The following is a 113,868-nucleotide window of genomic DNA, read 5'->3' as shown; positions in this document are numbered from 1 at the left end:
GAAATGGTTGGGAGTAACGCCATGTTGGATTTCCCAGTAGCAGATTGGAATCGGTGCGTTTACGCGATTGTGTTGCCTGCGTATGGACAATTCTCACTTCTACAGGTATGTATGCTTCCTGCAGATTAAGGTTAGCATGCATGATTCGAATCTGACACTGCAAAATCCAACTTGGTTACTCTCATCTTGAGACGAGACACTATAAATAATTATACTAACAGACTAGCTGATATTCCAAACTTCAGTCTTGTTTCCAACACATGTTATGACAATAACTTGACCAATCATAAAAGTACTTAAATATATGAAAAGCTTATTTCCAAACCGTATTAAGTCCACAACCCCATGTGTCTCATTTACTTGTGAGATACAATAATAATTACTTTGACAAGTTTGACATTAGCAACAATGAGTAATCAGTTGTACCATCAACAAGCTATTATTTACCATAACAATGCTGCATAACAATATGCAGACTATTGTTCTCATTTGGGAGACAAAAGCTTCACAAAGTATTGTTACTGTGCATCCATTCACTGTTTGCTAAATTATAATACCTAGCATTACAACACATTACAATATCGCACAGGGAAATCAGAAACATGGGATAGTGGACTTAACACGGTTTGGAATAAGCTCTTCATATGTTGGTTTTTGTTGTTGTTTTATATAATTTGATTCCATACTTAAGCATACAGAGTATCAGAACATAATCATAACACAGCTGCTAACCTTAAAACCAGTATTTTCCATACAAAATCAATATCGTCACAGTTTCCTGTATCCATACACTATTCTGTAGAATTTTTTTTTAAATCAGTACAAAATTCTGGATCTCAGTACAATTATCCATTCAATGAACTTGGACACAAGGTTTTAATTGTTTTAAAATTAAAGAAGGGTGTTTTTACGTCCTAAAACATTACATGTCTTCACAATTTCTTCAATAACAAATTCTGTAATGTCATTTCTCTTCAATATCACCCCTATTTTAGCTTGAAAATAAAGTCTGCACAAAAAGTAATGCTGCTGTTATAAATACGCCTATAGCTTCAGAACTAATAATTGTTTCCACAATATTTCTACATAGAAAGAGGGATGATTTCATTTATTCCCGCGTATTTTGATACCCCATTTGTCAAATGTCGTTCAATATTAACAACACAGTAGTGCTTTTTAAGAAAAATACACAAATTTAAAAGTTGCAGTTTACAGCGATCAATGGTTATTACGCAAACATTGTAGCATGTAAAACCCTCCATTATCTTCGCGCTGACTTTAAATCAATACAAATAGCTGCAACTTTTAAATTCTGGTATTTTTCTTTAAAAACACTGCTGTATTGTTAATATTGAACGAAATTGGACAAATGGGGTATCAAAATAAATCATCCTTCTTTCTATGTTGAAATATTGTGAACACAAGTATTAGTTCTGATGCTATAGGCGTATTTATAACAGCTGTGTTACTTTTTGTGCAGTCTTTAGTTGAAAACCACATGATGTCTGAAACTGGGTCTTATTTTGAAAATGTTGGTCAAAACTGAACAGGTTTCAAATGTATGTACTGCAAAATTAGAATTCTTCTGCTAGAAATCCTGTTCAGTCATGTGATATGAAGACTTTCCTTTCATATCTTACAAACATAATAAGGTTTTGAAATGAAACAATTAAAACCTTGAATCAAAATAGTTTAAAAATAATTTTCAAGCACCACTAATGACAAGATGCTACATGCAAGGGTGTCAATCCCAAGTTGAACGTGGGGGGGCATAAGTTAATATAATAATGTCAAGTAATAAATACTCATGTCTTTTTCCAAATATATGAATCAAAAATCTACGGGGGGACTGCATTTAATGATACTAAATACATACATAGCAATATTTTGAATGCAATTTGGGGGGGGGGGGAATATTACAACATATAATTAATTGTGCATTAATTATCATAATGAATTACATTTGACAACAATGATTTATATACAAAACAATGATTTTTGTGGAAATGTTTGAAATCTATTGTACAGCTATTGTAATGTGGAAAACAAAATGACAATAAATATTAATACAATGTACATATATAAAATGACTAATTACAGTGAAATAAGAAAAACACAGTTATGCAACATGTACAAGTTCACAGTTTTCTATGTCTCCAAATTCTTCACTACCTTGTTAGTATACTGCATCAAACTTTCTGTGCTAGCTATAAGAAAAACATTAATTTCTCGATCTTGAAAGCGCAATTGGCATGCAATAATAGTGTCGAGCGTACAACACTTACCACACACGCTTACGGTAGGGTCACACCTTCCTATGTCCTTTTACTGAACTAACCAATTACGACCTTCAATTAAAGACCCATTCAGTAATTCCAGGGAAAGAGTTAAAAAAAATCAAAATTGTTTATAAATTGCTTAAAAGTGAAGGATAAGTCATTCAAATGTCATTTGGTATTTTTGAAATGCAAAATTTGGCAAAAAACAAAGAAAACAGCAGTATTGACGAAGTTGAAGCCCCATTCAAATACATATAGCTAATTTATATACTGTTAGTATATAAATTACAGATTCATGTAAAATGCCTTATTTTGTCTTAAATACACGGTTTTTGGTTGAACCACTAGCAGGTTATGTGCACATCTATGACAATGACAAAGGTACCAAAATCTGAATTTTGATGATTTTTACGATCATCCGGATGAGCAAATCACTGAATGGGCTTTTAATGTTGTCGCTAGGCAGTTGGCTAATATATGAAAGGTAGATCTTGCTATCGTGTCATTCCACAAAAAAATGTAACATACACAGTGCACACAGTAAGTACGTGTTCTCAGGATCAAGAAATTAATATTTTCCCTAAAGTGGCTTTAAGTATGCAGTACCTTGCATTGTCCGGCATATAAGATTATTCCGTACAAACTGCATGGACAAAAAAAATGAAAGATCAATTGAATACATTTAAAACCTTCAGGATGTACCACACAATGAAGTTCACTTTCCTTATTATCAATATTTCCTTGGAAGTAATCCTTTGTTTTCACACATTAAAAGCTAAAAGTATCAGTGGTTCATCTCAATGATGACCAAGCAAGATTAAAATTCCCATGAGTCCATCCATTTGAGTCCTGACATAACACTGGTTGAGTTGTTGGCATTTGGTCCAGTCATACCGTAGGAAAGGGGGCTGTATCTGTAGAAACTAAACAAAATCAATGACATATGATTGGTTTCATGTACTGCTAAACATCCACTTTACATACATACATACTTAAAACTTTTTGCAGTTCAAAGTGCTTCACAGTACAAAGAAAAATAAATTAAATTACAATAATTTAAAAGGTGGGTTTTAAGATCTGCAGTGATGGGGCCTCTCTGATGGAAGTGGGTAGTGAATTCCAGTGGCGTGGACCGTACACTGAGAACCCACTGTCAGCTGCAGATCTTTTGGTCTTGGGAATAGTGAGTCTGGTAACGTCCTTGGAGGAGCGAAGATTACGTTTGCTGGAATGTGTGTACATAGAAATTAGCTCAGACAAGTAGGTGGGGTGGGGGCACTGTTATTTATACACTGATATATGAGAACAAGGATTTTGAAGTTATCTCGCTGCTTGACTGGGAGCCAGTGAAGATGGATGAGATAAGGTGATATATGATCGCGTCTATGGATACCGAAAATCAAGCGAGCAGCTTTGTTTTGAATTTTATGTTCCATTGTTTTGTCTTTTTGATTTGACTTGACATAATAACTAACAAATTTATCTCATTGTGGAACTTGTTTGTTTAATTGTAATGTGGTAATAGGTACACTAAATACAGACAAAATGCATAATTTAGTGATCAGATTTTGCATAGCGAAAGTGCTATGCAAAATTCTAATTGTATAGCAGTTTCTCAAGTTTGAGTAGCAGATTTTATTCCCTCCTGATTTCTTAGTCTTAGTGAATTCTTATGTGTAATTTATTGGGTTTTTTTAGGTCTGGACTTTATTGACATTCAATTGCCAATTATGTCTAGGCTTTACTCTATCTGTGGTCAAACGTGCATTTGCAGATGATCTTATTAATACCCTCCTTGATTAGTTCCAAATTGGACACATTATTCATTTTGGCCAATCGGCAGGTAGTTTTCATGGGGTTAAGCATCTGCTTTTAGAAATGACATCAAAGAAACTGCACTGTTGTGTATTCACTTTTTCTACATGACTTCTACAGAAGAGCCCCTCTGGAATGAAGCTCATAATTTGAAGAAAGGTACCTAACTGAGTGTTATTTTTGCAGTCTTATCTGCTAGGCTCATACGAGGGGGTATCAAAAAGATTTTTAAATCACCCAGAAGTGAAGGAGCTATATCAATGAAATTGTGTCCGTGCAATCCAGGGACGGATTTAAGCAGTGGCCCGGGGCCAGTTGATTTTGCCTCGGGCCAGTAAACTTCCAACAATGCTGGCCCAGCGGGCCACTAGATTTTTGATCCTGATATAACTCATATGACTGAGGCAAGATATAATCAGTGATGGACACAATAATTGGACACAGTTTCTGCTCCACTTGTCACCTGTACCTGTGTGTAATTTATATTTTTATTGAATGATTTTTTTTGCAAACAAGTTGGAAATATACGGCTGCTTTTACGGCGATGTAGGCCTACGTACTATTTCCAAGCTCTTTCATGCTCTATCTGATGATGATAGCGATATCGCAAACACCGCATACTTGAACCTTTTCTTTTCTGAACTTTTGGAACTATAGATTAAGGAAGGACTACTGACTGAACTTGTGTTAGTGACTAGTCTCTCTCTATATTGAGTATGCTCAGTACAAAACAATTTAAAATGTTCAGGTTTGCTTGAATTAAAGTGGCACCATAGATCCTGGAAAAAGATTTTAAGGGTCCATGGTGGCACAGAATAAAATAATGTTAACACACAAGTAACATGTGTCAAGTTTGGTAGGCCTAATTGGTAGTCTCTACCTTTAAAAGTCTCATTGGAACGTGCAGGCCCATAACCAGGATTTTTAAAAAGTGGACTTTTGTTTAAAATTTGGACCTTTTTGACTGAAAACCTCTATTTTTTCAGCCCTTCGCTCGTGAATGTGTCATTTGGCGGGGGGTGTTCACCACCTGCCCCTGGTTACGGGCATGGGAACATGCTTCTTTATTTGCACTTTTTGCAGTAGAACATATTGAAAAAGTTGGGCCAGTAAATTTATTGCAGGGCCAGTAGATTTGCTGTTTCACTGGCCCGGAGGGCTAGTAGAAAACTGAAACCCAAGTCTGTCCCTGGTGCAATCACTGGTCCTTATGTACACTATGGTGCAAAAATGGTCTCATAAGTATGTTTACCTTCTTTACAGTGGTGCTAGATGTCAGTAACTGCTTATGTAACCGCATAACCAGCAAGATGGAGAAAATTGAGGCATGCAGCATGATTAAGTTCCATTTTAAGGGTTACATTGCCCAGAAAATCTATGATGAAATAAAAATTCCTTTTCCAAAAAGCAACAGTGCCATATGACAATCACCACCATAGACAGCTTTCATTTCATAATAGATTTTCTGGGCACTGTAACGCTTCAAAAGTAGGATCTTAATCACGCTACTTGCCTCAAATTTCTCCATCTTGCAGGTTATGCGTGATAACTAGGTTACTGGCATCTAGCACCACCTGTAAAGAATGTAAACATACTTATGAGACCATTTTTGCACCATAGTGTACATAAGGACCAGTGATTGCACTGACAAAATTTCCTTGATATAGGTCTTTCATTTCTGGGTGATTAAAAAAACTTTTTGATACCCCCTTGTACATACCTATGTATTTAATAAAACTGAACTTGAACTTGTACATACCTATATGAAATGATCCCCATGATGAATACAAAACCACCATGGTGACACAGCTGAATCATTCTATGTGATATAAATATATTAGCACTCTGTAATAGGAAGTCCAATACAATACCTGCAAAGAAATTTGAAAATACGGACAGCATCAATATTGTGTTTAATTGGAGACAAGCATCTCACTAGTAAGTTAAGGGGGTACTACACCCCTGACCATTTTTTGCCTATTTTTGCATTTTTCTCAAAAATTGTAGCGCATTAGTGACAAGTAAGATATGTATATTATAGGGGCAAGGACTACAACTACTGCACTGAAAGTTCAGCAACTCACGGCAAGTAGTTGATTTATTGTTAAATACTGCACTGAAAATTTTATTTCAACACAGACAACAGTTGTGGAGTTACAGTCAAAAATGAGGGAAAACCAATATTTGATCAATAAATCAACTACTTGCCGTGAGTTGCTGAACTTTCAGTGCAGTAGTTGTAGTCCTTGCCCCTATAATATACATATTTTACTTGTCACCAATGCACTATAATTTTTGAGAAAAATGCACAAATAGGCATAAAATTGGCCAGGGGTGTAGTACCCCCTTAAGGTTCAATATTTGGTAGTGATGTAATGATAAAATATTGAACGTATAACCATAGAAAACCACATTTTATTGCAATTCAGATATTTAAGTATAAATTTGATTTATGGATGCCAACGATGGACTCATCATTGTGGTGAGCCATCATTGATGCCAGGCAGCACAGAGTGTCATCGTCCTGATATCTTCATGGCAGAAATCGCCATGGTAGGTTGAATCCACAGTCACACATGGCCATTTTGTTCCGACCTTTGAGACGAATAATGAGCCGAGGGACATCTGACTAAAGCTACTGACAATAGCCTGGTAATTGACCTCTCTCTGTGTGAGTGAGCATGTATACGCCATTATTTTCAATTTATCATTCGTCAGAACAACATCAATGAACAAAGTCCGAACATACACCAACTAAGGTGATGACAACCACATCATCAACCTTCACCGTCTCGGAAAATAAGATTGAAGCCATCTTAACACCTCAAGTGATGTCGATAGCGGAAGCACAGGAAAACCGGAAACATTCACGCCGTATAAAAATGTCAATACAAGGAAAAGTAGAGCAGATTCAAGAGATCAAAAAAGGAACTGGGTGGACATTCCGGATCATCAAAATCCGCGATGGAAGTACGCAAACACCAATGCAAATTAAACTTTGGGGATGCTGAAGACATTACTCAAATCGACGAGGGAGACGAATGTACTATTTACAATTTAGAAATTGATACAAGGAGTTTAAATTCCTTACAAACTACAATATTGACATCAGTCAAACAAAATGATGAAGAGGTAACCATAAAAAGTGGAGAAGTGGAAATTATTGCTGCAGAAGATAATGACACTGTACTGGAATTTTCTACAAGCTGACAACGTCCAACGTGCTATCTACTACCTCCATCGTCCTGTGAGTGATAAAAAACAGCTGAATATAAACTATGAACATTGTCTTTGAAACTGTACATGAAATTCATTGCACTGTCATAGGTGTCGAATTCTGCATCTTCACGAAATAGCAGCAGTATTATACTTAGGGTTGACATTGTAATCTGGCATCGGAACTCTAACCTGCATCGATCGTCGGTTGAAAAAAATGTCAGCCTTGTGTAAAACGAAATTAATTTTGTTTTGCTGGCCTATGTGACAGTTTACCCTCTGAATAAAACTTTGACAGCTTTGTTTTTGCAACATGAAGTCTCAACAACTCTTCTTGATGGCAATAACTTTGTGCAATTAACTTTGCTACAGTACTTTGTGTCATTAAGCTTAAGCTTAACTGTAGTGCCCCCCATTATTAATCACCTCCGTATCCAGGATGATGTTGCTACCCAACAACAACAAGACTTGGACTACCCTGCATTTGTTACTGTAACAAGGTACAACAACAGTGCCTCAGCTGCCAGAAAGCAAAAATGTATTTCTATGCAAACTCATCATCCATGTTCCAATTCAGCCTGTTCGAACATAATGACATTGAGTGGAACCCAGGACCTCCACAAAACTCAAATTCTCCCCAAAATGTAGACCTTCCAGATTACGCATCCCTTAGCACAAAAATGGGACTGACTTTTTTAAACCTTAACGTCAGATCCTTGCTACCAAAAATGGATGACATTCGTCAAATAGTTCATGAAACAGATGCTGAAGTTATTGGTATTACTGAGACCTGGCTCCATGACGATATTCAGACCAGCGAAATCTGCATCCCGAACTACAACATCTTTCGTTCAGACCGTGCTGCCAACAACCATGCTCATGGAGCCACACGTCACGGGGGAGTTGTACTTTTCATTAAATCAAGCCTTAATGCCAGTGTAACTAACATTATCAGTAACAGCCCCTATCTCGAAACATTATCGGTTAAAATATCACTTCCCCATACTAGGCCCATCTATACTTGTATTATATATGCTCCTGAAGTCCGACTAGAGTTTTTTGAAAACCTAAACATCTTACTTGAAGACCTTCAGGAACTCAACTCAGGTAACAGAACCCCAGGTGACATTGTTTGCCTGGGGGATTTCAATTGTGATGCTCTTAAAAAGAATTCATGGGAATGGCGTAAGTTAAATGATACCATGTCAAACTTTAACTTGAAACAAATTATAAACAAACCAACTCGTATTACTCAGAACTCAATATCTTTAATCAACCATATATGGACTGACAAAATTGATATGTTTACCGAACATGGAGTTTTACCGTATGCACTTAGTGACCACTCGCTAGCGTATGCTACCCGAAAAGGGCATAAGAAACAGAAGGGCGGCTATAAATACATCAAGGCCCGCTCATACAAAAGATTTAATGAGGTTTCTTTCCTTCATGATCTCAATCAAGTCCATTGGGGTAAGATTGATTCAGCTGAAGATCCAAATGATGCTTGGGATATTTTTACCGGGTTATTCAATCCAATCTGCGATAATCATGCTCCTTTCAAAAATAGAAAAATTCCTAATAATCCACGACCGTGGATTAACAGGGACTATATTGATCTCAGATCTAAGGTCACCAAAGCTAAAGAAAAAGCTGACAAATCCAGGTGTCAAATTGATTGGGACAATTTCAGAACGGCAAGAAACTCCCTTAACATCTTGGGTACTAAACTCAAAAAAGATCATTTTAATGATAAACTAGAAGAAGCAGGTAACGACTCTCGTAAGTTCTGGAACACTCTAAAAAAGGTTATTCCTAATAAGTCTCAACAAGATTGTTTTACTGGGATTAATCAAAATGGTGATGTTTTAACAAACAACAAAGATATTGCTAATTGTTTCAACCGTTATTTTTCTACAGTGGGTCAAAAACTTGCTGAAGCTTTTGATGATACACATGATAACTTTGCCGACCCCGTGGATGGTGTAGCACCACCCCAATTCAAGTTCATTAATGTAATGGCAGATGAGGTTTACAAACAACTTGCCAAGATGCCCACTGGCAAAGCCACAGGCCTTGATGATAAAGTCCTAGGCTGTTGAAAGCAGGCGCTTGTGTCATAGCTGGGCCATTAGCATACATTATGAACATGAGTATTGGGAGTGGAGTTGTTCCAGCCAAGTGGAAGCAAAGCAGAGTAACACCCATTTTTAAAGAAGGGGACAGATTTGAAACAAGTAATTATCACCCCATCTCTGTAATACCAGCTATAATGAAAGTGTATGAGTGTTTGATTCATGATCAATTATATAGTTATCTTCAAAGTAATGATATCATGCCACCTGATCAGTCAGGCTTCAGACTACCTCCTACGAAACTTGGACGAAGGCATGTTTACTGGCGCAATCTTTTTAGACCCTCGCAAAGCGTTTGATACAGTCCATCACAAAATGCTTATCAACAAGCTGAGTAAGAGTGGAATCAACGGTCTGGAGCGTGACTGGTTCAAATCCTACCTGAGTGATCGTTTTCAAATTTGTAAAATCAATGACGAGCAATCTGATATGCTTCCTGTTCTCTTTGGTGTGCCTCAGGGATCTATCCTAGGACCCCTGTTGTTTAGCCTTTATGTTAATGATCTTCCATCCCATATAAATAGGGACCAGGCTAAGGTGTGTCTCTATGCTGATGACACAGCAATTTTTATCAAAAATCAAAGTGTATCTCAGGTTGCTACAACATTAACTCAGGAAATGTACAAGGTGACCAAATGGTTACATAAGAACAAACTCACCCTTAATGTCAAAAAAACAAAAGCCATGCTTTTTGGAAGTAACATCAAACGTGCAAAGAACCCTGACAAATTTGAAGTTAAAATCCAAGATTATGCCCTTGAAGAGGTCAAACTCTTCAAGTACCTTGGTGTTTATCTGGATCCCACTCTATCTTGGGAAGGTCACCTTAATCATGTCAGAAACTCAGTGAATAGAAAAATAGGGGTTTTATACAGAACCAGGTCTTTCTTGAAAGAGGACACCCTGAACATGTACCAATCATTAATTCTTCCATCCCTGGACTACTGCGATGTGGTGTGGGGTAATGCCGCTAAACATCTCAACAAGCTGACAAAGCTCCAAAACAGCTGGTAAAACCATATTAAAAGTCAACAGGCGTTTCCCCACCAAAGATATGTTAGGATGTCTAGGGTGGACTGACCTAGATACAAGACGGGCTAGACATCTCAATGTCATGGTGTACAAATGTATTGCTAAAAAAGCCCCCGTGTACCTGTGCAATATATTTCACAAAATCAATGCCTACTCCACCTATCAAACAAGGGGAAGCAAGCAGGGTAATAAAACCTAGGGCTGAGTCAGGAAAAAGAACTTTCAGATACAGAGGATCAGTGTCCTGGAACAAACTCAACATCACTTGTAAATCCCCGGTTCCTCTCACTACAAAACTGTTTAAAGGTGCAATGAAAAATTTGATTTAATTAATTATGTGATTATGCACTATATGCAACTGTTTTTCAACATGCTTCCCTCTTATGTGGCCTTACCATGGGTGTGCCCATTTGTGTTGATTTAAGGCCCTAGCTACAGTCTGCTGGGGTGTCGGTGTTGTTGCGGGGGTTTGCGGTTCTTGCCCGGGTGGCTGATGTCTTGGCGTTGTCGCTTTTCGCCCTGGAGGCCTAGTTTACCAATATGGCTTACCTGGGGCGATGGTTACTGGGCCATAGGCGTTTGCCCGACCGGGCGGGGACCGGGGACCCCCGACTCGACATCGGCATTCCCGTTGGGTGGAAGTATGGACCTTCTGCTAACACGAATGGACTTGCCCATGGTTCGGCACTAGTGCAATATTGTCTTATATAGCAATGTATTTTAATGTGTTTTTATAGTGTCTTTCTCAGGGCAATACATGGGTGTTCAGGTATGGACGGGCAGCCAGGTGGTGTACTGGGCGCGTGTGGATCGCTGGACCTTTCTCCTTGGATGGGGTGCTGTTGGGGACTGTGACTGGTTAGGGGCTTGGAGAGGATCAATTACTGTTGCTGTTTCCCTGCTCCCTGACCAGCCTGGGTGCCCTACCAGTGCCTTGGTCAGGGTTGGGGTTCTGCGGCCTGCATGTGGCTGGTGGTCTACTCCGGCTGTCCCGCCTGACCCTGATCTACTCTTTTTGCCGATTACCTTTTTTAAATCTTGTGCTAGTTTTTTACTATGTATATTATTGTTCCTTCTGTATTTTTATATGTTGTATCTTGTGTATTTTAATGTTGGCCTTGTGCCACCTGGGCACCTTGGGAGAACAATGCCAGTGCATTGAAAGGTTAACCCAGGTTAAATAAGAATGAAATAAATAAATAAATTATGAGGTCAATGGTCATATGCTTTTAGACTGCTTGCATGAGTGAGTGCAGCTAGCCTACGCTGCACTATAGTTCGGCACATATAAAATCAGAATATTTTTGTCAGTTTTTGAGTTCAAGATGCACGCTTCTTTCTCAAGACGCTAGCTAACGACTATCATATCCATTGAACACGTATATTCAAGTGCAAGGAACCAAATCTGGCTTATTTAGACTTAATCAATTACGCCATACGGGAGATATTCATCATTTTCTACCCCGGTATCCAAAGATTTATCATCTAATGTCAAATTGTGCATAGCACATTCACATGTATCAATCCCGGGTATTCATTTCAGTGTCTCTGCTGTATAATGTAATTATTAACCGGGTGATGTCGGTGTGCAGCAGGTGTTGGATAATGGACACTACAGAATATATGTTATAGGATTCATCACAGGTTTGGGATAACATGATATTTCACTCAGTCCAACAAGCTCATGGCCTGTGATCTCACAAACTATAATTGTATCCTTGCAACAATCACCTGCATCGATTCAAACCTACGGCATTTCCTTCACTGTGTGCAGGGCTGTAGCATGGGAGACAGTTGGGGCGAGTAAGGCCATCTTACTAAAATTCATTGTAACATCAATTTTGACTGAAAACCACAATTTGTCCCATTTCTTGATGGTCACCCCAATATTTTAGATCTTACTATACTATTTTGCAAAGACCTTTCACACTAGCCGACTGATCGTGGGAAAAACAAACAGGTCAAGCCTGCATCACACAATACTACACTGCGCCAAAAAAGTATCCTTACACTTGGAAACAAAGTCCTAATTTTAAAACTAAACCATATTTGTGTACATTTATTTGTTTAATTGATGCACTATCTGATCTGGTACATTATGACATCCCATTGAATCCAATGTGACCTCAAGAAGTAAAGTTACAAGCATTTGATTAGTCGAATGTCCAGTTTTAAAAGTGAAAAACTGGTCTATTCAAAAATCCACAGACTAGACATCTGGTTTGAGAGTGGTGAATGGCTAATTTATGCGTGTCTTTAATTTAAAACAAACGGAACAAAAGAAAACTGAAATAAAAGAACTGACAAATAAAATTAAAGTTATGAAAAGTACAAAGAAGTAAAAACTGAAATAAAAACTGCTTGAAATAAAGCTTCATTGAAAAAACTGTGTTGTCTCTTTGTTGCGCTTGTTGGAATCTTTTTGCACCTTGCATAGGCCAGTTTGTCACTTTGAAAATTGGACTTTCATCTATTCAATTGTTTGTTACTCTACTTCTTCAGGTCACATTGGATTCAATGTGGTGTTATGATGTGCAGGATTAGATAGTGCGTCTATTGAAAAAAAATTACCCAAATATGTTTCTGTTTTGAAATTGGGATTTTTGTCTTGGGTACTTTTTTGGCACAGTATACCCAGTTTGATCGGTGAATGAGGTGCTGATGTGATGATGACGTGATTCAATTAGCCAATCAGAGCCTAACTTTATGTTTATGCCATAAAATGCACCAAATTGGGCAGTGTAAAAGGTTCCAGGTGAGCGAAAAATAGTGTAGTGTTGAAGTTTTAACTTTCAGTGCAAAACGTGTTTGCAAATAGGTGTAACATCCTGAATGTGTACTCGAGTGTTGTGATGTGGTTATACAATGTAGGTGTTCCAATATTTATGTGAAGAAGACTGTCCTGATTCAGTTATTTTAGTGTTCATTTACCAATATCTCACCTTTATGCTGGTTTCATACTTTCTTGCCGCTTTCCGCTTTGAAGATGATTTTGCTTCACTGCGCAGTCGCACCAGAAACGCTACCGGTGACCAGCGGCAAGCTGATATATCAATCACTCCACCGCTCTGACGTATGAGAACAAAATACGATTTTGGAGCGGTGCTGAGCGGCAAGAGTGGCTTTCCGAGTCATGCCACTGCCGCTCAACAGTGTGCCGCTCCGCTTGCAGACAAGTGCCAGCAGCATGATGAAGTGTCACGCCGCTCAGCGGCAAGCGGCAGAAAGTATGAAACCAGCATTTGACCCTACTAGACTTACCTGAAAGCATACTGTTAAATAACATGGCAGGAAAATAATGATGGAAATATAAAACCCTACCCATCAAATAGAAGGGTAGGTAATGCAAAGCCCAGCCTAGTACAAGTATGGCGCCAGCTCCAAACATCCGCTGGTTTCTTTCTGTTTGAAGATAAAACACACATAACAATAAAATAATACATTCTGCTTTCATCAATGCCAGGAAACTGATAAAGATGTTTTTTTCTACAGTCAAACCATACCAAAACCAATTATAAAAACACAACAACTACATCGTAACTAGGCCTACTTCTAACTGCTGATCACATCAATTTAAAGCCTTAAGGGTATACGAGGTATTGTTGGTCGAAGCAGCCAAAAATTCCATTTTCATTATCTGAATCAATATATTATTGAAAAATAACACAGCAAAAGTTCATTCTACAAATCATATACTTTGAAAACTTGCTGAATTTATTGTTGTTAATGAGTTATGTATGTTTTACAAAAGTGTTGTTGTTTCAGCCCTCTTTACAACATAACTCAGAACCACAGGACCTACAAAACTATATCTGTGATATTAAAATTCTTCTACATACTCGCTATGAATTGAGCAATGCAATTTTTGCTAAAGCTCACTCACTACCATTTGCAAGATGCTGTGAACTATACATCGTATACCCTTAATGTACGATCTTTTTTCAGAATATACCTTTATTTTTTTTCAAAACCAGATTTTGTTTTGGTATATTTGTAATACTTACATATGTTCCAACTTACATCTATGAGCAAACTGTCGAATTTGCCCTATTTGTAGTAAAACAGGATGATTTTCTGTTGGTCCGACATATTGTCACAAAGCCCTCATGGAACCCCCCACACATGTAGAGGGAGCACCTCCACACATGTGGAGGGAGCGTAACCAAACTGGCTGCGTAGGAGACGAACTCTGAGGCCGCACTAGGTGTTCTAATCCAAAAAGTGTGAGATATTTCGAGTGATAGAGGTGAAGTTTATGATGTTGTTTCTTTGCAAATTACCAATGTTTTTCACATCCAAATGTATTGGGAACTTTCATAATGATTGCATATTAACTATTTTATCATTTTGAAAGAAAAAAGAAAAATCTAAAAATTTAAAAAGATCGTACATTAAGGCTTTAAAGCTCAATATTTTTTGTAGTTCAATAATTCTTTGACTGCAAATAAAACAAGTTCAGGGCAAAAAGACAAAACTATTTGGTAATTGACAGACATACCTTTATTGTGTGGCTGGGTGACACACCCTCTCTGCTCCCATAAAGCCCATAAACATAACAGCACACAAAATAGAGCCAATACAGTCAGATTACCCCACCATATTACAGGGTTACCAAGCAGATACACCCTGAAATCAGACTCGTTCACTCCAGAAAAACGCTGGCCCTGCAAATCAAACACCAACAGTACGTAGATATGACTTTTGGTTCATAGTAAGGCCAAAAAAAAATTGTTTGCTTGTCCACCACCGACCAACCCTAATCTGGAAAATCTGGAAAAAAGGTTTTTGTTGTTTTATTGTACAAATGAATACCGACCCTAATTTTAGAAATTCCAGAAAAAGGTTTTTTTTTTTCCTTTCAACATTTTTGACATCCTGAAAAGTTTTTTTACAGTTTCTACACACTTCTAAACTGTTTTAAAAACATGAATGAAGTGGTATACAGTAGAGAAATATCCCAATTAACAACTGTTTGGGCTATTCATTAAGCTAATTAAAGGCATACAGTCATGTTTTGGCAATGACCTTTAAAAGGAAAAAAAAAAATCCAATTGACCGACCCAATTCTGAAAAAGTTGTGGAGGACAAGCAAACTATCTTTTATTTTTGGCCTAATGGTCAACAGATACACTGATTATGGGTGGCTGCAACAGGTGTGTGTCGGGGTGTAGGTGTTCTTCCTATATTCTGGGGTGGGCCAGGAGTTACCTGGTGTCATCACAGGACATTAACCTTTACTTCACTTCCTCGAACATACTCTATATTTGGTAAATTAATCTATATTTCACAAGAAATTAAAAAATACTGTATGTGAATATGCTTTTGGTAGTTTGAACATTTAAATCCATCGCTATAGAGCAAAAAACAAATGACTAGCTACTTAATACATGCAATAAGGGAACAAACCAAAACTTTGATGATGTCCTATTTAAACAAAAGCCCTTTAATGGGGAAGGAACAAAAAGTTTAATTACATTGGATTTGACTTGATGACACTAGAGTCATAGAACATATTCATAGTATATACACCACAAGATCATGTGCAGAATGATTAACTCTTAATACAATGAATTAAACAGCCATTGGGCTATTCCATTTGAAGTCCCATTACCCCTGTGGAAGATTTAACTAAAGGCTTCCACAGAGGGAATATGAGTTTTGAATAGAATAGACAGTTGGGTAAGTTCTATTTGAAATACTCACTCCTGTTGTGGAAGATATAGGTGAAGCCATAATAACGAGGGAGTATGGGTTTCAAAATGATTAACCATGACCAATTACATTTGAAAAACATAGTCCCCCTGTGGAAGATATTTCCAAAATCTTCCACAGGGGTAGTGTGAAGTTTAAATGGAATAGCCCATTGTGGATGGTATGAATACTTACCCTGTAGTTGATGGGCCACTGCCATGGTCTAGAAGTCACTTCACCCTCTTTGGGTTTCAAACCACTGTTGCCCTATAAAATGTTATGTGATGCAATGTTACTATTAATGATCTACATACTGGCCATAGGCTTCAACATAAAAAGTCCCAAGTTTTGATATTATTTTCTCAAAATATCAAGAGCTTTCTCAAGAACCATTGAACCAATACTAGGTTTATTTGTACTCATTTTAATGCATTTTTCATGCTAATTCCAAATATGGTCATGAAAATGTACAATTCTGAAATTTTTGAATATATGAATCTTGTCGTCTGCAGTTGAAGGTTAAGGAGCATTTGAGTCATAATTAAGCGACAACCTGTAAAGTGTGCTGAGGCTTGTGGATCAACGTCTAGGCATTGTGCATGTGCGTAGCGCACTATAAATCACTGCACTTTTTAAAAATTTATTTAGTTATTAGGATTATGCTTCATTATATTTAGAATGTTGCAGTTCTCAAAGTTAAACTGTTATTAATCAGGGTCAATCATATCATTATTTCAAGCCAATGCTTACAAGTGCTTTCACAAAAAGGTTTGATCCCACTGGGCTGTTTCTCTGCAAAGGCATTAACCCCCTGAGCACTACCTGCCAATCTAACATTGCCGCTGATTGGTCAATTACATGATATTTTCACTTTAATCACCAATCAGAATGGAGCTTTGCAAATAATTCACCCCAATTTTATTTTGTGGTGAAATTATTCTAACAATGTTGCTCCTGATTGGGCCAATTGATAATGAAACTTCTTTATGACCAATCGGCAGGTAGTTCTCATGGGGTTAAAGAAACAACAAGTGAGAGAATATAGAGTGTGTGACTCACCTGTAACATGACTGCATGAGATTCCAGGAGTGTTTCAACAAACGATGGTTTGAACAGCTCAAAACTACTGTTTGGTACTATAGAATAGTTAAGATGAAAAGATGCGATAGCAATTAAGTCATCCGTTTAATGTGAATTAAAGCCATATTGTAAGCCATTTGTAAAGCCATATTCGATCAAATAGATTTGTATTTCTTTTCTAAAAATTTAAATAATGAAGAAGGAGGCGGCCTATATGCTTCACCCTAGCAGGGCGTAAGACAATGCGAAACACAAATATATATACGTGAGGATCGGAAATAAACGATGCATCTACAATATATTAGTCAGAACTATTACTGTCAGATATGTCACACGATCTGGTCCATGGATGCCAAAGGCGGTAAATTTGAAATTGAGATAAAGGCAAAAAAATAGAATAAAAAAACCAATAGAATACATAAGAAAATAAACATCACAGATCTTTAGAACCAAGTATGCTAGACCTTTGGTGTTTTCAGTATATGACAGCCTAATGTTTGTATAAGGTAATAATTATATTAACTCAATTTTCAAAAATGCCTCCTTTGGCCTCCATGGAACAGATCTTATCACATATATTAAATTATGTCCCCTTTTAAAAGTAAATTTTGCTTTACTGACGCAAGCAAAGAAAATCACAATTTAATTCCAGCATCGATGTTGCCAATGCATGTCACTCTGTTGATCGTGACTGAGGTAGATCCTATTGATGTGTTATGACCATCCCGTATGTATAGTGTTATCAACATCATGTACCCGTTTGACTAATGAATTAAATTGTTTTATTAAAAATCTCAGATTTTGTCCCAAATACTGCTTTAAGGCATGGTTTTTGCAGGGTATGTTAGGACAATAATGTACATTACAATCATGTAAAAATCAGAATTTTGACAAAAGTTGAGGACGTCTTCCTCAGCAATTACAATATGGCTTTAACTGTTAAATTTAAAGTTATTATGAATGATAAAAAAGAATTTACTTGACATTTGCATGACAGATAATCAGAATTATTGCTAGTCTGAGTATAGACATTTTACACTTCTGAACTTAAAATTCACACTGACAATATGTTCACAAAATCATGTTTAATGACACCCTTGAATGGACACACAATGCCACACCCCAGCTACATGCACACCCCACCCCTGAACACACACAATCCCACACCCCTTCATGCACACCCCACCCCGGAACACACACAACCTCACACTTACACCCCACAATAATAACACTTACATCTTGTGTTGATGTGATCTTCTACATTCCATAATGTATTTTTGTCTCTTTTGTATGGATTACATGTGACTTCCAGCTGCTCCCAGCCCCTGAAAAATCCAATTAACACTATGTTAACAAGTTTCTTTTATTTTAATCATATAAAGAGGCAGAATTTCACAGGTGGAGTATCCATTCCCACCATTGACACCCCAAATAAAGCCAAACTGGGTTAAAAAATGATGTGAAAAGAAGCCCCCACTAGTAATACACAAGTAGCCACAACCAGTACAAGAAACACTGTGTAAAAAGTAAACAATTTCATAAACATAATGTCTCAAAGCATTTCCATTAATAACATTTAAACAATAAATAAAGTGTTCTTGTATTCAATAATAAACTAATCTAATGTCACATGTTCTTGAGTTGCATTCTATCAAAAACACACACTGACATTTGTTAATTACTTTGTGCATTGCAGCTTCCTAAAATAAATGATCTCAACTACAAATGACCCGACCAAAGTGATATACATGTTCCTGTACAGCCGTCATCATTCTAGTCCAAGTTGTTGCTTGGATAAAATGAGCAGGTATTAAGGTGGTACTACACCCCCTGATAAATTTTGTGACTAATTTTGCATTTTTCTCAAAAAATAACTACACACTGGTAACAAAAGTTATGTATATTAATATAGGGGCAAGGAATCAAATTACTTCACTGATTGAAGTGATTCAAGACAAGTGGTTCTTTATACATGTATAATTTGTATGTAAAAGAAATGAGGTACATTCTAGCGGTATCTCTTTTCTTATCATAAAATAACTTACCGCATGTCTTGAGTCACTGAAATTCCAGTGTAGTAACTGGATTCCTTGACCCTATAATATACATAACTTTTGTTACCAGTGTGTTATTATTTTTTGGGGAAAATGCAAAAATAGTCACACATTTATCAAGGGGTGTAGTGCCACCTTAAAGCAGGTTGTCATCAATAAAGAGATGCATATAACATAGCTATATTATAGTTACGATGATGATAACGACAATGACAAAAACAACATCAAAAATAACAACAGCAACAAAAACATCAACAACATGATTTTACAATATTTCAACTCACCATTTAGGAAGAGTTTTTGAGTGTGAGTGTAATGCACAACCAGTCAAATAATGGATCAGTTTCAGTTTTGTCTTCACAGTTTTTACCACACTTCCTGTCTTTCCTCCAATAATTTCTACCTGCCATATATCATTCACATCACCTGTACCATTCTGGTGTGTATTACAAAAAGATCTGTTCGTTACTTCACTTTGTTTGTAAGGGGCTGTCATTTTCTTTAGAAGAGGGGCAGGTCATGAAAATACTGGGAGGGTCATAAAAATTTTATATCAAATATGATAACATACACCCCACATATGTGTAGGGGGCCAACAACCATTTGGATAATAAAATACGCCCCACATATGTGTGGGGGCCCAAGAACCATTTGGATGATAACATATGCCCCACATATGTGCGAGCGCCAAAAAGTGGAATCAATGTGAAAGGTTTTGGATTTCCAAACAAAATTGTCAAATTTTAGACCAAATTATGCAAAATTCAACTGGATTTGATATATTCCAACAATTTTCAGTTGGAATTCCGCATAATGCAGCAAATATTTCCAACTGGATTGACATTAGGTACAACTGGATTTTAAGAGGGCACTGAAATCTTTCACCCCGTCTTTCACTGGGGATGTGTGGATTTAGAATGGAATAGCCCAATATTAACATATTCTATGCCTGGTCCAAAAACAAATCTTGTATTTGGATGAATCTAAGGGTGTTCTGGATCAGCAAATAACCTATTGTCCCTTTAAGGGTTCATACCACAAAATCCACCAGTGAAGCTGCTGTTTCCGGGAAAAGTTTATCACGCCTATTAATAGTGCCAATTAACTTTGCATAAAAATTGCACAAAATAGGTACAATATTAGCAATTTTGGTGTTGAAAATCAAGTTTTACTAGAAGCTGTGAATGTGATCTCTACAATTTTGGAAAGAAAACGCAAAAATTTGAGTGATGTTTACGGTTATGAGCGCATGAACACACAAGCTCGAAACACAGTTAGAAGTCAGATGTAAACACTGGAAAATCTGACCTTTTTATATAGTGCTAATTTTCTCAAAAAGTAGATGGAAAATGTAGAGTCATTTTCAGATATGTTATGCAGAATTCTGTTCTGATTAAGATGATATCAAATATATATTTCAAAGTTCAAGGTAACTCGACTTATGGCCTAAAATGCAACCCCTATTTTGCATGCAAAGTCTATGGAAAGCAATTTTGTGGTCTGTACCCTTAAATCATCCTACTTCCATTACAAGTAGAATACAATATAATACATTACCTCTCCATAGCAAGTGACCTGCTGATGGCGGATACTCATAGGAGCTGGCTCCATATGGCTGTGAAGATTTCTCTGGGTCCTAAATTCAAAGTGATTAAATTGCATTGGTGAAAGTAATTTCTTACTGCTTAACACATATTTTACAAGCCAATATTTGCTGGCTTGGCAACATGCCTAGTATCACACAAAATTGAGGATTTATCAACACATAGTACTCCTGGAACACTAGTTTAAGGGTTAGTGTTCCAGGATTTAGGGTTAGGCCTTGTGCTCCAGGACCGATTTGTGCTGATGATTTCTCACAGTATCAGGTTGCAAGTTCTGATACATAACCACCACATAATGCAAATACAATGACACTACTCTGGTCCCTGAACATCATTGTTGATATCAAGTACATTTGGTTGTCCTTGTATATACTCATACAAATAAAATTGCGGAATTAAAATGCTGCACAAAATTTCAATATTGCAGTTGATATTGTCCAGATTTTTATTTTGGCCTTACCCTAAACAGCCTTGTTTAATAATAAGTAAAATATGTATGGATCAGCAACTTTGTTGACTTCCAGCACTGCCAGGAATGGAACTCCAGATACAGTGGTGAGAGGCGAGTCTATCAATGACAATACCAACCCTGGAATCAATCTTGGAAATTGCTCAATTCACATTTCTTGGTTTTTTTTAATAATTTATTTTTATGATTTATAAAAGACATTATACATGTAGATGCTAGTCAACAAATAAAACCATTTTATCCTTCCAAACACAAACAAAACTGTTCTTGTTTAGCATAGAAAACACATTTAAATATGCATTACTTACGCTACATGTTCCAGACGTATAAGATCACCATGGTGCACAAATTGAACAGGGTGCTTAAAATCTTCATCATCTGGATTATGATCGAATCGTTTCACCAGCCATTTGTTGTTATCATCCTTATGCGTGTATGCTGTGATCTATAAAGAATGAAATAATGATTCTGTGAAACTATAACATTATTAAGCATCACCCTAACAAACCCACACAACCTCCCTTGTGGAGTCAGGCAACACATAGGCCACCCCAGACCACACATAAAGTATTAATGTTAGAGAGAGATATAGGGCCAATTTGTTTTTTTAAATCAACACCATACATGTAGAAGGGAGCACCAGTGTGGGGTCACTGGTCATGGGACTGGTCCCAGCATATGTTTGCCTGTGACTATATCTCTAAATGCCTGTAATAAGGGATGTGCATTTGATGTTTTTGAAAAAGAGAAATGATCAAATATAGCACTGTATTCCACATAATTACCTCCTCTGCCATAACACCACCACTTATGGAATTTTCAAAGTGAAAACTGTTAAAGCACTCCCTATTCAATGTACCCGTACAACTACATTTCATCAAACTAAATAAAATAACCATTAAGCTCAGGATTATCATGATTTTGACTTCAAATACACTGAATTTTGAATGTTTATGTGTGTAAATTCCTAATTTTACATTAATTTAATAAACCCCTTCTGCCCACCCACCCCCAGTTAAAGACTTAAGTGCCTGGGTTGAATATGGTATTACTTCAAAGCACTGTTACTCTTAGACGTCCTACATGTACCACTCCTTCACAGCACCTCCGTCAGGCTTTGCGATCACACTCCTCCACACTCCTTAAATGATCACAAGGAGTGCGATTTATCACACTCCTTAATCTTTAAGCTTACACTCACACTTATATGACAATCACACTCCTCAATTTTTTAACATTCAAAGCCTGCTCCATTATTATGGGTCTGAAATATATCATACAAATTAATCTTGCTATTCAGCAGCATTTTGGTGTCAGTGTATATTTGTGTTTCTGGAACCATTGGTGCTTGGAAATAAGTGCTGCTCAAGCTAGAAATAAGTGGAAATAATTTATATGCTGTCAAAGAGCTCAAATCTCCCCTTCATACATACTGCTTTATTCTTTTCTTTTTAAAGAATTTGCTGAGTTTTCATTACATTACCTGTTGTTGTTGTGCCCCAAGACCTTCTGGATAGAGATGCCAATGAGAATGTAGTAAGCCTCCCCCAGCTCTTGTGTTCTTCAGGGTTATTACTGATCCATAGGCAACATCTGAAATCAACCACATGTGACATGATCAAGGGGAATGAGTCACATGTCAGCAATTTTCAATTAGAAGTTTTTTACATCATTTTCTGGCAGTTTATGAATGCTACATTTTGATGCAAACCCATCTAAATCGGACATCTGGTTACCGAGTTATGAGCAATTTATCAATGACTGAAAACAATATAAAGCAAAAGAATTTGAACACTGTTTTTGCCAATATCTCAAAAACAATATTAGCGACATCCGACTCATTCCTCTTGATCATGTCACAAATGTGTTCACACATTCATCACACATCTAATGTCATTTGGCTTCCTTCAGAGAGTGGCATCAGTGTGTGCTCAAAAGCGCCTACATGCACATTGACTCATAGAACTGGGATGGCATGTTTACACATACAATCAAATGTGGTACATCTGATCATCATCAACATCTGATCAAGTGAACTCCAACAGAGTACTGATGTTACTCTCTAAAATAAGCCTAATGGACTATACAACGGGCGTAATATAGCATGTTTGGATGCTTTTAAATTTAAAAACACACCTCTTTCGACAGCCATGGTTTTACTGTCTATGATTTATTAAACATTTTTACACAAAAGAAAGATGGCCGATTTTATGATTTTTTTTAAATCCAAAAGGACAAAACAAAACAAACAACAACAACACAAAACAACAAAAACAACGACAAGTTTCCCATGTTATTTCATCAGCTGCAGAGTGAGGAAAAAATATTTTAAAATAACTAAAGAAGAGAGGAGGTGCAAATTAAAAACAGGTTGGCAGGCAAAGTGACCTCAATCCTCTTTAAGGTCCAATGTAAATTTCTTAAAATATTTGCCCAATGTCATGTGACAATATATTTTACCTTCAGGCATAGATGCTTTATAAAGACTATTCCCAATGAGTTGTGATTGAAAAGAAGAGCTATAGAAACCATCTCCAGATCCACTGAAATAAAATAAATATTTACCATTTTATCAACAAAATTGTACTACAATTATTCTCATTTATGGGACATGGACATTAAGGGGTCATATTGAAATACCCTACCACGTTTTCACACAGAAAGAAGGCAGGATTCCCCTCGCTAAGCGCGCGCCTCAGGAAAGCTCGGTCATAAACGGATGGATTATATGCATCAGTGATACACCCTGCCCAGGATTTTAACAAAAGAAGGCTAGCACAGGAAAGCTGCAGGATGGCGCACACCTTCCTGTGTAAGGGAATTTCAATATGAGCCTTAAGAAAATCTATAGCTGTCCATCAGGTTATCAGCTAAGTGTAGGTCTGTTGCTGCCATAAGAAGTTCCAGTATTAAATAAAATAATAAAATAATACTAACAATTATTATCATATAAAGTCAAAAAGAACACTAGCCACATGCATATTTCTGTGTTTGATCAAAATGTCCTTTTTAATTTCCTGCAAACTTTTCCTAGTATGCATTAAATTAAATATCAAATTTGAATATTTTTGCAATTTGAGGGAAAATGGGCCAAAAACATGCAATTTTTCATGTTTTCTTACAATTGTAGTCACAAAATGCTAAGGCATGGCAGAGGTCTAAGCATTTAAAATCTTGAGTATAGGCTAAGAGTTAGCTCCAAATTTTAATATTTTGTGTTATTTTGATAATTGGTTATGAAAAAGATTAGGAAACTTGTTTTCCAAAAATTAGAATGCATAACTTGAAATTAGTCTCTGTTCAATTTTCGGTTCAATTGTCACAGCATACGAAAAACGTCCTAAAAATGCTTGTTTTTGGACCTAAGTTATATCCGAAATTCAAAACTGACCAGAAATTAAAATTTCACTTTCGTTGCCAGTTAGAACTAAATAAAAGATTAGGATTTAGCTATGTTTTATTTGGCACAACAGGATGATATTCTTTTAATCCAAAAAATTATAGTGCTGTATTTTACTCCCGGGAAGCAAGCTAAATTTCCCACAATTTATAGCATGTTTTTATATACTCTTGTCTTTGATAGGCTTACCTATGGTTCAGTACTTTGAAGTGAATAGCAAAGAATCCTATATAGACCACAGCTGGTAGTAATATAAGACATGTAACACGGGCCATAAGATGCTTGGCTAGAATAATCTGTAAGAACACGGTATATGACATACACAAACTCAAAAATTGTTCAAGGGTGACAGAAACATTATTATTTATAATAATTTTCATTTTGTTCATTGTTGTGTACAGCAGGCAGCAGTTAAACCACAGATAGAGAATTTCTGGATACACAGGTCGGGTGTACAGTAATGATGTAACTTACACTTTGCGTGACTGAGCATAGCGCTTAAATAATCTTGCAGAGATCTCCATGTTTTTAAAAACACCAGTTGACCTTTCACCATGTCATGATAGTCAAACATGATTGGCTAAAACGACATCGGGTCACATACCAACCAGTTTATAAAAAGAAAGCCAAGATGGACACTTAGAGAGCATTGTACATGTGTGTATTGTTGCGGAATAACAAGCGTAGGTGAATAATCTTGGTTGAACACAAATTAAATCATTTTCCTATAGTAGCAGAAATTTCATATTTCTAGTCCAATAAAGTAGTACAAACTGTGGATGTTTCAGTCTTCTTTTTCAAGACTTCTTTTTCAAGACTTCTTTTTCAAGACTTCTTTTTCAATTTTTCAAGACTTCTTTTTCAATGCTATTGTTGTTGTGACAATCTTTTGTTTACCACAGATGATGCTGGTTGCTCAAAAATGCTGTTGCCAGTTTGTTTTCCAAAAGATCATCAAACAAATGACTACATGTAAGATAGTATTGCCCCTTGTTCATGATGTTGTCTTGCTTCCTGATCGGTATGGAAAATGAACTGGCAACAGCATAATTGCTGAGCAACCAGCATCATCTGCGGTAAACAGAAGATAGTCACAACATAGTGTTGAAAAAGAAGTCTGGAAACGTCCACAGTGAGTACTACTTCATTGGAATAGAAATATGAAATTTCTGCTATATGACATAAGTCTGAATGAAAATGTTCAGTAATTTGAATTCTTGAAAGATAAATTAGAAATTGCCAACTTGTTATGAATAAAGATAAGCATATTCTTTCTAAAGGTTCCTAAGTACAATACTGAAAGTCCACTCACAACATCACATTGTGCAACTCTGAAATATGTATTATGCAATAAAATTAACTTATTACAAAATAAAGAATTTAACGAACATTTAGAGAACTTGTTAATGAGTACTTGCATTAAAATAAACACTTTGATAACAAATAATTTGGCTAAATTTATTGAAAGATATTATTTGAATTGGTAAAGGTGTGTAAATCATAAAAATAACTGAAAACATTTTGTCTACAGATTCTGCATCAGTTACCTTACTAAGAGTTAAGTCACCAAGTAGTCTCCACAAATCCCAGGCTGTCAACAAACCCACTAGTAAAATAATGAATAGCCCCACAAATTTTACACTGAAATGAAATAGAAAATAAGTAACTTTGTTAGTGTAATATTAACATGCACATATTATAGAAAATCTGGCAAAGGATTCAAATCAGGGATGTACAATGTACAGTGGGCGGTAGTGGGCGGCATTTTGGAGCCCACCACTCAACTGCAATATGTAGCACTGGAGCCCACCACTCAAAGGCCAAAATTGCACAGTTTTATTGAATTAGTCAAGAATTTGATCTATTCAAAAAAATAGAGCCAAATATGGAAGATTTTCATCAAATGCCACCCAGTCAGCACTAAACATATCCTAGCTACAACCCTGATTCAAATAAGTGTAAGTCTTGCTTCCCCTGTGAAGCCTCCAAACTATGGTGAAATGAGTTCTTCCTTCCGTACGGTATATCATTTTGACACACATTGTTTCCTAAATAGGATTAGTATATAGTTCCAATAATATTTCACTGACTAAGAATGACTAACTGACAAATACACAATAGAAATATTTGTTTTTACTATCCAATATTATGACATGATAGTAAAAACCACAATTCCTTTTGTTTATTCTCTAAATACAAAACCTAACCAATTGATATAGAATTGATATAGATCTCATACCTGTGTATGCAAGAAATATGTCAGTAGCTATCAGCCATAATTACTAGGACTACTAAAATAAGTAGCCTGACAGACTACAACTAAAATATCATGACAAAACCTCAGGGTTGCAAATCGTGATTTCTTTCTCAGGAGCAAGGTTTTTAGGCTCAAGATTTCCTCAATCATACCAGACATAAAATAGGTTTGTTCTGCACTTAAAAAGACTATACATGTAAAGTCTTTGAGGTTTAAAAAAAATTTGGTATGTTATACTAATATGGCCCATGATTGGTGTGAATTTTGCTCTTTCAGTTTTTGTCAGAGGGAGCACTTTTCTCTCTCATATTTTGTCAATCTGCCCCTCCCCCCTTCTGATAACCTTCCTTATCAAGAAATTCCCTCTAATTTTGTGTTTGGTCTTTCTTCTTCTGAGTGTTCTTTATCATTTGAAATATCATTTGAAAGGTACAAAGATTGAAATATTTGCTTAGCTACTACTTGCAGCATGCCCTTCGTTTTAACTTCCTCAATCTCTATTTGTTTCCCTTTTATTTCCTCAAATCGTGCTGGTCAGTTAGGAGCCACTTGTTGACCCTTGTATCTCCATTTTTGTTACTATGGTTGGTTACTGCCTTTTTTATATTTATCTCTTAATGTTGATGGGTCCATTTTCACTATCCTTTTACAACTTGTTCAGTGCTTTATGTTCTCTTTTTAAATTCCCTCCCAATTTTCCAGGTTGTCATCTCCTCACTGGCACTTCTGATTTTTTAGTATTGATATGTTTGATAATGATTGACAAGTATGTGTCTTTCTCTCTTCCATTCAGTAGCTTCACTGCTTCACCTATTAACTTACTATCTTTTGCTGAGACCTGTTTCCCACTTCTACCTCCTCTTCTTCTTTTCTCTTTTCCTCTTTCTCTTTCTTCTCCCTTCCTCTTTTCCTCACTTTCTTTTTTTTTTCTCAAGGCATTTCCTCAATTTTGACTGTCATTTAGGAGCTCCCACACAATTTGCATCCCACCTAACTATAATTTGGTTCACCTCAAGTTTGGTAGTGACGTCAATGCTTTTTCGCGGTTGCGCCGCCAGCGTGCCGACAAACCGCCCTGTACGCGTGCATGGATACTAAGCGCGTTTAACTTTACGCGAGCGATTCGATACGCAAAAAGACGCACCTACGTCACTACCGAACTTGAGGTGAACCAAATTATAATAGATCTCCTGAAACACTAAACAAGCTGAAATGGACAGTCTGACAAAAACAAATATAATTCCAAACAAGATAATACACAGCCAGAGAGCAAACACTGACCTGATGGCACATGCTAGGGGGATACCATTTATAGCTGTCATCCAGACCTAACATGTCAGTCAAAATGAATAGTCTGACAAAGACTGAAACTTGACAAGTCACATGCTTGGATACCAGTTACTTTAGTTGTCATTCAAAACCACCATGGTAAATGAAATGGTTGGTCTGACAAAGACTGAAACTTAACAAGGTAACACCAAGCCCCCCCCACTTTGGAGGTGACACATATGTAGGGCTGTTAAGACCCCCTATTTCAGCGTTGCTGTCACCCAAAGACCCCATATTTTTTATGAACACATGTTCTGTCACCCTAAGACCCCCTATTTTTCCACTTGATCTGTCACCCAAAGACCCTTATTTTTCAATTTGAACAGCAACTTTCATTTATCACTGATTTTGTTACTTATTTTGAAAACAAATTTGAAGCCATTTAGAACTAGAAATTTGATGTTCGAGGTTTCTGTGGCGCTGTTTCGGCTCTCACCCAAAGGTTCCATTTAAAATAAAAGTCATGTTCTCACCCAATGACCTCATATTTTTTACATTTTGCTCTCACCGAATGCCAAAAATCATGCTATCACCCAATGACACCATATTTTTTACATTTTGCTCTCACCGAATGCCCCTTACTGTGAAAGTGCCAGCCCTACACCTATTATCCATTTCATATGGGGCCCCCCCCCCCCCGTGGGCCCGCGGGTAACACCAAGCCTGCTGGCATGGGACTCACCTGAAGGCACATGCTAGAAAGATACCAGTAGCTGTCATCCAGAACCACCATGCTTGCTGAAATGGTTGGTCTGACAAAGACTGAAACTTAATCTGGCAGTAAAATGCTCCGATGATAAAGCACAGAAGTATTGGGTCAAGTAGAATATACTGGGATAAGGTTAGACAACCTGTATCTGTGAAATAAAAAAAACACATACATGTGTAAGAACACGTTTACGTTTGCGTCAATACTAAGGATCCTTTCTGGACATCATGCCAAGGGTGCAGAAATGTTGATCATGTGCAGATTAGACATACAGGTGCAGCAGACAAAAATTGAAGAACTGAGGGTGCTGGAGACAAAGACAACATCTGGAGAACTCAAATGGTGCGATGAACTGGGTGAAGTGCGAGTATAAAACCAAGCAGCTGATTACAGGCTGGATGAAACTTCTCCCCTGAAGACTTCCAGGGTTGGTGCAGTTAATAACACAACTGGGAGGGAGTTCCATAGGTAGACTGTCCTTGGGAAAATGAGTTCCCATAGAGCTGAGTGCGGCTGGTGATTGTCTTTAGTTTGCTTGGATGATAGTTCCTGGTGTTGCTGGTGATCATTGGTGCAAGGTAGTCAGATGCATTGATGGCAACCATGTTGTGTTGTCCAGCATATTAATTTTTCTTTGAGGTAGATCAAATGGAAACACTGAAATGGTGAAAGTTTCTATTGAATCACTTCACCCTATGAGAACTACCTGCCTATTGGTCAAAAAGGAGTTTTCATTATCAATTGGACCAATTAGCAGCATTGTTAGAATAATTTCACCACACAAAAAAATTGGGGTGAATTATTTGCAAAACTCCATTCTGATTGGTGATTAAAGTGAAGATATCATGTAAGTGACCAATCAGAGGCAATGTTAGATCGGCAGGTAGTGCTCAGGGGGATAACAAGATAGAGGTTGGTTCACAGATACCAGGTCAGAGGCAACTTGTTTTTCAATCAAGTGGCATTTTCTTGACATCTGCTGCTCAACTTCAATCATACTGGTTAATATACATGTACATTGTAGTTGCCTAAATTTCATGTAATGGCAATTTGTGGTGCTTAATTTACATGTGAAAGCAGGTTTTAAGTAATAAATTCTGTTTAAAAACTTGTATTTTTGGTCAATTAGAATTCAAAAATATATACTGAGAAAAAAGTGGATTTTTAGAAATTAGGGTTGGTATTCTTTTGTACAGTAAAAACTTTTTTCCAATTTGTCAAAATTAGGGTTTGTTGATTGAGGCCACACATACACCTTTTTGGCCTAACAAATATGCATATTAGACCCCGAGCTAAAGCAATCTGGACGGACATAGTGGTGGAGGGATAAAGTAAATAATTACGGTTTTCTGTCTCTGATAACCACTTACCAAATACAATTAGCATTGCAGCTAAAAAAGCAGCTGGTACTGAATGTACCAATTCCATGACTGACAGGTATGCAAAAGGCACAATGGAAGAACCAACCAGGCAGCAAAACTGAAAGGAAACACAAGATAAAGAGGAATTTAACTAACAATAATCAATAACATGTGCATTAACAAGTGTAATGGTTGAAATGAAATCAAGAGATGGAAGATGGATTTTAACCCCCTGAGCACTACCTGCCGATCTAACATTGCCTCTGATTGGTCAATTGCATGATATCTTTACTTTATTCACCAATCAGAATGGAGCTTTGCAAATAATTCACCCCAATTGTTTAGTGTGGTGAAATTATTCTTACAATGTTGCTGATTGGTTCAATTGATAATAAAATCTTCTTTTCTTACCACTCTCATGCCCATATACTGTGTGTCACCATATTTGTCACCAGGTTTATCAAATGCAAATGAACCATCATAGCCACTCAGTTTACCAGACAAACCTATCAACATCTAGAGAGGAAGCAGAGAAAATAACACAATTAACTATAATAGAATGAAAATCATTTTACATTGATACAGCAGAACAGTATTCAAAATGAGGTAATAACACAGAAAGATGGTATTTAAGTCCTTTATGTCACATAGTTAAGGCTCTCTTAATGCTTCAGTTCATGAAATCAAGCTCTCAAACCATTAAAATATGTCCGTATAAAAGAGGTCCAGATAATCAAGGTTGGACTGTAGTATATTTATTTCAAATTCATATAGTCAAGTGGCTGAATTACATTATTTGTACACATAGGTTTAAATATTATAAACAAATCAAGAAACATATAGATAATTGCACTTTAAAAATGTTTTAATCACAGAGAAATTATTCTGAACAAACAGCTGCTATAGTTTGAAAAATTATAAATTTTGAAATTACAGAATAGCAAATGCAAAGATGGAGAGGGGGATAGTAAGAATCTGAACAGACCAGCTCCTACATGTAAAGGTCACTGTCCTTAGAGAGGCCTGCTAACGGTCATTGTGCTTAAGTCAGCTGCTAAAGGTCATCATTAGAGAGAGGACCATGCCAAAAGAGAATTTAACAATTAATTTCTCAGGATTTCACCATCAATAGTTTGACTCATACTTTACCTTTCCAAGTGGTGGATGAACATCAAAAAAAAATGTCCTGTTGATATAGTAACTTCCCATTTTACCAAAATGAGTTTCATCCCAGCTGCAATGTAAATAAATAAAAGCACATTAATTAAGATATTGATTGAAGTTTGGTGTTAGAAATTGTTCAAATTACCTTAACCTTTGAGGGAAGGGGAATGTATGAAATTTTGCCCCATTGCCAAATTTTAGACACATTTTAAGGTTCTTCTCCCCCATTGCCAATTTTTAGACACATTTTAAGCAAGCCTTGAAATAAGCATGCACTCTAGGAGCAATTGGCACTTTCGTAAAGCCACCAATTGCTCCTGGCCTTCAGAAATTCACATGAACCAGGAGCAATTTTCTAAAACAAATTTCTCTTGGCTCCAGTTTTGTGCTGGTATGCTGTATTGTATGCAGAAAAGGATACTCTTTGAAAACTGCTTCTGTTTCTTCAGAAATTGCTCCTGGTTCTTGTAAGGCCCTTCGCACTTGATTATTAGTTTCCTATTTAATTATTAATTATCTTTTATTTTTTAAATTTAGTTTGAACTATTACAAGCAACTATTGACTCGTCTTGACTAGAGCAGACATTTAATTATTTCACAACAATATTTGATTTTATAAATAAGTGAAGGTGGAGTTGTACTCTTTGTTCAATTCATCATTATTGTTGATATTATTATTAAAAGTCAGAATGGCAAGTAGAAGTAGTTGTAAGTTATTTTAAAGGAGAAAATTAGAAATAAAATAAAATAATTAATTATTTTGAGATTTTCAATTTTGGACGCGGACGGTAAACAGGAAACTAATAATCAAGTGAGCAGGGCCTAAAATCCCAGTGAACCAGGAGCAATGTTCAAAAACAAAAATTGCTCCTGGTTAAAGTTCACTTATACATGTATTTCAACTTCAAGGCTTGATTTTAAGGTTCCTCTCCCCCCATACCCATACATTGTACACTCCCCCTTCTTCTTCTTCCTTTGAAGTGCAAACATTGCATGTGCGACGATAGACGCACTGCGTTTGTGCGCATGTGTCGGCTCATAGACGACAGGAACTGAAGACTGGTGCAAAAAATATACAAGTGCAAGTAAAAACCAGATGAGAGGAAGAGCTACTTCTGTGGACGATCCCTCACCGCTGACTTGAAGGCGTCAAGTGAAGGATAACCAGCTGGATCTTCTGGAAGGTTGTTCCAGTCCCGGATGGTTCGTGGGAAGAAAGAGTTGGTGTACACAGTAGAGCTGGTTTGAGGAACGAAGAAGCGGGAGCTGTGTCCTCTGGTGGATGATGATAGATGAGTCAGATAATGATCCCATGAGATGTCAACTAAGTTGTAGCGAATCTTGTACATCATTATCAGGCGCTATTCATACTGACGGTTCTGAAGAGATGACCAGTTGAGTTTCTGCAACATGGCGGAGACACTGCTTGTCCTGTTGTAATCACCAATGACAAAGCGGGCTGAACTACGTTGGACCTGTTCAACTTTCTTTGTGTTCCGCTGGGTGTGAGTGTCCCATACTGAAGAAGCATACTCAACTGTTGGTCGTATGAACGTAGTGTACATGTAGGTTGCTTCCTTTACCTTTTGCCTGCACTAATTGAGATTACGTGCGAGGAAGGCCCTGGTGGATGTGGCTTTTCTGGTGATGGCGTCGACGTGAGAGTTGAAGTTAAGTCGAGAATCCAGATGAACCCCTAGGTATTTGGCAGAGTTAACAGCCTCCAAGACATGACCATGGATGTTATATGAAGCAATGATGGGTTGGCGCTTGTTGGTGACTCGAAGGACCTGGCACTTTGCCGCTTTAAATCTCATCAGCCACTTGGATTCCCAGGCTTGTAGGGCATCAAGATCTTTCTGGAGGCTGGCCGAGTCATCAGGCGTAGAGATGCGCTTATAAACAATGCTATCATCTGCAAACAATCTGGTGGTCGATGAACGGACGCAGTCCGGTAGATTGTTGATATAGATCAAGAAAAGTAACGGTCCTAAGACACTCCCCTGTGGAACCCCTGATGATACTGGGGATTCAGAACTCTTCTGGCCATCAACGAGGACAACTTGAGATCTGTCATGAAGAAAGTCGGCAATCCAGTTCAAGATGTTGCCACTTACTCCGTAGTGCTCAGCTTTCATTCATTAGCAGATGGCGATGCGAGACCTTGTCGAAAGCTTTCTCGTAATCGAGTAGGATGACATCAATCTGTGACTTTAGCTAAGTCTTCTACAGTCAGGATCAATTGAGTGTCGCAGGACCTGTGCTTCCGGAACCCGTGCTGTGCGTCTAACAAGATGTTGGAGTCAGTAAGGTGACGAATAATAGCACAGTGTATAATGTGTTCACACAGCTTGCAGAGAACAGAGGTAAGCGAAATTGGTCTGTAATTGACAGCTTCGGAGCGGCTTCCCTTCTTGAACAACAGGAAAATCTGCGCTTTCTTCCACTGAGTAGGAACTCTGCCTTGGTTAATGGAGGCCTGGAAGAGGAGAGTTATGGCTGGCGAGATTTCCTCTGCAGTTTCCTTCAGGAGTTTAGTAGGTATTCCGTCTGGACCAGAAGCAGTGAAGGGCTTGAGATTGCGGAGGAGTTTGATGACTCCATTCTGGCAAACAAAGATACTGTCCATAGAAGGAAATTGGCTATCACCCATGTCCGGTAGAGGAGAACCATCGTCTTCTGAAAAGACGGAAGTGAACTGTTTGTTCAGTATGTTGGCTTTGGATCTAGGATCGGAGTGCAAGAAGCCACCGTCTTTCAAAGGTGATACACCCACATTGTCAAATCTCTTCGATTTTATAAGAGACCCAAGTCTTTTATTTCTTCCGCTACCAGGCTCTGTGTGGATGATGTCATAGATGTACTTATTGTAAGAGTTGCGGCAAACCTTCTGAGTTTCCTTTCTAAGACGCTTGAAGCGAGCCCAGTCTCTCGTCTTGTTGGTGCGACGGGCTTTCTTAAAGGAACGAGCTTTACGCCTCACAGCTTGCTTGGTAGATGAATTAAACCAAGGTTGGTTGTGTCTGACAGAGCTTAATTTAGATGGAATGCACTCTTCAATAATGCTCTCTAATTCCTTCTGCAGCGCTTCAGCAATTAAGAACCTCCACTGGTGTTGACGAGGAATGGTCAGAAGTGAATTTATTGGACCAAATGTTTCTTCATTCTGTCACGAATGGCGTCCATGTCAGTGCGTTTCCATAACAGGATTTTGCGCTTCACAGGCTTTTTCCTACAGGCACGAACATTAATGTCCATAAATACCACACCCTGGAAAATAATGTCACTATTTTCTGAATATCAAGGGTAACCTCAATTTATTTCAACATGCATGCATTTCTTTGTCCACAAGGAACTGAAAAGAACAAGTTTTGTTTTGGAAATATGCTATACATGTATAAGTATAATTAAATTATTATAATTTATTACGGTACTTCTTTAATTTAAATGTTTACTGTTGCAGTAACTACTCTAAAATGTAGATCATCTCGGGGGCTGTTATTGGTGTACATGTCACATTTTGAACAGTGTGTGAATTCGCGCACACCACAACATGTATTGGGCCTTATCCAGACTGGCGCGGCTCAATCGCAAATATATGTACAATTTACAGTTTTAGGAATGGCGGGAAAGATCAAACTATTTACAGTAGAGTGTTGTTCATTGCCTTCTTTTGTGTGAGGATAGGAAAGACTGTCTAAAGCCGGCTACATCGGTATAAAACCCTGTATGCTTGCTTCATCGTTCCTTAATGCAGCCCACCCCCAGGCTGGCCATGATGTTCAACTTTCGGGAAGTTTTGGGCTAGCACTGTGTGCAATAAAAACGAACACTTGAATGAAATGTTTCAAAACATTCTCATCGTTATCTTACCATATATGATCTGGTTCATCCAATTTGTGAAAACGTGTAACAAATGTTAATAAACAAACCATTGCAAAAGCAAATGTATTTGTCATGTTTGATTGCACATGTATCCTTTCCCTTTCCATAACCATGCTTTCCGATTGATTCACATGTGTATCACAGTCATCATTAATAGCTGAATCATGTGACAATGCACGTTTATCAAGTCCTGTTCTATTTTTTGATGGTGCTATGCTTTCTTTTCCACCATTCGTTGTTAATAATTCTTTGGCTGGTGATTTTTTTGTCTTCGGTTTCACTTTTGTCCAGTTTGTAAATTTACTTTTAGTGCCATCATCTTCTCTCCTTTTTTGCAGTTGCTGGCTGCTCCAATCACTATTCATCTTGTTCTTTTGCTAAAAGCACACTAGAATAACCAAAATAGTACAAATTTGAAACATCTTTCGGTGAATTTTCAAGTAAGCTTACAAATTAAACGTAGAACATAATTCCAATGCAAAAACAAAGCGAGCAAAATTTCAACTGGTATTTTAAGCACGCCGCCAAACATGACTTATGGAGCTCGTCACCCAAGTTGAACTTGGAAAAATCATTTTCAACAGAAAATTAAATTACTTTTTTGTTTTTTTTGATATTGAGCATAAAAATGTAAAATTTTATATAATAATAATATAATAATATTTATTTCAATTGTCATAAATTACAAACATGTAAAAACATTAAAAGCAATTTAAATGACAATCCAGGAAAGAAGAAATAGACTAAACAGTCCAAACACAATGTGTTCTTCTTTCCTGATTATAATGTACATATAATAATAATAATAATATAATGATAATAGTAATAAATACCAGATACACATTAAAGCAAAAACATTTGCAGAAAAAAAAGAGTGAAACACTCTAAGACATATAACTTATGCACACAGGATGTATCAATAGTACACAAGATACAGGCAGCAAAAAATACACATAATTATGTGAACAAAGTTATTGCCATAGAGTGGGCTCCAAATTTAAAAATAAAACTAAATTTCCCAAATTTAAACCAAAATGTTTACTCACAAGAGATTTTAAAACATAAATGGCAATGAAGGGGGAAAAATTAGATAAGTAAACATGCATATATGAAACATATAATTACATCATAAAATGTTCTTTACACATGGCCTTAAACAAGGTAAGGGAGGCGCAGAGCGGATATCATCGGAAGTTCATTCCACAAACGTGGAAAGGAAACAAAAACAGAGTTGAAAAAGGCATTGGTATGAGAACTACAGTGGAGATACCTAAACTCCTTAACCTTAGAAGGCTTGAAAAATTGGCAAAAAGAAGAAGAAGGACCAATTCCATTAATCAATTTAAAGCAGAAGATCAACCTCAACAAATCAAATAAGTCGCACGCTTTTAAGTAATCTAAATTCATCTAATCTAGACTCATATGAAAGATCAGAAGGACACCTCTTCCTATACATCAAAACTTTAGAAATCTTTCTCTGACTCTTATCTAACCTATCAAGCAGGCCAGTCTGACAAGGATTCCAAATAACAGCACAGTATGTAAGATGAGGGAGTATCAATGCTTTAAATAGATGCAGAAGAGCACTGAAGTGCATATGGCGAGAAGTTCTGATGACAAAACCAGTTAGACGAGAAACCTTTTTACAGATATTATCAACATGTGAAGAGAACGATAAGGAAGAATTGAAAACAACACCAAGCAGTTTATACTCATCAACAACCTTAATTGGAATACCACCTAACTTGTATGTAAAAAGACTACAAGCCCTAGACCTCGAAAAATGAACAACAGCACACTTAGAAGCATAAAGGGGGAGATTATTCTCAATGGTCCACCTGTGAATTCTGTCAAGATCTTTCTGCAGAGCAACTTGATCCTCAAAAGTTCTAATAGAGCGCACAAGTGTATGGTCATCAGCAAATTGAAATAAGGGAGAGGACAGGTTTTCATTAATGTCATTTACAAATAACAGAAACAAGATGGGCCCCAAAACAGAACCTTGAGGAACTCCCGATGTGACTGAAGACCAATCAGATTTAGCTCCGCCAAATATAACTCTCTGCTTTCTACCAGAAAGAAAACTTTGAATCCAGTTAAGCACATTATTCCTGATACCATAGCAATGAAGCTTTTGCAACAAAATTGTATGATCTACTCTATCAAAAGCAGCACTAAAGTCAAGAAAATTCCATCCACCAAATTACAATATTTGCTGTTATCAAGGTTACCACTGAGAAAATGATAAAACTTAGCCAACATCTGCTCACAATTCCTACCATGTCGAAAACCAAATTGATTATCTGAAAGAATGTCATGCTCATCAAGATAACCAAGAAGACGTTTGCAAACCAATCTTTCCAGGACCTTACAGAGGATTGCTGTTAAGGAAACTGGCCTGTAACTTGAAATAGCATTCTTAGGCTTACCAGAGCCTTTGTAAATAGGCACAACATTTGCACACTTCCAAGCAGATGGAATTTCACCCTTTGAAATACAATCATTAAAGAAGGTACACAAAACAGGAGCTAATTCACTTGCACATGATTTTAAGAAAACAGGAAGAATACTATCAGGACCAGGAGACTTGTTGGTATCAAGCTCATTAAGAATGTCAACAACTTCATCAACAGAAAACATGTCAAAGGAGAGACAAGCTCCGCCATGAGAAGGGGAGAGTTAGGAAAGCAGTTCACATCAATGATAGAGGATGTCCCAAAGTTACTTGAGAAATGCTTATTAAAAGCGCAAGCAATATCATCGGGTCAGTCAAATCACCACTATCAGTAGTAAATGAAAGCTGGGAAGAGTCCTTAGAACTAGATCTTACATAATTCCAAAATTTCTTAGGATTACTCCTAGCTAGTTTGGAAATACCAAGAGAATAATTACAATGACTAGTCCGAATAGCTCTTTTCAAATTCCTACTACACTCTTTAAATTGTTGCTCAGCAACATGACTACCAGACTTCTTAAATCTCTTATACATAAGTTTCTTTCTTGTACATAATTTCCTAATATCCTTTGTCATCCAAGGGACAGACTTACCCTTCTTAACACATTTCTTAGGAACAGTTTTATTAACAGCAGCATTAATATTATGCTCAATGAAGTCCCATTTGTTACTTATATCATCAATTATATTACAAACATTCCATGGGCTACTTGAAATAATATCACGCATTTCACCAAAATTAGCCCTATTCAAACAAAAAACAGGTTTATCAACAGCCTTACTTTTCAGTGTATGCAAATTAAGATTCAGTACAATAGCTTTATGATCACACTTATCATTTACATTGAAAGAAGTTACACATGACTTAACATACAATGGATCAGATACAAACACAAGATCAAGGAAGTGCTCATTACCATTACGAGTGACATAAGAAGCCTCATTAAGCACTTGAGAAAACCCACAAGAATTCATACAATCAATAAGAAGATTAGGAAGGGCTCCTTTTAAGTTATATGGTTCACCATCCACCCAATCCATATGAATATTAAAATCACCAACAAGTGTAATGAAAGAAAATTTATTTTTGGAAGCATGAATCTTAAGGAGATAATCATCAAGAGAATCCATGTAATTCTTCGGATAGTCAGGAGGCCTATAAAAACACCAATTAAGACCCTACCCTTACGAGTTGTGAACTCAGCCCAAATGATCTCATGATCGTCCGTGTCAAACTCGCACTTATCAACTGGGTAAAGACCTTCCTTAATAGCTAACAGATCACCACCACCATGAGAATTTCTATCAGTACGAAACACTCTATAACAAGAAGGAAAAATTTCCCCATCTAAATGAGAATCATCAAGCCAGGATTCACTAATGGCAACAACATCATAATCATCGTGAACAATACGGGTTTGAATTTCAGGAATCTTATTTTTAACACTGCGAGCATTAAAATACAAAACCGAAATACTGTCACGAGCAGAAAAATTACTACAACTAAGATTACTACTATTTACAGAAGTATCATTGCACATAATATTATTATCATTATCCACATTAATCGTGATGGGATCAGGATCAACTGATCTACTGTTCATGGAAATTGAATCATTTAAACCATGATGATCGGTAGTACCAAGATTTTCATGGTCACATACATGTACATTATAATCAGAAACAAAACAATCAGATTTGCTATCACAATCAGAAGCATTAACATCATATTTAGCATTAGTGATAGCATAAGCATCACTTTGAGTATTATTACAGTCAATCAAGTCATTAAATACGTCACCCACTTTGGGTAAATTGTTCTTGGAAATAAATTTGGATGTACACATCTTAAAAAATCCTGGAAATTTCTTGCCAAGTAGCTCATCCCTCTTGTGTTGGGGTGTACATCATCAGCTAAATTGTCTTTCGTAATAGCAGAATTATCAATAAATGTCCATCTATTTTGCTCACAGATTTCATATACAATTTTATTAACTGCGTCCACTTTCGAGTCCTGCATATCTTTCCTATGAATGAGAGATGAGAATGCGATTTCACATTCACTGGAAGCGCGTGTCTTGATCGTGTCTCTGAGTTTAAATAACTTTGTTTTGATCTCATCAGTAGAGTCACGCTTCAGATTATTAGTTCCAACATGACATATCAAGCTGGTGGCACTAGAAATAGTAGGACGATTGTTGTTGACGTCATCACGCACTTGTTCAATACGTCGTCCTCCCTTACTCAAGTTAGTCACAATCGCTTTTTTTCAGAAGACGCTTATTATCAATGCGTCTTGAGATAGAGTCACCAAGAATAACAACGTGTGGTTCAGTTGACGAGGATTGAGTTGAAGATGATCGGGGCGTGGATGCTGTGGATTTTGGTGACGATGGCTGTCTTGTCCTGTTACTAGTTGCAGACGACACAGAAATAGGGTCTGAGCTTCAAAGGGATTGGAGAAGAAGTAGATTCAATGTCACTGGGCAAAGTCTCAGCATCATCAGATAGCATGGTAAATCTATATATCCTTCTTGACTTATTTTTATTCTTGGCAAGATTCAAGTCATGTACTCAGAATGATATTTTTCACAAAAAGGCCAAAGTTCATTCATGCTCCAACAACAAAAATAAAAGTGCATGAAGTGCAAGTGGGCTTTGGCTATATACCGGTAGTCTCATGTCGTGCGTCATCTTACGAATAATAATGAGAATTTTACCAGAGAGTTGATATTCTTGAGAGGGCACTCTATTCACGTGGTTTCTTTTCCAACGCTAAAAGATCACGAATTTTGGTGGTTTGCAAATGAAAAGTGTCCGCACTATCGATTGATTACGTAACTGTTATGAATCATGTATTAGGTTTTCAATGCAATCGCCTCGACCCATCAATACATATTATCTGTATTTATCACAAAGTACTTGGAATAGCAATCTGGTGAGTTCACTGAACTACGCCCTAATACTGATGGAGTTTTAATGGCGTTTAATGGCGCTAATCCTCTCCATACACAGATGAACAAATACAATAGGAGAAGGTCAACACATATGACCTCCTATATGACATGTTATATGAGATGTACAACAACCTGAATATCATAAAGATCAGTGTTCGTTTGTGCATATGAACTGCATATTTACAATACTAAATATTAGTCGTTATATATTATGCCAAATATTGGTATTATGACAACACGGTATATGCATTGTATATAAAACAACTAATAGATCCTGCTATCATGGCGTCAGGTCATTGGTTCATCATATCCCGTATGTTTCTTAAAATTCATTCATATTTGAGACAAATTTCTGTGCCCATTTTATAGGCGTACAGGTGGATCCGGTTTTTTTTTTTTTTTTTTTTTCTTTTTGATGAAAGAATTAAGGTTTTCCACTGCACGGAGGCCACTATGTGATACTAATTTAATGCTATATTTATAAATTGAATACGTGTTCCCGATTGGCTCTATAGCGATTTCACAGAAAAGGTATTTCTAGTACAATGCAGCGTCGGACTCTAGCTGAGAGCGTAGTAGCCTAAGTCATGGACTCCAAGAAAGGCTCTCCATACACAAATGAACAAACACAAAGGAAGGTAGTCTCCTCCGTGACCAGCTTGATTTCGATGGAGCGAAAACAAATTGGCTGCAGAGGAGACGGGTAATTTTGCCATGCAAATGAGGTGAGTGTCATCCCCCTGATTTTACCAAGATCGGGTTTATATGACCTAATAATAAACTGGCAACTTAGTCAAATAGGACCACCAGTATACAGGCGCACACCACTAAATAATCATTCACACTGAAATGCCGGTATATTTACCTTGAAAAATACCTCTCGTTTGAAACGTAAAGGAATTTAGTGTTATAATACCATAACAATGCTATGCGGCGCGCATCTTTAAACTTTGGCAGTGGGAAATAATTAGACTTGCCAAAGTCGTCTTGTTTATTAATTTGATAAGCATGCTAATTCTTATTATTTCAATAAATAAATCTTAAAATAAATGAATATATAAATTTTAAAAAAGAAAGAAAGGAGAAAAGAAGGGAAAAATAAAGAAAGTTTGTTTTCTTAAATTGTATCGAGATCCATAAAATAAATAAATTATACAGCCTAAATATTAATAAATAAATATTAACTAAATATATAGCCTAATTCAAAATGTAAATAAATCCAAGTAAGGTAAATCATCCACGGTAAAGTGCTCAAGCAAGAAGGGAGCTGGAATATATTTAAAATGTAGGCCCTACTTGGTATCAAAGTAGGGCCTACATAAAGTATTGTTGTTTACGTCACTGACAGTGGCGTGCGCATGAGGGGGCAGGTGCCCCCCCATTTTTGTTGGTCATTCGGAGGATAACGCTAAAACCGCACCTTACACACCTAAATCTGACTCCATTGGGGGAACTGAACAACCTGCCCAACCCCCCCCCCCTTTAATGTGCTGCACGCCACTGGTCACTTTACGACGTTGTTTCATGAAGGTCAGACAAGCAGGCTATCAGAACATAATGCAAAATATACCATGGTAGTCTCATGTTTTAAATACTCAGTTCCAGAAGGCCCGCCAAAACGGTATCTCATGCAGTCATGTTATGATGATAAAAACTGCGAGGTGTTCGGTGCAAACTGTTTGTCTCATGTCATAAGTGTGACATGTTTAGACGCTCAGGTAGTAGGCCTATGTTATTGATAATGAAAAGGGCAAAAACTCTCAGGTAGTCTCACGTCGTTTTTTAAAAGATTATAGGCCTAATATAAAGAGCTATCAAGATTTATCACGGAAATGAACCCCTATATCCCCAGTAGTCTCACTCATGTTATTGATAATAATCATAGGCGTAGATCTTGCTAGTGAAGATGGTCCATACAGCCCCCCCCCATGTTGACGCCAATAGGCCCTAAGTGGGTTTCTGAACAAATTAACCTCATATTGGCTATTTTAACCTGAAAAAACCTTTTTGCGCGCCTCGCGCGCATTTGTTCAACTTTTGTACCATATTTCACCAGTTTAGCTTCAATATGCCATTTTTTTTCGCGCGCAAACCATAATTATACCATAAACTTATTTTGTCGCTAAGGTGCGGATTCACAATACTTCAAGAAAAATTTTCCAACTCAATGATCCCCCCCCTCAGCTCCCCAATGTCAAAAAGAAATCTACGCCACTGACTATCGCCCGGTATAATCTCATGTTAATGAAAAAATATAAGAATATATCACGGACTATAGAAGACCCATCACTAGATCGCCTAGTTGTCTCATGTTAACAAGAGGTCCAAATCTCTCCGTTACTTTTAAAGAAGCCCCTCCCCCCCTAAGCCCACCATATATATTTATTATATAGATGTATCACGGACCGTGTTAGAATTATTGATAATAAAAGGTCTCAAACTTCCCGGTAGTCTCCACTCTCCTGTCGTTTAAACGAATCCCTCTATGCTCTATAACACACAGATATATCACGGACATCACAAATAGACAAATCGCCCGGTAGTCTCATGTTAAAGAAAAAGAAATATATCACGGACATAATAGAGGCCCTATATCACCCGGTAGTCTCATGTTAATGAAAAATAAAAATACTCAAGGACATGATAGAAAGACCCCTATGTCACATGGTAGTCTGTCTATGAAAAAAATATCACGGACATGATAGAAAGATCCCCTATATCGCCCGGTAGTTGAGTCTCATGTTATTGAAAATAAGCTAAAATAAGAGGTCCAAATATCTCCGGTAGTCTCATGTCGTGTGTAAATGAATCCCTATGCACACGGACACGATAGAAAGAGCCCCTATGTCACCCGGTAATCTCAGTGAAAAGAAATATCACGGACATGATAGAAAGACCCTATATCACATGTTAATGAAAAAATATAGTCACGGACATGATAGAAAGGCTCCATGTATCATCCGGTAGGCTCATGTTAATGAAAAAAATATATCACGGACATGATAGAAAGACCCCGATATCGCCCGGTAGTCTCATGTCAATGAAAAAATATCACGGACATGATGGAAAGACCCCCTATGTCGCCCGGTAGTCTCATGTTAATGAAAAAAATTATCACGGACATGATAGAAAGACCCCATATATCGCCCGGTAATCTCATGTTAATGAACAAAATATTATACGGACATTATAGAAAGACCCCCTATATCACCCGGTAGTCTCAAGTCAATGAAAAAATATCACGGACATGATAGAAAGACCCCCGATTAGGCCCGATATCGCCCGGTAGTCTCATGTCAACGAAAAAATTATCACGGACATAATAGAGACCCCATATATCGCCCGGTAGTCTCATGTTAATGAAAAAAATATTATACGGACATGATACAAAGACCCCGATATCGCCCGGTAGTCTCATGTCAATGAAAAAAAATATATCACGGACATGATAGAAAGACCCCCTATATCACCCGGTAGTCTCAAGTCAATGAAAAAATATCACGTACATGATACAAAGCCCCCCGATATCGCCCGGTAGTCTCATGTCAATGAAAAAAATATATCACGGACATGATAGAAAGACCCACTCTATCGCCCGGTAGTCTCATGTCAATGAAAAATATCACGGACATGAAGGAAAGACCATATGTATAGGTCTTTCAAACTGCCCCCTATTCAAATGTTAACTACGGAAAAAAAGTTAGCCTCCCGGTAGTCTCATGTCAATGAAAAACTTTATCACGGACATGATAGAGAGACCCTATATCGCCCAGTAGTCTCATGTTAATGAAAAAAAAATATTATACGGACATGATAGAAAGACCCCTATATCACCCGGTAGTCTCAATTCAATGAGAAAATATCACGGACATGATAGAAAGACCCCAGATATCGCCCGGTAGTCTCATGTCAATGAAAAAATATATCACGGACATGATGGAAAGACCCTATATCACCCGGTAGTCTCTTGTTAATGAAAATAAAAGGTCCAAAAAATAAACTCCTGCAGTCTCATGTCGTGTGTAATCTATGCACACAAATCTATCACGGACATGATAGAAAGACCCTCTATTATATCGCCCGGTAGTCTCCTACACACGACATGAGACCTACCGAAGTCTGGTCCTCTTATTTTCATTAACATGAGAATATCATAGGGGGGGGGGTCATCTATCATATCCTTGATTATATTTATTCATGAGACTACCAGGCGATGTACTGGTCTTTCTATCATGTCCGTGAGTATTTTTTTTTCATTAACATGAGACTACCGGGATACTGGGGTCTTTCTAACATGTCCGTGATATATATATCTTTAAATATAGGGTGGGTGGGGGAGGCTTCATAATGTCTTTTTACCCTGCCTAGCAAAGATATTGTCTTCTTTTACAAACTACATCAGACTACCGGAGAGATTTGGACCTCTTATTTTCATAACATGAGACTACCGGGCGATATAATGGGCTCTTTTCTACTGGACTCGTTACCCGGCACGGCACGGCACGGCACGGCATGGCCCGGAATTTTACCCTCAGTAGAAACACGCAGTATCATGCCCGTGAGTATTTTATGCATCCACCGCGAGGCATACTGTTTTTGCAATGTCCGTGCTTCCGTGCTTCCGTCCGGATGCCATATCTCGGGCATGGATGGGCGGATTGACTTCAGATTTTCAGGATAGGTGGGTCATGGTCAGAAACTTTTTTGGGTGAGGTTCAAGGTCATATGCTGAGGTAAAGGTCATTTGAGGTCAGGGGCCCATTTTCCTTATTTACCTCTTTTCTTGGAGACTAGGGGTCGCATGTTCCTCAAACTTGGTGGCCGACGGTGGGTGCATCTTGACCCCAGGCAGAACAAGTTTATATTGGTTAGTGGGTCAAGGTCACCTGAGGTCATGCTGGGGTCATTTGAGGTCAAATTAGCAAAAACTGTCATATGGCCATGAAACTGGGTAGGTACAGTCAACATTTAGAGCAAAATTTTTGGAAGGTCATTTTGGGGTCATCTGGGGTCAAATTAGTAAAGACTGTCGTAGGGGCATGAAACTTGGTAGGTACAGTCAACATTTAGAGCCAAATTTTGGGAAGGTCATTTTGGGGTCATCCAAGGTCACCCAGGGGTCATCTGAGGTAAAATTATTAAAAACTGTCGTAAGGGCATGAAATTTGGTGGGTACAGTCAACATTTAGAGCCAAATTTTTGGAAGGTCATATCGGGGTCATCTGAGGTCATCCAGGGGTCATCTGAGGTCAAATTAGTAAAAACTGTTGGATGGGCATGAAACTTCGTGGGTACAGTCAACATTTAGAGCCAAATATTTGGAAGGTCATTTTGGGGTCATCCGGGGTCATCCAGAGGTCATCTGAGGTCAAATTGATAAAAACTGTCGTATGGGCATGACATTTGGTGGCTACAGTCAACATATAGAAATGTTTGGAAGGTCATTTCGTCAAAATGTCCGTCACATATTTGAGAAGGCTATTTCTCGGAAGTGGTGTGATGCACTTTGGTGGAATACAATTGTTATGCAGTAGATTTCGGCGCAAAATATGCAAATGAAGTACAGCTAATTTGCATAATGTGCTAATGTACAGTGATGGGACTTGGTGAAAAGGTGTATTGGGGTCAGGAAATTATAGATGCTTTTTTTTTAAAGGTCATTTTGGGGTCATCTTAGGTCAAATTCTAATATTTGTCCTTTGGGCATGAAACTTGGTGGGTATTGTTACCATTTACCGCCTATCATGTCCGTGATGTTTTTTCATTAACATGAGACTACCGGTCGATATAGGGGGTCTTCCTATCATATCCGTGATATTTTATTCATTGACATGAGACTACCGGGCGATATAGGGGGTCTTCCTATCATGTCCGTGATATTGTTTTCATTAACATGAAACTACCGGTCGATATAGGGGGTTTTCTATCATGTTCGTGATATTGATTTCATTAACATGAGACTACCGGTCGATATAGGGGGTCTTTCTATCATGTCCGTGAGTATTTTTTTTATTATTGACATGAGACTACCGGGCGATATAGGGGGTCTTCTATCATGTCCGTGAGTATATTTTTTCATTGACATGAGACTACCGGTCGACATAGTCTTCCTATCATGTCCGTGATATTTATTTCATTGACATGAGACTACCGGGCGATATAGGGGTAGAAGTTCCTATCATATCCGTGATATTTTTTCATTAACATGAAACTACCGGTCGATATAGGGGCTTTCTATCATGTCCGTGATATTGTTTTCATTAACATAAGACTACCGGTCAACATAAGGAGTCTTCCTATCATGTCCGTGATATTTTTTCATTAACATGAGACTACCAGGCGATATAGGGGTCTTCCTATCATGTCCGTGATATTGTTTTCATTAACATGAAACTACCGGTCGATATAGGGGGCTTTCTATCATGTTCGTGATATAGTTTTCATTAACATGAGACTACCGGTCAACATAGTGGGTCTTCCTATCATGTCCGTGATATTTATTTAATTGACATGAGACTACCGTGCGATATAGGGGGTCTTTCTATCACGTCCGAAAGTATTTTTTTAATTAACATGAGACTACCGGGTGATATAGGGGTCTTTTATCATGTCCGTGAGTATATTTTTTCATTAACATGAGACTACCGGTCGATATAGGGGGTCTTCCTATCATGTCCGTGATGTTTTTCATTAACATGAGACTACCGGGCGATATAGGGGGTCTTCCTATCATATCCGTGATATTTTATTCATTGACATGAGACTACCGAGCAATATAGGGGTCTTTCTATCTTGTCCGTGAGTATTTTTGTATTAACATGAGACTACCGGGCGATATAGGCGGTATTCTATCATGTCCGTGAGTATATTTTTCATTGACATGAGACTACCGGTCGATATAGGGGGTCTTCCTACCATGTCCGTGATATTTGTTCATTGACATGAGACTACCGGGCGATATAGGGGGTCTTTCTATCTTGTCCGTGAGTATTTTTGTATTAACATGAGACTACCGGGCGATATAGGGGGTATTCTATCATGTCCGTGAGTATATTTTTTCATTGACATGAGATTACCGGTCGATATAGGGGGTCTTCCTACCATGTCCGTGATATTTTTCATTGACATTAGACTACCGGTCGATATAGGGGCTCTCTATCATGTCCGTGAGTATTTTTTAAAATTAACATGAGACTACCGGGCGATATAGGGGGTCTTCTATCATGTCCGTGAGTACATTTTTTCATTAACATGAAACTACCGGTCGATATAGGGGGCTTTCTATCATGTCCGTGATATTGTTTTCATTAACATGAGACTACCGGTCGACATAGGGGGTCTTCCTATCATGTCCGTGATATTTTTTTCATTGACATGAGACTACCGGGCGATATAGGGGTCTTCCTATCATGTCCGTGATATTGTTTTCATTAACATGAAACTACCGGTCGATATAGGGGGGCTTTCTATCATGTTCGTGATATAGTTTTCATTAACATGAGACTACCGGTCGACATAGTGAGTCTTCCTATCATGTCCGTGATATTTATTTAATTGACATGAGACTACCGTGCGATATAGGGGGTCACGTCCGAAAGTATTTTTTTAATTAACATGAGACTGTACTACCGGGTGATATAGCTGTCTTTTATCATGTCCGTGAGTATATTTTTTCATTAACATGAGACTACCGGTCGATATAGGGGGTCATCCTATCATGTCCGTGATGTTTTTTCATTAACATGAGACTACCGGTCGATATAGGGGTCTTCCTATCATCATGTCAGTGATGTTTTTTCATTAACATGAGACTACCGGTCGATATAGGGGGTCTTCCGATCATATCCGTGATATATTATTCATTGACAGACTACCGGGCGATATAGGGGGTCTTTCTATCTTGTCCGTGAGTATTTTTTTATTAACATGAGACTACCGGGCGATATAGGGGTCTTCTATCATGTCCGTGAGTATATTTTTCATTGACATGAGACTACCGGTCGATATAGGGGGTCTTCCTACCATGTCCGAGATATTTTTTCATTGACATGAGACTACCGGTCGATATAGGGGACTCTCTATCATGTCCGTGAGTACCGGTATTTTTTTAATTAACATGAGACTACCGGGCGATATAGGGGGTCTTCTATCATGTCCGTGAGTATATTTTTTCATTGACATGAGACTAGACTACCGGTCGATATAGGGGCTCTTCCTACCATGTCCGTGATATTTTTTCATTGACATTAGACTACCGTTCGATATAGGGGGCTCTCTATCATGTCCGTGAGTATTTTTTAAAATTAACATGAGACTACCTGGCGATATAGGGGGTCTTCTATCATGTCCGTGAGTACATTTTTTCATTAACATGAAACTACCGGTCGATATAGGGGGCTTTCTATCATATTCGTGATATAGTTTTCATTAACGTGAGCGGACTACCGGTCGACATAGGAGGTCTTCCTATCATGTCCGTGATATTTTTTTCATTGACATGAGACTACCGGGCGATATAGGGGGTCTTGCTATCATGTCCGTGATATTGTTTTCATTAACATGAAACTACCGGTCGATATAGGGGGGTTTTCTATCATGTTCGTGATATTGTTTTCATTAACATGAGACTACCGGTCGACATAGGGGGTCTTCCTATCATGTCCGTGATATTTATTTCATTGACATGAGACTACTGGGCGATATAGGGGTCTTCTATCATGCTGAGTATATTTTTTCATTGACATGAGACTACCGGTCGATATAGGGGGTCTTCCTACCATGTCCGTGATATTTTTTTCATTTACATGAGACTACCGGTCGGTATAGGGGCTCTCTATATGTCCGTGAGTATTTTTTAATTAACATGAGACTACCGGGCGATATAGGGGTCTTCTATCATGTCCGTGAGTACATTTTTTCATTAACATGAAACTACCGGTCGATATGGGGGGGGGGCTTTCTATCATGTCCGTGATGTTGTTTTCATTAACATGAGACTACCGGTCGACATAGGGGGTCTTCCTATCATGTCCGTGATATTTATTTCATTGACATGAGACTACTGGGCGATATAGGGGGTCTTCTATCATGTCCGTGAGTACATTTTTTCATTAACATGAAACTACCGGTCGATATATAGGGGGGCTTTGTATCATGTCCTTGATATTGTTTTCATTAATATGAGACTACCGGTCGACATCATGTCCGTGGATATTTATTTCATTGACCATGTTGACATGAGACTACCGGGCGATGGGGTCTTTCTATCATGTCCATGATATATAGATCTGTGTGCATATAGGGATTCATTTAGACATGAGACTACCAGAGAGTTTGACATTTAATTATCAATAAAATAAAGGGGTCTTTCTTTATCTTTAAATATAGTAAGGGGGGCTTCTTTATAAACAATAATTATGAAATATGAGACAGTCGACATCATATGGGGTCTTTTTTTATTCGGCTTAGCAATCTTCTTCACAAACAACCCGAGACTACCAGTGAGTCTGTGAGCTCTTATTATTTGGCCTATTATACCGTATAAAATATTTGTTTGTTTAATCTTGTATATGGTAGGTAGGCAGTTTTATAGAATAATGAGTGATTATGAAATAACATTCGTAGAAAAATGACCGGGTACTGAAAATAACAATTCGATTTCAAAGAGGAAAATTAGTTTCATTTATTTATTTTAACTACTTCAATGTGGCAACATCCACATCCTGACACGGCCTTGAACGTCTACGCGAATACAAGTTACACGACAGTTAGGGACGCACCAATAGATATCAATGGGGGACTGTCGACTGGGTAGGGTAGTTGGGTCGATTTGTTTAGCACCCCGGTTAGCACCTCGGTGAAGCATAATTGGAACACCTCGGTGAAGCAATTTTTGTTTGGGGGGGGGGGGGTTTGAACACCTTGGTGAAGAATTTTTTTTCATTAACATGAGACTCAATTTTTTGTTTTCATCGTTATTGAAATTTGAATAGTGAGTTCTCTATTTTCAGCCATTTGTGTGCATTGGTTAAACAACTTTATAAGGCTAAGTAAAAAATAAAACATGTTTCACGTCCGGGTTTTCGAAAAAAAGGAGGAAGAGGGGGCTTTTTATTTTCTATTTTTTATCGCAAAATTGGTGTAAATACCCATACTTAGAGCTGTTTTAGCGTACAATCCGTACATACAATAATGCCTGGAAAAAGGAGGAGGCCCTTTTTTATTTGTTGTTCTGAGAGTTACACCCCTCTAATGATCACAAAACCTTCCTAAAATGTTTCTTGTATCTTAACAAGGCTATAGAAAGCATCCCAACTTCCTAGACATATTTTTTGAAAAGTTATAACTGAATTTCAAAAAATAAAATTTATTTGAGAAAACCTCAAAAAAGGAAGCGGGAGGGGACGTGAAACATGTTTATTTTTTTATTTGGCCTAATGTTGTTTTATATTTGCCGCCTAAGTCTATATTTTTACCATTTTAACGTTTTATATAGCACCTAAATTCTCATGTGCCGTAAAAAGCAGTATCTTTAGGTTAAATGATATAGGCCTAGTGAGTTTTTGTGCAGAATTTTTTTCAAAGGATAGGCCCTTCTTCTTCTTCTTCAGAATACTTTTCAACGTCCCGTGAATGGAACCAGGCGAAAAGGCCCTATCCATGATATTGAAAAATATATAACTCTGGTGCGTAAACATCTAGCCCCCTTCTATAATCTGTGATATACATCATCATTCATGCTGACATCCTCACATCCAAACCCAGTAGGCCCGCACCAGTGCCGTGTCCGCATCAAGATTGACTCCCGTGGATTAGGCCTATCATACATGTAGCCCTATGCTGGAACAAATTCGCGCAAAGCGCGAGAAAATATGCATTATTTTAAGCCAAACTAATAAAATAGGACGTCAATAATTATTTTCCTTAATTAAACTGTAATTTTTTTCCTACCCTTGACATGAAATCTTTTCTTTGCTCAGATGGCGAGACAATTTTTTTCCATAAAACTATCAAGCCCTCCCTTTATATCTTATGGTGCGTCCCTTATTGGTCTTCTCTTGCATTCGTTGCAGTGACAGAAAACAATTTGAGCCACAGTTGCAATTTTATTGTTTCCCCAAAATTTTACTACAGCCTTATTATCACCAAACATGTCAGTTGACCTAAATTAGTAAGATAATGTCAAGAATATTTCTGGGCCCCTCCCCGCGATCACATTTAGGCTACCGTAATTACTGGGTTTTACCAGGGTTTTACGTAGCCTAGTACTGTATACCACGTACGTGTGATGCCTGATACCATCATGGGCACTTCATGCCAATTTTAACTGCTCATTGATTTGTGCGAGCGAGAAAAATATCGTGTCAACTCTTCTAATTGTCTCTACCAATTACCTTGTAATATTATGAACTATTATTTTATTTCTAGCCAAAATACCCAGCCAGAAAAACCCACTCGGAGACACCCCAGCCATCGCGCGCCATACTGTACTGCCCAGTGCCGGAGTGGTTTAATATGCCACTGGCTGACCCGAAAGTGGCCCTGATATTACTCATTAATATTCATATTAACACAATGACGTACAGCATGAGACTACCGGTATATAGCAGTGTCGAGTGCAAGTGCTGCAACTGCAAACTGTTTTTTCTGTGAAATTTAGAATTTGTATTTTACCAGAGACCAATTTTGAACTACAAACGTGTCACTGTGTTTTCATTTTATCACGTAACAAGTGGCAATAATCTCAGATGGCAACCAAGGTGAGTGAGAACATCAACATGTTTGTTACAATTATAATCATTCATTGTGAATTGACTGTGTATGCATGTACTAACAATGTATAAGAGGGCTGTGCAATAATTATGAGCCCTGGGGGAGGGTAAAATTGGGGGGGGGGGGCAAGAACTTTTTGTTGAGCTGAAAGGGGGGGGGGGCAATCAATTCTTGGCGAGCCGAGGGGGGGGGGAAGCAGTTCCAATAATTGAAACTCCCGGCTCCGACCGGGAGTTACAACAGGTACTGCGTATGTGTTTGTATGTGTTTAATATGCATTCACATACACACTTAGCCGTCGGTACGAAGAAATCGTTGCTCCAAAAATGACTGCAAATTACACATTTGTAATCATTTTTCACCACAAAATATGATATGAAAACACAGGTGAGCAATGTATGAATATGGAGAGAGGTCAAACAGGTTGGTAATTATTGTCAATATTAATATGTTGCGACATTTATAATGAAAACAATTAACACTGAAGACACCCTATGGCACCTTCTACAACTTGAGAACAAGTCCTCAAACGTTCGAAATTTGTAGTTACTACAACTGGGGGGAAGCGATTTTTGGCACACATTCATGGGGCACGTTTTAAATAAAATGCTAAAGTCTTCAGAAAACAGTACGGAAACGCTTTAATATGCAAATTTTCCTGCTCGCTGCGCTCGCAACATATGTCTAGACCATATAAGGTTTGCAAATTGGGATCCAAAAAATTTGGCATGTGCAAGGTGGGGCAAAGATTTTTTGGCGGGCGAGAAGGGGGGAAGCGATTAGCAGTCCGAGAGGGGGGAAGTGATTTTGACGGGCCGTTTGGAAATTTTACTTAAAGGCTTAATGTACGATTTCCTTCAAGTTTTAAATTTGTCATTATATACTCAAAATGCTGAAATAAAACTAGTAATAATGATCGGGAATGGTTTCTGTCCATTTTGAGCTGAAATAACGAGGTAACGTGAAAAAATCACTGCTTGTTATTTTGGCCGTTTAACACACAGTTCTATATGGACATAAAGTCATAATTTCTTGAATTATGACTTTATGTCTAACTTTCTCTGTTTACCTACAAACACAACAAATTTGGCTGATTCCATTTAGGTGCAAGTTGTGACATGTGTAAACATTACAAATATGCAAAAAATCAGGTTTGAAAAAAATTAACCAAATTCATAAGATCGTACATTATGACTTTAAGATCATTTTGCTTCTAAAGCAAATTATGATATATTATTTTGATAAATTTTGTTCTCAGCCTGTGTTATATTCCTACTTCAGAAGTTCCTGTTCATGGAGAGTAAGGATTGGTGAGTAAATCTTCTCTTACTGAGTGATGAAAGTATAGTATTGTGACCATTCTTTTATGCAGTTATTTGAATGATAATATTGTGGTCCAAATTGTGGGTTTTCAGTGGAGTCTATTTTTGTCTGATTAGAGTATATATAGCTCTTTTACAGTCCTTCATTTTTGAAAATTGCTGGAGCTCTGTTAAGGGCTGGGGTATGAACGTTTGGACAGTATTTATTTTGGGACATTAGAGCACATCAGACATATCGAATTGCATTCTGAATACGAAGAATGTCATTCTGATATCAAATAATTTTGAATTTTTGAAATTATAATTTAATACACATTTTATGGCAAATCATTAAAATTGATATTTTTGATATTTAACAGTACTTGAAGTAAACTTTATAAATCTGATGATTTATACTTAAAGTGTATGTAGGTGGGTTGAAAAGCCGACGATCAATTGAAAATTTCGACCTTTCGTATTGAAGATATGGATTTTTTTCCCAAAACACAAAAAAAATTAGGTCTTTTTGGGAAAAAAATCCATATCTTCAATATGAAAGGTCAAAATTTTCAATTGACCGTCGACTTTTCCTCCCTGCTACATACACTTTAAGAATATATCATTAGATTTATATAATTTACTTTTGAGGACTGTTATATATCAAAAATTGAAAAATATCAAATTTTTATAATTTGTCATAAAATTTGTATTATATTGTGATTTTCAAAAAATGAAAATTATTTGATATCAGAAAGACATTCTTCGTATTCAGAATACAATTCGATAGGTCTGAAGTGCTCTCATGTGCCACAAAAAATACTGTCGAAACGCAATAAACGCTCATTTTAGATCCCTTAATCACTCTCCTGAGTTTACTAAGTAGTATCTGTATTAAAACATCTAGGGATTCAAGTAGTGAGGAGCTCAGTAAATCATACTCCTGGAATGTTGTTATTTAAAGGAGAGCTGTAGGAGCTCGGGTGCAATTTACAATTTGGTATGATTAAGGTGGCACTACACCCCTAGCCAATTTTGTGCCTATTTTTGCATTTTTCTCAAAAATTATAGCACATCGGTGACAAGTAAGATATGTATATTATAGGGGCAAGGACTACAACTACTGTACTGAAAATTCAGCAACTCAAAGCAAGTAGTTATTGATTTATTGATCAAATATTGGTTTTCCTCATTTTTGACTGTAACTCCACTACTGTTGTCTGTGCTGAAATAAAATTTCCAGTGCAGTACTTGTACTACTTGCCCCTATAATATACATATCTTACTTGTCCCCAATGCGCTATAATTTTTGAGAAAATGCAAAAATAGGCACAAAATTTTTTAATTGGGCAGGGGTGTAGTACCCCCTTAACACGTATAAAAGCAATTGCCAGTTTTAGTGCTATGTATAATGTCATTGTTTTTTACTCCAGAAAATACAGCACTACAGTCAGTCTACTCTGAAGTACAAAGTACCGACGCTGATGCACACATTGTGCAGACTTTGAAGGCATGCATACGTGCCGCAGAGACGCAGCACTGTTTACGCGCTGTCTATGCGCGCGTTGTCACTTTGAACTTCAGAGTGGACATATGAAACATATAGAGCTAATTCCTAATCCTTTAGTTAAAAATTATTGTAAGTGACAATTTTTAAAGTCAAATTTTAATATTTGGTCAATTTTTGGTAATATCAAGCCCAAAGACTTGTACAAAGACTAATTTTTGGAAAACACATTTTCTAATATCTTTACATGTATAACCATATGGTATAACCAATATCAAAATTGTCATAAAATATGAGCAAACTCTTAGCTTTATGCTAAAGACTTGTGCCAAGTCTTTGACTTTCTTGAAGTCCTGCAATTATTGTAAGTGCAATATCAGATATTTATTTAGTAGGATTGGCCCCAGTCAAAAATATTTTCTTGCTGAGGTGAAAGGACTTTGGTTGAAGGTTACAAAAATGCATTTTGAAAATTCAGCTTGCCATGGCAACAGCCCAATTTGTGTTGTTTACAATTTTCGCCTATTTTGGAGCTAAAAATGTGAAAATTGAGCTTAAAAGGACGCATCGTTGCCTTAATATACAAGTTGATATTTAAAAAAAAATTATATTACAAAAAGCCCTATCCTTGTTCTATCTACTAACGAAGTTGTGTGTAGAGATTTGTTTTTTAAATATCGATTTCAGACCTGACTTTTATTTCCACTTAACTGAATTATTAGGATTTAGCTATATGTTTCATTTGGCAAAACAGGATAATATATTTTATAGTCAACATTTAAAGCCAAATTTTTGGAAGGAAGGTCATGTTGGGGTCACCTGGGGGTCATCTGAGGTCAAATCAGTAAAAAATGTCATATAGGCATAAAACTTGGTAGGTACAGTCACCATCAGCCAGGTAATCGGGACAGCGGAGTCTTCTAGGGGTCATCTGAGGTCAAATTTAGTCTGCCCTTGAGGCTTGAAGCTTTGTATTAACTTTTGAGTGCCACATCGCTCCCTTTGGTGGAGGCATCACGGTCGACGCTGTGTGTCGAAAACAGCGACATCCGAGAACCGCCGTCCATCTAGTTACCACTAGAGCGTACTAACCACCGCCAGGGTTCAACCCGCAACCTCTCACACTATACGAACACCATATGGATTGAGCTAACTAGACACTCAGATATCCCAAGGTTCAGATCCTCTTTACGGCTTATTTGTGACGTGTCATGTCAAAAGGAGACACTTTTGAGCAGGTTATCAATTTTAAGGTTTTTACATCTTAAATAAAGAGATATTTTGCTCCACGGTGCCTTTTTCCCCAATGAAATTGGACATTCCTAAGCGAAGATATTGAGTTCGTAAGTTATGAATTATAAAATTGAAATTGAGATATCTGCCTTTAAAAATATCATTGACAATGTTGAGAGTAGGAATTACCTTGACAAATGTCTCAAAAAATACAAGATGCCAGTTATATTCTGGTCTGAAACTATCAGACAATATTTTTAAGAGCCAATCTCCCTTATTATGTACCCATCTGTGATACAAAAAAAAATAGAATTTTCTCTAAAAAATAATTTTGGTACATATTAGCACCAACAACTCACATGTAAAATATGAGCGTGCACAGCGCCCTCGTTCAGCTTAAAAATTCTTGAAATTTCAGCCTCTCTGAGCCTTACTTGCAAATGGTAAACTTTGGAGGTGCATAACATCGTATGCGCCATCATCATCCCAACCTGCATTTTGCATTTTTTAAAGTACCAAATGGTTACATTACAAAACCAAGAAAAAAATTGGGATCTTGATGGCGCACAAAATCAGCAAATCAATGATTTGATGAAAAGCGCCCTCGTGCAAACTTCAAAGCATCATAACGGGCTGCGCCATCAAGATCCCAAGTCCGAACAAGTTTGAAATTAAAGACCTCCATGGCAAGTTTCATTTTTCAGCAAAAAATTTTTGGGATTTCGTTGGCGCACCCGAGTTAACAGAGGTCAAAGGTCAAAATTTCCTATTTTAGCACATATTTGCACGCCTGTATTATTAGCGCCAACGCGTCACCTGACTCTCCGAATAGCATTTCATCAAAGAAGAAGTAATTCTCTGCAAGAACTGAAAAAATTAGCTTGGGATCTCCTGATCTTCATATTTTTCTGATTTTTTGAAAATGGACTTAGCCTCATTTTGGAGGTCAATTTGACCTCTTTTTCCCACTCACTGCACAATGTGGGCTTTTTACTGCATCACAAAAAGATGCGCCAACAAGATCTCAATTTTATTAGTCATCGTCTAGCTTCTTTGGCGACCAGTAGATAAAACACAAGCAACAGCTAATTGGGATCATGTGGGCGCACTAATATAAAAGAGGTCAAAGGTCAAGCTTTGTGCCAAAGTGATGCACATTTGCCTATGTGCAGCACGAAAGTGGAACTTTGACCCGCAATAAAAATGTGCGCCAACAAGATCCCATCTTACTTTTTGGATGATTGGATAAAGGGACTTATGTATAACTGATAACAAGTAAAAAAAAAGGTGGGATCATGTGGGCGCACTAATTCAATAGAGGTCAAAGTTCATACTTTGTGCCGAATTGGCATTATTTTGCCTATGTGCAGCACAAAAGTGGAACTTTGACCCGCAATATAATTGTGCGCCAACAAGATCCCATCTTACTTTTTGGATGATTGGATAAAGGGCTTATGTATAACTAATAACAAGTAAAAAAAGTGGGATCATGTGGGCACTAATTCAATAGAGGTCAAAGTTCATACTTTGTGCCGAATTTTTTTTTCAATGGGGATCACCAGACATGTCTCATAGAAACTTGTGTGAGTGCATTTCAGATGATGCTGATTCCATCATGGTAGTTGGTGGGAGTAAAAAAAAATTTTGTCAAAATACTTAGTCATATTTTGCAAAATTTGAGTGAAAGGTTGCTGAATTCGGCAACTTTAGGCTAAAAATCGTTTAATTTTGTATGAAGTATGAACTTTGACCTCTAATGAATTAGTGCGCCCACATGATCCCACTTTTTTTTTTTTTTTGTTATCAGTTATACATAAGCCCCTTTATCCAATCATCCAAAAAGTAAGATGGGATCTTGTTGGCGCACATAGGCAAAGGCAAAGTAATGCCAATTCGGCACAAAGTATGAACTTTGACCTCTATTGAATTAGTGTGCCCACATGATCCCACTTTTTTTAACTTGTTATCAGTTATACATAAGCCCCTTTATCCAATCATCCAAAAAGTAAGATGGGATCTTGTTGGCGCATTACATTTTATTATGGTCAAAGTTCCACTTTACTTTCTGCTGCACATAGGCAAATATGCATCACTTTGGCACAAAGCGTGACCTTTGACCTCTTTTATATTAGTGCGCCCACATGATCCCAATTAGCTGTTGCTTGTTTTTTGTCTACTGGTCGCCAAAGAAGCTAGACGATGAAAAATAAAATTGGGATCTTGTTGGCGCATCTTTTTGTGATGCAGTAAAAAGCCCACATTGTGCAGTGAGTGGGAAAAAAAGGTCAAATTGACCTCCAAAATGAGGCTAAGTCCATTTTCAAAAAATCAGAAAAATATGAAGATCAAGAGATCCCAAGCTAATTTTTTCAGTTCTTGCAGAGAATTACCTCTTCTTTGATGAAATCCTATTCGGAGAGTCAGGTGACGTTGGCGCGCAATAATACAGGCGTGCAAAAATGTGCGAAAATAGGAAATTTTGACCTTTGACCTCTGTTAACTCTGTGCGCCAAATCGAAATCCCAAAAAATGTTGCTGAAAAATGAAACTTGCCATGGAGGTCTTTAATTTCAAACTTGTTCGGACTTGGGATCTTGATGGCGCAGCCCGTTATGATGCTTTGAAGTTTGCACGAGGGCGCTTTTCATCAAATCATTGGATTTGCTGATTTTGTGCGCCATCAAGATCCCATTTTTTTTTCTTGGTTTTTGTAATGTAACCATTTGGTACTTTAAAAAAATGCAAAATGCAGGTTGGGATGATGATGGCGCATGCGATGTTATGCACCTCCAAAGTTTACCATTTGCAAGTAAGGCTCAGAGAGGCTGAAATTTCAAGAATTTTTTCAAGCTGAACGAGGGCGCTGTGCACGCTCATATTTTACATGTGAGTTGCTGGTGCTAATATGTACCAAAATTATTTTTTAGAGAAAATTCTATTTTTTTTTGTATCACAACCCCCCTGATTTGGGTACATAATAAGGGAGACTGGCTCTTAACATTAATAACATCACAAATTCGCAACAAACCCAAATTGTGAAATAATCACCCCAGGCAGATTTTTGACTTTTTCTCCATTTACAATCCTGCCCAAAAGTGTCTCCTTTTGACATGACACGTCACATTTTGTCTTTTTCATTCTTTGGTCAAGAACAATGTATATGAACATGTTACCCGTATTGTAGAATAAATCACATTTTGTTTCTTTCTTTGTAGCTCTTGCCATAAAGGGAGTTGAATATGACTACAAAGGTGTCAATTTGCTGAAAGGGGAGCAGGTATGTACATTGTATATGCAGACCGGTTTGCCTCACAACTCAACAGATCAACTTAAACTTGAAGCTGCAACAACTTTTATTTCTAATGCATTTTAGATGTGTGTCATTGTGATACCGTATTTAGTCAAATAGTCCCCCCCCTCAAATAAACGCCCTACAACTTTTTTCAACCAAGATGTTTAAAAAATGCCGATATTTCCATGCTATCTTGTGTTGTAAACTTACCAAGTTGCCCACATGGTCGATAATAGCGTCACTTTTTGACGAAAATCTGGATTGGAAACCCGGAAGTGAACCAGAAGTCAGTGTTTCTAGTTCATAGTTCGTCATTTTAGCGTGAGTTTTAAGTTTACCTTATAATGATTTTAACAGGAATTATCGTTCTAAAATTGACCTTGAATAAACGCCCCCTTGGGAAAATGTAACGCCCCTGGGGGCTTTTATTTGACGAAATACGGTACATTGAATGGTTTCATATAGATCAGAAGGTTGCACCAATATAAAATGTTGTGCCAATTCTTATCTTGTACCTATTTCTCTTCTAAATTTGATTTTAATTGCCTCTTACTTAGATCATAATGTTGAAGTTTCAGCCGACTTTAAAGCCTACATTATGTACAGTTAATGTATGGCTGTGGCAGCTATGTGGCCTTATGGATATTTTTACCTTATATGTGCTCAATTCACAAGCAAGTATATGGTGTTTAAAAGGTCCTTAAAACGTGTAAATTCAACTTTCAAGGATGTTTTTTAGAAATGGGAAGAAAGTGTAAGCTTGGGTCTTTAATCTATATAGGAGCTAATTATGGTTGATTTGTTTGTAAGTATTTTATTGAAAATAATGTTTTTTTTTTTTCTTTCCACAGTATACACCAGGTACACCGTGCTTTTATTTTATCAGCAGGTTACATACAACGTAGCATGAATAATATAATCATAGAAAACATGATATGTGATATGTATAAACAACAATGCATTTGTACTCAATAAACATGATACGGTATACAATTATAATTATTTTACAAAATGGAGTTCCAACGTTTATGCCATTCATTTAACCTTTTGCCAGTACATGACATGCTTTTTTCTACCTTAGCAGTCTTCTTAAGCCTCCTAATAAAATAAGAAATATTTAGAGAACCTTGTTTATATTTCACATCATAAATGAATTTTTTCCCATGAAGAACAAGGAAGTTGAATTTGGACACATCTGGGTCAAGAATACCTAACAAAACACTCTTCATGTCCAGGTAAACCTGTTTTTTTATGATTTGATTTTGAACATCATTCCAGAAATTTCTTACAACATTACATTCCCAAAAGAGATGCTGTATAGTCTCAACTTCATGTTTACAAAAATAACACAAATTGGAATCAACATAACCAAATTTAAACATATTATTATTGGTACCAAGGTACCTATGAAGAATTTTAAATTGGAAATATCTAAGTTGGGACGATCGGGAGGAGGAAAATGGAATTTGATAAATATCACACCAATTCAAATCAATATTATCAAAGATATACGACCATTTCTCCTCAGCGATTGGTGGTTTGAAGAGCTTACTAATACAGATATCACTAATGGTTTTACACACTTTAACAGTCTTACGTAATTCTGGCTAGCATCTCCTCCTGAGATGAATTAATATTATCATTGTCCTCCCCCCTCTTGACACTTCTTTTCCATTTATTTGGAATGGCATAAATAAGTGAATAGTAGTCCAAAAAGGTACACTTCAAATTAAACTTATCTTTTAAACGTGACAAGGCTAAAATTCCCCATCATCATCTAAAATATCTTCCAAAAACTTAATCCCTTTACTGCACCATACATGCCTATAAATAGTGCTACCATTGATAATAATAGAAGAATTATTCCAGAGAATTTGATGTCTAAAATTATATGCAGGAGGATCATAAGTCGTAAAACACCATGCATTTACAACATCTTTAATAAAATTACTTTTAATACGATTAATACATTTAGCAGAAGGTTTTACATTACACTCCCAAATGAGATTACCACCTAAATTCTGTAAATGGTGTCTATAAAAATACTTCCAACTACTATCATTCGTATCCAGAAGACGCGTTTCACCCAAGCAATTTTGAGACCGTTAATAATGGATGGAACATGAATCATCTTAAGACCGCCTTGCTCGTAGTTCCCAATAATAGTACTTCTTCTAATTTTATCAGGTTTGTTTGACCAAACAAATTTGAAAATAATAGAATTCAATTCCTTAACAAATGCATCAAGCGGATTTGGGAGAACCGAAAAAAGGAAAATAAGCTGTGAGAGAGCAAGAGATTTAAGAATGGTAATTTTGCCAATTGGAGTGAGATCTCTCATAGACCAAATTCTAAGAATCTCTTTGAGTTTTTTTTAATTTGGGCATAAAGTTTAACTCAAAAGTATTATTTAGATTATAATCAAAAAGTACTCCTAAAAGTCTAACAGGCTGAATGGTGTATGACAGATCAATATCACTAACATTGGGAGGGTTTCTACGAAAAGAGCCAAGAGCCAAAAGCTCAGATTTATCAAAATTAATTTTAAGACCTGAAAATGATTGAAATTTCTTGAGGATACAAATAATCTGTTTTAATGAATCAACATCCCTAATAAAAATCGTAGTGTCATCAGCATATGCACTTACAAGAATATCCTTATCAACAATTTTAATACCTTTCACAATATTATCATTCCTGATCATACAGTTCAGGATTTCACTACAAATAATATATAAGAGAGGGCTAAGCGGGCATCCCTGACGAAGACCGCATAATAATGGAAAAAAGGTGGATCCATGACCATTATTTGTTACACAAGACGAAATATTTGAATAGAAAACTTGGACCCATCTTATAAGATCTTGACCGAAATTAAAAAATTTAAGAGTTTTAAACAGGAAAGACCATTCTAATTTATCGAACGCTTTTTCGAAATCAATTAAAAACATTAGCCCTGGCAAGTTATTATCATTCAGATACTCAATTGTATCAAGAGCAAGCCTAATATTTTCACCAATATAGCGTCCTTTTAGAAAACCTGTTTGATCATTATGAATGATATTGGGAAGAACCTGTTTCAAGCGAAGAGCAATAATTTTTGTGATGATTTTGTAGTCTGTGTTTAAAAGAGAAATTGGCGCCAATTTTTAAAAAAAGATGGGTCTTTGTCTTTCTTAGGTATTAAATTAATAATGCCTCTGCACTGATCAACAGAAAGGTTTCCATTCTGAAAAGAATAATTATAACTTTTAATTAAAATGTCACCTAGATCATTAAAAACAATTTATAAAACTCAGGGGAAAACCATCTGTACCAGGTGTTTTGTTATTAGGCATTGTTTTTAAAGCATCAAGACATTCCTTTCTGGTCACCTGACCCTCACATTGTTTTTGCATGTCATCATTCAACTTGGGAATATTATCATTATTATCAAAAAGATCATCATAATTAAAATCAGGAGGGTTACATGAACTATAGAGATTCTGATAATATTTCTTTTCTTCATCTAAAATTCCCTTGGGATCTGTAATTGGTTGATTGGAGTCACTGCTATACAATTTAGAGATTGTTTTCTGTCTTTGATTCCTCCTTTCTAAATTAATGAAATATTTTGAATTTCTCTCGCCATGCTCAATCCAGTTTGCTCTTGATCTAATAATTGAACCCTCAGCTTTAATCTTATACATGTCTTCAAGCTCAGATTTACACTCATTAATAGTATTTAAAAGATTATCACATGGGTCAGAACTATATTTTTCTTCAAGATTATTGATCTTATTGACCAATCTAGCTTCAAGAGTTTTGCGCTCCCTGGAAAGTTTTGCAGAATATTTCATTGTCATTGATCTAATATGACATTTTAAATAATCCCAAAGCAAATTCGGATTCAGATCTTTATTATCATCATTTTTGACAATGTCATCAATCCAGCGTTTCACAGAATTGACATAATTTATGTCATGCAAAAGTGAAGTATTAAACTTCCAGAACCCACGTCCACGAGCTGCATTAGATGTTACAATGTTAATATCAACTGATGAGTGGTCATTTTTAAAACCAGTAGAAATACTACAGTTATCAATCTGAGACAATAAATTAAACGATACAAGGAAAAAGTCTAGACGACAATATACAGGAGGATTACTATTAGAGTGCCAAGTATACTTATACACATTAGGATTTTTCCTTCTCCAAATATCAACTAAATCATATGCAGTAATAATATCATTAATATATTTACGTGAATTACAATGTGTTTGCCCTTCCCCTTTTTTATCCATCATAACATCAAGAACACAGTTGAAATCCCCACCCCAAACAATTGACTCACAATCAAAGTCATTCATCTTTCTATGGATACTTTCAAAGAAAAGAGGATCATCTTTGTTTGGACCATAAACATTAATAACAGTAATCTTTTGGTTATTTAAAGTAATATCCAAAATAATAAATCTACCATCCTCATCATGGTAAGTTTTAACCAAATCAAAATTGCAAGAGTTTTTAAAAAGATTACAAACTCCTCTACTATTGGAGGTGCCATGAGAGAATAAAACATTTGCATTACCCCAATCATCTTTCCATTCCTGCTCAAAATTAAAACTAGAGTGAGTTTCCTGAAGCAAAAATATTTCAGCAGGTCTATTTTTAAGCCAAGAAAAAAAACTTGAACACGTTTGACACGATCCCCCAAACCTCTAACATTCATTGAATAAAAACTAACCCCACGTGGATTACTCATTTAAAAATAAAAAATTGTTTGCAAACATCAAAACACAAAGTACGTTTGAAGGAATAGTGCACATTAAAGGAAAAAGATTGTATTTCACCAGACCGGCAGAAGAGTCAAACTTGTGAATACCACACCAATACATGCATATATAATTGGTTCATGAAAGGAACTCTATTGTACAGCATAACATACACGTATTTGACATAATTATAATATTGTTGATATAATATTGAAACATTATCATGTTTATAAGTGTTACCATGTTTATAGATATCATTTAAAGAATTCATATTCATATTATTTATACACACATTTATGCAACCATAATACTTCTGAAAGGCAAATATGCCAAAGTTACTCAAAATAGGCCTTGGCCTATAAACCAGATATGATGGAACAGACTGGTTATACCCGAAAAAGCGGGTAATTTCATGCGATCGATCACTACACTTGCCAATCGGGTCTAAAAAAAATAATGAAGGATAATTGCTAAAATCGTTTATGTAAATCTGAAAGCACTGAGTCTCGCAACCACGGCCCAGATCAACAACCTCCCACCTGTTATTCATGCAATTTATGCAGAAGACAACGCACCTGTTATCGTGGCTATGATACTCATCACACAAAAGAAAACCACAACTGTGAATCCCTGCGCAGCCCCAGGGACGTTGATCAAAATGATCATCACTTCTAAACAAAAGAGACTGAACATGGGAAGAAGCATACCGAAAGGGCACACAGGGATCACAGTTATGCACAATGTACATGCACAGGTGAAAAATTGCGAATACATGATTCATGGTATTACGAGAACGAAAGCAGTAAAAAGATTAGCTAAAAATGTATAGACCTGATTGACAAAAATAAGCAGACCAAAAAAATAATAATAATAAAAAAAGGTATTTTAGAAAAATCAGATACGTGCGCGCAAGAACTTGTCGTATCTGAAACTTGAGGAAGGGAAAAACAAACAAAACCCGCTCAAATCATATCAAAAATAAAACAACAGCATAAATATAAAGCATCAAATAAAGTATGGAAATTCCATAAAGTATTGCACTCGGTGAGATGGCAACAACATGGGCATGGCCAAGCCAAGGGCCCAGCCCGGCACCCCTTGACTGTATACCGACCGTACGTGCAGGTGTAGCTAAAACACGCTGCACTGGCGACAACCGGGAAAAAAAAAAAACGTGGCAAACCACAGCCATATTAAAAATTCTCACCCAGTGCATTATATGGTAAAAACCAAGCAACCCAATATTTTAATGGCAAAAGAAATATGTTCACGACATTACATATTATAATTAGAAAAGTATTTCTCTCAATATATGATATATCAAAAGTCAATTTATAATCAGTGTAGCAAAGGTTAGACAAAATTTCTAACACTGTCTCTTGGTATAAAAGTCCGAAGATTTACTCGCATCATTGACAACATAAATATGAATTTAAACTGGAACACAACAACATAATCTTACCGCGACTTGTTAACGAAGAAAGTAGTATAAATCCGTTTAAGAATCCATTTTAAAAGGTCTTCTTTTACAGGAAAAGTTCTCGTCAAATCGAAGTACAGTCCATGGCTACTGTACAGATAACGAAAGTGGATAATTTACAGTCACATCGCGAAAAGTTATAATTATTCCATATTTATGTTCCATAGTACCGGTACTCGTCTTCATTCAGTCTCCCGGCGGCAAAAGTCACAGAAACAAAAACACATTGAAGCCAATGATATTCCGTAGAAAAGTTCCTAGGAAAATTCATTCCCCGGGGTTTGTTCTGCATCAAAGTTGTAAATCTGGCCGTCACTCCTCTGCCATTTTCCGGCGATGAATCTCAGTTTTGTACCGCTATCGTACAGCTGTTTCACCTCGTCTTTCCACTTACGTTTTTCCTGCAGATCATCCAGAGTTAGATCATCAACAATAAACCACGCTGAATCTTTCAGACATTCTCTGGACTTCTTCATTATGAGTAGTTTGTCCTGGTAAGAGAGCATTTTGACCAAGATATGAGGTGGTCGGCCATCTTGTTCTCGTCCATCTCTGTGTGCTCTCTCAACATTCGGAGTACTTTTCCATCCGAACTTATTTGTCAGCATACCTTTAACAATTCTAACACAGTTCTCACCCTCACGGCTGTCAACTGCTACAATCCTAAAATTGTTCCTCCGTGAGAATCTTTCTTGTTTGTTGACTTTCTCTTTCAAGGAGTCAACTTCTTGTTGTAGCTTGTTAACGGTGTCTGTTTGCGATTTTTTGAAAATTTCCAACTCCAAAATTCTTGAGCTATTAAACTCAATAGATCTTTCAAGGTCTGCTTCCAGCTTCTTCTGGCCAACACATATTTCCATTAGTTTCTTTCTAACAAATTGTTCAAAACCGCCATCTCCATCTTCATCAGATCCCGACGCAGAATCCGATGGCACATATTCACAGTTTTGCCCGCGGTCATTCCGCGCACTACGAGTTGATTGACCTCGCTGCTTGTTTTTCGGGGCCATTGTACTAGAATTTACACTCGGCTGGAGCGGGTTTTTTCACGACCTTCCTCTATGGTGCCATCGATCGAAAGCCCGAAAGAAAGATCGAAAATAATGTTAACCCCCTGAGCATTACCTGCCGACCTAACATTGCCTCTGATTGGTCAATTACATGATATCTTCACTTTAGTCACCAATCAGAATGGAGCTTTGCAAATAAATAATCCTGATTTTTTGCGTGGTGAAATTATTTTAACAATGTTGCTGATTGGTCCAATTGATAATGAAAACTTCTTTTTGGCCAATCGGCATGTAGTTCTCATGGGGTTAAAAGTAACATTTGATGTGTTTGGTTCTATGTTTCAGCTTGGTGATGAATATAAAGCAGTGAATCCTTCAGGTCAGGTTCCCTGTCTGGAAATAGATGGAATGAAATTGACACAATCAGTAAGTTCTCAAGTACATTGGGCTATTCCATTTAAAATCCACAATACTCCTGTGGGTTTAAGTCTTCCACAGAGGGAGTGTGACTTTTGAATGGAATAGACAATTGGGTAACTTCCAGTTGTGGAAGATATAGGTAAAGCCATAATACAGGGGGAGTATGGGTTTCAAAATGATTAACCCTGACCAATTACTTTTGAAAAACATACTCCCCCTGTGGCAGATATTTCCAAAATCTTCCATATGGGTAATGTGGATTTTAACTGGAATAGCCCAGACTCAGTACACCGGTCGATCTTACCGTTTCCGATGTTGATTAAGATACTTCTTGCATCGATCCCGAGATGCGGAAAAACCAATAGTCATTTTGTCCCACATAAATGAATAAATAACAAAAACCCCGATCCCCGGTGGACTCACCCAAAAGGTGACGTCACACCATATGATCGTCCCTTATCCTCCTTGGTCTCCGACTGACACAGACGTGCCTATCGATTGTTCATAGCACTGTGTATCAATTTCTCGACCAAGGCAAGATATACGGTTGTAGTTTCACACCTTAGGTAAAACCAAACCGGTATTGTTCGGCTGAGGATAGTTTTGACGGCATTTTCTGGCGAAAAAGTGACAAAAAACGATCCAAAACTTAGCTACATATCGTGCCTCCGTTTGTATCACGGGACACACGAGCAATTCAAAATGGCAGCTTCGTTGGCGCCATTCATTTTGTTTCCCACGTAAAACAACCATTGCAGCCTGTAAGTTACAATAGATGTTTGTACATACACATTGTATTTCATGTAATGGTAGGTTATTGTTGCTATGTTAGGGTGATTACTCTATCGTTATGTCTTCATTACCGTCCAATAAAGGCGAGTTAATCAGATATTCATACGGTGGGGATTGGTAGGGACCCGTCTGACATTTTAGTACTAAAGTTAGCCAGTCCTTACTTTACCACTAACGTTAGCGACCAGCCTCCGTGCTCAGGTTTGCTTACTGGGCTTGAGTCGGCGTGTTGGGGGGGTAGTGCCCCCTCCCTTTTCTCCTCGCTTAGCCTCGGCCCTGTCGGGCTTGCCCTTCCCTGGTGACGGAGCGGGACCCACACCCGCTCTGTTTCACCCTCAGGGAGTGCTCACGATCTTCTAGATGTCTTTCTTTTGCTTAGGACTCTCCGAGTTCCAGCTTGACGATTGGGATAGGCTCCGTCATCGCCATAAGACGAAGAAGAAATCTACCAAGGGCACTGGTAAGGTCGACACGGTGGATTCTGCTGTGACAGCCCCTATGGGTCATGGCAGGTCTGCTTAAGGGGCTCCGGTCCCCGGACAAGCAGGCGGTTCCTTCGAGGACTGCTAAGCGGCGTCCAAAGGCTCAGCAGCCAGCGAAAGCACTGACTATACGTCGGAGCAAAGTAGCAGGCAGCAGAGCGGTAACCACCAGCGAAAACCCTAGCGGGTTTTGCAGCAGGAGGATACCAGTCCATACGGTAGATTCTGCTGTGACAGCCCCTATGGGTCATGGCAGGTCTGCTTAAGGGGCTCCGGTCCCCGGACAAGCAGGCGGTTCCTTCGGGACTGCTAAGCGCCAAAGGCTCAGCAGCCAGCGAAAGCACTGACTATATGTCGGAGCAAAGTAGCAGGCAGCAGAGCGGTAACCACCAGCGAAAACCCTAGCGGGTTTTGTAGTAGGAGGATACCAGTCCTCTAGCGAAAATCCTCACGGGTTTTTAGCAGGAGTACACCCGTCTGTTGCAGGCATATCTACGGGCTCAAACAGCCACAGTAGTAGCCAGCGACGGGCAGCATGCAAGGGTACCCGGGCTTGCCTGGGTTGAACCCTAGCATGCATGGGTTCAAGCAGAGACGATACCGCGGCTAACGCTGTGGGTGTAGTCTTAGCAGAACCAACTGGGGTTGTCACACGGCAGCGTTCCATGGCGGGACCGCCGAGTGATACCCTGGGCCCTAGAATAGCTGCTGGCTGTCCACAGGGACTGGCTGGCGATTATTCAGGGGTTGGGCTCGCAGTCTCTCACGGGACAGCGACCCAGGTGCATTCGGTGGCAGCTACAAAGACGAGCTACGGCTTGACTTCAGTGGTAGCCGCTATGCACCCGCCCATAGCTGCCGTGAGTGGTCCGCCACACACAGCGACCTTGGGCGAAGCTCTAGAGGGTACAGTAAGTAGCTTGAACAGCCTAGCTGATCAACAACCCACTTATGTCCTCGAGAGCCAGCGGAGCGTGGGTGATCCATTACCGTCAATGGGTCAATTACCCTCTCTTGATCGATCACTGTCAAATCAACAGGGCATAGCTCCATTGATTGACGCTGCCTATTCAGGTGGCGAGGTGATTGATCGGGGGTATACACGCTCAGCTACCCGTGGTACTAGGCAAGCTCCCTCTAGCCAAGGGACAGCCGGAATAGCGGGGTACCCAGCCACACGGCTAGATCCCCTCGCGGGGAACGCAGAGAGGCATGGGTACAGTGGTACACAGACGGGAGCCCTCACAGGCACCTACGCTGGAACCACGCATACCGCGGTACACAACCGGGAACCCTCACGGGTACCCATGCTAGTACCGCGCCGGTACCACGCCAGCACACAGCTTGATCCCCCAAACAGGGAACGCAGTGTGGCGAGGGTACAGCGGTCCACAGTTGGGAACCCTCACGGGTACCCACGCTGATACCGCACCGGTACCGCAGCACCCGCCTTAGTCGCCACAGTCTCTGTGGCAACAAGGGGAGGCGTGCTGGTACTGCAGTACCATGGGGTTACCCTGGTGGCGGATCCTTTCAGGGTCAGCTGCCGGCTGGGTATGCCCGTGGTACCCGCCGCAGGGTGTTTCTTCCACGGCCTAGCACCGTGGCAAGTGTCGCCTAGCGATGGCCACGCAGTACCAACATCAGCTGTTGACCAGGCCAGCCGGCATGGGGCTAACCCAGATCTTGATCAGGGTAGGCCCGTGCTGCTAAGCGCTAGGGCGACGGCTGCGAGAGCATCGCGGACCCAGTGGTGCCATGGCGGATACCTCAGGGTCTTGCGGGAGTCCTCCCTCTTCTGCTGGCAGGTAGTCGGCGAGCCACACAGTGGTTATGCCTTCTTACCCGCTTTCAGATGCCCGTCCTCAGTTACCGTCATCATCGGAGCATGATACGGATACTGTGGGCGAGGGAAAGGAGTCGGAAGCTGAGTCCGGTAGTGACATCACTACAATCTCCTTCCCCGCTGCCCCGCGAGGGAGCAACAGCACTGATCTTCCTCCGGACACCCCCTAAGGGGAGTCCATGGAGGAGGACCAGGGATCCTTTCAGTAGGATGCTCAGCTGCTGCTTCCTCACAGGGGACGCCTGCACTCTCATTCCCGGCAAACCTCACGGGTAGATATCGTGGGCTGTCGAGCTCAGTAGAGCTATGACGCCGCGTGCTTGCACGCTTCCTCTGCGTGTAACGCGGAGGACCACGGACCTACCTGAGGGGATCCGAGAGGGACCCAGATGTCGCCAAGCGTATCACGCTCAGACAACATCTGAGCTCTTCCGCAGGTGAGCCTATTAGCGGTGCTAACAGCTAGCCTCAACGAGAGCTCCATGGGCCTAGCCCATAGGGTGTCCACTCAGCGCCCGGGGAGGGGCCTGCCACTCCAATCGCTCAACGCGATGGAAAGGCAGGGTCCTTTTTCTCTTTGGATGCTTCTGCGCCACGGTGGAGGACCGTGCAAAGAAGCTACCAACGGAGCACTCTGAAGAGGTCGGAAACTGCCCTTACCATGGGTAGGAGCTCCGACTTCAGCAGGCCGTGCACCACCAACAGTACCCGAGCCCACTACCTCTGCAGCACCCATTTCTGGAGGCGCAAGGGTAGCACAGGAACAGCTGGCAAGCCCGAAGAAGAGCAAGCGCTCTTCCAAGGGAAGCTAGGCAGAGCATTCCTGGGGGCTCAGCGGTTTTTCCACAGGGGATCTCCCAGTGGATTCGACCGCTTATGGCTTTCACCCAGAGGTGGGAAACCATCTTTTGAGCGCCTGGGTATGGTCAGTGGTGAGTGGGGGTTACAGACTGGCAACCCAGTCTCCCCACATTCGTCTGCACATTTCAGAGGTCCACAGTAGTGCCGTCAGACGGCCCCAGCGTCGGGCACTACTGACAGGGATCACACAGCTTCTCACGGCGGGCGATTGTCCCGGTCTACCCCCGTTCTACGGGTGATCTTGGAGCCATTGGCTCCAAGGAAGACCGGCGACAGGAGCCCCATCCGGAACCGCAGGCTGTTGAACACGTTCTTCAGGCCCAAGAGGTTCAGAATGGGGACTCTCGCCTCGGTGCTAGCCTGCCCCGTCAGGGGCATGGGAACAGCATCGCTAGATCTCTCGGACGCCTATCTGCATATGCCAATCGCCTCTCAAGATCGGAGGCATCTGCGCTCCTAGGTACAGGATCAAAATTACCAGTTTTGATACCGGCCGTCCGGCCTGTCCATCTCTCCCAGGGTGTTTAACACTCTTGGTCAGAGCGGTGGCAGCGTACCTGAAGCACAGGGGTGTCAACATCAGTTGCTACCTGGACGTTTGGCTCATATACGGACGCACTCCACTGAAGACTACGGGTCTCATGGGGTTGATAGTCCGTGGGTGCGGGACCCTGGATTTTTGATCAGCTCAAAAAAGTCCAGCGTGGTCCCGACGCAGAACCACTATTTGTAGGGGCCCAGATCACCCTCACGGAGGGGTTCGCGGTGCTCTCACCCGGCGGGTGATTTAACATGGTGCGGTGTGCCTGACTCTTGGCGAGTCTCGGGCAAAACCCGCTGTGGCATGGATGAAGGTGGTAGGCCTAATGGCCAGTATGGTAGACCTCGTACTGTACTGCCGTTTCTACGTTAGGCTTACCCAACTACACCTTCTAGCCTGCTTGCAGGCCCAGTCGTCACCCAATCTCCCTCGCGGTTCCGTTGTCGGAGATCGCGAGAGGAACTCTGGTGGTGGACCCATCAGCCCAATTTGACCCAGGGTGTCAGGTTTCCTGCACCCCGGTATGTCACGTAGTGACGACCATAGCGTCAAAAGCGAGGCTGGGGGTCCACATCCACGAGACTCCGTCTCGGGCCTATGGGGCCATAGAGACAGAGTTTCACATCAACCTCCCTCGCTTACGAGGAGGTGATCGTGGAATCACATACCGTTGTCCTGACGGATAACACAACCGTGGTAGCCTACCCCAACAGACAAGGGGACTCCGGGCCACCACGATTGAGCCTGCATGCACGACACCTGATAGGGTGGTGCAAGTTCAGGCAGATTACGATGAGAGCGATACACATCGCGGGCGTCACCAGCATCCTCGCGCACAATCTGTCACGAGGAAGGGTGTCGGGACCAGCAGAATGGTCCCTTGCTCCAGAGTCGCTCAGAGCGATCTTCAAGGGGATGTACCACCCCTCGAAAGATCTGTTCGCATCTCATCGCAATCATCCACTGCCGGTGTACTGCTCAAGGGTCGCGGACCCCAAGCATTCACCGTGGGCGCTCTGTCCATAGACTGGGGAGGATGACAGCTTATGCAGTCCCTCCGATCTCACTACTCATGAGGGTGGTGGCCAAGATCGGGTGGGAAGACTGCATTGTCATTCTGCTAGCGGCAAGGCCGCTGGCACTCCCGAGTACCAGATCTACTCCGGATGCCCGGAGCGGAGGTACCAGTCTATCACTAGAGCACCTGCAGTTAGCTGCATGGCCCTTACCAGGAACACGCAGCGGAGGGATACTTTTCATCAGAAGCTGTTTTTCTCATCGCCGGGCTAGACGGAAGTCTACCCTCCGTGCGATATAGCCAGAGTCTGGCTCCATACTACGCTTGGTGCAATGAGACAAATAGCTCTCCCGCTAGAGCCTCTGTGCTGCTAGTTCCGGAGTTTCTGACAGAAAAGTTCCAAGCAAGACTTCAGCGGGCCACTGGGGCCAGCTATAAGTCAGCTGTCCTCTCCATTCACCGAGGTTTCGAGACGGGTTAGACTATCATAGCCGATGGTTACCTTATTAGTCTACGCCTCGATGGTATGTTCAACGAGTGTCTACCAAAAAGGAAAGTGATCCTCCTAAGGGATCCCAACACAGTCTTAGATTACTTTAAGGGTCACCCTTTTGACCTTCCGTCAAAAGCGACGCTTAAATACGTAACTCTCAAGATGGCTTTCCGGTTTGGCGTTGGCTTCGGGACGGCGGTGCTGAGTTGCACACGGTCTCGAGGTTAGCTTCCGTGTTCACAAACACTGGGCGACACTGTTTCGGCGCTCTGTTCTCGTGACTACTGAACGGGCGCGGTGCATACCGACATTCGTCCCTCTCCAATCCCCAGGGTTGGGCAAGGTTCGGCTGAAGCCAAAGATAGGCTGGGGTGTCCGATAAGGCGCTGCAGCACTATTTCTTCCGAACACAAGCCTTGCGAGGGACTCACGACCGCATTCATCACCCTTACAGAGCCTTTCGGTCCAGCCGCTGTCGCAATGGCTGGTCCAGGTGTTGGTGGGGTCCGGGGGATCGCGAAGGTTTCGCGTCCCGACCCACTCGACACGAGCTATCTCATCATCTTGGGTATACCGTTCGGTTGTCCCTTGAGGAGATCTAGCAGGCGGTGTCCCGGAAGCCACCTTCGCCTTCTCTACGATACTTCCGTTTCGTTAGTAATCAGAGACGGGCGGGAGGTTTACCGGGACATTGTTCGGCGATCATAATACGGTGGTGTACGGGTACCAGGTTTTCAGACTATACAGAATACTCAGCATGGTAAGAACCAGTGTCGCTATTCTTAACCACCAAACTTATTAAGTAAGGAGGTTTATGTCTGTGATCGCGTGGTCTTTTTTGTTTCCCGACCGTTGGGGGAAAAATATTTTCTGACCTCGCGAAAACCACCGTTACCTGCTCCCGATCCCTGATCAGATGCTGACCAATCTTGTACCTCCATCCGTCCGGTTACTTGCTAGATCGATCTTTCAGATGTTGATGCAAGAAGTATCTTAATCAACATCGGAACGGTAAGATCGACCGATGTACTGAGTCTAGTCCCAAACAGAAATGTTTGGTAGACTCATAACCGGTGCGATCTTACCTTTCCGATGTTGATTATCCCGACCTCGCCACCCCTACAAGTTGGTCCGGTAGGGGATCCCAAGTCGGATAAGGGATTTATCATATGGTGTGACGTCACCTTTTGGGTGAGTCCACCGGGGATCGGGGTTTTTGTTATTTATTCATTTATGTGGGACAAAATGACTATTGGTTTTTCCGCATCTCGGGATCGATGCAAGAAGTATCTTAATCAACATCGGAAAGGTAAGATCGCACCGGTTATGAGTCTACCAAACATTTCTGTTTGGGACTATTTTCTTGATCTGGGGTGTATTTTGCTAAGAAGTTCTGTTCCCTACCTGACACTAGTTACAATGTATAATGCATTAATACCATAACAGACTGACTTATATACTGTTTACAAGATGCAAATTCTTTTGTGAAGGAAGGAAGGAAGGTTTTATTTCAAACTCTAATGGTGACCCGCAGGTCAAATTGCTAGAATTGCACATTAAACACAACTAAACAGACACAATGCAATTTGCAGGCAGCAGCTTAATCAGCGCCAATATTGCAACATTGAAACAAACATCTATACAAACATCCAATCCAACCCAATCCCATCCCCCAGTAGGCAATGAGGATAAAGTGCCTTGCCCAGGACACAACACGTTGGCACGGCGGGCTCGAACTCACAACCTATGTATTATGAGTCGGGCGCCTTATCCACTCGGCCACACGTGAAACAGTTAGAGAATAAAAGATATGATTGCACCAGCATCCACTACGATAAAAATATTGGTCAGCCCTTCCATTATGACACTATTGGATTGGCAAAAGACAAAATCCTATCTTTTGTTCTCATTCTTATTCAGTTTAGTATAAGTAAAACCAAGGAAACTCCCGGGGAATTACGATCTGACAAAACACGACCCGGAAGTATCTCTTCTTGGGGTCAACTGCCTTTTTCAGAAAAAAATACAAGTTACTTTTGTCAGGACATCCATGTTGAACTAAACCGTCACGAACATCTAAGCTGCTAAACCGCGGTCCTAATTCGCGCATGTGTATTACGCGAACACAGCGCACGATCATTGAGGATCTACAAGCGTGTCGCCGTTGTGTGTCGGCGCGCTCACTGTCTTATATGACTATCCACTATCGTGTCATAATGTATAGGTGAAAACCAATCAAATTGCATGTATTCTTGACAAGACGCACCAACTGAATAAGAATTTTACATACAGTTTGTAGTTACAAACATTGCAGAGTTTAATTTTAATTGCAAGGTTAATTTTGTTGTCCTTTATCGCTCAACTTGCGTAAATTTGTAGCTGCCACAGTCGATTTGAAAATACATTGTATATGAGTACCCTCAGCTGTAAGGGGAGAGAGATGTATGTTCCACAGTTATTTAGCTACAGTTTAATTTACTTGTAGGAGGGGTAATGCAATTTTGCTAGAGATTGCTTTATTAATTTTCATATAATTTTGAAAATGAATAATGTGAATACAGCAACGAAGCCTGATTCTATAACTTCCAGTGAACCAGTAGGACTGCTACTACCTTGACATATTATGTGTTTCTTCCGCTGCTGCCAATATTGTTTTATTGAATTAGAGTAGGGATCACACAAAGGTATAGAGGCCTTGCATGCTTTTATCGATTGACTCCAAAAAAAGGATTTGAACCGGTGTCCTTCACCGTAATTATGGCACAGTGTAGTCCATTCAATCAAATGTTGTCATTAACCTATTTGATCATAGTGCATTTGTTATGTGTGTGAGATGAATTGTCACGGTAGATTGCAATCATGCTTTTGTTCAATGCATTTGAGTAGTCCACCATATTTACGGGATGATATGTCACATGCACAACCTCTTTTGTTTTCAACTTTCCAATACATTTTACTTGATCCATTTTTCGGCATTCTGCCGTATTCAATTAACATCCACTTGAATAAAATGAAGGAATTGTACAAGTTTCAGCAAGGAAGTTAATTACTCAACAGATGACTCTCTCAACATACTGCATTCTGATTATAAATTGCATAGGATAAAGAGTTGACAATGTTTACATTTGCTTCTTTTTGCCAAATAAATAATTTAAAAAAATGTTAATAAAACTGTTGCAGCTGATAATCTTGGTTTAGGATTCCCTAATAACTATTTGTGTATTTGTAACTGATTACAGCTTTCTATCATGGAGTATTTGGAGGAAACTAGATCAGGAACAGCGCTGCTTCCAAAAGACCCCAAACAGAGAGCATTAGTAAGTATAAAACCCCATGAGAACTACATGTCGATTGGCCAAAATGAATATTGTGTCTAATTTTGAACCAATCATATGCAAATGCAAGTTTGACCATAAATAGTTGAAAGCCTAGTCATAATTGGCAATTGAAATGAGCATTTCAAGTTAATCAACCAATCAGAAATGCTATTAGATGACCAGTAGTGTCCAGGTGGTTAAAGTACTTTGTGGTTAATAAACTATAGAACAAGAACATGTTGGTACGCTCTGATTTAGCAAGCGATTGCGAGAACTTAAGCGAGTGTTGTTCCCTCATGGCAGAGAGAGAGTCTAGCTTACATGCACTAACTGCATTATCATACGAAATATAATTAGTACCCAAAATGATTCTGCATGCCCTTTTTTGGACACGCTCAAGAGTACTAGATTGTTTAACAGTGAGCGATGAATGCCATCAGAGTATTCCAAAATGTATGTAACCAACGTAAACTGGGGTCAGCTCCGAAACGTTGAAACCAAAACGTTTCAGAGAACAAAGCATGAAGAGGTGTTTGTTAGCACACTTGCACATGTGATCCACCTGGGCATCCCATTTAAGATCTTGCTGTATGAAGATGCCCAGGACTTTGGCAGATGAAACAAAAGAAAGCAATGAATGGCCTATCTTCAGAATGGGATGAGAAGGTGGGTTTCTCATGAAACAGATTTGAATGGCTTGACATTTGTCAGGGTTGAGTTTCAGGTGGTTACTTACAGTCCAGTCCAGGAAGTCAACAAGATCAGACTGAAGGTTGCCTTTCTCACTACACGCACGGTTCTCATTCTCAACGAATGTGAGATCGTCAACATATTTCCAGTAGTGAGAACTGCAACCTTGAGCAGCGTCGTTGATGACAGCCTGGAAAATGATGGGACGAAGTTTGATACCTTGCGGGACACCAGCACGCAAGGGGGCATAATCAGACATGGTTTGGTTATATCTCACACACTGAGTGCGATTATTGAGGAAACTGCAAACCCAAGGAACGATAGCCCCCAGGACCCCCAAAGCAATCAACTTTTCAACAGCTATATTGTGATTTACCAGGTCAAATGCCTTGGAGAAGTCCGTGAGGACTAGACTTCATACATTGTTGCGTTTGTCTGAACCTTGGAAAAGTGTGTGCACAAGATTGATTAGGTAATGAGATGTTGATATACCACTCACATTCCCAAATTGAGTAAATCACAAAACATGTCATAAATAAATACCTCTTGGTAAAACAATTCAAAAAGTTTGATTTCTTATCAAGGGAATAAACTCCCAATGAATGCAAAAGGAAAAGCAAATTGGTGTTTTCTATGCTGAGAAAATTGAGTGGAACTAAAAGTCCTGTACAAACCAATAGGGACTTTGCGAGGGTGTCCCCGTTGTCAGACATGAGAAATGGGTAAGTGCAATGAATGGAACAACCCTGACCAAGAGAATGGATGCTGTACACTGCCCTAAGCATTCGAGTGTAACAGCCATCCAGCTCTTTAGATAGTTTGGGAGCTATGGTCCAGGATTTGCATCCATATGTTAACACAGACTCCACTGTTGCACTGAAGACCTGTAGTTTGAATTTCTTTGGTAGAGCAGACTTACAGATCTTGCTTAGGCTGTTACATGCTCTCCAAGCCGCTGCCTTGCTCACAGGCCACTGCTTTACATCAGCCCTCGAATTAAGGATCTGAAGGGGCCCTGCAACTTTTTTAGGGCAAGTTGATAATTGCCTTGGATTTTCACTGAAAAGGCAAGGCAGCACGGCAGTTTGTAATATTTCAAGAGGGCATCATGGCAACTGTTGAAAATTTGAGAAGGGCACCAGGGCAATTTCTCAAAAGTGAAGAAAACACACACAAACATAGATAGATGATTTTATGATGAAGGGGCAGGGCTGGGGCACCGACGGCAACTTCATTAGAGGACACAGCAAGTGACTGCCTTGGGTGAAGGACATATTTTGAGGGCATTACGGCAGTGGGGATGGGCTCCCACAGCAAACTGCCATGGGTTAATTCGAGGGCTGCCTTACAAGTTTTGACATCATGCTCTGTGCTAGCCATATATTAGAGATATTTGAATAGAAGTCTTTCACTTCATCTATCTTTGTGCCATTATTTGTGCTGGTGTTAACCTAATGGTCTTGGTTAAAAGACATGAACTTCGTCTTGGTGGTATTCATCTTTAAGCCGACTTGTGTGAACAATTCAAATCCAGTTGCAATCATTATTATGTTTTGATGGATCCAAGTGTGTGAAAATATTGGATCCAAAACATAATAATGATAAAATTGGATCGATTGAGCCCATTATTATTGGTCGAGCTATGAGTTTTAAAATATTGGACTCGACTGCGTCTCGTCCAATATTTTAAAACTCGCGTCTCATCCAATATTTTAAAACTCATAGCTCGACCAATAAATATGGGCTCAATCGATCCAATTTTATATCAAACTTGGGCCATAGCTACACTATAGGAACTTTCATGTAATAGTGGTGTTCAAGATCATACACTAAGGTCAAAGTGTCATTTGAGGTCAAATGTAAAATAGGCTGACAATGAAAAAAAATATTGTCTCATATCTTTGGACGACAACCTATCTGGTACCTCTGTCCCTATTTATTCCTATGGTTAGGCATTTTGATATATTAAATAGAATCTATGTCTATGTCTATTTGTTTGTAGGTTAGACAAATATGTGAAGTGATTGCAGGCGGTATTCAGCCACTTCAAGTAAGTATGAAACCATGTGTTGCAAGTCATGTACAAATTAGAGAATAAAGGTATTGTTTTTAGCCACTAGTGTGCATCTATCGTCTCATATAACACGGGCGACATCATTATTTTGTTCACCTCAATGTTTTACGCCAAACATAATGATGTTGCGTGTTATATGAGACCACAGATGCAAGACAGCGGCTAAAAACAATACTTTTATTCTCATTCTTTTAAAACATTTCAATTCAAATAAATATATTATTATAAGTATACCAAATTTTAATCAATTAAATCCTACATTTTACAAGGATTACCTAGGGCTTAGAATCGATCAGTCCCGTTGTTGCTATGCACCTCCGATTGGTTCAAATAGCGCGTAAGTATGACAACCTGAATCTTAAGTGTCCACAAATAAAATTCTATATATGATTATATAACAGATAAAACTTGCAACCACAACAGCCTGTATCAAAAGGATTGGCACCTGTCAGTTTTAATGTGACATTGAATTATCTTGAAATGATTAAATTTATAGTTTTATGACCATTTATAACATTTTAATTATTAATAATCAGTAGAACCTGTTGGGTGCCAATCATTTTCATACAGCCTGTATTAAGACAGTTTCATGGTAGCACAACATTACATAGATGTTCATTTTTTTGTATTTTCTTAAAGAATCTGAGTGTGTTGAAAGCAATAGGTGCCGACAGGAAAACAGAATGGGGCCATGATATGATTGCCAAGGGATTCCGCGCACTGGAAACATTCCTTGAAAATACTGCTGGGAGATATTGTGTTGGTGATGATGTGACTATGGCAGATTGTTGTCTGGTACCACAAGTCTACAATGCCAACAGGTGAGATCATTTTGCAATAATAAAATGTGACTTTCCCCACGCCAGGGCACTTCAGAAGATACAGAATTTGATAAAATGCAATAAAAAAACTAAATAAATTTTGAAGGAAATGTTGATTTTTGAAGATAAAAGCAAGGAGTAAAGCCCGGTCCTGACTCCACATCGCAGCACGATGCGATGCTGTGATGCTATAAAAACTGTAATGTGAGCCAGGTTTTTACAAGCTCAGCGGTGAAAATTCGCATCGCGCGATAGAAATTTCGGTCCGCGATGGAGTTGAACGATGTTCAACTTTTTTGCATCGCTTCTGATTGGATGCTGGAAAATCAAGGTCGGTAGAATGACCTTAAAAGGAGATGCAGACCCCACATGCTTTTAAAACATCACAACATCGTGCGATAAAATTAAAATGTACATTTTAATTTCATCACGCGATGTTTAAAAAGCATCGCAGCATCGCATCGCGCTGCGAAGTGGAGTCAGGATCGGGCTTAACCAACATGTTTGGTGCACGTATGGTTTTGTAAAGGTTTTAAAGTTTATAATCAGGAATTCATATCTGGAATATCTTGGGAAGATGTTATGTCAACTTTATGCTCATGCATTTTGTGAGAGCAACTGGGTCACACAAAAATGTGATAAAAAATAAATACACAAACAAAAGACCCTGTCATGTTTGATTGTTGTCTATGGACTGGAAATTAATATTTCACAAGGATGAATAGGTTCAATATTAGAATTTGCGTAGTGAGCTTGCTTTCATTGCGTTAAGACACAGCTTATTTTGCTTTGAGCTTATTGTCTTGTTTGCTACTGAGTTCTATTTAAACTTGCCTTCAGTTTTTGACTTGAATTTGTTTTTAAACTACAGCATGTAGTTTTCGCTGTTTGCTTTTATATTTTGTTGTCTGTCCCTGAAGGAGAGTAGTTAATCTGCTCGAAACTTCAGTTGTTTTTTATCTTGACATGATGTGTATTGACCTATCATTGCTGCTATTATCTGGATCTATTATTTTAATCCTAATTTTAATTTACCTAAAGTATGTGCATTGGCCATGACTATGAGCATCAACTTTCAGAAATGAATGACTTCAAAGAAATCAGAGATGCCACTTTTCCTGATTTTTGCCATGAATGAGTGCCTACGCTTCGTAACTTCCTGATATTTTTTAACAAGCAAGTGGTATCTCTGAGAAAAAATTATCAACTGTCACTGTCAGTGGATGTCCAGAATTATACTTTGAAGTATTTTTGATATACCATTATATTAATAATGTGAAAGTGATGAGCGCTGCATCACTTTTCAAAAGCTTTTTCAAAAGCGGTGCATTGTGCGCAATAGACCATGGTGTAAATGTAGTGTAAGGTGCTAAATTTGTTTGCTGCTGTTCCTGAAAATATAATTAAATGGACCAAGCAGAGTATTGTGACGGGACCGAGTGGTTAGGTCTGATGGTATGTGGCTGGCAAGTGGTTTTAGGAGGTGGGTTGGCTAGAGCCAGAATCCGGTGGAGCACTTGAGAGGTTGTGATGGACCACCGAAAAGGAAACTGTGGTAACACTAGATTATTCCCTTTGGTAGCTTGTTTTACACTCCTCAAAAGAATTAAAGGATCAGTTGAATATAATCATCATTTTTGAAAACATTGGATATGATGATAATATTATTGATAATTGTGCTTGATCTTTCATTACATCACTTGTTCACTAAGCTGCAGACAAAATTCACTCATTACAAATATCCGCCATCACCCACATCGTGAGGGGGAGGGAGGGAAATGGAGGCCAAAATTTCGATTTTGAAGCCATTTTTCAAACGTCACCACGGTCAAGGTCAAGTTACATATTGGGGTGGGTTTGTGTATGTGATGTGTGTTTGGGTCTATATGTCACATTAGTGGGTATAAGATGCCCTCAATGTATCCCTGGGGTGGGGAAAGTCATTAATGTAACCGTACAAAAGATGACCACTCAGCCCCTCCCCGTTTCTGTGAGGGTAGGGGTCTTAATCGTGATCATTAAATGGTACACAATGACAGAACATGTAGAGTATTCATTTATGCATTATGTTGAACTAGTAAGGGAGCTCAATTATGACCCCTACCCTCAGATATGTGTAGGATCTACAGGTAGAATGAAACATAAGGATTAGACTAACAGTAACATAACTTTATCAACAACAGTGCTGAAAGCTAGTATTTTCAGGAGCATGCAATATTTAGCTTGGCATATCATTATATAGCCATAGTCGATTTTTGATAAATTAAAATATGTTATTAATCATGATGAACGCATTCAGGAACTCAAAATTATACTGATATTTATTACATCAAAATACTAATATAAAATGGTTATGAAAAAGTTCATATAATTATATTAGTGACAGTAAAAGTAAAGTATACGTAGGCTTATATTATTGAATGCAACATATCATAATGGCATAATTATAATGCCACTTCAATACTGAACATTTATTCTGATTTTAGAATCTGCCAGTTTATTAATCGCGAAAGCCAGAGTTAAAAATCGACTATGTACTTTGCATTTTAAATGGGACTTTGAACGGGCAAAGTCCCTATTAGCACACACACTGTCAATCATACTTGTTTATTAATCCATTAAACCGCAAGCACAAAGCCTGGAAGTACAAGACGCGCTCATGCACCCAATCTCATCCATTGACAACCGTGTTAAGCATGTTAACCGCAATCTAAAGTAAGTAGTCCACTTGGGAAGCTAACAAACAGAGGGATACTCTAGGCTCTATGGGGGAGTTCGTGGCCATCTCTGTTGTACTCAGTCAACCATGATTTTATTGTTGTACAAGTCAAGGGCTTTCAGAAAAACTTGGGTGATTGATCTGAATTTGCCTAACTTTTTCTATAGAGGGCGTTTTTCAAAATGGCCGCCAAAATTATTACTTTTGACAATATCTCAGGTTCTGGAGTGCGTAGAGACACGATTTTGGTGTCTATACCTATGTTTTTACTACCAAGGAATCCAATAAGACCAGTTGTTTAGTCACTGGCACCTCCTTCGAGGCAACCATTTTGAATTTCAAAATGGCCGCCAAAAATTAACATTGTTATTTATAAGCAAAGAGTCATAGTTTTGGTGGCTATACCTTTGTTTGTAAGGTCTTATAGTATCCAATGGGAGCATTAAGAATATCTTACATTTGTATTTAACATCTACATGGTTTTGTCCATGCTTAAAATGCATTTTATATGGTATAATACTATTCAAATCAGACCTAAGCTCACATGATTATTAACCTGACAGTTTCGTCTGGTCGACAGAGTTTCTCAGGAGCCTCCAAAACTGTCATTATTAGGCATTAGGCAGTTAAACTTAGGTTGTGATTGAAAGAAAACCGTACCAATTTACCATTTGATTTGTAAGGAACTTGATTATCTTCAATAATATCCCGGAATATATATAGTCTATAGTCTAGCTCATATATATAGTCTATCAGGTCAGTTGTGGAGATTTCTACAGCTATCTGTCTTCTGACACTTGCAGAATACACTGCATTTTACCATTGCTACACGGCAAGGACAAGTTACACGAGCACAGTTGCCGCACTGACACACCACACTCCAACATGGCTCCAATGATCTCCATGATGTCAAAGGAAGAAGGTTTCCATTCTCATGTAGAAAACCATTGAACTCAGTACCACTGGAGTTGTGCTGCATCTCCTCAACCTCTCTGTATCTTTCACTGATGGGTCGTCATGGTAAATGTCAAAGATATAATCGCATCTGCCATGGTGATGATACAGAGAGGTTGTTTCTGCAAACTTTGAGAGCAGATTAGAGAAACTTGCAAGTCCTGATAGAGGCACTCTGCGGATTGCTGCCATGACATCAATCAGGAAGGTTGAATCATCTTTATGCCGGTAGCAATAGTCATCAGGCTTGAGGGTTTCCTCTAATTCCCGAACAAGTTGGCTCTTTTCTGGTTTGGCCATTAAACCGTCACCACCAAACAGCAATGGGGAAGGTACATATGTCAGAAGATCATCAGTGCCAAGACCTCTATCTCTAGCCACTTCGATGGATTTGTCAGTCATATTCATGGCTGCGATGACTTTCTGGACTGTTCTCTTGGGTTTGTCTTTGATTGAGGCCATTGTTTTGAGATTCCCTCTCTTAGTTTTACAGATTTCTTGATTATCTCTTGACTGTGGAAAGCCTGATATTTGTTCTTCCCTTTTCCAGACGCATTTAGTCCGTCGTTTCTGATTACTGATGTCATCACCTGCTTGGTGACAATGTTGTGGAGCTCTGTGGGGCACTCTGCAGAGAACGGTGACCCTCTCTTTTCAATGAACTTCATCATCTCTTGAACGTGCCCTTCTTGTTTGTTAGTGACTGAAGATGATAATTCATGATGGTGCCATGCCTCTGAGGTACTCCGTCGACACCAGTAAATTATCTGTGCAGGTTTTTTCAGGATGGCTGTCCACCCCTACTGCGTCCAAGTCTAATATAGTAGTATTTTGGGGTTTCTTGACCCTAAAAAACATATGTTTAGACACCAACGTCCAGGTCTATGAACCTCTAACGCTAAGATAAAGTAAAAGTAGTCAATTTGGCCCATTTTGAAAGGCGCCCTCAATAAAAAAGTGAATTATATTCTATTAGTCTATACCAGTTTTTTTGGGGGTTCCTTGACCCTGAAAACATATGTTTAGACACCAACGTCCGGTCTCTATGACCTCTAGAGCTGAGATAAAGTCAAAACTAGTCAATTTGGCAGCCATTTTGAAAAGCGCCCTCAAAAGAAAAGTTATTCATATTCTAAATATATTCTATTAGTTTTTTCGGGTTCCTTGACCCTGAAAACATATGTATAGACACCAAAATCATATCTCTATAAGCCTCTGGAGCTAAGATATAGTCAAAAATAGTTAATTTGGCGGCCATTTTGAAAAGCGCCCTCTACAGAAATGGTCTTATTGGATTCCTTCAGTAGTAAAAACATAGGTATAGACACCAAAATTGTGTCTCTCGCACTCCAGAACCTGAGATATTGTCAAAAGTAATAATTTTGGCGGCCATTTTGAAAAACGCCCTCTATAGAAAAAGGTAGGCAAATTCAGATCGATCACCCAAGTTTTTCTGAAAGCCCTTGACTTGTACAACAATAAAATCATGGTTGACTGAGTACAACAGAGATGGCCACGAACTCCCCCATAGAGCCAGGAGTAGGAGTACGGTGACTGAAAAGATCAGATGTGAAAATCTGTCAATTGCGCACAAATTAATTGAATCAGAGTTTTAAGCTTAAATGCAATAGCCAGAGTATGAACAATTGGCAAGTGGACTACGGAGAAGTCTAATCATTATACAGGGCATAGGTAAGAATGCTGCAATGCAACAAACGATCATCTCCAGTCTCATATATCATGCTATCACTCCATAAATATACTAACTTAATTTTACCTAAACATAATAACAGTTTTGGTAAACCCTCATAATTTGTCATGTGTGTTGTTGTTATATTGTTAGGTTTGGTGTGGATTTGTCACAATTTCCTACCATTCAATGCATCCATGATGCACTGATAGAGCTGGATGCATTCAAAAAGACACATCCTTGTCACGCACCAGACAGTCCAAAAGACTTTGCCAAATCAGTTGATCCTCTACTGGCAAAATGAACCATAATTGGAGACAATTGTTTAAGGTAGGAAACTCGGCTCCCACATGTCGACAAGGAAAAAATTATAAACAATATTCCCCTCCAAGTTAGACTATGCCATAGTCAAATTTTGATAAAAATATGTTATTATTATTTAATCATGATAACGCATTCCGCTGAACTCAAAATTATACTGATGTTTTTTGAATATGTTAAAATTAAAGTGTTCAATAGTAAAATGGTCATAAAGAGTTTATATAATTAGATGATTAGTGACAATAAAAGTTATCGAATGCAACATATTTTGTAATTCACCCCACTTCAATTTGTGTGCATTTCCTTTCGACATTTGAAAAACCCGCATAGAGAATAAACATCTTTACAGTAAAGGTAAATTTGAAAATAACAACAAATAACGTTTCTGGTTTTGAAGGTTCATTTCTAATCTATCATCTTCTTCAGACTGACAACCCATACCACTGCTCACTGTCCTTTTAGAAACGTCACTGAATATGTGAGTAAATATATGTGACCATCCACCACAAAGTGGTAGTAAAGTCGGCTCTGATCATTTTCTCTTTATTGCAGATTTTAAAAGAATGCAATTTCAGCTTCAAAATGACACCTCAACCAGCTTCATCGGACATCTGGAAGTGAAGTTGTGGTTCATCAAAGGTCAAATTCCTAATATATTTTACATAGAGATCCATATACTGTTTTTGATTGTATCTCAAAATGGAAAATGCCGACTTTACGACCAGTTTGTGGTGGATGGGCACATATCATCTTTTACTACTGGATTTGATATAATGAACCTTCAAAACCATTTTAACAACAATCCAGATGAACTTGTTCAAGGAATAATGTTTCTTCTCCTTTAAAAACAAGACCAAGGGCATGCACTTTCATGACTTTGGGTGCTCCATTTTATTTCAATGCCAATGAGGTTAAGAAAATGGCAGTTGTTCCAAATCTACCTTACACAGAGTGGGCTGACATTCAAATTTTAGATGTCTCTTGGACAAACATTCAAATTGGGTATCGCTATAAAGTGTGTCATAAAAACAAAACGGTAAATGCTAATTCCTTGATTTTTTCGCACAAGGTCACTAATGGATATATCATTTATAAAATGTTTTAAAACCTAAAAGGTTCAATCAGTTCTAAAATAAAATGGATTATTTTCTCACTTTTTTTGACTCACCCTGTATTTACTGCTGGTAAATTTGTGAGTTTCCTCTACTGAAAATGTAGACTCTCTGGATGACTTAAGGAAGATTTACGGTAGAAAGCATGGAAAGGGCACACAATAATCAACTTAGGGTGCCAAATTCGGAACCAAATACGACATGAATACTGCATAACGTTGCCCGATCTGCCGTTATAAATTACACTTGTGTATTTTGGTATTTTATATTCTCACAAAACTACTTTACGAGAATCCAACCAGATTCACGTAACAAGCTACGAATCTGAAGGTCTAGATGGTACACTATGAATTCATCGTGTCATTATTTATATATAAAGTGATACACCCAGGAGGGGTAGACTTGATTAGCATGTTAGTGTACAATGACATAGGCCTATAGTCCAAAACAATTGTTCAATTTGTCAATCCATCAAAACTTGTATTAGACAAAAACTTGTTTTGGGGGTCAAAATGTGTGGGAAAGCATGCTAAAAACTTGTTTAGGGGGTGTTTGAAAAAAAATTGGTCATGCATGCGTACACTATCATCTTTGAGTGGCCCTCCCCGGTATAATATTAATTAATCGCCGCTACTTTAAAAGTCACTGTCCAAACACTAATGCTTTTCTTGGCGGATTGGGCAGCGTTTGGTAAAACTTTTTTCTGCTAAACAGGGAGTGTTTGATGCATCTTGAGACTACAATTTTTTAGTTTTAGCTGGCTGGCAAAATCGTGAAATTATCAGACATGTAAAACCCAATAATAATGATTCAGTTTTAGAAACATGCATATCTCCACTTCATTTATGACTGTTTAGTATTGGGTATTTACGAAATTGACTGGCTGGTAAGGTAAATTGTGCACGGAAAAAGTGAAACTTGGGAATGGGAGTCCAAACAGATGTACGTAAACATCCAAGGTTACTGTCATGTACGTGTGTGTACATCAAGAATGCTATACACAGTACAATGTACTGCAGCAGAGCTTACTGCTGCACCGGGCAGAGCTCAGTCATGTCAGTGTGTTGTGTCGCTAGTTTTACTGGGGTAAAAAGTAGGTAGTATTATAAGTCACTGATAATTTTATTATCCCTGGTATATATTCTTACTGTAAAACTCATAGCATTCTAAAAAATTCCCAGAAAAATTTGACAAAGAAATGTTTTTATCAATAAAATTATGACATTTAATTCACACACAGTAGTGCAATATCAATGAATCCCCAAGTGAAAAATGACATTTCTTTTTTTGCGGATAGAACGATTTAGTTGATGCCCCGATCTGTAATTTGGGGAATAATTTATTATAGGATAGGGTACAATTAAGGAAAATGTTAGGGGATTATACGTGCATGACAGATTAATGACACGATAGCCAACAATTCTAACTTAGTGGGCAACTTCCAAGCAAAGTGGTCCTGATATCAACAAAATTACAAATTCAGCGTAATAAAAATGTTTTGCTGAAAGTGTGTGGGCTATATCCCTTGCCCAAGTGGAAAGCTAATTAAGCCTTCCAGTAGCCTGCCAGTGGCCTTCCAAAGTGGCCTTCCATCATTTGGAAGGCTAGTTTGTAGCCTTCCATTCACTTTCTTGGGCTTCTGTCAGGTGGAAGGCCAATTTCTTAGCCTTCCATGCAAAAATGAACTGGCAGGCCATCCAAACTGATAAACCATCCATGAACTAACATGCCATGGTAGGCCATCCTCCAGTAGTGCATTATGGGAGGTCAGAGCCCAGAGGTCAAAGTTTAAAGGGTATTTTAAGTGTTGTAAACAGTATGTAGTTGATTGCTAGCATACCTAGACAGCATCAGCATTTTGTGACTTTCTTAGTCTGTAAAATTGTGCTTCTTTTTTGCCATGAATTTGAGCCAAGTGGTTACTGAATTCAGCAGCCATGCATGCATATGCATAATTGTAATATACATATCATTTATGTTAGCATCAGTTGGGCCAGTTATAGTGACTCAGATATGACCCAGATGAAAGGTGTTAATGATGTTGTTGGGTATGTTTGTACTTTGAAGTGTACAATTGAATTGTACTCTATACTAAATTGTATTTAATTGATAAAAATGTAGATATTTATATAGCGCTTTATGCCGTAAACAGCCTCAAAGCGCTTTACATTTATTCCGCCGTCATTAGAATATGTCGGAACCACGTTTGCAGCCTACAAGTGGCACAGGGTCCATCAGTACAATGACTGTGACTACCCCTAACAGCTTCCCATTGCACCTGGGTGGGGTGAGGCAAGCGAGGCAAAGCGCCTTGCCCAAGGGCGCAACGGAACACGGTGGTGGGACGGGGAATCGAACCCATGCACGTCGAGCAAGCTCTCGGATTATGAGTCCAAGGCCGTAACCACTGAGCCACTATAACATGTCAAATGAGATTACATACATAGCAAGTTTATTGTTTTACTGTTTTGTATCCATTTTAGATTTCAAGTTGATATGTCCAAGTTCCCCATCATAGCAAGAATCAATACTGCCCTTCTTGAGTTGGATACATTCAAAGTCAGCGATCCTGTCAATCAACCAGATTGTCCAGAAGATCTCAGAAAGTAAGGAACAATAATCAGAGGTGAACAGCAACAACAACAAGTGCAAGAGTGGTCAGCCTGTGATCTACAGGGCCATATGCTGCACTAAATATCCAATGCGGCCAGTCAAGCATTTTCGTGGCAAAAAAGTTAGTAATAACACTATAATAGCCCGTCAAATTGTCTGTACTTTACAATGTCAGTCTATTAATATCGAATTGATTAATTCGAATTAAACAATTCATCGAGTGGCCATGGGCAGCACCATTAGACATGTTACAAGACTACCAAGTGACAGGTGATGAACCGTACACACACAAAAGAATAGGCACTTTTTTGATAATTTTCATCAAGGTTACTCAAAACTTACCTAGCTAATTTATTATACAGCAGGGGTCCATCAACGGAAAGTCTTGTTATGCTCTCACAAAAAAATCTGAAAAATCCAAAATGTTGGTCTAAAATTTGGCCAAGGTTACTGCTGTCCCATTCAAAAGCACAGGAAGACCACTCACAGTGTTGAGGTCACCTTTCTAGACTTCCTGTCTGCTGGCAGTAATGGCTACTACCAGTGCTAACATCAATGAATTGTTTAAAACAAATTAATAAATTCGGTATTATAGACTGAATGTGGCCCTCGTATTCAAAAAGGTTAGCCACCTTGAAGTGGTATGTAGCTTTGGGTTACTAGTAGAATAGGAATTTTGTCAAAGCAGAAGAGTTGCAGTCACTAGCATCCACAACATGCCCATCTATCAGGGCACAGTTCTTTAACCCCAATACATTTGCACATTCATTGAATGACCTTGGAAAATTTGAGTACAAAAACTCATTCTCTGCAACTTGAGGTTAAATTTTGCACTATGATTGTTTCATTGAGGTTATTGAACTATGCCATTGGGTTGAGGCCATGTGGTCCATAGTGATTACTCCTTTGAATCAGACATGGAGTTAGGTGTATTTCTTTTCCAGTTAGAATATACAAACATGCAAACTTATTACAGCTTTTAAAGTTTGGGGCTATTGGGCTATTCCATATAAAATCCACACTACCCCTGTGGAAGATTTAGCTGAAGTCTTCCACAGAGGGAGTGTACGTTTTGAAAAGAATAGACAGTTGGGTAACTTCCATTTGAAATACTCACTCCAGTTGTGGAAGATATAGGTAAAGCCATAATACAGTGGGAGTATGGGTTTCAAAATGATTAACCCTGACCAGTTACATTCAAAAAACATTCTCCCTATGTGGAAGATATTTCCAAAATCTTCCACATGGGTAGTGGGGATTTCAACTGGAATAGCCCATTGCTTTTGGTCTTGTGCAGTCAGCCTTCGGGCTGTTGACATCAACTAGCCATTTTGAACCCTCTAAAGAATCAATCACTAGCAGACTACTTCCAAATCCCATTACTTATATTTAACCCCCTGAGCACTCCCTGCCGATCTAACATTGTCTCTGATTGGTCAGTTACATGATATTGTCACTTTAATCACCAATCAGAATGGAGCTTTGCAAACAATTCACCCCAATTTTTGTGTGTGCTGAAATTATTCTACAGTGTTGCTGATTGGGCCAATTGATAATGCAAACTTCTTTTTGGCCAAACGGCAGGTAGTTCTCATGGGGTTTGGATTGTTATACCAAGTTGATCTTGCTCTGTTCTGTATTATGCTGAATTTGTACTCCATCGGTGAACAACAAGTGATGGTATTTGACCAATGAGGTAGCTTGCTTTTCCCTATGTAATAAAAAAGCGCTCTACCTCATTGGCTAAAAACCAATGGCTATCGCTCAGCGATGTAGTATAAATTCAGCTTTTTGTGTTATGTACCCAATTTTTAGTTCTTTTTTGAGTTGCTGGCTATAGCATGCAGGTAAGACACACAGAAGAATGCAGCTGTAGCAATGGCAGGGACACACCTGTTCCAAGAAATAGGTACTTATAAACAAGTAATTTATTTAATCATGAATACAAGTAGCCATACTAGAGGCTAAATCAGGAACATCATGTATCAAGTTGATGTAAAGATCAGCAGGTCCATAGCCAGGATTTAGTAAAAATGGACATTTGGGGCTGGTTTGAACAGTTTAACATGAAAAGATGTCCTTTTGTTACTGTTTTTTTCTTCTTAATTTGAACCTTTTTAGACATTTTTACTATGAAAAGTGGATCTTTTTATTGATTGGGGATGAACCCCCATCCTGCACCCCTGGCAGTTTTACTTGCATTTATGTATGATTCAATCTCACACTGTGACATGGCAATAAAAACACAATAAAACACAATAAAATAATGTTAAAACATTGTCATATTTTTGTAGGTAAACAAAAAAATGTAATATCATGAAACTATTTTTGTATGTAAATCTGTCAGACCATTATCTTGATGGTCAGACCTCGACCGATCCCAAAAAATTACAGAACTAATTGTCTAAATAAGGAAGAAAATATACAGAATAGAATGGATTTTAATATGCAATCTGTTATTTATATTTAGACTTCAATTTGAATGTAAGGAAAACTTGCAGAAGACACATCCCATTTTGGAAATAATGGTAAAAAAATATAAGATCATGTGTATACTTGGCTTTCCTTCTCAGTGCACAGAGAATGTAAATTGCATAGGGATCTTATAATAAATTACTTAACACAAATACATGGTATTATGTAATCTGTTGTACCTCAAGTTTTTTGGCAAATTTGAAATTGAAATAGTAAACAATCCTTTTCTTGTATACATTTTAATTGTCTTTAGCAAGTCTGTTATGCAGTCTGCTTATTTATGTGGTTTTATTTTTATATAGAAAGATAGTGCTCACTTTTCTTTTAAATTTCTAAAATGTTTTCACTGTCTGACATTTTCATTGCAAACATAAATCTACTGTATTTAAAGAATTATGACTGAATACAAATGTCTAATTTAGTCACCTCTGATTAGAATCGTATTTGAAAAATTAGTTCTGTAATTTTCTTGAATTGAGGGATTCATCATAGTCATCAAGCCAAATTCTTCCGTCTGCCAAAACTTAATATAAGGCCAAGAAAAAAAATTGTTTGTTTGCCCTTTCATGAAAAAAATCAGGAGGTTCGATAGGTCAATTTTTTTTTTTGATATGATGTAAACAGCGAATGTTTAAGTCCCACATTTGTTTCAAAAACAAAACACAAAGAAAGAAAAATGAAAACAGTCAGGGAAACATAGTCATGAGGTATCATTTGCCAATGTTTGGGTTTTAAAATGCTCAAAAAGATCTTTGAAAAGTATAAATTATTTTTAAATGATTTTTTTGGCAATAAATTAATGATTTTTTTGCCAAAAATTACGAATTTTTTGAGGTTGTAAAAGGAAAAAAAATAGAAAATAAAAATGTGACCCAAGATTTTCGTGATATTTTGGTCGTTCAGGGAAGGGCAAACAAACAATTTTTTTTTTTTTTTGGCCTAATTGAGTAAACTTTCTTGTAATTAATATGAAAGACTTTACCAAGATCAATATAAAATTTGGATTTTGTTATTGTTGCAATTTTCTCTTAAAGCCATATTGTAACATTTCCATAAAAATGTATTATTTCTTTTCCATAAAATGTTAGCTTTTACTGTCAGATATGCCACCTTTTAATTTTGAGGTGAACAACTGATATGAAGCAAAGAAAATTGTAATTTACTACCAGCACCGATGTCGACAATGCATGTCACTTTGTCGGTAGTGCTACGGTATGGCCCTTTGTGTTTATGATCGTCCCGCACACCATATACGTACTGTGTTATGAACATCCTGCGTTTTATTCAACAAAATCACAAATTTGACAAAACTACACCGGAGTCTTGATTTTTGCACGGTATGATAGTTTAATAAAGTACATAATCGTGTAAAAAAACAGAATTCTGAAAAATGTTGAGAGCATCATCCTCAGCAAATGTTACAATATGGCTTTAAATAATGTACTTATGCCCGTCGGAATGTCAGTGTTTAGTTAGATTCTATTTTCATAAATTTGGATTAAATTATATCTTTATGCTTTCATATCATTATGAAAACATTTTGCAGCTATACAAAAAGAGGTTTTTTAAAATATAGTTTTTAAGGGAAAGTGTAAAACAAGATGTGTTTCTTGTATTTTAAATTATTTCAAGCGAGCATGGATAATTGGTATAAATAAATTAGGAGACAAACCAGACATTTTGATTCTTTCATTCGTATCAATGTGTTACTAATTATATGCCTCCACCCACTGCACTTGACTAATGTTTTATTACTATTGTAACAGCTAAGAGTATTGTATACATGTACACAATACTGCATTTATGTGTCTCACACATGCACCTGTATGACACAGTGTCATACAGGTTTGACACATGTATTACTTAAATAGTCACCTATTGTAATCAACATAAACAGGGCTTTGTTTTAGCTCTTGAGACCTCACAGCTGTGCGCTTTAAGAAATTAAGACTTAAGTGCCAAGTGTTTCAAGTGATATGTATGTACCCACCTGTATATAGCAGTCCACAGGTATGCTAGATGCAGGGGGTGTAGTTGACAGGTGGATGACATACATGTGGAGATGTAAAGGGGTGATTCTTATAGGATTCTCAAGGTCGGGTTGTTCCATCTATTGCACTTACCCACTTCTCATGTTCTCGGGTTATGGGTGTCAAGAGGTGTCAAGGGATACTATAGTATTCTCATCCTTATGCCCGTGCTACAACTTGAGCACAGTTTAGTATGTCATGGTGTTCTTTTGCTTAGTTTGGCAGAAAACCTGATTTTCATGTATTGGAAAATATCAGGAAAACTGGTGTCCCGATATCCAATATATTACAAAGGCTACAAAAACTGGAACTACAGCGAAAATTAGAAAACAAAAGATGGGCTCGCAGATATGGACAAAGTAGATACCGGAAGGGTATTGTCATCTGCTTTGCACTGATTGATGTGAGGTCTATAATTCAGTGATACGTAGGGTATGCACCAAATATTATTATTGGGTAGACACTTCACAGAAATGTTTCCAAAACAAAAAAAAAGTAAAGTCTATTTTGCCACAAATCAGCATTGACTTTTTTACTAAAAATTGGAATCAAGAAATTAAAAAGGTTTGAAGTTTCACATCTGGTATTGAAATGGAGGAAAGATGTACAACTGTACATGTTATATCATAACAAAATTATGACTGCAACAAAAGCGGTGCTTTCATTGATTAGGCTGCGATCACATACAAAATACGCTCATTCGATCAGGCTGAGTTCACATAGGAGTATGTGAACTCAGCCTGATCGAATGAGCGTATTTCGTACAGCGAATACCGTATACCATATACTTCTATGTGATCGCAGCCTTAGAGAGCACAATGTGCAACTTTTGATTTAAGATCACCATTTCTTTAATTTTCAACCAATTTCAACAAAAAATGTCTCTTTAAAATAAGAGCTAAAGAGTACAGGTATTGGTTGCCTGTTTAATTTTGATATATTTGTCTTTGTTCAGGATATACAAGGGTGAACATTACTGGTACCTTAATTCTTTTGCTTATTGTAGACCTTTTCCCAAGCAAAAATTTGTGTAATAATGATCTACAAACTTGTTGTTGCAGTCATTGTTATGATATAACATGTTCAGTTGTAGATCTTTCCTCCATTTCAATACCAGATGTGAAACTTCAAACCTTCAAATTTTTAGTAAAAAAGTTAGTGCTGATTTGTGGCAAAATGGACTTCACTTTTGGTTTTGTTGTGGAAGCATTTCTGTGAAGTGTCTACCCAATAATAATATTTGGTGCATACCCTACAAATATCTGCAGCTGACAACTGCATTCCAAAGCTATGAAAACAGATGGTTTGATCTCAGATACTTAATGCTATTATGCTAAGTACTACTTGAGCAATTACTAGTCTTTGTTAAGCAGTCAGTCATATAATGACTAGTCATTTAGATGGAATTAAAGGAAGTCTCAACCAAGTCCAGCCAGTCTAATTGATAGGCTAACACAGACAGGTTAATTTAATGTTTGGCCTACAGGTGCACTCTATTGACAAGGCTACTTCAAATTGAACATCTTCACATCTAGAGTGCTATGTTGTGATACCAAGAAATGCTCTCAAGCATGTTCTTACTCCCGATTCCAGAAAAACACAGCACATTTTTTTTAAATAAATATAATCAATTTTCTTATTTGGTATTAAACATGTAAAAGTCAATTTTAATATTTGGAAATAAGGGTAAAAACTAAGAGTGTTTCGGGTGTTTTTTTTTGTAAACTGTGACAATCAATCCCTAAGACTTGTACAAAGACTAATTACAGGTCAGGCATTCTAATTTTGGAACATATTTTCCAATCTTTTAATTTTATAGCCAATTATCAAAATTAACATAAAATATTAAAATTAAGAACAAACTCTTAGCCTATCAAGATTCTGTTCGGCTTGTGCCAATTCTGCGAATTTTGCGACTACAATTTTTGGACCTTATTTCTAAAAAATTGGCAAAATATTAAAAATGAAAAACTAAAGGATTAAGATTTAGCTATGTTTTATTTGTACAACAGGATACTGTTTTTTAATAATAATTATGATTAAAAAAGAATTAATGCTGTATTTTCCTGGAATCAAGAATATTTAAAGTTAGTCATGGTTTTGATACATAGTGTGAACAATCTTACTCCCTATTCCAGAAAAATACAGAACTAATTTTTGGGATTAAAAAAATATTATCCTGTTTTGCTAAATGAAACATAGCTAAATCCTAATCTTAGTCCTAACTGGCAATAAAAGTTAAATTTAATATTTGGTCAATTTTGGGAAATAAGGGCCAAAAACATGCGTTTTAATGGTGTTTTTCGTATGCTGTGATAATCAAGCCCAAAGACTTGTACCAAGACTAATTTTAGTTTATGCAGTCTAATATTTGGAAAAGACATGTTTTAACTAATCATTTAATTAAAGTAACACAAGAAAGTGAAAATTAAAGCAAAATTTAAGCATATGCTCAAGATTTTGAATGCTTAGACTTGTTCCAAGTCTTTGATTTTTGTGACTCGATTGTCAGAAAACATGCCAAAAATGCATGTTTTTGGCTCTTTTTTCAAGAAATTAGTAACATAGTGAACTTTTTCTTTTATCTCCAGTTCGGACTAAATGAATGATTAGGATTGAGCTATGTTTCATTTGGCAGAACTTGATAATATTTTAATCCCAAAAAAATAGTGCTGTATTTTTCTGGAATGGGGAGGTAGAAATGGTTATGATAATGATCAACTAAACATGTGTGTATTTCATAATTGGGCCATTCCATTTAAAATCCAAATATTTGGAGAAAAATCTGAAAACGTTTTTACTTTTAGAATATCATGTGAATGATGTCATGTATGTGGCTCCTGAAATTTGTACTAAAATTAATATCTAATTAGTATTTTTGTGAAACTAGAAAAATACAACCATACAGAAAATTATTATGGTCATCAAGTGTGGGCATATGACAAGAGTCGATTATACACAATTTAAGAATCGTTATGTTCCTTTATGTCACTTTCAGTGTTTTATTTTGCTAACATTAACAGCAAGCATACAACACAACAACAAACATTGAAATATACATAATTATGGCAATCTTATTTTAAAAAGTGTTGATATAACCAATTTATTATCAACTTTTTGTCGAGTATAAATGTACAAATTCAAAATAGTACCATATCAGAAAAACACAGCACTGCATTTTTTTTTAATTAAGAAAATAGTGTCTTGCCAGATAAAAATATTTTTTTAAAGAGTTGATATACCAATTTGTTAATCAACTTTTTTCAGAATGTACAAATTCAAAGCAGTACCATTTTTCATGAAATACTGCCGATATCAGAAAATGCAGTACTGCATTTTTTTTGTTAATTAAGAAAATATTTCTCTGTTGTGCCAGATGAAACCTAACATTCAATCAATGTTTACAAAACAAAAGGATTAAAATAGGTAACATTTGTTAATGAAGCTCATTTTCAGTATTTTGAAGGTGTATTCTTAATTTTGATCAACATATTTTTCTCCCATATGCATAATGAAGACTGAAAAAGATATTGAGACCATTATGGTCTCGGGAAAGAGGTGTATATTAATTATCCTTAAGGTGGTTCTACACCCCTTGATTTGTGACTTGCATTTTTGTCAAAAAATAAGAACACACTGGTAACAAAAGTTATGTATATTATAGGGGCAAGGGTACACTGGAATTTCAGTGACTCGAGACAAGCGGTACATTATTTATGATAAGAAAAGAGGTACCGCTAGAATGTACCCCATTTCTTAACACATAATAAACCACTTGTCTTGAATCACTGAAATTTCAGTGAAGTAATTGGAACCCTTGCCCCTATAATATACGTAACTTTTGTTACCAGTATGTAGTTATTTTTTGAGAAAAATGCAAAATTAGTCACACAATTTATCAGGGGGCATAGTACCACCTTAAAACCTAGGAGTTGGTCTATGAGCATTGGTGAGACGAAACATTTGGGTATTTTTGTCTCAAATTTTTCAAGACATTGATTGAAATTAAAATATTGGGTCAAAAAGAGAACTTCAAGTGCTGAATATTTTCTTTCATATTTGTTTAAAATGTAGCGATATTTTAATAGCATGTTAAGTTTCATGATTGATAAACTTCATTTAGGTCATTCATTTGGTAGCTTCTGGCCTCATCGTACTAGTAGTAAGATAATAATGGTTCAAAAATTAATCTTATCAAACATAAACATCTTATTATTGATTTGTGATATTTTTGGTTGTAATGCAAGCCTTTTAATTCCGCTCAACAGTGAAGTGAATATAAAAGGACAAATCAATTCTAATGAAAAAAGGATAATGACAAAGCCCAGACATAATGGTTTATAAATTGTCAATTGATATTTGATGTAGGATGTTTATGGAAATATTAAGTCTAATATTAGGCCTACTCTTCGCCTGCAATTTTTTCCAGACAGAAACATTATCATGATCATATAAACACATCAAAAAAAGTAACTATTTAATACTCTTTTAATGGAAAGATTGGGGTGAGGGAAAAGTCCAAATTAAGATTGAGAAATCAGTCTTAAAGATTGAAAATTCAAACTAAATTCCATTGCATTTTCAATCTAATTTTAGACTTTTCCCTCAACACAATCTTTAAGATTGATTTTTCAATCTTTGGTTTTAAGAGAGTATGCCAGAATGGTTTACCGTATGCCAAATTTGGGAAGTGCATTGGACATGTTGGAAGCAGAATTATTTCTTTCTATACACATTATGTCACCTCATTTTGTAATGGTCAGAATACTGATGTTGCAGCATACATTTAAAACCAAGATTTGAAAGTTGCAGCAAATCTTACTGACTTTTAGTATCCATTAGGCTATTCCATTTAAAATCCACACTACCCCTGTGGAAGATTTAGCTTAAGTCTGCCACAGAGGGAGTATGAGTTTTGAATAGAATAGACAGTTGGGTAACTTCCATTTGAAATACTCACTCCAATTATGGAAGATATAGGTAAAGCATAATACAGGGGGAGTATGGGGTTTAAAATGATTAACCCTGACCAATTACATTTGAAAAACATACTCCCCCTGTAGAAGACATTTCCAAAATCTTCCACAGGGGTAGTGTGTATTTTAACTGGAATAGCCCATTGAAGGAAGTCTGTTCGTTTCTCATTGGATTATCCTTATTGTTTCATGCATTTGGAGGGGATCAACAGATTGTCATAATTCACATCAGTTGTCATCATTCACAAACTGAAAGAGTTTTCAATATTTTCCCCGGTATTTTTCTGACGTAAAGGGGACCTAAGTTGTCCTTTCAGTGTAAAATTTAGATTAAATATTTTCTTTACTCTTCCACTTCTTGTGACCTCATTGGTAGCAGAAAATAATGAACTTGTCATGTTTCAATATGGGATTACAGGCAGAACTTTAGTCACCAGCTTCTTTTGTTATGCATTTGCTCCAACTTTCAAATCTTGGTTTACTTTCAATAATTGGAACCAATCAGATGGAAGTAATGCCTGGAAGTTATTCATTTTCTTAGAAGTAACGCCATGTTAAACATAACTGATGTGCATCTGGCTGGGTCCATTGAAACCAGAAGGTTTATAAAGTCGTATTTGAAAATAGGGTCTATTTAAAAACGTTCATTAACTTATTCTTAAACGTACCAGAATTCTAAGAGTTTCAAAAACCTTGGCATTCTGATGCAAAGAAATAAGTTATTCATCCATCCACATCATGCAATTAAAATTCATTAGTTCGCATCAGAGAAGATCTTCTCTGGTTCGCATTAATCGCGACATTAATCAATCCATCTTCATAAGAACCAATACTTTACTATTGATTGAGCAATTATTATGGGCAGTGAATCTGAGTTGCTACAAAATGTCTCTATAAACATAATCATATAGCTGATAAGGTTACCGATGCATTTTACTAAAAACAAGTAATATAAATATACAGTTCATCATGTTAAATATCTGTTTTACATTGATAATGACAGTTAACATAATATATAAAATAAATATCTATCTATTTACATTATTTACATCGTCTGTGATGATTTTTTTTTATTTTTTAGTTTAGTTTGTATCACATCACCGCGTGCATTGACATTCTTCAATTACCATACCAGGAATCTCAGAAACTTGAAGTTGTGTCACTCCATTGTTTTCTACAAGATACATCATAGGTAAAGCCGACGACCTGGCCACTGCACATTGATCCAAAGTAGAAGGTCCACTTGGTATATTTAGAGGTAAACTGAAGATATCGCGCACTCTTCTATGTCCATTACGTCTATTACAAGGTCCAGCACAATCGTAGGCTTCAAATCCAGCCGGTTCGATAATCCAGCGGTTCGCCCATTGGGTCTCATGGAAATCAACATAGCGAGGGGTTCGACAACATGACGTGGGTTCGACGCCTTCTTCGCAGTCAACAGGCTCTTCTCTGTGAAAAGAATAGGACAGACGGTGAGTACAATTAATCAATTAACAATTCTTTGAATTCAACGTGCAATTTTTGCAATCACTGCATAGGTAGGTGATATTTGCATATTATGTGATACGATCAATCAAAATCAGTCGGACCTCGAAAATAATGATTTTGAGATACAACCAAACAAAGAAAATGTTTCCTTTTGTTTCCTGTTGTTTAGAAACTCTTTAATTTGTCATATCTTTGAAACTAGTTGTTCAATTTCAGATTTCTGTAAAATCCAGCTTTGTAAATGCTTTTTACTATCCTATAAGAAAATTTATTATTTCCGAGTTCCGATTGATTTTGCCTGATCGCATCACATAATTTATGATTATCGTTTGTTGTTTTTAAATTTCAGCTCATTCAATCAGTTGCTGGATTTAAAAAATATCTTTAGATTAAATTCAGAAAACATACAAAATACGGAAAGCCACAAGAAAATGGCAAAAACTGCGGAAAGTGACATAATTATTAACAAAAAAGAACACGGGAAAACAATGCTGCACGTTTCAATTTACGACCAAAAAGAACAGTTTAATGATATCCATTTACGACTAATATAAAGAACAGTTTTTGGATTCCAATCACGAATACTTGAAGAAGTGATTGCTATAACCACCGTTTTATTTCAAATAATGAAGTCTGTGCAGGTAATACGTCTACTATATATAGCAAAATAAAAATTGTGAATGATTTCTAGCACAAATAATATACGTAACATACTAAAATTGTATATTTTATGCAAACTCCCTTTGCTTCCTTTAACTTTCATGTGATTTATATACGTATGCCAGGACGTGTACTCATTTATTACCAGTTTAACTCTTAATTTGGTTAATTCGTCTACCGTAGATAGCAAATTTATTTTTTTGCAAACTTTTTTATTTTTTTGCAAATTTGGTTAATTCGTCTCATTTATTACCAGTTTCACTCTTAATTTGGTTAATTCGTCTACCGTAGATAGCAAATTTATTTTTTTGCAAACTTTTTTATTTTTTGCAAATTTGGTTAATGCGTCTCATTTATTACCAGTTTAACTCTTAATTTGGTTAATTCGTCTACCGTAGATAGAAAACTTACCTTGGTGCGTATTTGACGGTGTAAATAGTCAGCACGGGTACGTCAACCTCTGTTCCAGGAAGATCATGCCTTCCATGTCTTATCATTGAAGCACGGACACTGTCAGCAACACGGTTCGCATAGCGGCCTGGTCGGAATGGGCTCACTCGTAACTCAAGACCTTGGTTGCTGGAGGGAGTCTCGAGCCAATGTCTGACTGCGGTAGTAACATCGAAGATAGTGTATCCAGAACTGTCTACAGGAACCATTCTGTTTAAAAAGAGATTGAAAATGGAAAATTAGTAATCAATAATTTCACTGTAATATTTATACAAAATTTTACGGGGACAATATGGACGAGAAGTGTAATGTTCCAACTTTAGCATAAACTTGCCATTTTTGTTATAGACCATTGTACACTAGAATCTATAACATGCTCATATATCAGGGCACAGTTCTTTAATCCCAATACATTTGTACATTCACTTAATGACCTTTGAAAATTTGGGTACAAAAACTCATATTCTGCAACTTTTTTTTCACTACCAGTGTTTAATTGAGGTTATTGAACTATGCCATTGGGATGAGGCCATTGTGGTCCATAGTGATATATTGCAATATATCAATATAGACATGGTGAAAAGAAGTTACTATAACGAAAAGATTACCATCCACCTCCACCCCCTCTTCCCCACCCGCACCACCACACGCACACACTTTCTTTTTCTTTTTTTAAGATTCTCGACGAACGCCTAGGAGAAAACAAAATGGGGTCAACAGTTTGCAATAATACAATATTTGAGATAACGTAGGCCTACCTTTCATCAACCTGATCAACAGAGGAATTGCCATACATTTTGAAGGCCACTCTTTCGCCGTGGTCCATATCGGAAGCATTCTTGCCTATCTGGTGGATGGTAGCTCTGGCACTGTTAACTGGGTGACGATGACTGTGGTTCCTGTGAGATTCGTTGGGTCGTTCCTTGAAGAGACTTAACTCGGCCATCAGGATCTCACTATGAGGTGGTATGGAAGAAATGTCGAAAGAAAAACTCTGGCGAGATGGGTCGGTATGCAGGATGTTGCCGTATATATCTGAGGAATGAAAACACGTATGATTATAACCCGCATTCTACATTGTCAAGTTACTTCAAGTTTGTAATAAAAGCGCAAAGATAAGATTTCGTTAAATATTTGGGTATATTATCAGTATTATCGTCATTATGCGCTCATGTCCCACCAAAAATAATATCCAAACGCTCATACCCCAACCCTTAAGTGCTTCTTTTTTATTTGTGTCCCAGTTCAGTCATTTATACCATTATTCCCAATACTTATGTTAAACATTTACAATACCCTAAATCATTGACAGTTTTCTTTGGTACGCCCATTTCCTTTTTAAAGGAATTTTAATTATTTTGTGGCTCATTATGAAGAGTGATAAATGTCTATCATCATCTGATCATTTATAGTTGGTAAAATGGTTGGAGTTCAGTTTTCAGTTTTACCGCTAAAGATATGGTCGTGCATGATACTTGGTACACCAGAGAAGACCGTGTTATAATGGTTAATGGCATATACGTGTACAATTATACGTACACGTACATGCCATTAACCATTATAATCCGGTCTTCTCTGGTGTACCAAGTATCATGCACGACCATATCTTTAGCGGTAAAACTGAAACTTGAAAACTAAACTGCAACCATTTAATTACCGCGATAGCCGTGATTCATTTTTTACAGTTGTAATATTGTCGAACGTTTCTCGAATATATTTTGATCTGTTTTGCGTCCACGATAACTGCATTTCTTTCTCGGGAATTGATAAGTCCAAAATATATCGCCTCGAAAAACGGCATTAATTGTTTAAAACTTGTCTACCAAATTGGATGAGAAAATATGTTAGTTTTGCAGTTACTTGTTTTGTAGATGTATTTTCAATTTTAGAAATAGGTCAACAAAATGTAGGCTTACCTGGATTTTTGTGAATTCCTTTGGCAATCATTCTTCGTGTTCGATGTGACCTCAGCATTGATGTATACAATGAACGCATATCTTCTGGTATCACGATGTCATCTTTGCTCAAAGTTGGTACCACTTCTGGATTGTTTATTCCCAACTGCGACAGAAGTTGCTTCTCTAGAATTCCATCAAAATCCATAGCTACATTTGCTATAATAAAATCCAGCGATATGTAAAATCCAAAGACAAGGACGAGATTCCAATTCGATAACATGATGATGATGATACAATTTACAATTTTTCAACTTCGGAAAATAATAATATGCGATAGCTATACGACGATGTGTTCAGTTTTGGTCTCAAAAACAGAATGAACTTACTTTGTGCAATTTGCAATGTTTATATACCACCCAAAGTTAATACGTATATTTGCTCTTTACTGACTGGGCCAGACGTTTACTGATTAAACGTGATTAGTGGTTTAATGGTGCTTAAAATGGTGAAATTGATTATCAAGACTGTACATAGACCAATTACCTCGTCTAGTAGGAACCCGATGTATCGATGAGCTGCCATGACGGGTTTTAAACGACCGTTGGATGCGTTCGAGATTCAATTAAATATGATAAGTGATGATAAGCCAATTAAAACTTAAACAGAGGAAATCACCAGCGTAGACAAACAATTAGAACTTGTTATCATAATTGCTTTCAGCAATCGTATTTATGGGCATGTAACATTAATTCATCACTGATCCGTCCATCATCTATCTCGTTACGGTTTAGGGTTATTTATTTATTTATTATTTTATTTATTACTTCTTGTTAATTGTTGATGTTTTAAGTTGGAGAAACCCAAAATGTACTCGCACTGACAAAATAAATATAAACAAATAACACGTCGACAATTTTGATCATTTTAACACATAGGCTTTACTTAAATATCAAGAATGCGAATGTTTCAAAGATGTGTTTTCTTTTTCATCAAGTAATTATACTGATTTCGAATTTTTAATTGTGTGCTTTTGTATCGTTTTATAGGTCCAAATAGCATGTACGATTTGTTCGAAACAATCAAATTAAATTTTGAGAATATTATTGCGCTCAAATTGTAATTTTAAATTAGTGACAAACAACTGGTAAACCCGGGAGGTAAACATGAAAACTGGGCAAAATAAATACGTAGTACATTTTTTGTATAACCATAGATTTTTTTGATAATCTATGGTATAACGACCAGACATTTATTTCAAAACTCAAACAATTTTCCAGTCTACGGTGACAATCTATAGGCATATGCTTAAAAATGTCAATCAATGTCAACCCATTAGCCTAAATACAGGAAATTAATAGGTCTACTTATGGGCCAAATAACGACTGCTAAATGATTGCCATTTAGTGTAATCCATTTACTGCCTTTCAAGATAATCGGATCCGCTAATGATTTCAAGGGTCATTAACATTCATCTATTGTTAATTTTGTCCCGTTGCATTTGAAGCACTCTAAATCCCCTTAGCGTAACATGTTGGTTCCTATATATACCAGTGGCGTAGATTTCTTTTTAGACATTGGGGGGGGAGGGGCGGGGAGGATGGGGTTGAAAAAAGTCTTGAATCCAACAACTTTTGGCGACAGATTAAGTTTATGGTACAAATGCGCGCGAAGCGCACGAAAAATTTTGATATTTTGTAGCTAAACTGATGAAATATGGTGCAAAAGTGGAATAAATGCGGGCGAAGCGCGCGAAAATTTGCACATTTGGGGCTAAAATGGGCAAATATGAGGTTAGTTTGGTCAGAAACCCATATTCAGGTGTCAACATTAGGGGGGTGATTGTATGGACCATCCCCCCTGGCAAAATATTGGGTTGGGAGGGATAAACCCCCCCCCCGGTTACGCCTATGGTGCCTAATTTGCATAAATCCAAAATGGGAGCTTAAGCAGGGGTGAAATTTCAAAGTGGTCAAAACCATGTCTTGCTCTCATCATAAGGATTTTTAAAAAAAAGTATAGTTTGAATAGAGAAACGCCCGATGTTGTGCATTTATTCTTGGCTTTTGGCGTTTAGGACCTACTCCCGATATCTGAGACCATAATACCTAAATTGGTCTCAGCCCGATATGCAGGGCCCGTCACATTTTGTCAGCATCGATCCATGTAGGCATATATGCATGTTTTTGTGATTGCGAGTCTCAAGACTTGTATAGTGTCAGTTTGAAATTTTGCAAATTGAGTTCGGGTCCTTTTTTTCTGTTTAAATGATACACCAAATGACTTCAATTGGGCTTTAATTTTACAAAATTTCAATTCAACTGCTCAAACTTAAGTTTTACACAGTAATAGTGCCAAAATGGTCCACCAAATCGCTTCAATTATAGGCCTACTTTGATCAGCTCGTTATCGAATTGTTAGGCTTTTACCACTACGCCGAAAAGTACACCCACGCTAGAGTGATAGTTTTGACTAGTCTGGTCTATATTGTTAAAGAAAGTAGACAAAGAGTAGGGCTTCATTTAATAAATTGTGATGCTTCTGGGGAGTATCACATTATAAGGACCGCCGATTACGAGCTGATCAAACTATAGGTCTTCATTTTGCAAAGCTTTCCAAGTTCTGAGGGGGGAACATCCCCCTGCGTATAGTTGATAAACAAATGGCCACTGTCACTTAGTGCTTTCGACATTTGCCAATTTATGTTTAACACAATTTATAGACCTACCATAATCATGATAATCGAGAAAACTTGCCGTACACGAATAAGTGCCAAAATGGTCCACCAAATCGTTTCAATTAGGTCTTCATTTTGCAAAAGTTTCTTAGGCTTCTCAGGGGACATTTTTTACATTTTATTATTTTCTTCTAAAATTGCCCCTCCCCCTTCTGACTGCTCTAGATCCGCCATTGTTCTAAAAACACACACATTGTTAAAAATGTCTTCAAAAATAATATTATAAAAATACCCCTTTGGCAATGTTTTGGACCCCTTCAGAGGAAAAATTCACAAATGAAAGGGTCCACAAAATTTGAAAATACCCCTTCAGCAAAATGCTTAAAGAAAACTGTCAGGAGTTACACAGTAAGCTCCGGGAGTAAACTAGGTCAAATTTCTCATGCACAGAGGCTTGCAAAATGTACCCATTCCGAATCGCAACATGTCACAAATCACTCCAAATCACAAACGAAATAGGAAAATGATTTGTTTGATTTGAGAAATGTATAGGCCTAACCTCAGAATGGCATGAAATCATGGGTCAAAGGTTATGCATGTACATATTTATATTGGACTTTGAGTGAATTAACTCTGAATGGGGACATGACAATAAAAATTGCACCAAAATTGCGAATTGAGTACTTGTTCGAGATTTCCTATATTAAGGGGAGAAATTTGAGACCTATTTAGATGAAATCGAACTTTTTTTAAATTTTAACCTCTACGGTATGAAATTTTTGACATTTGACCTATCTGACCTAATAACTCCTGAACTAAGCACCATGATTATGATTTTTGACTTTTTTTACTCCCTATGATGAGAGTTTGAGATACATTACAACATGATGCGATAATTTGTACGTTTTGGCCCCACTGTGACCTTCGACCCCTTGTGTGAACCACAAGGGCATGGAAAAAACTGGAACCAATCAAATTTGTATTATTTCAGGTTTAAAGATGACCCCCCCCCCAAAAAAAAACCAAACACATTGGTTCATCTGAGGTTCCACTGATGTACCAACAGAAACCCAAACCCATAGCGCCCTTTACTAAGAGGAACTTGAAGAGGTTCCTCTTCCTCCATCAGTAACTCCTGTGGCATTAAAGCCTTAGTGTACGGTTTCCTTCAAATTTTAAATTTGTTATTATACACAAAATGCTGGAATAATGCTAGTAATAATTATCGGGAAGGTTTCTGTCCATTTTGAGCTGATATATTAAGGTAAAGTGAAAGAAACCCTGCTGGTTATTTAATATTTTGACCGTTTAACACGCAGTTCTATAGGAGGACATAATGTCATATTTCTTTGAATTATGACATTATCATGATTATGTCGAACTTTGCTCTGTTGACCTACACACACAACAAATTTGGATGATTCCATTTATTTAGGTGCAAGTTGGGACATGTGTAAACATTACAAATATGCAAAAAAAATCAGGTTTGAAAAAAATTTCATATTATAAGATCGTACATTATAGCTTTCTCGGTCCACTGGTACTCCAGCTTCCCATCCTCAATATCCGAGATGTGACCATTTGGTTGTGGAATATTTGGATCAGCCTGATCTGCTGTTTACACAAGATACATCATCAACACCAATATACCAATATCAGTAGTAGATAGCTAACACAGCAACAAGCAGCAATCATCAATTACTACTTCAACACCAATCAGCAGTAGATGGCTACCTTAGAGCCAATAAACAGTATTGAAAGCTTATTCATCAACATCAATATCAGCAGTAGGTAGCTATACTTAGCGCCAACAAACAATTAAAAGCTACTTCATCAACACCAATCAGCAAAAGGAAGCTACTTCATCAGCACCAATATCAGCAGTAGATGGCTAACCATGCTAACACAGCAACAAGCAGCAATTGGTAGCTTCTTCATCAACACCAATATTAGCAGTAGATGGCTACCTTTACATGTATTAGAACGAAAAAAATTGCCGCTATGAAGTAAAATTTAGAGAAAAAATGTAAAACATTACTTCTAGAGTAGAAAGATACAATGAATCGAGATGAGATTCGAAATGCTATCTTCAGTATATATAGCGAAAAAATCATAAAACGCGCACGGTTACTCTAGGCGAATTAAAAAAATCGGCATTCGTCCTATATGCCGCGCTATTAAAAAAAAAAGGAAAAAAGAGGTAAAAATAGAGAAACAGGTATAGATGCGGACAGTGACGAGTCTGTAATATCGCTTTAAACTTTCTAATCGGGACTGATGTATTAGAAAGAAAAAATTCGCCGCTGCATGATGAAGAAAAATTTGGAGAAAATAATGTAAAACATTACTTCTAGAGTAGAAAGATGCAATGAATCGGGATGAGATTCTAAATACTATCTTCAGTAGATATAGCCAAAAAAGTCCTAAAACGCGCACGGTTAGGCTACTCAGCGCGAATTAAATTATTATTTTTAAAGGTTTTTTGCTTGCTATCTTCTGATGATAGCAATTTTGTCAGCTTCGTCATTTAAACATTTCTTTATAGCTTTGCATTCAGCCTAATGATGATTTTTCTCTAAGAGCGCAGCCCCAGTCAATTCTGAATCATCATCCCCAACAACGCGTGTTAGGCGATGTTTTTTTTTTTATATATATTTATTTTTCATGTTTTTTTCTTGCTATCTTCTGAAGATAGCAATTTTGGTCAGCTTCGTCATTTTAACATTTCTTATAGCTTTGCATTCGGCCTAATGCCGATTTTTCTCTAAGCGCGCAGCCCTGGTCAATTAGAGAATAAACGATGGAAATATTTGTTTTTACTACCGGGTATCCGCTATTGTCAAACTTTCTTACTTTTTTGTATTTTATTAATAAAAAAATACTATCTTGAGTATAGATAGCGGAAAAAACAAACAAACAAACAAAACACATCAAAAACAAACTTTCCTAACACATGTTTTCTAAATTTACAAATTTAAAAAATATTTTCTGTTGTTTTATTAGGCCCGCAATGCCGCTTCTTGCACGCGCGTTCCGAGAAAATGATGCAGATCGTAAATGATGCATGCCGTAAGTGGGCTCATGCGTGTTCACAGAAGATGATGCATGTCGCAACGGGTGATTTGCAAATCGCACCGTAAATGGTATCTTGGGTAGATAAAAAACAAACAAACAAACAAACAAACATGAAATATAAAAAATATACCAAATGATCTTTCTGACTCGTCCCATGCTAAGTTTTATGATTTCCTTATTTTTTGTATTATTTCATTAGGTTTAAAAAGGCTCTCATCAGTAGATGGGCCTAACAAAATATATTCAACCTTTCTCAATTTCTAAATGACAAGAGCGCAGCCCCAGTCAATGCAGTTTTGCCGTCTCGCGCCGTACTGAATCATTATCATCTACAACGCGTGTTAGGCAATATTTGTTTTTAATATTATTATTTTTCATGTTTTTTGCTTGCTATCTTCTGAAGATAGCAATTTTTGTCAGCTTCGTCATTTAAACATTTCTTTATAGCTTTGCATTCGGCCTAATGATGATTTTTCTCTAAGAGCGCAGCCCCAGTCAATGCAGTTTTGCCGTCTCGCGCCGTACTGAATCATCATCATCTACAACGCGTGTTAGGCAATATTTGTTATGTTTTTTGCTTGCTATCTTCTGAAGACAGCAACTTTGGTCAGCTTCGTCATTTTAACATTTCTTTATAGCTTTGCATTCGGCCTAATGCCGATTTTTCTCTAAGCGCACAGCCCTGGTCAATTAGAGAATAAACGATAGGAATATTATTTTGTTTTTACTACCGGATATCCTCTATTGTCAAACTTTCTTACTTTTTTTGTATTTTATTTTTAAAAAAATGCTATCTTGAGTATAGATAGCGGAAAAAACAAACAAACAAACAAACAAACAAACAAACAAACAAAACACATCAAAAACAAACTTTCCTAACAGATGTTTTCTAAATTTGTGAAATATGTTCTGTTGTTTTATTATTCCCGCAATGCTATCTTCAGAAGATAGCCGCTTGCACGCGCGTTCCGAGAAAATGATGCAGATCGTAAATGATGCATGCCGTAAGTGGGCTCGTGCGTGTTCACAGAAGATGATGCATGTCGCAACGGGTGATTTGCAAACCGCACCGTAAATGGTATCTTGGGTAGATAAAAAAAACAAACATGAAATATAAAAAAATATACCAAATGATCTTTCTGACTCGTCTCATGCTAAGTCTTATGATTTCCTTATTTTTTGTATTATTTCATTAGGTTTAAAAATGCTCTCATCAGTAGATGGGCCTAACAAAATAGGCCTATTCAACCTTTCTCAATTTCTGAAATGACAATACTGAAAAAACCTTTGTTCACAATCCTAAGTCAGAATATTATTAGTAACAGAAAAATATACCAAATGAAATAACAAAATATTATCAACCTTTCTTACTTACTTTCTTTGTATTTTATTTAAAAAATCACCCGTTGCGACATGCATCATCTTCTGTGAACACGCACGAGCCCACTTAAATATTATCAACCTTTCTTACTTACTTTCTTTGTATTTTATTAAAAAATACTATCTTGAGTAGATAGCGGAAAAAACAAACAGACAGACAGATAGACAGACAGACAGACAGACAAACAAACATGAAATATAAAAAAAAAAATATACCAAATGATCTTTCTGACTCGCCTCATGCTAAGTCTTATGATTTCCTTCTTTTTTGTATTATTCCATTAGGTTTAAAAATGCTATCATCGGTAGATATGTTTGTTTTTTCCGCTATCTATACTCAAGATAGTATTTTTTTAAAAATAAAATACAAAAAAAGTAAGAAAGTTTGACAATAGAGGATACCCGGTAGTAAAAACTAAATAATATTCCTATCGTTTATTCTCTAATTGACCAGGGCTGTGCGCTTAGAGAAAAATCATCATTAGGCCGAATACAAAGCTATAATCTATTTTCTTTTTCAGCTTTGTTGATCATCTTTTCTCTTTTTCAGCTTTGTTGATCATCTTTTCTCTTTTTCAGCCTTGTTGATCATCTTTTCTCTTTTTCAGCCTTGTTGATCATTTTTTCTCTTTTTCAGTCTTGTTGATCATCTTTTCCCTTTTCAGCCTTGTTGATCATCTTTTTCAGCCTTGTTGATCATCTTTTCCCTTTTTCAGCCTTGTTGATCATCTTTTCTGTTTTTCAGCCTTGTTGATCATCTTTTCTCTTTTTCAGCTTTGTTGATCATCTTTTCTCTTTTTCAGCTTTGTTGATCATCTTTTCTCTTTTTCAGCTTTGTTGATCATCTTTTCTCTTTTTCAGCCTTGTTGATCATCTTTTCTCTTTTTCAGCCTTGTTGATCATTTTTTCTCTTTTCTGCCTTGTTGTTCATCTTTTCGCTTTTTCAGGCTTGTTGATCATCTTTTCTCTTTTTTCAGCCTTGTTGATCATCTTTTCCTTTTTCAGCCTTGTTGATCATCTTTTCTGTTTTTCAGCCTTGTTGATCATCTTTTCTCTTTTTCAGCTTTGTTGATCATCTTTTCTCTTTTTTCAGCCTTGTTGATCATCTTTTCTCTTTTTCAGCCTTGTTGCATCTTTTCTCTTTTTCAGCCTTGTTGATCATCTTTTCTCTTTTTCAGCCTTGTTGATCATCTTCTCTTTTTCAGCTTTGTTGATCATCTTTTCTCTTTTTCAGCCTTGTTGATCATCTTTTTCTTTTTCAGCCTTGTTGATCATCTTTTCTCTTTTTCAGCTTTGTTGATCATCTTTTCTCTTTTTCAGCCTTGTTGATCAGTCTTGTTGATCATCTTTTCCCTTTTTCAGCCTTGTTGATCATCTTTTCTGTTTTTCAGCCTTGTTGATCATCTTTTCTCTTTTTTCAGCTTTGTTGATCATCTTTTCTCTTTTTCAGCCTTGTTGATCATCTTTTCTCTTTTCAGCCTTGTTGATCATCTTTTCTCTTTTTCAGCCTTGTTGATCATCTATTCTCTTTTTCAGCTTTGTTGATCATCTTTTCTCTTTTTCGGCCTTGTTGATCATCTTTTCCCTTTTTCAGCTTTGTTGATCATCTTTTCTCTTTTTCAGCCTTGTTGATCATTTTTCTCTTTTTCAGCCTTGTTGATCATCTTTTCTCTTTTTTCAGCCTTGTTGATCATCTTTTCTCTTTTTCAGCTTTGTTGATCATCTTTTCTCTTTTTCAGCCTTGTTGATCATCTTTTCTCTTTTTCAGCCTTGTTAATCATCTTTTCTCTTTTTCAGCCTTGTTGATCATCTTTTCTCTTTTTCAGCCTTGTTGATCATCTTTTCTCTTTTTCAGCCTTGTTGATCATCTTTTCTCTTTTTCAGCCTTGTTGATCATCTTTTCTCTTTTTCAGCCTTGTTGATCATCTATTCTCTTTTTCAGCTTTGTTGATCATCTTTTCTCTTTTTCAGCTTTGTTGATCATCTTTTCCCACTTTCAGCCTTGTTGATCATCTTTTCTCTTTTTCAGCCTTGTTGATCATCTTTTCTCTTTTTCAGCCTTGTTGATCATCTTTTCTCTTTTTCGGCTTTGTTGATCATCTTTTCTCTTTTTCAGCCTTGTTGATCATCTATTCTCTTTTTCAGCTTTGTTGATCATCTTTTCTCTTTTTCAGCCTTGTTGATCATCTTTTCTCTTTTTCAGCCTTGTTGATCATCTTTTCTCTTTTTCAGCCTTGTTGATCATCTTTTCTCTTTTTCAGCCTTGTTGATCATCTTTTCTCTTTTTCAGCCTTGTTGATCATCTTTTCTCTTTTTCAGCCTTGTTGATCATCTTTTCTCTTTTTCAGCCTTGTTGATCATCTTTTCTCTTTTTCAGCCTTGTTGATCATCTTTTCTCTTTTTCAGCCTTGTTGATCATCTATTCTCTTTTTTCAGCTTTGTTGATCATCTTTTCTCTTTTTTTTCCTTTTCTACCATCTTTTCCGTTTTCTACCCTCTTTCCCTACCTTTTCTCTTTTTCAGCTTTGTTGATCATCTTTTCTCTTTTTCAGCCTTGTTGATCATCTTTTCTCTTTTTCAGCCTTGTTGATCATCTTTTCCCTTTTTCAGCCTTGTTGATCATCTTTTCTCTTTTTCAGCCTTGTTGATCATCTATTCTCTTTTTCAGCTTTGTTGATCATCTTTTCTCTTTTTCAGCCTTGTTGATCATCTTTTCCCTTTTTCAGCTTTGTTGATCATCTTTTCTCTTTTTCAGCC

At 37.8% G+C, this 113,868-nt stretch overlaps 3 protein-coding genes across 4 annotated transcripts; 1 reads left to right on the top strand and 2 right to left on the bottom strand.

The window, feature by feature from the left end:
- Positions 1–660: 660 nt before the first annotated feature.
- LOC140153477 (protein O-mannosyl-transferase 2-like) lies at positions 661–35,990 on the bottom strand. The gene is made up of 19 exons (XM_072176239.1): positions 35,469–35,990; positions 31,581–31,665; positions 30,843–30,947; positions 30,441–30,549; positions 29,044–29,218; positions 26,323–26,416; positions 24,965–25,071; positions 23,836–23,918; positions 22,859–22,968; positions 21,684–21,820; positions 20,860–20,938; positions 19,587–19,738; positions 18,485–18,573; positions 17,228–17,304; positions 16,364–16,435; positions 14,976–15,141; positions 13,739–13,879; positions 5,854–5,965; positions 661–3,202 (listed from the first exon to the last, which is right to left on the bottom strand). Exons 1-19 carry the CDS (start codon positions 35,843–35,845, stop codon positions 3,097–3,099), a joined length of 2,376 nt encoding a protein of 791 aa, XP_072032340.1. The 5' UTR covers positions 35,846–35,990; the 3' UTR covers positions 661–3,096.
- A 16,522-nt stretch (positions 35,991–52,512) lies between these two features.
- On the top strand, positions 52,513–94,153 carry LOC140153476 (maleylacetoacetate isomerase-like). 2 transcript variants are annotated; one of them, XM_072176236.1, is made up of 9 exons: positions 52,513–52,651; positions 53,923–53,974; positions 59,918–59,979; positions 67,584–67,664; positions 76,931–77,008; positions 79,701–79,748; positions 80,412–80,593; positions 86,110–86,286; positions 89,873–89,992. In XM_072176236.1, the coding sequence occupies exons 1-8, from the start codon at positions 52,640–52,642 to the stop codon at positions 86,258–86,260; spliced, it is 666 nt and encodes a 221-aa protein (XP_072032337.1). In that variant the 5' UTR covers positions 52,513–52,639; the 3' UTR covers positions 86,261–86,286; positions 89,873–89,992. The 2 variants fall into 2 exon arrangements, with proteins under 2 accessions (XP_072032337.1, XP_072032339.1); XM_072176238.1 differs by lacking the exon at positions 86,110–86,286 and having other exon boundaries at positions 89,873–94,153.
- A 5,991-nt stretch (positions 94,154–100,144) lies between these two features.
- LOC140151926 (left-right determination factor 1-like) lies at positions 100,145–104,375 on the bottom strand. Its single transcript, XM_072174236.1, has 4 exons — positions 104,001–104,375; positions 102,843–103,119; positions 102,046–102,294; positions 100,145–100,935 (listed from the first exon to the last, which is right to left on the bottom strand). The coding sequence occupies exons 1-4, from the start codon at positions 104,260–104,262 to the stop codon at positions 100,581–100,583; spliced, it is 1,143 nt and encodes a 380-aa protein (XP_072030337.1). The 5' UTR covers positions 104,263–104,375; the 3' UTR covers positions 100,145–100,580.
- Between the last annotated feature and the right edge of the window lie 9,493 nt (positions 104,376–113,868).

This window comes from Amphiura filiformis, chromosome 5, assembly GCF_039555335.1.
Source record: "Amphiura filiformis chromosome 5, Afil_fr2py, whole genome shotgun sequence".
Taxonomy (NCBI): Eukaryota; Metazoa; Echinodermata; class Ophiuroidea; order Amphilepidida; family Amphiuridae; genus Amphiura; species Amphiura filiformis.
Note: the sequence above shows the minus strand (reverse complement) of the source record. Positions and strands in the feature narration are given on the sequence as shown.

Bases quoted from the DNA above. Each gene is read 5' to 3' on its own strand.
- LOC140153477 (XM_072176239.1), bottom strand. From the start codon at position 35,845: ATGAATAGTGATTGGAGCAGCCAGCAACTGCAAAAAAGGAGAGAAGAT. The intron at 20,939-21,683 runs GTAAGTAATGCA...CTTTGAATTTAG, and splicing joins ATACGTCTGGAACATGTAGC to GACCCAGAGAAATCTTCACA. The intron at 3,203-5,853 runs GTATGTACAAGT...GATTTTGTTTAG, and splicing joins ATGGGGATCATTTCATATAG to TTTCTACAGATACAGCCCCC.
- LOC140151926 (XM_072174236.1), bottom strand. From the start codon at position 104,262: ATGTTATCGAATTGGAATCTCGTCCTTGTCTTTGGATTTTACATATCG. The intron at 103,120-104,000 runs GTAAGCCTACAT...TTCATTCCTCAG, and splicing joins AGGAATTCACAAAAATCCAG to ATATATACGGCAACATCCTG. The intron at 102,295-102,842 runs GTAGGCCTACGT...CTTTTTAAACAG, and splicing joins GTTGATCAGGTTGATGAAAG to AATGGTTCCTGTAGACAGTT.
- LOC140153476 (XM_072176236.1), top strand. The intron at 67,665-76,930 runs GTAAGTTCTCAA...AACTGATTACAG, and splicing joins GAATGAAATTGACACAATCA to CTTTCTATCATGGAGTATTT. The intron at 80,594-86,109 runs GTGAGATCATTT...TTATATTGTTAG, and splicing joins CAAGTCTACAATGCCAACAG to GTTTGGTGTGGATTTGTCAC.